The sequence below is a fragment of the Felis catus genome, chromosome A2 (assembly GCF_018350175.1).
Source record: "Felis catus isolate Fca126 chromosome A2, F.catus_Fca126_mat1.0, whole genome shotgun sequence".
Taxonomy (NCBI): domain Eukaryota; kingdom Metazoa; phylum Chordata; class Mammalia; order Carnivora; family Felidae; genus Felis; species Felis catus.
Window position 1 is genome coordinate 134,072,288 of NC_058369.1, and position 144,179 is coordinate 134,216,466.

General features: G+C 35.4%; 2 long non-coding RNA genes across 6 annotated transcripts; one reads left to right on the forward strand and one right to left on the reverse strand.

Moving 5' to 3' along the window:
* Positions 1–35,450: 35,450 nt before the first annotated feature.
* On the forward strand, positions 35,451–72,297 carry LOC102899643. 2 transcript variants are annotated; one of them, XR_006594447.1, is made up of 4 exons: positions 35,451–35,590; positions 39,767–39,847; positions 42,626–42,830; positions 71,456–72,297. It is a non-coding gene; the product is annotated as an uncharacterized LOC102899643 (long non-coding RNA). The 2 variants fall into 2 exon arrangements; XR_439824.4 differs by lacking the exon at positions 71,456–72,297 and having other exon boundaries at positions 42,626–43,205.
* On the reverse strand, positions 35,584–101,491 carry LOC123383986. 4 transcript variants are annotated; one of them, XR_006594450.1, is made up of 4 exons: positions 101,081–101,491; positions 79,125–79,275; positions 63,629–63,692; positions 35,584–36,416 (listed from the first exon to the last, which is right to left on the reverse strand). It is a non-coding gene; the product is annotated as an uncharacterized LOC123383986 (long non-coding RNA). The 4 variants fall into 4 exon arrangements; XR_006594448.1 differs by lacking the exon at positions 35,584–36,416 and having other exon boundaries at positions 62,172–63,692; positions 101,081–101,478; XR_006594452.1 differs by lacking the exon at positions 35,584–36,416 and having other exon boundaries at positions 62,172–63,692; positions 101,015–101,108.
* Between the last annotated feature and the right edge of the window lie 42,688 nt (positions 101,492–144,179).

Genomic DNA, 144,179 nt, shown 5'->3' on the forward strand with positions numbered 1-144,179 from the left:
GGCTAAAATTAACAATACAGGAAACAACAGATGTTGGTGAGGATACAGAGAAAGGGAAACCCTTTTTCACTGTTGGTGGGAATGCAAACTGGTGCTGCCACTCTGGAAACAGTATGGAGGTTCCTCAAAAAGTTAAAAATAGAACTACTCTAAAACCCAGTGATTGTACTACTAAGTATTTATCCAAAGAATACAAAAATATTGATTCAAAGGGACACATGCACACCAATGTTAATAGCAGCATTATCAATAATAGCCAAATTATGGGATAAGCTCAAATCTCCATCAACTGATGAGTGAATAAAGATGTGATAGATAGATAGATAGATAGATAGATAGATAGATAATCACACAAGAATATTACTTAGCCATCAAAAATAATGAAATCTTGCCATTTGCAACAATGTAGATGGAACTAGAGTGTATTATGCTAAGCAAAACAAGTCAGAGAAAGGCAAATACTATATGATTTCATTCATATGTGAAATTTAAGAAACAAAAAAGATGAACATAGGGGAAGGGGCAGGGGAAAGAGAGGGAGGCAAACCATAAGAGACTCTTAACTATAGAGAATAAACTGAGAGTTGATGGAGGGGAGGTGGGCAGAGGATGATTAGTATTAAGGAGGGCATTTGTTGTGATGAGCACTGGGTATTATTATATGTAAGTGATGAATCACTAAATTCTATTCCTGAAACCAATATTACACTATATGTTAACTAACTAAAATTTAAATAAAAACTTGAAGCAAAAATAAAATCACCATCTCAAATAAAAAAGAATTTTTATAAAAAAATAAAGAAATAAATATATTAATTTCTTCTATTATCTAAGTCACAGGTCAGCAAACAATGGTTTGTGGATAAAATACATCCCACTGCCTATTTTTAAAAATAAAATTTTACAGGAACACAGCCACAATAATTCACTTATGTATTTTATGGCTACTTTTGTGCTATAACATCAAAATTGAATAGTTGTCAGAGACCATCTGACTCACATAGCTGAAAATATTTACTGTTTTCTTTTTATAGAGAAGCTTTTCTGACCCCTGATATAAATCATCAGCAACTGACTTCTTTTACAACAATATCATGAACCTAATAAAACAGCAAAGTGTTATTTAATTTGTGCATTAATTTACTTATGCATGTGTATATTCAATATAGTTATTTAATACCACTGCAACGGACTATAACTTCTTTGATGCCATGAGCTACATATCTAAAAGGTTTAAGTAGCAGATCCATCATAGAAATATATTTAATAAATGTCTTTGATGATGATGATGGTGATGGTGATGATGATATCTTGAGTTCCCATAATTTTCTAATCCATGACAGATCTAAAAACAGATATCATTTTAGAGACTTAAATGTACTTGTCAAGTCATTTTGGAATGTGGTAAATCACCTTAATTGGGTACGTTTTGCCTCCAGGAATCTTAACTGCTTATGTTCTCTGACATTCTTACTGATAAAACTCATTCCCATAGATTAAAGCTATGAATGTTACTCACTTTTTAACATTATAGCTCTTACTACAGGGAAATATCTTTATTATTAGTATAATATCCCATGTCCTCCCACAAAAGAAGAAATACACATTTGCATAGAAACAATGCAATATTCTAGTGATAGGTCTTCACTACTTATTTTTAGAGTGTGTATAGCCTCAACTATTCTGGTCCACTCAGAAAAACAGAAATATACATATTATTTTTTTGAAAATGTTCTTTTTGAAAATGCTCCTGACAGAAGATGGGAGATACAGTCTGCAGAGTAAAAGAAATGGCTGAATAATAATAATAAAGAAAATACTGTCATAAGGGAAAAAGAGAAATACATTAGAAAACTTTATTCCTAGGATAGGGAACACAGTACTTGATGAGACAAGCCAGGAGTGGATGAGTAAATAGTATTTACTAGATAGAAGGAAGTGTCCAATAAAATGAATATAGAATACATGCAAAATGTCCCTGATGGAAGGATAGTGTGCTGAATAGAAGGGACAGCTGGCATTTGTTGAAACACATGAGTGACATGTCCTAGAGAAAGAAGGAAAGTGCTGGGTGTAATGGCAGCTAGTGTAGAGAGCACGGACAGCAGGTTTTCTGCAGAATAATGTTGTTCGTGGCTAGTAGTGATCTGCGAAAAATGTAAGTGAACAGTTTTGACAGAGCAGCATGTGATAGGGAATAAACTAACTAGAATATCTGGCTGCCATGCAACTGACTAAGGGAAAAATGTATGGGTACAAAACCAAGCTGTAATCTCTTCAGAAACCAAGCAGTAAGTCTGAGAAAGGAAAAAAAAAAAAAAAAAAAAAAAAAGAACTATATTCTGAGACAGAAGTGAGTAGCACAGCATTTCAATTCAAGATTTGTATGACAATCTTTCATTTATGTTAGGAAAAAGCGTTGTAGAATGCTAATGAATAAGTTACAAAAATTTATAGTGGGAAAATACTTGGTCATTTGCTCATTTCACTGTTTAAACTATTTATTTCCTATCAGTGTGGCTGTCCTAAAGTAAAGAGCATTTACTGAATGAACTCCATGAACAGAGCACATGTAAAGGACTTAGTGGGGAGAGAGAGGTATAGTAGAGGTGATTCTGATTGTGAGGAACAAGTTTCTAGCTTAAATAAAGACTAAATTCAATGCACAGAACACTAAAAATACACCACATCGAATATACGTGCAGTGGTCCAACATAAACAAATTTCTTAATGTAAATAGAAATATGTCAGTTTCGCAAATGTTAAATGCCACATCAATATCGCCAAAAATATCCATGACTGCTGTTTTAAAGTGCCATTATAAAGCAAATAAAGTAAAGTAGCTCTGGGAGTTATTAATAATAGCTGTAGGATTTGGATTCTATAGACAAAGAAACATGAGATCTTCCCCAAGGATCATTATTATAGGAATCTCATTGTGTCCCAAACTTACCTATGTTTATTGACTGTCAAGCCTTGATACAAGACTTATCTGTTTCAAATGGCTGTTCCTAAGTGGTCCTGAATGTTTGAAATGTTTGAAATATAATAGCTTTGTGAAATCTGTTTGTGATTTAACATTCTTACAATATATCTTATTATAGAGGCTATTATTTTCATAAATCCTATAAAACAATGAATAAATACTTGCAAGCAGGGTTTAATAGATGACATCAAAATGATTCAACACAGTATTTTTTTGAAAGTATGGTGAGATGCATAAGGAAGAGGCTCTCAGAAGTGCTGACAATACTACTGAAGCAGATTACCTTAAAAGAAAACACATATGGTTCCATTTTGTGCCTTCTCGCTCAACTAAATATGTTTAGAGGCATAAGCTTGCAACCTGCTGAGTGAATCCTATTTTATCCATATGAGGATTACAAAACTAAAGAGGAGACAGTTAAAATTATTCAGTTACTTTTTTATAATTCAAGATGAAAACATGAGCAAATACGTGGGCTTCCCTTTTCTTCCTATAGGTTTAGGCCCAAGAATTAATTTCTTTTCCTTCAATGAACTATCTGTTGACCCTCCTGATTCCCCAATCTCTATGACTCTCAGGCCTCCAAAATTCAATGCCATTTTGTTTGACCATAAGAATTCTTTAAATTGGGAAGGAGAACATTTTGGGTAAACACAAAGGAAATAGTAGCCAATTATCACTTCACTCTATCTACAATTTCCTTATCCACATACTCTAACAGTGTCCATTCTGACACATAACTCAACCCCCACTTCTCATTCCATCCAGTTACTATCCTATCTTCCTTCTCTCTTTCATAATCTTTGCGAATGTCTTATCTATCCTCACTGTCTCTATTAATTTGTACCCAAACTTTCCTTAAAACACTCCTATCTGGCTTTCCCTCAAAACAGTTCTGAAAAATAACTTTGGTTCAGTCATTAATCACTTCTACATTAAGCTTTTGTCCTCTCCATTTCTTGATTTCTCAGTTTTAGCACTGTTGATTATTCCCTTCTTAATACTTTTCCTTAGCTTCTGTGACATCCTAATTCCTGTTTGTCTGTTTGTTTGTTTGTTTGTTTGTTTTATACCCAAGTGGAACTACTTCTTCAGCTCATCATTCAGGTTTTAAAGGTTGAGATTTCTCAAAGCTCCCTCTTAGAGTCTGTTATCTACTGGTACTGCATTTTTCATAAAGGTATCCTGATCCATTACACTGGCTTCAATTATTATCTATAGTCACATAATTTATACATCAATAGCCTAGGCTTCTCCTCTGACCTGTAGACTAAGCCCCCTGCCTACTCATATTGCTTCCTCCATGACTTGAAAATTTCAGAATAGGTCTAAAAATAACCCACACCTCCTCCATCCTGGTGTATGGCCCCTCTCTCCTTTAAGTTGTGCAAACCAGAAACACAGGAGTAAGCCTTGACTCCTCCTCTCTCCACATCCAAATCTAAAGAATCTTTAAGATTTGTCAACTTCATCTCCTATATGTCTCTAGAATCCATCCATTTCTCTACAGCTTCACCACCATTACTCATTCCAGGTGTTTCCTCCACTGTAGCTCAAAACAAATTATTGAATTCTGTCTTCTTTTCTCAGCATTCATCATCTGTTATTAAGGTGAACAAGTGGGATGAGTACCTAACAAGAGTTATTGCCACCAATTGTTCTCTAGTCCAGAAAATCATCTACAATGCTCTCAGAGTTACTGTCCTTATTTTTTTAATTTTTAAAAAGATTACAAAAGAATATTGTTGTGTAATAATTTGTTTGATGACAGTTACCAATAGAAAAAAACTCGAATTCCCTATCTTAACTGTGACTTCCACAATTTATTCCCAACCTTTCTCCAACTTCATTTCAGAATATTCTCCAACCTCATCAACTCTAATTGCAAGCCGGAGTTAAGTTCCTTGTCACCTTTCCTTGGGCTTACCTATTTATGATTCTTCAGGCTTTTATACTGGATGATTTCTCTGTCTCATACACTCCTCTCTATTCTTCTAGACAGAAGTCAAATATTACTTATAGCTGTCTTTGACTGCTTCAGGTATAATTCTTAATCTTCTGTACTTCTTTACCTCTAGATCCATATATCCGTTTTAGTATGTACCATGCAATATTTTCAAATCTCTGTTAATAGATATATCCTCCCAAGAAGACTATGTGCTTTGTGATGGCAAGTGTTGTTTTAGTTATCTTTTGGTGCTTATCACACATAACAGGTGTTCAACAAAAGCTTTAAGCTGAAGTATTAGACTATAAAATCACAAGACATAAATAAAGTTTTAATAGAATATTTAAGTAGGAATGTTGTTATATGTGTATTTGATGCCTGGTTAAATTAAAAGCAAGATCACATGTAGGGAAATATAATTGAGATGCCAAAACCAACTCCATGGAGGAAAGTAGGTTTGGGGGTGACCAGCATAAATAGATAGATACTGACTTAGCATAAATAGAAAGAATGACTTAAGCCTATTGTACCAGAAATAACTCAATGGTTAAAAAAAAGATTTAAAAAAGAAGTATATATGTACATTTGTTAAGGTACGTTCTGGTGGGCAATATTTTGTGGTGACCTCTTTTGAAAGTCAAGAACTGTAATTTCCTGGTCCCTTACCTGGTTCTAAGTGACTTTAGTCAAACAATTCCATTGTTTCAGATATATTAAGGTCCAGACCACAAATTCTTTAGTTTCTTTTTCATTTTTTAATACCCTACAGGTCTCTCTTCCTTCCTCCAGAGCCCCAGAGCTCCTTTCAGGCATATTGAGCTGTTTGCATATCTATTAATGCTCCATATTCTTTTTTAAATTTGCACTTCTTTTTTGCACGCACTTTTCCTCTGCCTGAAATACTCTTCCCTCTTCCTCTTACTTATGATTAAAGTGTCAACTTAGCTTCTTACACATCCAGAAACTTACCATAATTTTGCAAATTAAGTTAGATGTCCCTTTATGTCTGAACAGAGTAGCTGCTATATCCTCATGTCATAGCACATATTACTGTGCAATTGCCCATTTATCTGTATCCTTCTCTAGATTATAAAAGGAAGGATAAGTACTAATATATCTTAATTGTAAGTGCCTCCCTCATGCTCAGAATTCTCCCTGGAACCTAGTAGGAGCTCAGTAAATATGTGTTGAATGATTACCTAGGCTTCTTCAGAGAACATCTTTCTCCATAATACCATGTTCTGTTACCAACATGTTATTTCTCTCTGCTTGTGCTAACAAGCTGAGCAGAAGAGACCAGACATAATTTCATTCTGTTCTCCACATTTAATTATTGGGACTATATTCTCTTGCAAAACCAGACATCTCGGTCATGGCATTTTACGTACTTTGATCACTGAAGTTACTGACCCTGCTCTCCTTTCCTTTGACATCACAATTCCCAGATTTTTGACCTGCCAAGGTCATGGATATCACTGGTTTCCTGACCCTTACTTTGATTTTATGGTTTCTGGCTTGTCAGCCTGCTGCCAAGAACAGAGAGTCCACATTATTTGGTTACTGCTTTGACCTCAGGTCTTCTGGGTGCTTGGCTAATTCCTGATTTATAGCAATCTCAGAAATCTTCATTCCCAGTTTCATCATCTCAAACCCAAGCCTCAGTCCAGATTCCTGTTGGTTCCAGGCAATGATCTGACAAAACCTGACTTAGGTCCTCTTGGAAAAATGACTCAAAAAACTGGTACCTATGTATAATTAATAAAATCCACAGAATATTGAAGGCTGAAGAATGGCTTACCTAATGTAAAAAGTGTTAAGATGTTTACTAGTCTTGTATTATGATGTAAAATGGAACTAGAGCAAATTAATATTGTTTTTCTACATATGAATTTATGAGATAAAAATAACATGTATTGTCAGAATTATGTGGGTATTACAAAGGAAAATATTATTTTAACTATGAATATTGGATCATTACATTATTAGTAGCAGTAGATTAAGTATACTGTTTTATTTAGTTTGGTATGAGATTATAGGTGGGATATATGATGCATATATGGAAACATGAGGTATAAAGGATGGTAGGTATTTTGCCCTGAAACTATATACCCAAGTTTCTAAGCCCTAGCTGAAGTTGTAAAAGGTGTGCAAGCTGGCAAAAAAAAAAAAAAAAGAGGCAGAAATACATAATCATGATACATAAAAAGATATTTAAGATCCAGACAAAAACAGGGAAGGGACCCACAACCAATGAGAAAAGAGAATACTAATGTCCACTGAGGAAATTTCTATTCCCCTCTATTCCTGCAAGGGGAGTTTGAAGAGGATAAGATAGATAATAATATGTAAGACTACAAGGAAGTACACATGTTTGATATTTCATGACAGAGACAGCGTGAGGGAAACTGAGTTGTATGCATAGATCCTTTTGCCTTAGGATTGCAATTACCTGTAGCAATGTTACAAAGCTGGCTCCCTTGGTCCAAGAAAAACAAATATGAAAAAAAAACATGGGTGGGGGTTGCATGTATGTTTTCCTGAGAGAGCATTTCTACCATCATTATTTTTTTTTCTTCATACATTATCCCCTAACTTTTGGACACAATGACTCCCTGGAAAAGTGGCCTGGACTGTCTTCTACTTATGTTTAGTTCATACATTTATTTTTGTCATGGAGAATTTTAGGGCCATGTCAAAATTTAGGCAATATGTACTGAAGATACATTGACAATCAGAATTTGGACAGCTAAGATTCTTAGGGAATATTCAAAGATGATACTGCTTTGGAAAAATTACATTGTAATACTTTGAAATCCCCATTAAAATACAAAAACATGAATTACATTTAATTTGCTATACTAACCATCACTATAGAAACTGCCCAAAGCAGAGAGTTCATCCAAAATCTGTCATTGAAAAGTAGGTGGTAAATGAACATTACTCCCCAACACCTCCAAGTCAGTATGAACTGACAGCTAACAAACTGCATTTTAGATGCAATTTTTTTTGCCATAATATAAATTTTCTTTGAACCAAAATGTAAGGCACAGGATAAAGCTGGTCACCACATGATTTCACAAGAAGGGCACTATTTCTGAGATCCTTAAACTAAATATTCATTTGTACTTATACTTCAGTGGTACTTTTGGTATCTTTATAAAAGGATCTTTGTAATATATAAAGATGTGTACTTCTTAGTATAAAATGGTTATGTTTTTCTTACTAAGTCATATAGCTTTTTACTATAACCATGCAGTATAATAAAGACAACTGATTTTTGGCAGTTCTTAAAGTCCTAAATTAAAGTTAGGATTCCATTATAATTTTCAATGCTTGCCCTTACCCCCAAAGTATGCAGAAAAAGGAACTGAACAACAACAAATAGCAATTAAATACCACCTCTTTATGTTCTATCTCTTTACTTATTTCCCTCCCTGCAAAAGAAAATGAATGAGTGAATACATACATACATACAACATACAATTAGGCTCCCTCTGTGGTATATTCCTTTGAAAAATGCTCTGGACTTCTGACCAAAACATGTACATTCACAATCTCCTTACCACACCTCAAGACTAAAATACACGCATGCACATATGCCCCCCCACCCCACCACACACACCATACTGCCCTATTTTTTTTCACAATTCTTCAATCAGGGGTCTTTATGTATTTTTTATCATTTTATTTGGGGTCATTTTTATCAGTGGGCCAAATAAATCTCAAGTAAATTCTTCACGATCTCTATTACCAAATCCATTTAAAAATTCAGTAGAACATCTATAACTACTTGTCATAAATATGTATGTATGGTAGAACATGTATAGTTGCTTTTGTAAATATGTATGCATACACACACCCACACCAGCATAGAAATAACCAAGCTAAGTAGCATTGCTATTTATTTAGAAAAACTTCCACAAAATGTATAAAGATAGAAACTTCAGAAGTAATAACCACAGGGGCGCCTAGGTGGCTCAGTCGGTTAAGTGTCCAACTTCGGCTCCGGTCATGATCTCATGGTTTGTGAGTTGGAGCCCTGAATCAGGCTCTGTCCTGACAGTTCAGAGCCTGGAGCCTGCTTTGGATTCTGTGTCTCCCTCTCTCTCTGCCCCTCCCCACTCACGCTATGTCTCTCCTTCTCAAAAATAAATAAAACGTTAAAAATTTTTTAAGAAGTAATAATCACGTTTTAAATTAGTTAAGTTTATGATGAATGAACACAAACTCAAGCCACATTTCTGCAGTTGTAATCAGCAAATTATTGAGGATATAATTCTCTCTCCAGAGACAGTATAGGCATTTCTTGACTCAGAGAATTGAGGCTCTTTCGGAAGTAACACATAGAAATTAAAAGAGTTTTAAGCATTATAATCCAGAAATAGTTGAATATATAATAAATGAAGAGTAAGTACAGTCCATATAATGAGTATATAACTTGACATACTAACAAAAACCTCTTGTCGAGGATTAGACCCTACTTAGCCTATTAAAAAATAAATGAGTTATTGCATTTCTATTTATTGGCAATGGAAAAACTGTACAAGAACTGAGAGAGTTAATGGAAAATTAATAATAAAAAAGGGCAAAAATGATAAAAGTAGTGTGTTGGATGAGATATAGGGTCATAGACATTTATATAGTCAAGAGAGGAGAAGATTGAAGGGGATTTGATCACAGTCTATAAATACCTTACAAGTATCTGTATAAATGAAAGAATGTGATTATTCAAAAGCATCAGAAGATGGGAGGACAAGGAGCACTGATCTGAAACTAAAGAAGAAAATGTTTCAGCCTTATATTATATTAAGAAATACTTTGCAACAGTAAGAGGATTTGGCATTAGAAATAAAAACCAAGGACAATACATAAAGTTTAGAGAACGCCTGAAAATGAGGTACCTATGAGTACAGAGAATAAATCAGAAATGATGAAGGGAAGAATGGAAAACAGTGAAGCTCACAGGATCAGAAGATACACTTGTTCATGATGTGTGAAATATGTTAGCTGCTGGTCTGTTATGCATGATTCTCCATTAAGTCTCATCCTAGGAAACTATACCAAAACTGGGAAAGCAGTTTAAATAAATGAAAAAATTTAACCTGTACTTTAATCAACTATTCTACTATGACACTCAATTATTTCCAGTTTTGGGCTATGTTCTTGCGTTTGATAAAGAGCAATGCATTTAAGTGCTGATAGCTAGAGTTCATGATAATAGATTACACATAGAGATATACACATAGCATACTCTTTATAATTGCCTTAATTATATAGGCTCAGAACCTCTCCTAAAGAAAGGTAAAGAATAATAACAACAATAATAGTGAGATCACTAAAACAAATACATATCTTTCTATAATACTTTTCCATCTAACAAAAAAGGAAAACCTATGTGTCTCCTTTCCTGAAAAACACATTAGCATAGGGGTGCCTGGATGGCTCAGTCGGTTAAGCGTCGTCGGTATCTTTGATTTCTATTCAGGTCATATTCTCACAGTTCTTGAGATGGACTGTCAGCCCAGAGCCTGTTTCAGATTCTTTCCCTCTCTCTCTGTCCCTCCCCAAGTCTCTCCCTCTCTCAAAATAAAAATAAACTTTTTAAAAAAGACATTAGAGGAGCACCTGGGTGGCTCAGTCGGTAAGCATCCGACTTCAGCTCGGGTCATGATCTCGCAGTTTGTGGGTTTGAGCACTGCATCGGGCTCTATCCTGACAGCTCAGAGCCTGGAGCCTGCTTCGGATTCTGTGTCTCCCTCTCTCTCTCTGCTCCTCCCCCACTCACACTCTGTCTCTCTCCCAAAAATAAACATTAAAAAAATGTTTTTAAGACATTAGTATAAAAATAAATGTATATTCTCTAAATAATGAAAAATCCATCAATGTTGCTTTTAATCATTTGTTTTTTTCATTGTTCAAACTTTAGATTTTACTTTCTTCCTTCATTCTTTCCTCTTATGAGTGGACCTTCTATCATCTTATCAAAAGCTTTGAACTTTTTTAAGAGAGGTGCTTTAAGGAGTAAGAAGAAGCTTGCTGCTTCCTAGGTGCAGGGTATAGTTGACTACGAACAAAGGAATTACTGCAAACAAGGAAGTGTTTAGCTGAAGTTAAATGAAAGGAATTTGCTGTGGTCCCAATTCATTAATTCCCTCACTTTAAAACAGACAAAAAAAGGAAATACGTGTAAAAAAATTCTAATCATCTTCTATGTATCAAGAGATCAACTAAGTAGATCTAAGAGTATGGGAAAATTCTGGGGTGCCTGGATGGTTGAGTGTCCAACTTTGTGGCTCATGTCATGATCTCACAGCTAGTGAGGTGGAGCCCCAGGTTGGGGGCTGTGCTGACAGCTCAGAGCCTGGAGCTTGCTTTGGATTCTGTGTCTCCCTCTCTCTCTGCCCCTCCCCAGCTCATGCTCAGCCTCTCAAAAATAAACATTTAAACAAATAAAAAAAAAAGAGTATGGGAAAATTCTATATAAAGATGATTTTGATCCAATCAAAGGCATTTGGCCTGATGTGTTTCACTTCCTTAGTTTCTTGTAATTACTTTGTAATGATCAATACATTGCAGGTGGAGAAAGTGGAAGTTTTTAACAGGTGAAAACTGGCTGTCTAGGAGTTCATGATAGGGTGAGGAATCTATAGGATACTGGTCTTTATACTGTTGACAAGGATGACTATATAAAAAGGCTGGATAGAAAAGTAAGTGGAGCCAGAAAGGGATGACATCCTTAGAGAGCAGAGAATATTTAATAAGAGCACAGGATAACGAAAAAAACAGATTCAGAAGGTATTAAAAATTGGAGAAGGTAGAAATCAGAGATGATAAGCAGAAGAAAGATTTCAGAAATGTGAAATTGTAGAATTTATAATCTGAAATCAGAATGGAGTGGTCACTGGGTTTTGTGCTGGAATGGAAATGCTAGTTAGTGATTGTCAGCAAGGAAGCCAAAAGCTCTTAGTTGGTGAGATAAAGTATTTTAATAATTGAGATCTTAGAGTTATGTGGATTTTTATATATTTTATGAATCATAAACAAAATAGAAAATATATTAATTTAGATGTTCAAGTGCAAGTAATTTCATTTGACTTTTATATTAAGAGCATTATAGACCAAGTTCACCAAATTAAATTTAATTCATTCTTTTGTCAAATATTCTTTTGTAGCACATGATTAGAACAATTAGAACACTTGATTATTAAATTTCACTGTCTTAGGCTTAACATCAAAACATGACAATGTCTAAAAATGAATAAAAGAGCTAGAATATAAAGAGGGATACAGAATATGTAATCTTACTGTATTAGCTCCTATGACTTCTCTTTTTTGTTCCTACTAAAATATATATATTGCTTTGATGACTGATGAGATAGCACAATTTCAAATTTTTCCTCTCTTCTTCCCTTCCCTCCCTCCTTCTCTCATTTCTCTTAATCATCTAATTTGAAATGTTACTTAATAAGCTTAAATCAATTATGTGCCCCATACTTAAGACTGGCCTATAATATTATTTCTTAAATCACACATTTTAGAAGACTTCAGGACCTAACTAATGGAATTCTTGAAAAACCTATCAAAGTGTTTCAGAACATAAGAAATATATCAATGGGACAGAAACAGTTCTTCATTATGCTTTACACACAATTTTGCTCAACTGCTTATTTTAATTAGAGCAGAACTCTAGCTTCTGCTCATTGGTTTAGCATGAGCAATAAAATGAAGTTTATTTAATTTTCTAAAATAAGTAAAGCAGAGTAAAGTTAATTAAAAGTTAATTACAGAATAATGAATCATCTACCCTTGCTGTGCTAGTGTTGCCCAGATGATTAGATGCTGTCCTTCCTGAATACACTTCCATTCCCTTAAGCTGAGTATTCACTTCATTCAGTATAAGGATTTTCATTTGTGTAGTTGAAAAGTTTATGTTGCCTTCTTCTAAAGCTGTCTTTTTAGGAAATAAACTCAGACATAGAGGTACGTACACACACCTTCCTAGTTTCTCTTTTTATATGCTTTCCCCAGGCATAATTTTCATTTAGACTTCTGATTGCCTTTTAAATTTGACAGAATATACCTATAAAATTCGTTAGTAATTGTTTCATTTCCCAGCATGGCATGTGTAGTTAACCTTGAAAGACGGATTGGGCGTTAACTGTAGTGAACCCAACCTTTGCCAGTATCACAAAGGTCACGGATCTGTTCTCTCTAGCCCTGCGTCTTCAAATAGAAGGTTTTGTACATATTGGAATTAGAATGCTTTTACTGCTCATTAATTCATCATTAAAATGATGTTAACTAATCATTCTCTATAAGGCTCTGGTGTACAGATTTTCTGGCTTGAATTGCTGTAGCTTGGCTCCCAGCCACTTATAACTTGCTGAAAACAGTGGCATTCATGTTTTTGGTAGATTTAAATCTTTTGTGAAATTGTATCGTAAGTAGCAGGTCTTATAAATTGCACTGGAAATATAGTATGGCTTATACTGAGAGTATCTTAATTTTTATGAATGGATATATGCATGGAAATACTTGAATTTCAATTTCAATTTGGCAGCAGGCTTCTCATAGTATAAGGAATAATGCAAAATGAATATTATGTCCTCACCCCAATTATGTGTCTTGCATCTTGACATCATAAATACTAAGGCACTGTAGCAAATATTGTCACTTAAAATAGGGAAAGAAATGAATTGGTGTACTTAGGGTATTCACTGATGATATGTCCAGTCTATGGAAAAAGCTGCAAACTATTAATTTTGTAAAATTATATGAGATTGGATACAAGTGTGTTATGCAGTAACTACAAACAACTGAGTTGTTGAACCTTTTTATAAAAGTATACTCTATATTCTACATCCATAATTTTTCAACCCTCTGCTAACAGATATATCTGGAAGCATTCATTTCCCCACATGTTTTTAATCAGATGTTAGATAATAAGGAAACAGGTAGAAAAGATCCAAAAATAAAGTTTCAAGAGGATATTTTGCACGGGGACTGTGAGAAGTTGGAAGACAGGGTGTGTTCCTGCTTTCACAACTTCCTACTTGTCATGCCTTTATCTTCACTATTCTAAAGCTTTCTCTCATTCTTCTTTTGCCCCTGCCTTTCTATTCTAGTTATGTGTGCAACTTCACTCATATCCTAATTTTCTGGTTCTCAATTTTCCAAGCTTTAAAATGATGAGTATAAAGACTCAATAAATAAACAAATCGTCTTTCACTTTAGTAATGCTGACTTCTATTTTAAATATCATTTTCAAATGTGGATCCAAAAATTCGTATTCATATCCATTTCACAAACACAGATATTGGCTGTTCTTTTCATTTGCTTATGAAAAATATGCCAAATTAGGAAAGCACAATTTTATAAGGTGAGTTGTTCATTTATTTATTTTTCTTGGCTTTAAAATTTTATGATAATGTTATTTAGTATCTATATGATTCAGACACCTTTACTTAATAATACTTGAAATTCTTCATAAAGAAAAATAAAATAATTCAACCCATACTATAAATGATAGGTATTTCACCATAAGCAGAAGTAAACAGTATACAGTCAATAATGGAAATTTCTTCTTTTGGCTTTTTGGTTAGAAAGGGAAATGGTCAAATCAATGCCAAAATATTCTGTGTGGTTTTTTTTTTAAAGTTTATTTATTGTTGAGAGAGAGAGAGACAGACACAGAGAATGAATGGGGGGAGGGGCAGACAGAGAGGGAAGCACAGAATCGGAAGCAGGCGCCAGGCTCTGAGCTGTCAGCACAGAGCCCAACGTGGGGCTCTAATTCACAAACCATGACATCATGACCTGAGACAAAGTCAGAGGCTTAAATGACTGAGCCACTCAGGTGCCCCACTAAGTCTTTTTAATTTTTTTTAATTTTTTTTTTTAGTTTTATTTATTTTTGAGAGAGACAAAGTGTAAGCAGGGGAGGGGCACAGAGAGAGGCAGAGAGAGAATCTCAAGTAGGCTCCACAATGTCAGCGCAAGGCTAAAATTCATGAACCATGAGATCATGACCTGAGCTGATATCAAGAGTCAGACGCTTAACTGACTGAGCCATCCAGGTGCCCCAAATATGCTAAGTTTTTATAGACAGCTTAATACTGTCTTCACTGCTGGAGCAGAACTAGGTTTCAAGTGTTTCATTCTCCACAGAGACAAGTTTGTGATTAAAGACTATAGTCTTAACAATCACAAATCATTTCCATAAGAACCCAAAAGAGAAAAACAGATTATAAAGCATCCTACAAATATAAAGATCTATTGTTTTGTGTTATTACCTTTTACTATAACCAATTTGTACATTTACTTAGAGTTCAAGTTCTATTATTTTTATGTGATTACTCCAGTTAATGAATACGCAAACATACAGTTGATATGTCAAGATCATCCAGTTAATTTATAATTTAGCACAAAATATGACTGGCAGGTAGTGCCATAAAACATTTAATTTCTTTGCATTGAATCATACGCATCACCTATTTTAACAATAATACAGTATATAAATATGTTCATAAGAATTTTTTATATATTGAACTAATTATTTTTTGATGTTTTTGAGCTTTTACTGAATCAAAAGTTTAAACATTATAAGCAGTATAAAAATGGCAGCACCATGTAGGAATTATGAGAAATCACAGAGGAAATAATAATGCAGCAAGTGCTCATACAGATAAGGGTCAGAGTGTATTTCAAATATATATATATGTGTATATATATATATATATATGTATTAAACAAATATCTGTGTATAAAATAATAGTATAAATATACGTATTAAGTTAAATACATGCAACATGTATTAGAACACCTAGTTTATAATAATTACTAATCATATAGAGTGAGAAAAACAAGCAAATAAGTAACTAAATTTTAAGACAATTAGTACAGTAGGGCAGGATGTATTTCCTGTATATATAAAATAAGTGAGTGATGGGAGATCAATGGACATAATATGTTCATTAACATTTTTCTCCGCTTCACGGAAAATTTCTGCTCAGTATACTATAAGAAAACAAAAACTATTCAAAATGAGTCTCAAATGTCTTTAACACTGCCAGCTAAATTAATCTCTGAAGGAAAATATAAATTCATAAACCACTGCCAATCTGAGAATGTTGTTTAGGGACCTGTGCAACACGGTAGCACACTGAGCAGACTGACAATACAGTCCTTCTCTAATGCAGTATTTGCAGAAAGAAAAAAATTTTTTGCTGGATTCATTACCCAAGATTGAGATTCCTGCTTTTAGAACCCAAAGAAGACTCTGTGCTGCCTGTTGATCTCCAATTCTGCTTGAGATAAGAGAGGCAGGATGGTAGCACTTCTAAAAGGGACAAGGAAAACCAATGACTCAATTATAAGAACAGCATGTTTGCTACAAGTTGGTCTACTCTGAAGCCAGGCTACTGGCTACTTCACTTACTATCACTCCCCTCTTGTCCCATTGGTTTTCTCTCCATTCCCTAAACACACCAGTCGTGCCCCTCCTGCCTCATGACCTTCGTGGCTGTTCCTTCTTCATGGAACATGTGTTTCCTGGATATGTGTATGTTCTTTCCTTTACCTCCTTCAGTGGGTATCAAATGTGAATCTCTCAGTGAGGCCTTCCCTGATTGCCCACTTAAAACTGCAATCCTTCTCCAACCCTTCCAATAGTCCTTGCCTACTTTAATTTCTCATAGTTTTCTTTATTGTCTGTCTCTAATCACCAGGATATAAGTTCCCTGCAGCGAACAGCAGTTTTTATCTCTTCTATTTACTGATATATCCTCAGTCCTAGAACAGTGTCTGGTACTTAGGTGCACTCAGGTAAAACTTTTTTTGAGTGAATGAATGGGAATCATTAAGATATCTCATGGAAGGAAAGAGAACAGTTTTCTTCCAAAAGAACAGCATGATTATAAAACACACTTATTTCTAACAACATAGGTCTAAGTACTACACCTTGAAGCCAAGTAAGCCAAACTCCTAGGTCATTTCTGAGTCTATCTTTGACTCAGCCAGATATTGTTTTTCTCCATGTGCTGATTGTGTAATCTCTTCTGCTCCAGTTCCCTTTATCCCACACATCAACAACTACTCTAGCTGCCACTGGAGCTCATCTTTCACTTCCATAGTATTAAGGGAAGTATACAAGGGAAAAGAACACAAGCAGGAAATGTAATCCTTCACTTTCATAAAATTAGAACACTAGCTTATGTTTACTTGACTGACCTCATCTCATACCCCTCCTATTCCCACACTCCTTGAAAATCAGGAAGCAGAGAAGAAGCAGGACAATTTTAAGCTTAATATTAATTAAAGTGAATTATAAGCCCAATAATTTCCTACAGCAATACTTCAAGGGTTCTGTTGACAGATGTACTGAAGGCAGTTAAAGTCATATAACCTCCCCTTGCCAAAAAAACAAAACCTAGCCAAAGAAATTCTTAAACATTTCCTTTTTCATTCAAGTATAAGATTATTTATTGGCTTTACTTAACCCACAAAAAATGATCAAATATGTGGGGGTTGGGGGAAAGGGTATACTAGTTTTACAAGCAACTATTCCCACTTGCAAACTAGATAACTAAAAGATGAGTTGGAGATCTTAGCCCTGTTCCAGGTAACAGAGAGGTGTCTACATCACAGAAAAAGCCACTGCTCTTGAAACATTTTGAAAGGCTCAGCAAAAATCAAAAGGTCAACTGACTCTGAGATTAAATTAGACATTGAAATTTTAAAAAGTGGACTATATATGAACATGTATTACTTCCTTTATGCAAATAACGTCAAAAAGTACTACATTAGAAGAGATTAGACCTACGAAATATAATCCATTCAAATTAGAAATAACTTTAATTATGTTACTTTGCATTTGTATGTGCCAAACAAAATATAGAATAATCCCCAATATTAAAAGTTATAGAACATAATCTAATTAAGCCTATGCTTTCATAATGATTTCACAATGTCAAAACAGTAAATTTCAAAATCAACCCTGTGGAAGTAAATGAATCAAACTGGCTTGCCATTTTAAACACAAACACCAGTCATTTGAGAGTCAGTGTCGAATATCAGTTAAGGACATAGTATTTAGAGCCATCTTCCCTCGGTTTAAATCTTGCTTCTGCTGAGAGCTCTGTGACCTTGGCAGAGTTACTTAACATCTCCGTTCTCTAAGTATATTCTCTCATATAAGGATAACAATGGTCTCTAATTTGTCAAGTTAATTGAGGATTAAATGAAATAGTGTGAAGAAGGCTTGTGATGATGTCAGGGAAATACTAACCGTTTAATAAATAATTATCTGTTTTAGCCAAAGAGACTGGGGTGACAGGGCGCCGGGAGGATTAGGGCTTAGCACATCCTGGAAATTGTTACAGATTACATTTTTTAGCTAAAAAGAGAGGAGGGAAACCTCTGTTTTTATTAAAAGATCAGTACAAAGGTGAGTTTAGGCCAGGTGAGTTTAGGCCAGGTGATCCCCCAATTATCCAGAATCGTGAAGGCTCTATGCAGTGTCCTTCTCCAAACTCTACAGGTCTATAAGAATAATGGATTATGGAGTTAGAACAAAAATATTCTTAAAATTATCCCTCAACCATTACTTTATAGATTTTCAATGTAATGGATCACCTTATCTAAAAGTTAACTCAGGTTAATTTCAGATCATCTTTTTAAAATATATGCATTAATTCTATATGTTATGAGCAAGGTTTCCAACTAAAACTGCCTGTTTTCTCTATGCCTTGGAGTCATATAGATGTCAGCCAAATTATTACACACTGACTCGATAGAAAATTTTATTTAAAACGTATATACATAAAGGTTTAGAAGTCAACACTGTCTATATGAAGATTTTCTCTTTAGTTTTGTTATGCAAATTTAATTATAGAATATATATGACAACTTGACACTGGTTAATCTGGTAAAGTCCATTTAAGTAGCACTCATATTACTGTTCCACAAATACCTTCACCTGAATAAATATTTATTTTCTTATCATAATTGTGGAAAAGTTAACAATGCCAAAGTGGCTCGATTACTTTTCATTTAAGATATCTTAAATTTTTAATTAAAGCTCTCCACTTCCAATTTGAGATCTCACACTTGGCTTCAGATATAAACTTGCTTATAGAGACACAAAGCATACTATGTATTTATAGGTGTTTCTACATATTTAGTATATATTTAATGAAGGTCAAGAATAAAACTGCAAATGAGGTTTATGGAAGTGTTGTAAAGGTTCATTATTGTCATTGTGTGGGAAAGTATAATTTTCTTAAGAGAGATGATGACATATACATAATAAAGTCCCTGTCCGTGTCATGACAGCTCAAGAGCATGCCATCGTTACCACCTATGTCACACCGCAGGTGTGCCTGCTACATGGGTGACAGCCGCTGACTTCTCTGATCAACACATAATTATCTCTGAATAAAAATGCACGTTGAAGTTAGCTGGACATAATGGATTGAAGACCCAGGGCAAAATTATCTCTATCATGGCACATAGCACCACCTGGGGGTAGGAGAGGGCTAGAGAGAGGTGTTGGCAATGACGCAACCTTGAGAATCCTGCTGTAGTGTGGGTACCTCTGGGGTGTTCATGTTTATCCTGCCTGTCTCCTTTTGGATATAAGAGGTCATTTGGTTAATGGTTAGGATGCTCCTGGCAGAGAAAGGTCCCACTGATCAGCGCTATTCTCCACTGATCTAACTGTATATCTCTCCCTCAGCATCTGGATAGTTTCCATTTGCAGAGTTCCCTTCCCCCATAAGATAATAAATATCATATCACAAGGATGGCAGTGCTCCTTCATGGAACACTGACTGTTTATTAGAGGCAAAAAAGTTTAAGAGAAATGCTAACAATGTTCATTAATGGCCCGCATCCAGGTTTAATGAGGCATGTCAATATGCGGACTGGGCAACATCAGTGGCATAATAGTGGTGGTAAATGGGAGTAATTGTATCCAATTGTACGGCACAGCTTCCAGGAATGAGCCCGAACTGCCAACTGACAATGACAGAGCAATTATGGGAAGGCAAGCGAGCTGTGTCAAATTAGCACTTGGTGAGAACTCATTTTTCAGAGATGTGCTTGCTCTACACCACCACAAGTGATAGCTACTTTATTGTGAGTGATAGGAAGACCAGCACTTAGACTGATGTTCTGATTTGTCAATAGCTGTATTTGAAAGCTTAGTGTCACAAATATATAGAGATATTCAGGGAGAGAGGCACACTGCTCATGATCCGAAGGATAAGAACGTTGCCGAGAAGGTCATCTGTCAGTGTGAGCTGTCAGAGAGAGATCACACTCTATGAAAAGGGAACATTCAGCCGACTTAAGTAATTACCTTTGACTGAGATTTGAAGATGTCTTCTTTTGTTGGCCTACATTGACTGCATAATTTATAATTTACTGCAATCAGCAAAGGGCCAGGACTTGTAACTAAGAAAATTCTTATTTTATTTCCCATAATTACTTTTCCTCTCTCTCCTCTTTTTTTTTTTTTAACTCCTTTAGCATTTCAGAAGTGTAAAATGGGAAACTGATGAAATTGATTTTTCTTTCTTTTTTGAACAACTCAGTCTCAAGTACATCAGAAACAATGTATTTACTTTTGGCTGTTGTTTCACAGGGCCACACCTCCCTGTCATAACCCTATAAAGGGCATAAAACACCCCTTTATCCTTCATGTATTTTTTCTTGCTTTGTGTAATTACTAGGTAAAGAGGATAAAGGAATAATTCAATTTTGTCTCTCTAGTGCAGAAGAATAATAAAGAAAAAAGCACATTTAGAGTACTAAGCACGGAAATTGTAGCTCACATCCTCAGATACTCATCAGTTTGACTGAGTTCTCATAACTATAAAGAGATAAGTATTGTAGCAAATATTTCAGAACTATATGGATTAACAGAATTTTCAGTTCTTGTTGTCTTTCCCCCCTGGGACATACTACAGGATCAGTGTTTGCAAAATAATTATTTTGCCTTTAATAACCTTATGAAAAAATATATTTTGTGACCCATTATATCCTGGGTGAAATAAACATAAAAATTTTATTTTTTATATATATTTTTTAGAAAAAGCTAAAGTATAATAGGGGTCATGACAGTGTAGCTTTTGATTTTTTACTCACTGGGTTAAAAAAGAACCTCTGAGGAAATACCAAACTTCTTCAGTTTGGCATTAGTATAAAATTCTAACTGCTTTTCTTTCTCCCTAATGGTGGCCAATTGATTAATGAATTGTAACTAAAAATTACCAAGATTAGCCTGCTTTCTGGCAAAAACTGTTGTTTAATTCTAGGTGTATTGATTTACTGAAGAGATATTGACAAAAGAATTAATTTAAGTACCTTAAGTCAATATTACTTGAGGAGAAACTCCACCTTTTTGGTTTAAAGAAATACTCTTAAGAACACCCCTTTATTAATATGTTGTAAAACTATTGTCACATAATAAATGTTCATTTCTTCCTATCTGAAAGTCTGCATAGGTTCACACTGCTTTTTCCCCCCCAAGACCCATCAAACACTCATATTTGAAATTAATAATTATGGGTTTTCGGATGTTTGCTGATGCATTTCATGTTTCCTTTAAACTAACAATTCCGATAAAAAATATTTTGTTTTCCAGAGTTTACTATCTACTACCAGGGATTATTTTAAATTATACACTTTGATGTTTTTAAAACACAGTTTTAAATTATTTTTTTAAATATTTCAGAATTCCTTGGACCATTCAGTTTCCCAGTTGTAGAGAGCTGTTTAATTCACAACGCCTTGAGTACAGGCCCGTCATCTATTCTATAGTGACTGTGCCACTTAATAATGGAATAGTGCATCAAAGTGGCACTTAGGTCTCAAATTGTTATGTATGACTGTCAAAGCGGCAAGAGAAAAGAATTAAAAAAGGGGTGGAGGGGGGAGAAAAACCCTTGATTTGTCTTTACTACTGAAATGTGAATTTGTCAGCCAGGTTCTAAAATCACAACAGCATTGCATCCCCAGCGAGATGTTGAAAACTTGACAGGTACATATTTTTTCAACTACAAGCACTTCTATAATGAAAACTAAATACACAAATCTTATTTTTTTTACTTTATTTTTTATTATTTATTTTTTGCTCTTGACAGATAGTTGTTGTCAATGGGATTTAATGTTCAGATTTGGGCTGTCAAGAGAAATAACCAATAAGCAAGCCAAAGAGTCACGATACAGATATTCAAAGGCAAAAGCCTGACTTCTGTGATATACTGAAAGGATCTGAGTGTATAATTAACTAAATCTAAGCCACTGGCACTTAATCTTCCCCCTAATGGCAAGTAAAGCCCATCACTGCCTCTCTCAGGGGAACAAACTGTAACTTGTTTAGTGGTCACCAAGGTTTTTGATCATCACTGTTCTTTTTACTTCCTCATTTAAAGAGGACTTTGCTTTAGTCTGGCATTTTTCCATTTTATCACTGATTATTCTCAGGAAGAATACAAGCATAAACCACAATTCAGTATTGAATTCTGTTTTAGTAAGTGTTTTTAAAATTTCTTAAATATCCATATCTCCCAAACTTTCTACTTCTGAGTCTGATTCAGAACATATCCTGAGTATATAATTTCTCTGGGTATATTTTGTGCACAATGTAAGTGCCCTGACAACCAGTATTAATACCTACAATGATGCTCCATGTGTGGTGATTATTTACCTGCTGGTAGCTTCACTATATTACGGAAAACCTTATGAATATGCCTGGACATGTTGTATAGGGAGAGAGCAGGAGACCTGTAGTTGTAGTGCTGTTTCCTAGAAATGATAAATTGCAACTGGTTGTCACCCACTGCTCTACACAGATCAGTCTTACAGAATTGCATTCAACCATTTGCCTGAAGCAAATAATAGTTTTGACAGGTGAGTGGAATTTTGCAATGCTAGATAACACCACACAAACCACATATGAATAATCCTAAAAACTACAACTCCCATCATGCTCTTTAAATGAATATTAAATAATCATGAGCTCATCAGAATTTTCTTTTATTGCGGTAAGAATACTTAATATGAGATTTATTCTCTTAACAGGTTTTTTTAAGGGCACAATATAAGCACTCTTATCTATAGGTACAACGATGTACAGCATATCTCTAGAACTTAATTCATTTTGCATAACTGAAATTTTATACCCATTAGTTAGCAATTCCCCTTTACCATGCACCTCCTCGCCCCGCCACCCCCCGGCCCCAGCCCTTGCCAACCACCATTCCACTTTTTGCTTCTATGAGTCTATCTTAAATACAGCATGTAAGTGGAATCATGCAGTATTTGTCTTTCCATGACTGGCTATTTCACTTAGCATAGTCTTTCATGTTCACTCATTTTGTTGCATATTGCAGGATTAATTTCTTTTTCAAAAATGGGTAACATTCTACCATATGTATATACCACATTTTTAATCCATTCATTCCACTGAACATTTAGATAGTTTCCATGTCTTGGCTCTTATGAATAGTGCTGTAACGAACATAGGAGTGCTAATATCCCTTTGAGATCAAGATTCCAATTCCTTTATAAAAATACCCAAAGGTGGGATTGCAAGATCATATAATAGTTTAATTTTTTATTGAGGAATATTTTCCATAGCACTGCACCACTTTGAATTCCCACTAACAGTATACAGGAGTTCCAAATTTTCCACACACTTGCCAACGCTTGTCTTTTTTTTTTTTTAATAACAGCCATTCCAACAGGTGTGAGGTGATAATATCTCATTTTGGTTTTGATTTACCTTTCTCCAATGATTAGTGATGCTGAGCATCTTTTCATATGCCTGTTGACCATTTGTATACCTTCTCTGAAGAAATGCCTATGGAGTTTCTGTGTCCATTTTTTAATCAGGCTATTTGAATGTTTTGTTTTTAGGTTGTATGAGTTCTTTATATATTTGGAATATTAACCCTTACCAGATTTTAAGGATTGCAAATATTTTCTCCTATTCTGTAGGGTGCCTTTGCATTTTGTTGATTCTCTTGCTGTACTAGCTTTTTAGTTTGATATAGCCCCACATAATAGATGTTCAATAAATTGCACCTGTTATTTTATACTGACTCGCTTGACTATTTCATTTCTTCATGTTTGTCTTCCTAACCAGGTCCGAGACTGTTATGGGAAAGGACAGTAGTGGTCATATGACTTCACCAAAGTGTACATGAAGTTTCTGTTATATGTGAGCTGGCATTGAAACTTGCTTTGCCAATCAGCAGAGACAAAAATGAATTATAGACTGATGGATATAATGACTATTTACTTGCCTGATGTAGTTCTACTTGTCTATTTCTGATTTTGTTGCCTGTGCTTTTGGTGTCAAATCCAAGAAATAATTTCCAAGGCCAATGTCAAGAAGGTTTTCCCCTGTGTTTTCCTTCAGCAGTTTTACAGCTTCAGGACATTTAAATATTCAATGCACCTTGAGTTGATTTTTGTATATGGAGTAAGATAAGGGTCCAATTTCATTGTTTTACACATGGATATCCAGTTTTCCCACCATCTGTTGAAGAGACCATCCTTTCATCATGTGTCATCAAAAGATTACTACAGGCCTTTTTGAATCAGATCTCAATGCACAGAAAATCAAATCAACACGACAACCTTAGAAATGAACATTAGTTTAATTCAGCTCTTCAAATTGTTACCACAGAAGTTCCCACATTTTCTTACTCTTTTGGGGAAGTAAAAATTGGGATGTTCCTGAAACCTCTAATTTCAAAAGACTGCTGCAACATAGAGTCATTTTAGTGTCTATGCTTCCCAATGTGCACTGACTGATATACTCATCGTTTTCTCTCTTCCTTATTGTCCGCTCATAAGTTATGTAAATTAACCCTTTCTATGCTACTCTCAAAATCTGTCTTAGAAGCTTTCTACTTCTGTCACCCGGATCAATGTAATAGCTCTAACTAGTCTTCCTGCATTCACTATGGTCTCTTCTACAATTTAGTCTCCACAGGCAGCTAAAGGGATCTTTTAAAAATAAAAATCAGCCATGATCATTTCAGTTGCTCCCATTACACTTATGTTAAAATATACTCAAAGGTTTTAACTGACTTGGTATTCACAGAAGGATCAAATCACACTAAAATGTATCTTGATAGCCTCTGCCTCTTTTGGGTTCTGTACTATTACATGGTCACTTTTTTGTTTGATCCATAGGTCCTCCAAACTAACTTCTCATTTAGGGTTCAGCATAGGTACTCCTTATACTGAGAAAAATTTTACTCCCTTCTCCAACAATGGACATAATCCCTCCCCTGCAATATACCATAGCACAGTGGATACATGTGCCACTATCATAGCATCCGTTCTACAAAACTGATTTTTTCTATTTGTGTGCCTCTCCCTCCAATTGGATACGTTAATCCTGAGGACTGGCACTGAGTTTTATTCATAATCCTATCTTCTGAGACTCGCAGAGTATTTGGTATTCTAGACCCTTAATAAAATTGGTTGAATGAATGAATGAAAAAATGAACCCTGAGCAGAAGCCACTGTATTACATGCAATTGATTACAATTATAATCTCTAAATTCAAGACTTAGTTATATTACCTTGAGAAGGGAACTGCTTCTTAGTTTAATCACTTTAAAAAATGGGGAAACACCATTGCTCATAAAGTCAATTAAATAAGATATTTACAGAAAATAAAGTGCCTACTGTTTAGCAAGTCTTCAATAAATGCTTTGTGTTGTTTCCTTCTCCAGTTTTCAGCTGAACTCCTTACTTAAAACTACATTTTCGGGGCGCCTGGGTGGCGCAGTCGGTTAGGCGTCCGACTTCAGCCAGGTCACGATCTCGCCGTCTGGGAGTTCGAGCCCCGCATCAGGCTCTGGGCTGATGGCTCGGAGCCTGGAGCCTGTTTCCGATTCTGTCTCCCTCTCTCTCTGCCCCTCCCCCGTTCAAGCTCTGTCTCTCTCTGTCTCAAAAATAAATAAACATTGAAAAAAAAAACATTTTAAAAAATAAAAATAAAAAAACTACATTTTCAATTAACTTATTAAAGAAGAATGGGACTTCTCATAGGATGATCATTGGCAAGAAAGGAGAAAAAAGGAAAATTATATGTAGTATTTGGTCTAAACATGACATAGATGTGATTTTGTTTCTTATCTAATACATTTTATACCAAATAAATCTCACTTGTCCACATGTTTACAATAATCGTGGCATTCCATTCCAAAAATTCTGACTGCTTTCTTAAACTGCCTCAGTATTTACTAATAAATGTAAAGGGGGATCATTTCACTTGGCCATCTGAAATCTGAATAGCTCGAGGTTATAGGACTCAGTGAGTTAATGGGATGAGATTTGTGGTTTAGCAGATAGCTTTCTCACATACTGTCATAAATGGACTGAATGAAATACTATAGGCTGTCTTCTAAGAAAGAATCTTTCATCATGTAGCTATGATTTCAAAAAAGTTACAGATTTGTAAATATTCTACACATTAATGTATAAGGTTTTGTAAAGGAAATCATGTGAACTAATCATTCCCATGAAGAAAATCCACATATACTTATCTGATAGTTTAAAGAAAATCATTCTACATTTTATCTGGATAAATGAAGAACAAAAAGAAATCATTTACATAAATAAGTGATATTTATACCACCTACAGAAATACATTAATATCAAAACTATGCTCTTGAAGCCAGTCACTATAAAAAATTATATTTGATCTACCAACGCCCATTCTGAAAAGTCTGTTTTTTTAAATCTTGCAAGATGTTTCAGGATTAGCATCACTATAAAACCTTAATGTATATGTATTTAACAAAAAAGTCTATAAAATACAAACAGGTTGATGAAAGAGTATTTAATAGGATTGTTTTTCTTGGTTTTTCATGCAGGATTTATAATTACACAGATTCCTCAGGCAGTGTTTCTTAAAATTGGAATGTAAATACAGAATATGAAAAGTATATCCACGTATTCAGAAATCGGTGGGTTCTTTGATCCTATCAGATTAGCCATAATGTAATCCCATGGCAAAGCTGTTCCCACATCTTCCAATATTCACCATTTCCATCTAACATGGAACACTGAACTAGGCAAAGCCTCAGGTGAAGCAGTCTCTGCAATCTTTTTTAATGTTTATTTTTGAGAGGGAGAGAGAGAGAGCACAAACAGGGGAGGGGCAGACAGAGAGGGAGACACAGAAACTGAGGCAGGCTCCAGGCTCTGAGCTGTCAGCACAGAGCCCAATGTGGGGCTTGAACTCACAAACCATGAGATCATGACCTGAGCCAAAGTTGGACCCTTAACTGACTGAGCCACCCAGGTGCCCCACAGTCCCTATAGATTTTTAACCCTACTAAGCCTGCAGCAAAATCTTCTCCGGTATCAAAAAGGTAAATGAAATTAAGGAGCAATAATATATGGCTTGCCTTGTTTATTTTTTTAATCTTTGATCTGGAAGACACATCCACACTGTCCAGTAACTGCGAAACAAACCAAACTTAGTGTGTTCACCATTTGAAACCTAAAGTCAGTGCTTCAAAACAAACAATTAGTAATGTTTTCCTTTATTTAATTCTGATACCAGTTTATTCATGACACTTTAGTTCCAACTCTGAGATGGCAATGTCAGATGTGCCAATTTGACAGCAGAAGATTAAAACCAAAAGCAGGTGAACATCTATCATTCTAAAATGGTGTTATTTTTACTCAGGTAAGTTTTCCAATGTATTTAAGAGTTGACCTCTATCATGATTTTTTTCAAGAGCAAAAAGAGAAAATATCACAAAAATAGAAAATAAAGCTAGCCTTCATAAAGTAGAGCATGGACTTTTCAAACAGCAATTCTCTCACTTCCCTATGAACATCAATAGCATTGCAAACCAGACATGTAACAAAAAAAGAGAAATACAATATACCCTGAAAGTAGAAAACAAGGTCAGAGGTGAGGCTTTAGCTAAAAGACTTTCTTTAGGCAACAGAGACAGCAAATCAAACTTATGCTTTCTTTTTGTTGGAATCCTCATAAAAAAAGCCTAATACCTCAGGTTTTTATTTTTAATTTTCCTTCCATGGAGTGCTATATTAACACTTTCCTGCTTTGTTATTTTCAAGCACATTATGCACCAGCCAGCACTTGAAAAAGACTATTAGTAAAGAAAAAGAAGGGAAGAAGGAGGAGGAGAGGCAAGAGGGCTAAAGGGAGGGAGACAGAACAGAAGAGGGAAAGGGAGGGAGGGAGACAGAACGGGAAAGGATAAGGGAAGGAGAGAGAGAGAAGAGGGTAGAGAGAGGAAGGAAAAGGAAGAACAATTGGAGGAAGGGAAAGACATGTTTTCACGTCAATCTGATAAACTGATTTGGGTAAGCAACCCTTACTATTAATAGATAAATGTAAAAAATCTTTCATGGCATAAGGCCATTCCAAATCATTTTACTGGGTATGAGATCATATTTCTCTATCTCTATCTTTCATCTACCTTATGATTTCCAAATTTATTATTCTTTTGTCCCTTTTATTAAATAATTCTACAAATGTACATCTACCACATTTTTCACTACTAATTTTGTTTCGTTTATCCAATGGAAGTATTCATCTCCTGGCGATTTATTTCTATTTCCCCTAATGTATTTGTTACTTGTTCCTCTTTGCCTCCCCTCTTTCTCTTCCTAAGTTAAGATATCATTTTATCATAGGGATGCATGTGGTAATGTTACTGGTTTTTTTGTTTGTTTTTGTTTTTTTTTTAAGTTCAGTCTTAAGGAATCAACCAAAAGCGAAGTTGAGTCATTAGGATAACACTCTATTTCAATTACCTGAATTAACCTTATTCAAAGCTCACTTCCAAAGGGCAGATTGTTATTTTACGGAAACAAATGTACTTATTTATAATCAATAATTGCTTAAATAAATTACAATTAATCAAGACTAACACAGAGAGAATATAAAGCATTTTGACTTTGATCTGGTAGTGCATTAAATAACGTATTTTTTCATTTATGAGATTATTATTCACCTACACAATTGCATCTGATTTTCACTTATTTCATTCCATCTTAAAATGTACTTGGCCAATAATAAAGGTGTCTATTGTATAATAGAAATCTTCATGGGGAGCATTAGATTTAGAAGTCTATCTAGGAAATAATGAAGAGATTGGGACTAAATTCAGGGTGGAGGGAGGGGAATAAATGGTTCTATTTGTAAAGAGGAGGGGCACAGAACACCGTACAACAATTCTCCCTGAAACATCTGAAAATTGATCTCAGTTTGAGCTGAAGTCCTTACCAGCCTCACCTCAACAAAGTGCCCAAATGACTTTTTAAAAGGGTACAGCTCAAACCGGGGGAGAATGAGGGAAAGGGCAGGTTTGAAACTTACAGTGTTTCTATAATCAATACTCTGCTCCTGAACAAAAGTGTAAAGAGGCGCACAAATGTACTAAACCACATTTCAAAAATGACATCGTAATTGCTGGCACTGCCCAGCCTACCCTGGCCTCAGCATTGCCAGGTTTTAAATTTATTTCAAACTGTTCTTCCCAAGTCTGCCTAATTTTTTTTTGTCCAAATAGCAGCAACTCGCAGTTAGTGAACAAAGCTTCAGGATTTTTTTTACTTACAGCTAAATTTAACTTTACCCATCCAATAAAAAAGAAATAAGGGAGCCTTTATTATCTCCCTGGATTTCTGGGTATGATACCACATCATAGAGAAGTGGTTATTAGAGACAATGGCCTACCAAGGTGAAGTTTGTAATAAAGCCTATTATGTGGTTTCACCATTGACACTAATGGAATGTAACAGTGATTTAGAATGATTTAATGGTTCCCAGGTTGTGCTCTAATAGTGCTCTTTATATTATGATGTATATCACAAAACCTAATGTGGCTGTTGTGATATATTGACAGTATTCATGCTGTTTCATTTTTTTAGGGGAATTTAAAAAACTGTCAAAGAGGAAAATTAATAGGCTGCAACTGCTTTATTTTCAAGGGTTCTGTTTTTTAAATGTATGTGCATAAATTTCCATTTGGTGCCACTCTCAGGCTAATAAATTCATTTGCATTTTTATTCTGAGATGATAAAGAAGTGTGCATGTGTGTACACTTGCATGTGTATTTATGCACTGTACAGCTATACGTATATATTTGTGTTTGAAGTCCAACTTGGAGAAGTTTTATAATACGTCATTTTATAATATGCTTACAAAATGGTTCTGTTAGATTAAAATGCACCTGAAGGAACACTGCAGAAGAAATCACAGTTTTACTATGTAAGATAAAATTATCTAGTTCGAATTGTGAAGCAAAAGGCTATAGATTTAGTACTAGCTCACTAAACAAACAAACAAACAAAACCAAAACACCTGGGTATCTGTCATGTGAGCTCTTAGATTTCTGAGGTAAAGAACAGAATTATTTGAAAGAGTTGAAGTGAGGCGTCATTATGCTCTTGTAGCTTGTAAGCATCACAACAATGCCTGATCTTTTAAGTATTGAGGCATACTGTGAACTTAAATAGAAGTTAGACATCACTGCAAATTTTAAGCCTATTATTTTTTGAAAGTTGTAGAACTGGAGGGCTTCAGATAAAAGGGAAAGAGGGAAGGTTTTCAGAAGCCTCCATATTCCACCTCTCAAGCATGTGATCCTACTGAAAAAAATTTTGGGGGGAGGGGTGGGGGTGCCTGGGTGGCTCAGTCAGTTGGGTGTCCAACTTTGGCTCAGGTCATGATCTCATGGCTTGTGAGTTCAAGCCCCGCGTTGGGCTCTGTGCTGACAGCTCAGAGCCTGGAGCCTGCTTCGGATTCTGGTCTCTCTCTCTCTCTCTGTCCCTCCCTCACTCATACTCTGTCTTTCTCTCTCTCAAAAATAAATAAACAATAAAAAAATTTTCTTTAAGTAAACTCTGCACCCAATGTAGGGCTCAAACTCATGAACCTGAGACAAAGAGTAGCGTGCTCTACCAACTGAGCCAGTCAGGTGCCCCTATTTGATATTCCTTTTTAATAATCTGATCAATTTGTTCTTTCTTTAAAATGTAATTCATTCCCCTTTTTCAGGTTGCAATCATTTCTTAAATCTAAAACCTTTATAAATCCCACTTACGAAATTAAATTTATGAAATTAACTTCTTCCTTTCTAGCCCACAGCAATTTTCATGTTTCTGATCTCCTTTTATAGTCAGCTAATATCTAGTTCAGTCATTTGCTGTCTCATAAGTATATTTTAAGTAAACACATGATAAGCACACATCACATACTTTCTAATTATTTGACAGATTAGTGAGATTCCATACAACTCCACACAACTCTAGTGCTATGAAAGCAGACCATGCTTTCTTATGGAAAAGGTGGCTATCACATTATATTGGTTGGATATGAAGCCTGTCAGACATTCGATGACTTCAACAAAAAAATTAACAACTTGAACATGACAAGAGCTTTTTTCCTTAGAAGAAATATACTCCCAAACTCTACAGTTAATTCATTACAAACTTGTACAACCCAGAAAAAATATTATTTTAAATTCTTATTGAAGGTACTTAATTTTCCTTATGTTATTGCTACCATTGTATCTTAAATGTAATCATAGATATACTTGAATACGTATATAATTTTTACTTTGAGTGACCTCCTCCACCTGTATAAAGATCACCAGCTTTGCATACATCAAAAGCACACGAGTATATGTGTGCCTATGCACATAGGGTGACTTCTGGTGAGTATTAACTAGAAGAGAAACAGTATAGTATTTTAACTCAATACATACAGGCAACATATTTATACAGTTATGTGTATTAACTTCAGGGTATTTTTAAACTAACACCTTTTTAAGTATATCCCACTTAATAATGAGGTAGTTATTAAATTAAGTTTATCTAAAACTGTTCATTTGAAACCTATTGGTCGTCTTAAACTCTCTTTGCCAAAGTTGGCAAATAAAGAAAAAGTAAATAGAAAAGGAAGATAAAAGTATGGGTAAACAAACAAACAAAAAAAAACACATTCTATTCTTGCCTAGGAATATTCAATATTACAAAGATTGCAATTTTCCCCACAAATTATATATAAATTTAGTATTACATAAATTTTGGCAAAATGGCAACAAAATGATAGCCTGTAAAAAAAAATCAAGGAATATTTTGAAAGAAAAAAACTACTATTAAAACACTTTTAAAAATAAATTTAATTATAATAGCTATAACTAGCATTCAAATAAACAGAAAGATTTAATGAAGTAGAGAGTCCACAAATAAGTTCAAGGACACACTGGAATTTAGCAAATGACAAAGGTGGTGACTGAAATCTGTAAAGAACAGATGTTTTCACTGAGAAATGGTATGTGGACAACCAGCTAGCCATGTGGGGGAAAAAATGGAACAAAAATGGTTGCAGCAATATTTATCTCAAAATAAATACCTAATAATCAAAAATTTCAATTTAAAAATGTTAAGAGATCTAAAAGAGATCACCAGCTAATTAAAAACATAATAATTTGTGGTTATTTGAGTATAGAAGGCCATCATAATTATAGACAAAACCCTTAAACCATGAAGAAAAATGATTGATAAATCTGACCACATAAAATGGAAAACTAAAGAAAGGATAAACCAAATCAAAGAAAAAAGTAGAGGAAATATCTGCCATAGACAAAAACTTTAGCAAATATGTAAGAATTTTTTTAGAAATCAATACAATGTTCAACCCAACAGAAAGAAAATGATCAAAGGACAAGAGTAATATATATCACAAAAAAATGGTAAAAATCGTAAAAAATTAAAAAAAAAAACAGAACTCTGCTGTGAAACACAACAAAACAAATGTATCACAGTGATTATGTGATTTTTTTCCCCATTTAAAGTATGACAGTCCCCAGTGCTGTCAAGGGTGTGGAAACATACATTCTATATTATCGATTATATCAATGCAGTTTTTAAGGCAATATGTTAAAATCTACCAATATTATCCAATAAACAAGAAAAAATGCTTATCTTTATTAGCAATCATGGAAATACAAATTAAAACAACGAGATTCTGTTATATGTGGCAAAGAATGGCTAAAATTAATAAGACATTTAACATAAAACAGCAGAGATTTTCTTATACTCTTATATAGTGGGGAAATAAATTGGTACAACCAGTTTGGAAAATTGGTATCATTTTTTCAATTGAATATATCAATAATTTATGACCCAGCACTACAAGTAATTATACACACAACCAAAAAAACTTGCACATGTGCACGGTGTTGAGAACATTATTTGTAATATTCCCAAAGTGGAAATCCAAATATTCATCTGACATAGTGTGAATAAATCATTCAAGTGATATTCACAAAATGAGCACTGTACAACAATGAAGATGACTCAACTATTGATATACACAACTACAATGAAGAATTTGTCAAATATGTTAAGTGAAAGGAGCCAGATCCAAAAATGATTCTATGTATATAAAGACCACACAAAATTTAGCTTTAAAGTTAGAAGTCAGAATAGTGGACAGAGAGGAAGAGGAAGGGAAAAAAAGGTGTGAGTAGCAATTGGCAATGGTCCAAAGGATGCTTCTGGATTGCTGTCAATTTAGTATTTCTTGACCTCCCTAGTAGTCACTCACTTGTGATTATTCTTTGAGCTTTAGGTTTTGTGCAAATGATCTGAATGTGTTATACTTTATGATAAAAAGTTTATAAAACAAGAAAGAACAAGTTAAAGAAAAAATAAAGAGATACTAGTTATAATTTTTAATACTCAAAAAAAGGTAGCTTGTCATAATGGCCCTTAATAATAACAGTAACTTCTAAGCCAGTAATTTAAGAATAGAAATGTAAACAGAGATATACCTGAAAAGGAGATTAATCATCCATTGATTTTAACCTGCTGATACAAATCTGCTATTAAATATAGAACCATAAAATTCACAAATAATTTTTATACACACAAATTTTCTGCCTTCTTATCCTCATTTTAATTAAGAATATGGAAAGTTTTCTGATGAATATAAACAGACTAAACATTTTATGGCTAATAAATTTTATGACTTTTTACAACTGTGTTCTTGGTAGATTATCTTTATTCTCTGGGAGTTGTTCTGGGTCCTAATCCTTAAAGAAAACTCCAGGCCTGAAGAGAATAAAGGTATTCTCTTCTACCTTTATCACTTAACCAATGTAATATTTATTAAACTCCTAGTATATTCTGATTATGATAAGAAAGAAGACATAGTTTTTGATCCCTTCCCCTTAGAGATCAATTTAATAAGAGATGAGCCCACATAAAGATCACTTTGTTTACGCCATACCACATGGTTCACCTTAGGAGTCTTACCTTTCCTTAAAACGAAAAATGGGATTTCAATTTGGAAGAGCATCAAGTGGCTCTCCTTACATGGGGAAATTATAGCATCTTCGCTCCTGTTATGGAAAAGATGCAGTTTTGCTGGGAGAGCGTGGGTCTCTGAGACAGAAATAATCTGTTTCAAATACAGTACTGGCTTTACCTAGCCTCAGTAAAGACAGCTTAACAAATGAAAATGAGTATCTCACAATTCTGTGTCCATTAATTGGAGTTATACAGACTGACTGGTTAGCTTTAGGTGCTTAATAAACTTTAGCTACCTTCTCCCCTTTCAACTGTGTGCTATAGTTATTTGTCTAGTGTCTCACCCACCATATTGGTCTGTAAGCTTTCTGAAATTAGGGATCACATCTTATTCTTCTTTATACCCCTTACAGAGCTTGGCATAATGCCATGTGCAGAACTGAAATTCCATATTTGCTGAAGGAATGAAATTTTTTCAACCACATATTGACTATGAGAAATGAAGATAAGATATGTGCCCTTAATTCTGCTGAAGCTAAAGGAGAACTTACTCAATTAACCCAAACTGAATGATGCTTTACTCACATTCATTCTAGAGAAAACTAAATATATACTTAACAATTGTCGTTAGGAACATAAAGTTATTATACAAAAAGTGAAAAGTGACTCATTGAATTTCATAAAGAGACTGTAGGAAAAAATAAGTTTCAACTCATTGAAGAAGCTTTTAATACAACATGTAGCTATATGACTGATTTTTTGTTCTGCTTGTAGAATCAAGTTATTCCTTTATAGTCATAATGCTTTTTGCAGATAGACATGATGCTAAATTTTGGAATTTTGTATAAAATATACCTTCACCAGAAATAGCTTAGCTATTTGATGCCAGGATGTAAAAGGAATAGACAAATTAATGCCAAGGCCCTTTAAAGCCCTATGATTCTCTGACCTATTTGGTTTTGCCTTCTAGTTCACCTCTTAGGAAAGCTTTGAAAACTTTAAACAGATAATTAGACAACTACAGAAAGAACTCTAAAGCTACCCAACCATTCCTCTTATTCTACAATGGTACATCATAATGAAGAGTATCAATGTTCTAGGTGACAAAGGTCATATATATATAAGATAGGTAATAATCATACCATTATGTGTTAATAGCACACCATATCCCATCCTACTGTATTTGAACTTTCCATGAAAACAATAGCCTGTGGTGAAACAGCTTGTCATGGATACTAATGAAAAATTGCCCGAGACATCCTGATGGGATTCCTCCTGCATTCATTCTGCCCTTAAGGTCTGGGAATTCAGTGAACACAAAAGTAAGATTTTCCTGTCTCTTATATTTTGGCAAGATTGTATACAAATTCCAAATACTTCAAGTGGGAAAAGTAACATGTGCAGAATGGTTTTTAGAATACAATCATACATTGATTAATCATTTTAGAGTGCTGAATGGCCAGAGGACAGGTTGGTAGAGGGGGACGGCCATTTGTTTTCGACACCAAAGTTATTTCAAACTTATGAACAAACAGATGTTCCTCTTTGTTTCTCGTTCTGTATAGCACCTTCCCTGTGGGAGCTGGGCAAAGTCCTACATAACAGAAATAGGCAAAATGCCTCCCTATGTAACCTTAATGTCCTCTAAAAATAATAGTGCATTACCATCACTGGAGCTGCTTCTTTCCAAAGACTCCATATAGTAGGTTTTTAAAAAGTAAATGGGGGGAATGACTAAGAAATACAAAGAATCTTTGTAAGATAATAAAATAAGATTTGAATAATTATTATTCCAATTTGATTCTTCAACTTTGGGTCAATTTCTAGTGCTTTAATTAGCAAAATCAAAATAACAAAAAAAGGCAATTTCCTGTACTCTCTTAGGTGTTTTTTTTTCACTTGCAGCCTGTAGCAATAATTATATTTTCCAAATGCAAAACACCTCATTTAAAATGGAAGCTTCCCAGAAGTTTGCCAACTCTTATGTCTTGAAGTAGCAGAAACAAGTAAACCTTTTTTTCTGACATCTTCCCCTGTTAAAACTCCTTTTGGCACACGCACTGAATGTGAATCAGCCACCGTGTAAATAAATTTCTGTGTCAATACTTCTTTTTTTCCAACACTTTTTATTGTAAAATAGTTTGCCTGCTGGAGTAAAAGAAAAAGAAAGGTTTACAAGTCAAATTAGTAGCAAATTTCTAATTTATACCCTGCATGGATAGTCTTTAAGCCACAGTTGACTGTGCGTGTGTGTGTGTGTGTGTGTGTGTGTGTGTATGTATACACACACACACACACACATATATATATATATATATATATATATATATATATATATATGTATTAGCTGGAAACAATTCATCAAGTTAGTTACCCCCTTTCCTTTCAAATCCACTTGTATTACTAAAAGGTTGAGTAAAGACCTCTGGGGAACAAGGGCAATTTTTGACATGGGTCTCAACAGATTAAACTATGCAGGGACAATATAGAATACATTGGAGCAATAACATTATCACATCATAGGCTGATTGAGAGGCATTTCCTTGCATTTCTGTCCTTTTACCATAAGCCAATAGTAGCCACAGGCATTTGACTGGAGAGCCTGGAGGATTGACAGGCCTGGCAGTCATTACACGCTGGATTGAATACTAGATTACTCCAAAGTGGCTGAGGGTCAGGGATCAGTGTGTTCCCTTTTGGCACTAAATGACTTTAATATCCTTACTGTATTAGTCAATTACTTTAAAGCTGCTGCTCTCTGAGCTCTCTCTGCCCCCCTGCAGTTTACTATGGACATTTGAATTGCTCCCATACTTAACCCCCACATCTGCTTTTAGCTGTCAAAAGAACAGTGCTATCAGTGGAGCTATTGACAATATGAAAAGAACTGAGATACTTGCTGGAAGTGTCAAGAGGCTCTTTCTTTTGGCTGCTTAGTTTAAAAAAATAAAAAACTAAATAACTCAGTTATAAAGGTGGTCCTCAGAGAAAAGGAATTCAGCATCTTTTAACCCACTGGCATGTAAAGTGACCAATAGGAAGAAAATGGTGGAGTTAACTTTTTTTTTTTACCACTTACTTCCATCAACTATGCATCATCTACGTGAGTTTTTATTAACTTTTGTGAACACACACTTTGAATACAACTGTGAAAGAGTGAGCACCTGAGTGAGGGCCAATATCAAAGTCTTTATTTCATTTCACAATGGTTCCAGTGATAGTGGAGAATTATACTGCACTTCTCAATTTATTGGTGCAACACAGTGAAGAATTTTATATCACAGCCACTGAACTTTAAAAGGTCTGGTGTGGCTTGGTGTTAAACCAACATGTCTAGATTAAATATGGACTAAGCTGATTTGAAATTTAAAACTACTTGAAAGTCATGCCTTCAGTGTTTCAGAAAAAGTGATATGATTCCCACACAGGAGCACATCTGTTGAGCTGGCCCTGACTTTATGTGTGTACATGTATAGAGTCTGCTTACATGTGAGTATCTGTGAGTGCTTGTAAGTCACAGTGCTGTGTAATAATAAAGGAAATTGCTGAAAGATTCTTAAGAGCTATTTCATATAGAAATTAAAAGATGAGACAGAAACTTAAAGATTAACACATTGCCATTAGCTTACACCGAAAATATGGGAAAACCAATGATTTCCTACTTACAGAGCCTCCTTTCAGGAAGATCTAATGATTTGATCAAAAAGTATTCATTAACTGGGGCGGCTGGTGGCTCAGTCAATTAAGCATCTGACTCTTGATTTTGGATCAGGTTATGATCTCTGGGTTCCTGAGATCTAGCTCCCCCTGTAGGGCTTAAGATCCCCTCTCCCTCTCTCTCTCCCTCTCCCTCTCTCTCTCTCTCTCTCTCTCTCTCTGCCCCTCCCTACCACCTATCCCCCCAACCCAGCACTAGCATACCTGAGAGCTCTCTCTCTCAAAATAAGTAAACAAACAACAACAACAAAAAAGAATACTCCTTAACTGTTCTGCTAAGTTTCCACTATTGCTTTTAATTTTTGTGTATACTAAATTATATACAGATATAAGCAATTCTTCACAACATAAAATTTAAGCTAAAGCTTTATTTTCCTAAATTAGTGATTGAATTAACAAACACAATGGAAACTTTTTTTCACTTGTATCCAAACATTTGAACCTCTGAGGCTATGATTTCAGGGACCATCCATCTCTCTTCCCTAGAAAAGATTCTAATCAGGCATGAAAATGTATCACAAAACACTAGGTCAGGAGAAACACAACAGCGTCAACCCAAGACAAAATTGATAAAGAAATCAAAGTTTAGACTTCAAAGTCATTAGAAACAACGGTTTTGTCATCAGTAGCATTTTTAAGACAGTATAAAGGAGAAATAGCATGAAATTACAAGATTTGGGAACTGATCCACATTATTTGCTAAACATAAAACTTTTAATTGTTGAAAATGGTACCATCCTGACCCTAAAGATTTAAAATATGCCTTTAACTTCCAAAAAATACATGTTTCCAAATCTTATAATTTCAAGCCATTTTCCCCTCAACTAAAATATAATTTTTATTAGTCTAGCTTTTATGAGCATAGATCTTGTAAATAAACAGGGAATAAGCTACATATACTTGAGTCGTTAAAAGCTGATTATGACTCCTATCATAGGAAAGCAGAGAGAAGACAATAATATGTATTTCTTTTCAATGGACATCTACTAAAAATATAAAGATTTGCCCTGGGAAACGATTTTGCTCATTTAAAATTTAGTCAGCAAAGGACCTTTACAAACTTAATACCTCTTGGCAATCATGGGTCATTAGCACTTTCCATTCATTTATATTTTGTTGTGTTTTGGGAATTGAGTATTCTGGGGAAGAAAGGTAGCCTGACAAGAAAGCGATTGAGTCAGCCCCCTTGATAGTTGGGATGACAGAAGGTGAAGAACTGTAGCTGCAGCTGACAACTTCTTTAATATGAATCACTTATAAATATTTACAATTCATAATTCAACAATAACTCTATGGGTAGCACATAAACAGAAGTATGTGATGGTTTGTTTGGAATCCTTATCATTACTGTTTTGAAAGGAGCATGTTTCTATTAGGAATTGTTTTTAACCAATTCATTTGGAAAAGTCTATTCTTTCACTATTTCTAACAGATAACTTCCTCTTGCAGCTTACCTATCACATTTTATCTTTGTAAGAAACATAGTTCGCATTACCAAAGATTACCTTCCTCTCTAATCTGTCATGAAGTTTAGGTGGATGCACTTAAATTATACTTCCACTAGAATATATTACAAATTAAGTAATTTTTTGGCAATACCATACCCTAGCTATCTTTTAAAGATAAGAATGATCAAAAAATAATAATAAAATAAAAAATAATAAATAATAAAGATAAGAATGATCACTGCAAAATATGCAAAGTAAAATTCTGTGAACTGTCTTCTGAAATACAAAAATCTACAATAATCTGTTGGTGTTGTATCTAATTTTCATTTTCAGAGATTTCATTATTGCTTCCCTGATGTAACCAGGAGGATTTAAATAACCGATGGGGGTGGATACTCCTTTCTTTCTGACCTGGTGAGTAATGAGGTAGACAACCCCCTAACCCATTATGCTTTCAGTTGTGGAGTGGGAGTGCAGTTAACTTTCATAGCATAGAAAAAAGTACATATCATTTATGACAAGGAAATATAAAGCATGTAGAATTATTATCTATGCATTTTAACATCTTTACTCAGCAATTACATAGCAAATTAACTAACAACCAGGATCTTTAAGAGTTTCCTCTCTATTATAGCACAAAATATGAATATTTTATATTCACATGTGTAGTACATCATTCAATACTTCTTGATTTTAGAAAGAACACTGTAATTTCTGAAACAGAACACATCACCAGAAGGTACATTGGTTTTAAAAATAGACTTCCTTAAAGTAGTGAGAAAAGTTTACTTTACAAGTCAGATAAATACGGGTAAGAAAGCTTTTTAAAAATGTGATCTTTTCCTTAACAATTATTTCTGAATCCTTCCTGCTTTTTTTATGAAAATGAATATGCACGCGAGTATGTGCACACGTGTGCATGTTTAGTAATTCTGGCATAAAGAAATTGAGAGTTACTTGGGGAAGTATCGTTAGAATTATTTGAAACATCAATTTCCCTTTGAATTTGTATCATACAACAATAATTAAAAAATGCGGAATTTGCTTGTCATGTATCACACTTCAGTATGTAAACAATTTACTGAGTAGCTTTGCATGAGAGTAGGGCTCAATAATTTTCGGTCTGAAAATGACATACACAAATAAAGGAACTAAAGCATGGAAAGTAACATATTTTGGTCTTATGACTAATGGTAACCTGGTGCTATTGAATTACTGAACTGTGTCTGAGAACTAATGAGAAAATTTTCCCAGGGGAATCTTTATCCAGTGCACTTGGAGAGCACCTCAGGGACCTATTCTGAGTCTGTCACCTTCCCCGTCTCATTGACACTCCACTTCTTTACCACCATTACACTGTGCAACCATTTCACTTCACACCTCACGATTAGAATATTAAAAGGAGAGAATACTATACGACTTGTTCCAGATAGCAGAGTTGTTTTTGACACTTAGAATAGAAATTGTCACCAGAATATCACAAAGACATGAGAGTCTCCAACTGAGTAGAACATTCTAAAGCTTAAAGCTATTTTATTTTACAGCTAATGAAAACTTTTCAAGAAATCTCTTAATGGCACATAATTCATTTACTCAGAGTTATTTAAGGGCTGCATAATTTTAACCACAAAGAATAATTGTACTTTTACAGTTACAAAAAAATGATTCTGCCATAGAATTTAGCTTGGACCATTATTCTATTGATCTTTTGTTGGTTATTGTTTCATTTGACCTTATGTATACTTGGATAGAAGGTATGTGCCTAGACAGAGGGTGGCATTCTTGTATTGGGCAGTGGTTAAGATTAGCACTGTTACCCACAGACGTCTTACTGTAGTAAACAAGTAGTAGTGAACAAAGACAGTGTTATTACTTCTAGAACTAAGAGTGATATACTTAATGGGACACTCCTACTTTCTGACACAAAGGAACAAAGAAGGGGGAAAGATAAGACCATTTAAGAATCTCTTCCCCTGGGGCGCCTCGGTGGCTCAGTCGGTTAGGCATCTGACTTCAGCTCAAGTCATGATCTCATGTTCTGTGAGTTTGAGCCCTACATTGGGTTCTGTGCTGATAGCTTGGAGCTTGGAGCCTGCTTCAGATTCTGTGTCTCCCTCTCTCTCTCTGCCCTTCCCCTGCTCACGTTCTGTCTCTCATTATTAAAAATAAACATAAAGAAATTTTTTTAATAAAATAAAATTAAAAAAGACTGTATTCCACTATTACAATGCTATATATTTATATTTGTTTTTGTAACAAATTATTATTTAGGGAATTCTCTTCTGAAAGATAAGAGCTACTTTTTTTTTTTTTAATCAGAAGCAAAATCCCTTCCACCAAAAAGATAAAAATAGTGCTGATATGTTATTTTTGCCTTTCAAAAAACATGATGACTGCCTCTGTGGCTGGCTTTACTATATTCCTGTAGCAGAGTAAGCATTTTATTTCTATTGCTGAGGTCTGGCTACTAAATTAAGAGCACTGCACAATCACACAGAAGACCCTCCCATGTATACTTTGGGTTGGAATTTCTGAGTTCTGCCAATGACCTTAGCAGTTATCTGTGTATTTTGCAAAATGTAATTTGCATAATAAATAATACTCTCTTATTTAAATTTTTTTTCATGTTTATTTGTTTTGAGAGAGAGAGGGAAAGACAGAGAGTGTGTGTGCCCATGCAAGTGAGCAGGGGAGGGGCAGAGAGACATGGAGAGAGAGAATCCCAAGGAGGCTCCTCACTGTCAGCTCAGAGCCTGAAGTGGGGTTTGATCTCATAAACTGTGAGATCATGACCTGAGCCAAAATCAAGAGTCAGACACTTAACCAACTGAGCCATGCAGGTACCCCAATAAAATCCTCTTATCAATGTTACTGCTACATTTGCCAATTAGCCAATTTGTACTCTTTTTAACAAGTGGTCAAATTCATATGTCTACAACATGGTCAAATGTAGAAAAATATTAGAGACAAGATTCTACAGAATGATAAACTTCCTTCCATTCTCCTTCCATAACAAAGCCTCTTTTTTCCATAGCTTAACCTTATTTCATTATTGGAACTCAATTGGGCTAGAAAAGAATGTAGTCCTGGTCTGGTCACTCAGGTTTACACTATGAATGTGCATGCTAGAATTTGGCATTTTTAAAATTTTCATTCCTGAATTGGCCTGATATATTGTTATTTCCATTTCAGAACCTTATTGCAAAACACCAAAGTGGATAAATGTAAATTCTGAAGTTCCCTGGTTTTCTCCAGGACACACCCAGAAAGATTCATCACTCTGACAAAAGTTTAAATGCTTATAATCCACTTGTAATGGAGCATTTGGGATGGAATTATATATGGAGAACTATCCATTTTGAGGGAAGACTTACGGAAAAATTATCAGTTCAATATGGTAAGTCCAGGGAAAAAGAAAGGAATGAATTGGACTCAGCATCCTGGTGTCATTTGTTTCCAGTGTTCACTGAGCATCATTTTGCTACCTCTGATCCACTCTACATCATAAGAGGTGATCTTACCCCTTTGTCTCATGGATTTTTTTTTTCCATTGCAAAAAAAAAAAAAAAAAAGCATACAAGAGCTAAATTTGGGCTCTTTTCCTCTGCTATGGATCTAAAAACATTGTTCTTTTGATATATAATGTAGGTCTGTTACCATGTCTATTAATTGAATGTGATAGAAGCAAAAGAAAAGGACCAGAAAGCTCCAATTTCTGGCTTAATATTTGTATTTAAGTACTCAAGGATTAAAGTGATATTTGGCAAGTTGACTTTAGAATGTTTTCCACATAGTATCTTGAGCTTAAGTAGATGAAACCTGGTGACTCTTGAGTGGTAATGATTCAAAATATAATTCACATGAGGGAATTAAACACACACTTATAATAAGCCTACATGAGCAGTCCATTACAAGGGTTTCCTTCATTTTCTATGCCAGAGTCACAAACTAACTTCAAACTTTGTCCCAGAGATGAAATCAAAAGTCCACCTCACATACATGAAAAAGACATCTCTACAGATTTAAACCAAGACCCGATTATTCAGGAGCAGCTTATTTGGCTCATGGCTAAGTCAAAGTTTGCTACTTCTGGGCATGTTTGACTATAGGGAACTCGCCCTCATTTTCATCCCTTAGCCTGTTCTGAAGTATGTGAAAAACACACAACTTCATTTTTACTCATGTGGTTTTGAATGGGCTCTTATTTGACTCATCTTCTTTAGAAGTGGGGAAAAAAAAAAGTAAGAAAGCTTTTACATGTGCAGGGATTTGGGGATTTAGTCTCTTTCTTCTCTTTTCCATTTCTTCTTCCCCTTGACAGAATTTTTGGTCTTCAGGCATTTGTAAGGTCTCTGCTTCATTCTTTCAAACCAATCCCTGATATATGGGTGGGGAAATGGGGGATACAAGAAATAGGAAATGTATTCCTATTCACAGGACAACTTAGAACCTTGGGGATTGCAGGTCACTACCCCACACAGAACACTTCAGCTGAAAGTGTCTCAACACAGCTTAGGCCAACAGAACAGAAGCATTCCAGGGAACGAGTCCTTTTGGATGCCAGTCACTGAAGTGCACAGCCCTATCCTGGCACACCGCTCTACCTTGCATACACTCTTAAAACCTACTTTTTTTTTTCTTTTTAACTTATTGCACCTGAACCACCTCCAGTCCATTTGCTATATACATTTTTAATTTGCAAATGAGACCTTTTTTTGGGAAAACAACAAATAGAGACGTACTTATCTGACTCAAGATCCAGATCATGTCAGAGGAATCACTCTCTTAAAAAGGACCAGAGAGTAAGGGAAATCCAGTGCTACGGCACTTGCTAGTGAAATTAGGAATGACTGTGAAACGGTTTCTTCAAAGGATAAAATGTATGTGCCAGTAGAAAAGGTGTGTGAAAACTCTGAAACTATTTTTGACTCGTGATTGAATTCATGCAAGAAGAGCCAATTTGAACTTCATTTATCAATCAGTTTGATTCATAGTTAAAATAACATTATAAAATAGAGGGTCATGTTTTTCATTGCTCAAGTTTTCTACATTAGTACATTTGGTATTTTATTTTCAGTGTCAAAGAACTGAGCTGACAGTTTGAATCAGAGTCAATTTATTTCAGCAAATATTATAAATTGATACCTGGTTTATATTTCTGTTGTTTTGATAATCCATGGCTGAACTGATTTCCCCACACTATACTCCTATAACTTTAAAGTGTCATTTGAGAACAGAGGGATTTTATTTTCTCATGATCTTATGCAGTTGAAGAAAAAAATTCTTTGAGGTGTTTTTGGAGAGATTTCTTTTTGGCTATGTCTATACAGTGTCCAAATAAACAGTGAAAAGTTGAAAAGTTCAGTCAATTCTCTGTGTTATTGGCTTTTTAGACCCCAAATAAGAGTTAAACTCAAAACAATATACTAATGTTTTCAATTAAAGTGACCTGTCAGTTTAGTCCAATTAGTCAAAACCTATGTGCACATTATTAACGTCTTTGCTACTCAAAGACGGTAGAAAATTTACACATTGGTAGAGCCTCTGAAGTTAAATATAAGTTCAGTACTACATAGGTCTCGGTCTAGTTTTCTCTCTTTGATTTTCTTAGGCATTTTCTCCACAAAATCCAGATATAAAATATAAAAATGCAAAGTAACTGGAATTTTTTCTCTACTAGTTTTCCACGGACGTCTAGATTTGGGACTCTTTTCTCTATGCAAATCACCAATATCTAGGAGTTACTTGCTAAGAAATGTAGATCAATGAGGGACAATCTCTGCTTTCAAGGAGCTTTGCATTAGTGGGGGGAGATTGCCTCCAACGGACTTAAGAACAAATACCATGTTAAAGAAAATTAATTCAAAAAGAGGCATAAGCAACATTTTGAGAAATGTACAAGGACAATGAGGAAAGAGTTTATGGAAGAATAAGCACCAGTGCCCAGCTTTAAGGGATGAGATTTAAAATTTAGGGGAAGGGCATTTAGAATAGGAACAAGATAAGTAAAATATTAACTTACATGAGCAAGTGAATTTCTGTCCTAGTGTAGACTGTGTGGAGGGACACAGTAGTATTTCAGAGCCTTCAAGGGGGCAATGCATAAAATGATTATATCTGAAGTTATTTACCATAGGCTCTAAAACAAGAGTTTAAAGCTATTAATGTGTGACTAGCTAATTTTATTTCACTCTTAGGAATAACAAAGTATTTGCATGCTGGAAATCACTTGCTGGCAAGTCAAACTTAACCTGACTTACGTTATAATGAAAACAAATTTAAGAAATTTCTTAAAATTTTCAAGAACAATTTTTAATTTTTTAAGAATTTTTTTTAATTAAGAAATTCCTATATTCATTTTTTAAAGTTTATTTATGTATTTTGAGAGAGAGAGCATGCAAGTGGGGGAAGGCAGAGAGAGACAGAGAGAGACAGAGAGAGAGACAGAGAGAGACAGAGACAGAGACAGAGACAGAGAGAGAGAGAGAGAGAGAGACAGAGACAGAGAGAGAGAGAGAAAGAGAATCCCAAGCCGGCTCCATGCTGTCAGCACAGAGCCCAGTGCAGGACTCAAACTCACAAACTGTGAGATCATGAGCTGAGCCAAAATCAAGAGTTGGATGTTTAATCAACAGAGCCACCCATGAACCCCCAAAATAAGAAATACCCAGGTACATAAAGATATATGTGCTAAAAAACTAAGGGGTTTTTTATATCCCACCAAATACAGGTATAGATGGATTACCCATTATTATTTTTTTTTTTATAATAAGGATCAGAAAGTGGATTTCCCATGACTAAGATTTTAGGTAGACATCATTAAGGGTTCTCAGCTACTATTACCAAAGTGTTTTCCAATTCTGTGGCTCTGTTGGTGTTCTGGGACCATTCTGCTGGACACACTGAAACCATGCTTCAGCAAACAAAGGCACAGTGCTTCCTGGATTCAGTCTACCTTTTGGGATGCAGGAAAGAATGAAGGCAACTAATTTAAATCTTGGAACATTAGCTAGTTGTGAAGTCTTTGTTGATATGATTCTGGGCACATAGTCATAGATGGAAATGAAACAGAATCCCTCTCAAAAAATCCACCAAAGCATTTCTTTCATCTGTGTGTGTTGCTTGTTGAGGAGAAGTTTCCAACCACAAGGATCATACTACATATTCTCTCTGCCAAACTATTTAGACTAAGTAGCATCCAGCTCATGGGACTCAATGCTAAATTAATACTGAAGTTTCTCAAATTCATCATAATTGTTTCAAGTCGGCATTCTTTGGAATCTTCAATGAATCAGAGGTCTTTAGTGATGGGGTTCCAAAATACACTGTAGAAATATCACTTTCTCCCAAGAGAGACAGTGCAAGCCTTCAATCTGCTCTGGTGATCCAGTTATACGCTTAAGACTGGAAGATACTGCTATACCAGGGATTCGAGGTTGAAAATACCCTCTGGAAAATACTAGAAGTTTGTATGAGCTATCACTTTTCCATTTTTATTTTTGTTTATTTTGCAAATGTAATTTTTGGTAAGAACTTAATGGAAAGCTTAATGGAAAGTTATATTCATATATAACAAATTCAAATTTGACTTTTTGAAATTCCTTTTCTTAAAAAATATTTGACCATATGCCATAAAGTGCTTCCTACTAGCTCCTTTCCACATGCTCCCATCTCTAAATATGGTACTTGTCCCCCTATTCTTTGCTTAATTCACATTTTTTTCAATCCTTTCTCGTATCAACATTGTCATACTCATAAACATAGAAGTTGCAACAACTGTGTTTTGCTGTCCCAGTGCAGACAATGGCTGCATAAGGTCCTTTTATTCCTTTTCAAATGGGTCCTTTTAACTCCTTTCCTACTAAGATATTCTTTTGGGAATTTACCTGGACATGAATTGTAAAACTTCATGTACCACCTTGGAAAAGTTTTCATCTGAAACTTTTCATTATTTTCATAAGCTTAAGAAGCTGTAAATTATATAATTTCTAGCATATTTTAAATATCACAGTTTGAGTTTAAATCAATTTACATTTAAATAAATGATGTTAACAGCACATTAAGAGAAGCACATCAGGAATGGTGGGAAAAGGACTTCTGAAAAATCTACTCCTCCAAAGAAGCAATGAGAACACTGGCAAAAACAACCGAAGTCAACTTTTTCAGAACCTTAGAAATTTAATAACCCAAGGAGCATTTATTAAGACAAACTGCTGAATCTCAGAAGAGTAAGCTTTGTGTCATTTTAGTTTTCCCTATTTCCATCCTCTTCTCCCCAGGTCCACAGCACTCTTTAAAACCAGCAGCCTCACAACTATGGTGGCTATAAAAATTAGCAACCTAGTAGCCACTGGAAGAAACAGATGGGTTTGGAGATCCTCAAAAGTCCCATTCCCAGAAAAATATCACAATTTGTAGAGTCCCTGAAAGAGTTCTTTACGTTTATGTGATCTGAATCAGAACTTGCTCTGTGTGAACAGCCATATTCCTAGAGCAATTTTTAAAAGTGATTAGTGGCAATTATTTAACATTAAAGTAGCCTGAGGTGAAGTACTAGTCAGTGCTAATAAGAGGCTGAATAAAAATCTTAAAATGAAGGGGTGCCTGGCTGGCTCAGTTAGTAGAGAGCCTGCTGTCAGCACAGAGTCTGATGCGGGGCTCAAACCTGAGCAGAAGTCGAATGCTGAACCGACTGACCTACCCAGGCACCCCTAAAAAAATCCTAAAAGGAAAACCTAAAGAATGATATTTACATCTGTAAACTTCTGATATATTCCTGAGAATCTAGAATGCCAAGCACTGTGCAGAGCTGTGCATATCTCAAGGAAAAACGGAGAATGTCCTAATTGTTCATCTCTAGCTGACCTTGAGGCTCCTCACAAGTAGGAACAGAAGGCTAAGGCAGAGACGTAGACTGCCTGCTGGAGCACTAAAGCATGCCTTCAAACACAGGGAACCACTTTGCAAAGGGAGGGAGATTAATTAAAGACAAGTAATTTCTGTCCCCTCATTAACTGACCACTCAGCTTATTCAGCACAGATTTCAGTGCCTGCATAAAACAAAAAGACAGACTACATGAACTTAGTCCATTGAAGTCACTTAACAATGACAACAACACAGAAGGGTGCCGAGCAAATTCATAAGTAAAGAATAGTCTTTTAACAACTGGTGCTGAGCAACTGGATATCCACATACAAAAGAATGAAAATGTACCCCTAAATCACAAAATATACAAAAGCAATTCAACTTCCACCTAAATGGAAGCACTAAAACTCTACAATTCTTAGAAGAAAACTTAGGAGTAAATCTTTATGACCATGGGTTTGGCAATGTCTCCTTAGATATATACCAAAAGCACAAGTGACAAAAATAATAGCTTTCTTGAAAATTAAGCCTTCTGTACTTCATAAGAGACCGTCAAGAAAACAAAAACACAACCCACAGAATGGAAGAATATATTTGCAGACTGCATATCTTATAAAGGACTTGTATCCAGAACACAAAAGAATTCTTACAAGTCAACAATAACAAGACAAATAGCCCAATTTAAAAATGGGCACAGGATTTAAATAGACATTTTTCTAAAGAAAATACACAAATGGCCAATAAGTACATGAAAACACACTCTCAGTATCATTAGTCATTAGGAAAATGAAAATCAAAACCATAATGAAATTTTTAAACCTACTAGAATAACTAAAATTAAGAAGAGAGACATTAATAAATTTTGTCAAAAATGTGAAGAAATTGATACTCTCCTACATTGATAGTGGGACTGTCAAAGATACTTCTTTAAAAAACACTTCAAAATATTAAACATACAATTACCGTATAACTCAACAATTTCAGTCCTAGATATACATCCAAGAGAACTGAAAACAAATGTCTACACAAAAACTGGAACATGAATGTGCATAGTAGCATTATTAATAACAGTGTATAAAATGTAAACAACAAATCTCCATCAACTAACACATAAAATGTGGAAATCCATAAAATGGAATATTATTTGGCCATAAATAGGAATGAAGCTCAGATCCATGCTACAACATGGGTGAACCTTGAAAAAATTATGCTAAATGAAAGCCAATCACAAAGACCATAAATGGATAATTCCATTTAAATGAAATTTCCAGAATAGGTAAATATGAAAGGACAGAAAATACACTAGTGGCTCTAAGGTGGGGGGTGGGGGGGAACGGAGAATAATGCTAATGGTATAATTTTTTCTCTTTCGGGTGATAAAAATGTTCTACAGTTAGATAGTGGTTATGGTTGCATAACTTGTGAATATCCTAAAAACTAAATTGTATAAAAGGAGAGATTTTATGATATGTAAATCCTGTCTCAACACAGTTGTTACTTAAAAAAGTAAATTAACAGACTTTATTTATAATCAGAAATCAGGCATTCAATCAACTTGTTTTGAGGGTGGAAGGGATGCTGTATTATCAATTTAGTGTTACTGATTAAAAGTAAGGTTACATAATTTTGTGTTTATTAGACATTTGCATTTATTTAACTATATGTTTAGTGATTTGATTTTTTAATATTTATTATACTTAATGTATAATAATTTAATAACATCAGTCAGTGATCAAATAAATTGAAAATAATTTCCCAATTTAAGGCTTAATTTTTTGTTTATATAAAAGTTCTATACAAAACTTGTATATATACAAATTTATATACAAGTTCTATACAAAACTTCAAGATTCTATATACCAAAATCCATTTATTTCTCTTTTATGATTTACTTCATTTTTATAAATACTTTGCTATTGTGAAATCACAAATATTTGCTTATTTTTTTCTTGCTTTTTTTCAGATTCATATTGTATTTAATTCTTTAATCAATCTGGATTATATTTTAAAGTATGATATGTTACTGGGAATGTTAATTATGGCTAAACAATAACTGTCCCAGCACAATTTAGAAAATATTTCATCACCTTGCACTGATTTAAGACACAATTTTTATCATATACACTACTTTTTTTTATTGACACTTACATTTGGTGATAAGTTTTCTCTTCATTTGGGGGTATTTCCCGATTAATTACTATTAACTTTATCATGTAATTAACATTTAAAATCCAAGTACATTAAATAAGCTATATTTTTAAAGAATTATCTTGGCTATTATCATAGATTTAATCTTACATATGAATTTTAGAGTTATTTGATAAAGTTTCCCAAAACTCTTTATAGGTATTTTAAGTCCTATTACACAGTGTTCAAGTTGGGAGGGTATGTAATTGTACAGCCTGAGACCATGTTTAATTGTGTCATGTTATCTACTTAACTCTTTAAAACCTTAGTTTTTTCACCTGCAAATAATAATACTAATAGAATATCTTAATCAGCAAGATACTGTCTTTAAAAGCATGCATATATATATATATGAAACATATATATTATATAATTTATATATAATATAAACTTAACACAATGCCTACCCCAGAGTAAAGCAGTTAAGAAAAGCTATACTGTGTGATTTAAATTTTTTTTTCATTATATGAAATTTATTGTCAAATTGGTTTCCATACAATACCCAGTGCTCATCCCAAAAGATGCCCTCCTCAATACCCATCACCCACCCTCCCAATTAATTGGATTTATAAATTATTTAAGTGAATAATTACTATCTTAGCTTACTATGTTTCTAATTCAGAAAAACAATTACTGAAGTCCCTTTTTCAATTTTTCTTTCCAAATCTTCATAGACATATCTCAGACAAGTTTGGAACACATTTCACCTTTAAGTCATTATAGGTATTACATATTTTCATTGCTTTGTGAATGAAAATATTTCCTATTGTATTGACTATATTTTTACAGTGATGTATTGTAAACAATTATTTTTGTAACTAATCACATTCCTGATCTTGCTTATTAGGTCTAACTTTATCAATTAATTTGAGTTGTCTAAACAATTGTGATTTCTAGCAATGATAATTTTATCTCTTCCTTTCCAATTCTAACATCTCATTTTTTTCTTCTTTTACTGCATTCTCTAGAACTTCCAGAGCCATCTTGAATAATAGTGATTGTTTTGGTTCCCAATTGTAAAAAGTGTATTCAATGTTTCAAAAACAACTACAATGCTGGTTATCGTTGAAGTAAATTTGATCATGGTATTTTTTTGTTTCTGGTACTTTTTTTTTAAAAGGAGAGATGGTGCATTTCATCTAAATTTTTGAAATCAAACAAAATGATGACATTTCTTTTTCTAAATTATTGATCCAATGATTTACTAAAATTAATTTCTCTATTTTGATCCATCTTTGCATTCCTGGAATAAAAATGTTATAACATAAATACTGAAACCATGCTTGCTATGTTCCCATACTGGCTCTGAAATTTCTAAATATAGAATTTAGAGGGGCGCCTCGGTGGCTCAGTCGGTTAAGCGGCTGACTTCGGCTCAGGTCATGACCTCACAGTTTGTGAGTTCGAGCCCCGTGTAGGGCTCTGTGCTGACAGCTCAGAGCCTGGAGCCTGCTTCAGATTCTGTGTCTCCCTCTCTCTCTATCCCTCCCCCGCTCACACCTCACACTATGTTTCTCTCTCTCTCTCTCTCTCTCTCTCTCAAAAATAAACATTAAAAATATTTTAAAAATAAATATAGAATTTAGAACCTATTAACCTCAGTTTCTCCATCTATAAAATGGGGATAACAAGGTTGCTTGCCTCAGGGAATTGTTTTGAAGCTTAAAAGTGTCAATACATATCATGATGGTTTACTTTTAACATTCTTTTGGGTTTTCTCTGAAATTATTTTGTGATGTTTGTATCTACATTTAAAAGTATGTTTTGCCATAAATTTTTGCATACTTTATTGGTGAGATTTTGAATCATTTCAGGAGATCCTTGCAGTCTTTTAGGTTTTCAAAGTAATTAAGATTAAATTGTATTCAGTGATCCACTAATTTTAATTTCAGCCATGCATACTGTTTTATGTTCAGCCTTATTTTTTAATTCTCCTTACAAATGTTATTCCTTTTATTAGCAGTGTTAGTTTCCTATTGCCACTGTTAACAAATTACCACAAGCTTAGTGCCATAGCAACACAATTTTTTTATATAACAATTGTATAATATATATAAACATGATGTCTATAAATTAAATAATCTCTTGTTTTATTGTATATAAAATTTATTCTATATATTATATATATGCATATATATAAGATGTAATTATATCAGAAGTCTAAAATGTGTCCACAGGGCTGTGCTCTTTTTGCAGGCTCTAGGGGAAATCTACTTTCTCGCTTCCTTGTTTCCCACTCCTAGATGCTGCTCTTATTCCTTGGCTCCTGTTCCCTTCCTCCATCTTCAAAGCCAACAGTGTCAACATCTTTTCTCCTTCTAATCTCTGTTTTAGTCCTTACATCTCTCTGACTCTCTTTTATGAGGAATCTTGTGATTACATTGGGCCCGCCTGGATAATTCAGAATAATCTTCCCTTTTTGAGACCTTTACCTTAATCACATCTCAAAAGTCATTTTTAATATAACATATTCACCGGTTCCCAGGGGACAATGTCACATCTGTAGGAGGCCTGCCAGATTGTATCCTATTAGCTGTATTACAGATTTGCATGTTTTGTTTTTCTTCAAAGAACACGATCTTGGAGTGATTTGTTAATTGTGCTATTTTTAAAATTATTTTTTATTTTATATTTTGCTGCCTTCTTCAACTCTGGTTACTTTCATTTGTCCAACTTTTTGAAAGTCAATAGTTGTTTGTTTATTCTTATTTTTAAATTTAAGCATTTACAACACCTCTGAACTTTTATCTGACTACACTTTTGGATGCACACCACATACTTTGTTTTGTGACGCTCCCATTCTTGTCATTTTAACAATCATTTTCAGGCTTGACCAACTCTTTGATCTTCGCATTATTCAGGTGAAAATGTTTTTAATTGCAGGTAACATTTTAAATTTGTACTTAATTATTCATTTCTGAATTTACTGCATGTGTTAAGACAATAGCCTAAATACGCATTTTGAGTCTAGTGGGTTTTATTTGTGGCCTGATAAGGAACCAGTTTATATTAATTCAACAGTTACTTTTTGGTAGGGTATAGAATGTGATATCTAGATATTAACCAGCATTATTTTTATTTTATGTCCACTGTAGGGTTATTTATCTATGCCTAATTTGTAGGCTTTTAGAAGTCCATTATACTGCCATGGATTAGAAAACATGGTCATATTATAGGAACACTGAGATGCTGTTCTCAGAATAGTTTCTAAAATTGTAGATAAAAAATTAAAACAAATATAAAAGTAGAAAAGTAATTATTTGTGGACAGTAATAATTCATTGCTTGCACTGTACCTTGCTTTTTTCACACGTGCTTACCAAAGCACATTTAGAAAAAAGCAAGTCTTAGATTTTGACAAGTAAATAAATATTCTTTTTAAAAATATGCCTATTTAATCTTTCTTTCTATCTATCTTCTTACCTTTTGAAAAAAGCTTTTGACCTTGCCCATCCATAGTGGCATTAAGAAACACCAAAAAGACAAACAGTGACACTTATAGCATTAAGTATTATAAAAGTATGCGGAACTTACTTTTCAATAGATAACTGCTGTCCCAGCAAAAGCCCAATGTTGGTTTTAGCTAGCTTTTCTTTAATCTTCTGGATTGCAGCAGAAAGCTGATACTGAAACCATGTCTGCAAGTTCTAAACTAAATGAGTTTGATGGTGTCAGCTTAACTGGAGCCAAAATAAGCCTACAGTATATGTTTATAGTCTCTGTTTTATACATGTCTGGAGCAAAGGAACTATTGAAGTTGAAATACTTCTCACCCCTAGAGAGGGTACTCCTTCAATGTCATGACAAAGGTTACTGACAGGTCACCATGGAGAAGACAGCTTCTGGATATCAGAATACAGTTTCTAAAACCTGTCAGTTCACTTTTACAAAAAACAAATTGTAAAAGTATTTTCATAAGAAAAGGAACACACACACACATATTTGTGCACACTTACATGTTGGGGTTTAAAATATTTATGTTCAATGTACATACAGAAAAGTATAAATTGTACCTAGAACTACTGTTGTATTTGGAATCAATTTTACTTTGAATTTGTATGAAATACTACCAGAAATAAGAAAACTTCACTTCTACATTGATACCAAAAAGTCATAGCTTTGCCTAGGTTAATAGTGAGCATTACTGATAGATGCTATAGGCTGGTGAATTAGATATGAAGAATACTACCCCTCATTTCAAAGGAACAGAAAATTTTCAAATCTTTCAGCATACATAAAAGACATTTATTTTTATATAAAGCGGTCAACATTTTAAATTTCATTTCTCACTGCATCCCCCACTTTTTTGAGCAGAATGATTTTCCAAATGTTGATTTTCTTCAGTTACAAAGACAAATTCTTCAAAGGGTGTTCTATCCTCATTATTACAAATTTCATTTTAATGTTCAAGATGTTGGTATATGTAAATAAGTATGTGATCTAATGGACCACCCTCAGTATTGATCAACTTATCTATGTGATGTCTTGTTGCTGTTGCTATACTGACCTCTGCAGGCTTCTGAAGTTGGGAACAATTGTTTACTTTTGTGCATAGTGCTGTCAGCCATTGTAGAGTAAAATGAAGGAGTTTATTGTCACCAAGGACTTGTACACTTTAAACTACTGATAAGCTTTCTTTTTATTTTACCTTTGATAAAGAACTTCATGTACATACATATATATGTTTGGAAGAACCATTTCAAAAGCAATATTGGTCATTTTTGATTACTAAATAAACTTTTTGCCTGCTTAAGCTGAAATATCTCCCTTAAAAATAAACATTTAAAAGTCATTTTTACATTTACTATAGGAAAAGATTATTGGTGGGGTAGTAGTTGCAATAATTTTAGTTGAAAATTGTCCCTTTGCAAATAAAATATGTTGACTCTGATTTTCTCCTGTGTGCAGTTTGGTTCTATTTTTCCATCTGTTACTACTTAATAAACACTTTCACTTGCAAGTTAGGGGACCAGTTGCAGACTTACTGAAGCTCAAGGAAGACTATCTATTACTTCTGACATAAATATTATAAATAGTAAATAAGTTTTCTGAAGTATCTATGCTAAATTCAATTTTATCAAGTAGAACTGTACATTACCTGTAAAGAACTAGTGTTTTTTTCTAGCTTAAGTCTTTTTAGCCCTCTGTAATTTGTTTCCAACATTTACTCATGCCAAACTATAACTTTCCAATTAGTCTCTGACACTTCTTTTGCATGTATGTATGTATGTATACATTTGTATACATTTGTATACAGACATGGTCCTGTCTGGTTGATTTGCAGAGCAGTGCCCCAAATTTGATTTTTGTTAGCAACAAAATCATGTTGAACTTCAGCTGTGTGTAGGTCTATTTGTGGTTCAACAAATGACAAAATACAGAATACTTAAAAATTTGGTCCTGGAAATGTATTTGTCTGGTTTATGTTCTCCTTTGCTTTCCTTGCATTACTGATTTTAGTAGCTATTTCATCCATTTCCTATAGCTAACCAAACTATTTTCTTAAATAGATATAGGAGATATTCAAGCAGTTTCTAGCTCTCCAAAAAGTAGTGAAATCATTTATGAAATGATCTTTCACTATGCACCTTTGAAGACTGAACTGTGGTATGTTCTGTCACCTTTCCTCCATTCACAAAACTACAGATGGTACTGACTCTAGTTCATCTCATCCTAGCTGTTGACAACTGAATCCTGTGTCCTAGAATTTAAATAGTCTAAGATTCATTATAAGACTATCATTTGAAACATACAGTAACAGTATTCAATTAGTTTAGCCTCCCCAAAATGCACTTTCATGTAAAATATACAGACACAACCAGGGCAAAAAAAGTGTCCTTAGCATACTATCCTTAAGAGTTCTTAGAAGAAAAATTGGGAAAATGTTAATAGTGACTATTAAATGTTTTATGTGTGTTCCAGTTATGTTTCTGATAAGTCCTATGTTAGAGATACACAGTGAACTGTTTCCTGATGAAATACATAATGTCTAGAGTTTGGTTCAAAACATTCCAGTGGGAATGCTGGGGTGGGGCAAAGAGTGGTTGGTGAATATACAGATGAAACAGTGTCTTTAATAATCTAGGGTGTGAACACCTGGGGGTTCACTATACTATTTTCTTTATATGACTTTTTTCTCAATAAAAACTTGAGAATAACTAACTAATTCACACCTTATTTTCACAATCATTCAACTGAACCATCATCTCAAACCCGGGTCACTGAGGTTCTTCTCTATCTATACTTTTCTAACACGAAAAGCAACACATTGTAGATCTGGTCAGTTTCATGCTCACTGATGACTCCACCTATCCTTCCTTCTACTTTATGATGAAACATTTGATTTCCCAAATACACTACACTACTCTACACCATGATATTTCATGTCTGCACGGATTATTCCACCCTGTTCTCTATGTGTCTACTCTTCCTCTTGTTCCTTCCTAAGTGTACCACTTCTTCCTGAAAATCTCCGATTTAGTTAAAACCTCAACAATATGGCTAGTTATGCAATGCAACTTTTCTCTTACAGCTCCACTTTGCAGTTTTTATTAATGCTTAATCACACATTGTATTTTATCTGTTTACAGATATCCAACCTAAAATATTTAAGATTTCATTGAACATAATTTCACTGAATATAAGGCATGAATCTTATTTCTAATTACATTTTACTTCCTTACTCTTGTTTATTCTCCCCTTCCTTATTCTTTCTCACTTGTTTTTTATTCATGTTTTATTGTTACAATGTATGTTCTCATGATGGCCTTAAATTATCTGGGGTACAATTTGGAGCAAATATAAATGAACTAACAATCTTTCTAACTAATTGTGAAACTCTTCAGGACAGTTAATGCCTCTTGCTGACCTGTATATACCCAGCAATAAAGCTATCTTTAACTGAATTGAGAAAGCAAATAAAACTTAAAAGAACAGCTGGTAAATTATTGGTAAATAGAAGGAGGACAGTGAGAAATTGCTAGAATCATCCAATTTACAAAATGCTCTAAAATAAATACCTAAAACTTTATTTTTCATTTTATATATCTTCATGTATAAAATTATTATTTTCTTGTTACATAGAACCTGATGTACTTTATTGACTTACAACATTGTTATTATCACTGTTTATTAGAATTCTGTAGTATTCTTTTATTTATTTATTTATTTATTTATTTATTTATTTATTTATTGTTTTCCCTTAGAAAAACAAATACTTAATAGTTATAATGTGAGATCAAAGTACATATTATTTCACAGGTTGGTAGGTTTTTGACAAATTGTAGGTTATCATGAGGACATATTTGTACAATGCTAATTTACAAACATATTTTCAAAATTAAGTATAGTTTTTATCTCAATTAAGTATTCCTTTATTTATTATGGTGAAATTAATAATCAACATATAAAAACTAATGGGAACGTGAAAGATATAATTCTTCTCTTAAGTGTTTTCACGTAATTTCAGTCACCTTTAAATAATATTTCTGGATTATGAATAATTATAACTATGGGCTATAAAATCTAACTTTATTAAAATTCATAAATTTTCAGAATAGGAGAATGCCATATGCAAATATTTTTAATATAGTAGACTGGTATGGTAGTATTCAGTCTAAAATTGAATAGAACTATTAGATCATATTTAGGGTGTTAAATTGCCACAGATATAATTGTACAAATACCAACAGGAATGGATTGAAACTTAGTTGTTTTAGGAAGGAATGGAGATATTACTATAATCTTCCTGTGTTTAATATTAACAGTTTTAACCATGATTGTAAATAGAAGCAATGGATTGGCTTTATCAAGGGATAAGTTCAGGCACCTTAGGACTTACACAATGTGTATGTCCATGAACTGTCCCTTCCCTCCATCACCACTACTGCAAAGGGATTATGCTGTGGCTTTCAGATCAGCAGTCAACAAAGCAATCAGATCTTCCAGAAGAGGAGATCATTTAGCAAGTTTAAGTTATGCTTCCAAAGCTGCTTCCAACTCTTTCTACAACATTATCATGAAGGGGGATATGGGTGAGACAAAAGAGGCTTCCTTCAATTTGGTGTTTCCCTCCTAAATTGGTGAAGAGTGGGAAGTAATAATAATAATAAGGAAAATCGTAACATTTATTCCCAGCTCATTATTGCCATACATTCTGCTAAACTCAAGGTTCATAGGCCCTTGCTATAAATAATTTGTATGATTTCAGATTGAAATGCTTTATCTGAATCTTTGTCTCTTTTTAAAAAGCCTCTCAAATGGTGAGGAAGGACCAAGAAGTAGCTGAGCACTGGGGCAATGAACCTGAAGAGGTTTTGGATTGAGACTTAAAGATAATTCATGATTCTGGTTACTGGAGGTCATTGATGCAGTGCCACAAATGAATGCTTATTTTATTTTTGAGATAGAGTCAGAGCATGAGCGGGGGAGGGGCAGAGAGAGAGAGAGAGAGAGAGAGAGAGAGAATTTGAAGCAGGCTCCAGGCTCTGAGCTGTCAGCACAGAGCCGGACACAGGGCTTGAACTCATCAACCGTGAGACCATGACCTGAGCCGAAGTCAGACCCTCAACTGACTGAGCCACCCAGGCGCCCCATGAATCTTTGTCTCTTCATTTATTCATAATAAGTATTGTTTAAAGATTAAAAACCTAGAGCTGGACAATAAACAAAAAACAATTTACCTGTTTTAATTTTCTAGGACAAATAACAGGTTCAGACAGTATAATATTCTTCTACACTGAACCCAAAACTTAAGCCGAGACACTCTGAGAATTAAAGAATTCTTTAGAATATCTTTAAATTTTTATATCAGAGGCAAGGTATGATTTTATAATCACAGCCTCAGATGTGCAAAATTATAGTATTCTGTATTTCTCTATAAACCTAAGTTAGCTCATGACCCATTTTTACATAATCCTGTCATTTTTAGGTACACTCAGCCACTTTCAGCTTAAATTTGACATTTCAAGATTATATTGACTTCCCATGTTTCATCCTATCTCTCTCTATGAGCAAAAGAAATTCAGGGAGGTTGGGAGGAGCTAAACTTGTCCATCACTATCCTCCAACTTCCTGTAACTTAAACAATTCCTTTAGAAGCATTCATTTGTGGCATCCAATCTTACTACATCAATGAACTCCAGTAACCAGGGTCATGAATTATGTTTAGGTCTCAATCTGAAACCCCTTCAGGTTCATTGCCCAGTGCTCAGCTACTTCTTGGTGCTTCCTCGCCAACTGAGAGGCCTAGAAAATTTAATATAACCTCCCATGTACTGTATTGGATCTAAGAGATTCTGTATGGCTACCTATGGCCAATTTAAAAGTAAAAAATAAATGTTAAATAGTAAAAGAAACAGGCAAAGGTAATTACTGGTAAATGATATTTAATGCATATATTCAAATACTAATAGAATAACTGCTTTTATTTGGGGGAAAAAATCCCAGATCCAACAGAAGTTTTATGATATACCAAAGAAAATTTTTAAGCATGTTTTTATTCCAGCTTTAAAGATGATCCCTATATAGCTTGGGAGACTTTAAAAAAAAATACATGCTTTGGCAACTTATTAGAATCTCAATCACCCCTACTATCCATTGCCCACTAAAACGAAAGGCCTCTAATTAGAAGTGGTATGGGCTACTCATTCACAAACACAGTTAAAATCTAAAGGGATCATACCTGAAGTCTTTATAAAGGCACTATGACTGTTAGGGATACAATTCAGAAGTAATATTTATAAAAATTATGATCACCTTACTGTACGATGTTTGACTGATTTCTAGTATAGCCTACTACTTTAATCATTGTGAGAATTAAATAAGTGATTTTTATTAATAATTGTATTTGTTCAGATTCACTTGATAAGTTAAGCATTTTACAATTCTATTTATGCTGAATCTAAACATTCTCCACTTCTCTGGCTAATGGTAGATAACAAGCTAACATAGAACAAGATATCATTCTATTATAACTAGTTAATGGTATGGAAAAAACATCAACAGAAGCAACTTCTCTTTTCCCTTTTATAAGGTGTAGTAGGATTCATCTTCAATCTTTCTCCTCACCAATATGACTACCACTGCCACCATATATATAGTGAACCACCAATATTAAGGGACCAGGATCTCAAGTATACTGTTTATTCTAAATACAATGTACTTTTTTTTTCCAATAAGAGATTAGAGCATCATCCTGCTGATTCAATCTTAATGGAAATTTTACCCTACCAACACATGTAACCACTTAATTCTTTACCTTATTTTGACTAGGGTCAGAACAGCTTTACTAAGTGATTGAGTTTCTCTACACTTTGGTCTAAAATGTAAAGAAAACAAAGATGGCCAAATGGCACACATCCAAAGCATTCTAAAAAGGTGATAAGTGTGCTTTATAAACTGGATAATTTTGTAAGTGAAAGACTGTATTACTAAAACTTAGAACATCTTTATCAGGAAAAAAAACATTTTCTGTTATATATTAGATCATGTAAGTCAGCACTATACATCTAAGGGTTTATGTTTTTGTTTTGGGTGGGAGGGTTGTATTTTGTTTGTTTATTTGTTTGTTTTAGCTGATTGGAAACAATTGAGCTGTGTCATATGGAAAGGTCACAAAAGAGCTTCAAATTCTGGGCAACTATGTGATTGGTGAATTAAAAGAGAAAAGTGTTAGACTGAATTCACAATATGTTTTCACATTTATATATTTGCTAATTTTTCATAGTTCCTTTTTTCCTGTCTCTTGTGCTTTGTGATAAAATGCAGAATGGAGAGAAAAATGACTATGAATCACAAGCCATGTGTTCTACCCACACCATTAACTAGTTGTCAAATTTGTGATAAGCCTATTAACTTCTCTGAGCTTCATTTTTCTTTGTGTTTCCTTTAAAACATTAATAATACTCATATTCCTTTCCTTTATTTAATATACTTGACATCCTTGAGGTCCCGAATAAAAGGAAAGGGCCATACTGAAGGAGCAGTCTCAGGTTTAGATAAATGTTCAGAAAGTTCCTGGACCTAGTATCTACATCACAGAAGCAGATAAACAGTAATAATAGACCTGATTTCTTAGCTGACTGAGTTAAATGATGGATTTAGCTCAGTACAATGGCTCCCAACATAAGTAACATGGTTACTACTTGTGTATGTCCAGAAACAATGATGAGATTCAGAAGATAATTAAACATTTAAACACAGCAATAAGCACGGTATCTGCTGCTTCATATAATGGGAGAAATTATACAAGGCATATTTGAAGTCAAATAGTTTGAATTACATGTTATTTATATGCTGGGCCTATTTTTTTTCAGCTATAAAGCTAGGAAACAATATGTATTATTTGTCCAAATCTGTGTTTGATGAAACTCTAATCTATCTGGTCTCTAATTTTAAAGGGGAAACTCCTCTCCTCCCATCTAGAATAACATGAAAAAGATGCAATGTCAAAGGACAGGAGGGAAGCAGCAGGGGAAATACTAGTTTGCGCTGAAACAAAATAGTGGAAAACAGTACGTATTACTTAAGTGAGTTATACTGGGTAGAGCTTGAGCAAAAAAGCTCTATGTAAGAGCTTATATGACACTTACTGTTTGTCAGGCACTGTGTATATATATATATATATATATATATATATATATATATATATATATATATATATATAATTAATTCTCATATTCCACATAAGATAGGTTGGATTACTACCCTGCACAAGGTACAGGGGTACAGAAGGATTAAGTGTTATGCTCTAGAACATGAAAAATTTTAAACTGGTTACTCACCCCAAAACTACTACATCTATAGTTTCTAATGTTTTTCATTTGTTCATCTTATATTCACATAGTAACTACTTGCTTATTATTCTTAACACAAAATTAATTCTGTAAATCGTTATGTTTTAATTTCTCCATATTTTAATATATATTCTTAGAATTTCAGAGCATTTTTCTATTGAATGACAAGTCACCGTTCTATCTCAATCATATGGATTGAAGTCATTTTAATGAACCTCGATCTCTAACTTCTAAAATGGACGTCACATTTGTAAGAATTTATGAAAAGAATAAGACTGGTGTAGAATGCTGTAATTAGGTGTATAATAAGAGCATCACAATTTGCAGTGCATCCTACAGAGGAATAGCCGCCTACTATGATTTAACTAGGATTGGGCAAATGTGCAGCCCTCAGCGCCATTTATGAATTAATCAGGTGCACAAGCACCTCTTAGGAGCCTTCATACCGAGTGAAGAAATCTCCTAAGGGACATCATATTAAAACAGCCCTACAAAACTCATTAGTAGAAACTACATCTTCCTATTTTTAATTTAAATATATAATAGAAAAAGAAACAACCTCTTTCAATCTATCACTGGACTTGAATTAGGGTCATTGTAATGCAGAAATTACTAAAGTTTTTTTGTTTAGTTTCTGAATAAATGCATATTTTATATCCATGCAATTCCAAAACTAAAAGAACTATGGAAAAAACATTTTTGATATAGCTAATGATGTATCTAGAACACATATGCCTTACAAACTTGCAAACAGACACACATAAATGCTTTATTTCATCCTGAAGGCAATACAAAATGTTTGTAGTTAAAATAATCCCTTTGCTTAATTTAAGCCAATGCCATATGACTTGACTATTATCAGCTTTGAAATTGAACCAGAAATTAGGCAAAGTTGTAAAAAAGTCACTTTTTTTTTTTGCCTAGCTATTACAGAAATACTTTTTAATGCTTTCAGGCAGAGCAGGTAATATAAAATTTCCAATACTGACTTCTACTTGAGACAAGGATACACTTTAGGAGTTATTAGCACTCTGCAACTTGTGTTAAGTCTGACATTCATGATGTCTCCGTTATTAAATAGATACTAGTACGTACTGATTTTCTTATAAAACTTAATAATGATAATGACCTTTCCTTTAGGAATTGGGTTTCCACACTGAAAACACAGGTAGATATATAGAATTTGATGCCAGACACAGACTGTAGCAGGCTGCTGAGTTTTTATAAAGAGAGAAGTTGAAATGCATTTTTCACCTTGGGCTTTGAACATTGGTGTGCCATCACGGTCATCAAATGTATATATTTCAGTTCATAGTGAATATAATTAGTGTTACACTCAATTTATTACCTGATTCATTGTCCATATGCCCCATTGCATCATTCCACTGTCGTGATTTGCACACCAGAGGATCCTATTAAGGGAAGAACAGCTGATAGTACACATTTTTTTTCCTCATGTCACTTTGTTCTATTTAAAAAGCAGTATTCAGCCAAATTTTTATGACCATACAGAGGCTAGTAACTTATAGATATAATGCCACAATCCTTAACCTTATTCACAATCCAAGACTAAGGCTTATTCAAAAATGATGTATTTAATGGTTCAGTGGTCCTATTAGTATTGCTTTGTTTTTCTCCAACTTCAGAAATTCTAATAATCAAAAACTCATCATATAATTAAATATTTCACTTAATATTAAATGCATGAAATAGCTATTAGTGGCCTTCATATTTTTCCTGGCCATGAGACTGTTGTGTAATCCATTAAGTTGTATGACCATCAAGGGCCAAAGAGGAGAAATCTATTATAAAACAATCATATCAGTGCATATCAAGAATAAAGAAAATTCAACAGTTTCTTTGCATTCAAAAACACTTTCGGAGTATTATAAAATTTAGGTTCTTCTCTAAGCCTATCATATTGACCTGTACTATATAACTAGTATTTTACCTTATCTCCAATCACTTATACAATTAGCAATAAGCAATCAAAAATGACATATCAATTGTTAAAGCCTTTTAAAAGGGCATGATAATTGAGCTCAACCAAATCTAAGCCCAATTCAAATCTTGGCTCTGATTTGCTACCTATATTAACACTCACAATCTTTGGAAGCTTCTGCTCCCTTGACCAGAATCTTTTGAGTCCTATTAGTGTGTTTCTGCAGGCATTTTTGCACAGCATGAAGTGCTGGATAGATACAAGCTATAATCTGAACGTCCATCCCTTTCCTAGATGCTAGTGTCATCCTCTATCACTGGTAAGCTCCACACTCAATATATTTTTAACAGTGTATTGACTTGGTCTTAATTAGTTTGCACATGGAAAGGCTTCCTCAAATGACAAGCAAATAAGGAAGTTTAAAATTATTTTTCCTTTCATATGGGCCATGATGACAGATTGGGAGAAAGTGGCATTTAGCTGTAAGAATATGTCAGAAGACATGTCTCTAAAGTGAGACATTGGGATCACCTGGCAATTAAAGAGTAAAATATGTTTTCATTTTTCCCAGTAAGGACTCAGCCATCTGGGGCTTTGAGAGAGCCATGGCACTGAGTGACTGTACTATGGACAAAAAATCCTTGGTTTTTAATGTTTGCTGAAGACTAATAAGCTATATTAACTTGAAAGTGAGCCACTTACAAACCCCAAGCCTCACTTACCTCATCTGTAAAAGGTGACTATAATCAAAATCAGGGATTTTTAAACTTTCATTCTTAGAAACTTAGGAGTCTATGGCATAACTCAGAGGCCTCTGAGAGAGGTAACCAAAAGCAGCACAGGGAAACATCCAGGCCTCTGCCCCATTTCAACAACATCAATTTGTTTTTACTTTGAGCTTCCCTGTATAATTTCCTTTAAAAAGAGTGGGGGTGGGGGAGAAGGTGTGGGAGTGGTAATGCTATTTAAAAAATCAAAACCACTGTTTCTACATAATCTCTGAGTTTCATTCAAAGATTTTTTTTAAATTTTTAATAACCAAATGTTTTTTAACATTCCAATAAGCATCTCTTATCTAGAGAGTTATAAATACTCTCACTCAGTTATCTATTCACTTAAACACATAAAAGTACTATGCAAAATCAATGCACAGAAATCAGTTGCATTCCTATACACCAACAATGAAGCGACAGAAAGAGAAATCAAGGAATCAATCCCATTTACAGTTGCACAAAAAAACATATAATACCTAGAAATAAACCTAACCAATGATGTGAAAAATCTATACACTGAAAACTATAGAAAGCTTATGAAAGAAATTGAAGAAGACACAAAAAAATGGAAAAACATTCCATGCTCCTGGATAGGAAGAACAAAGATTGTTAAAAATGTCAATACCAACCAAAGCAATCTACATATTCAATGCAAACCCTTTCAAAATAACACCAGCATTCTTCACAGAGCTAGAATAAATAATCCTAAAATTTGTATGGAACCAGAAAAGACCCCGAATAGCAAAAGCAATCTTGAAAAGAAAACCAAAGCAGGAGGCACCACAATCCCAGACTTCAAGCTATACTACAAAGCTGTAATCATCAAGACACTATGGTACTGGCACAAGAACAGACACTCAGATCAATGGAACAGAATAGAGAACCCAGAAACGGACCCACAAACGTATGGCCAACTAATCTTTGACAAACCAGGAAAGAATATCCAATGGAATAAAGACAGTCTCTTCAGCAAGCGGTGCTGAGAAAACTGGACAACGACATGCAGAAGAATGAACCTGGACCACTTTCTTACACCATACACAAAAATAAACTCAAAATGGATGAAAGATCTAAACATAAGACAGGAAGCCATCAAAATCCTCGAGGAGAAAGCAGGCAAAAACTTCTTTGATCTTGCCTGCAGCAACTTCTTAATACATCTCCAGAGGCAAGGACAACAAAAGCAAAAATGAACTACTGGGACCTCATCAAAATAAAAAGCTTCTGCACAGCGAAGGAAACAATCAGCAAAATAAAAGGCAACCAACAGAATGGGAGAAGATATTTGCAAATGACATATCAAAGGGTTAGTATCCAAAATCTATAAAGAACTTATCAAACTCAACACCCATAAAACAAATAATCCAGTCAAGAAATGGGCAAAAGACATGAATAGACACTTCTCCAAAGAAGACATCCAGATGGCCAACTGACACATGAAAAAGTGTTCAACATCACTCATCATCAGGGAACTACAAACCAAAACCACAATCAGATACCACCTTACACCTGTCAGAATGGCTAACATTAACAACTCAGACAACGACAGATGTTGGTGAGGATGCGGAGAAAGAAGATTTCTCTCATTGCTGGCAGGAATGCAAACAGGTGCTGGAAAACAGTATGGAGGTTCCTCAAAAAACTAAAAATAGAACTACTCTACGACCCAGCAATTGCACTACTAGGCATTTATCCAAGGGATACAGGTGTGCTGTTTCAAAGGGACACATGCACCCCAATGTTTATAGCAGCACTATCGACAATAGCCAAAGTATGGAAAGAGCCCAAATGTCCATCAATGGATGACTGGATAAAGATGTGGTATATATACACAATGGACTATTACTCAGCAATGAAAAAGAATGAAATCTTGCCATTTGCAACTATGTGGATGGAACTGGAGGGTATTATACTAAGAGAAATTAGAAAGATAATTATCATATGACTTCATTCATATGAGGAATTTAAGATACAAAACGATGAACATAAGGGAAGGGGAGCAAAATATATTATTTTTTTGGGAGGCGGACAAAACATAAGAGACTCTTAAATATAGAGAACAAACAAAGGGTTGCTGGAGGGTTTGTGGAAGAGGGGATGGGCAAAATGGGTAAGGGACATTAAGGAATCTACTCCCGAAGTCATTGTTGCACTAATATGCTAACTAATTTAAAAATTAATTAATTAAAAATTTTTTTAAATATTCTAATGGAAAACATTATTACTGTAACATGTCTAGCAGGCTGCAAAGACCCAGAGATGAGTTACCTGTAAAGTGGTGCACCAACCATGTAATGGACCATTTCAGGGTGTGTTTGGGGAGAGGAGTAACACAAAAAGAAAAAAAAAATGTCAGGATTTAAAAGAGAATAAAAATATAATTTTTCTTTATTAGCTCTGAAGAATTGAGGTACCATAAGGAATGGTGAGAAAGCTATAGAAATTAATTGGGGATAACATGGGACAATAAAGATCAAGTCAGTTATAGTTATATGGCGATTTACCAATGAATCCCATCTCTGCAAGGTTTAATCACATGATTGCCTTCCCCAGAATATCCCAAGATGTTTTCCAAGACTTTCAAAAATTATAAACCTTCAATACACGAAATTCTATGTCAATCAATGAATTTCTTTTCTTCCTTTCTTTATTCCTTTTTTCCTTCCTCCCTCCCTCCAAGGTCAATTTACTAATAGAAAATGGACAAAGGGTTCTAAGAAGAACATACTGCTTTTCAATGTCTAAATTCCTCATGTGTGTTATTTCATTATTCCATAACACATTTTGAATCAGCTATACCCCTTTGCCAGGAATAAAGACTCTCACCATTTTTTTTTTTTTTATTTTAGGTATTATGAGACTTCTGTCTTACCAGGTGTCCCTGGCCTTTGGTGTCTAATTAGCCTCAGAAAAGCAAACATATTCCCTTTGGCTACCAAAAACCGTATTGATAACAAATATCAAATGGGTTAATCACTGTTCTCTTACAAGGACTTCAATGTATGGTGGGATGTAAATATCAATCTCATATAATTTTAGTTTGCAAGCCTCTAAATATTTGTCAGAGATCTGGTTTCAATTAAACACACCTAAAACATTTTTTTGTAGAAGAGAGCTGTTATTAATTGTGTACTTAAAGCTAAATTATGCAACTATTATTAATTTAGAGCTACTGAATAGAAAAAGGTGCCGTGGGATAATATTAATAAGATTTCAAATGTTTTCTCTTGGGATAAAGAATTTTATCAAAAAAGGTAAATACATAAAATTCTAGGCTTTAGTGGGTTTCTCCATGGTTGTGAATTTTAGATCAATTAAAAAGATAATCTGTTCACTAGCTTATAATTTAAGAAAATACTGATATAAACTTACCATTTCAAAATCTACATTAGAATTTCATGACACACTAAATTATAATAACAATATCCCTTGTTTTTACCTTTTATAACTTTTATTACTAATCTTCACTAAATTATTAAAAACAAAGGTCTTCTTTTCATATCTGTCCAGAGAAAATCTACAAAACTGTTTCCATTCCATATTAGAAATATATTCAAATTATATACCTCACTTTGTTGATAACTCAGTAAAGCAAGGGGAATTAAAAAAATAATAAACCATTCTCCAATACAGAAATACAGGGAACTTTTCTTTTTCATTTTTTTCCTGCGCTCAGTGTTAGCCTTAACCAGTGCCCAATTCCTTCCCCGTCATGACCTCAACCTCCTGCCCCCATCTCTTAGTACCTAAGATTGGCTTTGTCTGTTCTTAACATTGAAATAGCACCTTAATATTATTAGACAGATTTATTTAATAAAAACCACATTATTCTAAATGGCGTTCCCCCTTTTAGAAGTTTAAACAATATGCCAGAAATTTACCCCAGCATTGACCTTGCTTTCTTTAGTAGAGTACAAGCTTTCAATAAAACACTCTGACAGTCAACAGCAAAAAGCTGTTTGCCTCACCTGAATATATAACAAGAATAAGTATCCTTGTGCTCCTCTATATGAACACATTTATATAAGCACATACACTTTGGGGGTTGTTGGTTAGTACAAAAACATATATTCCAAATGTTCCTCATATTCAAATCCAGGTAGTTACAGTACGTTTTGATCTTTGAAAAAGTGCTCAAAAGTTTGAATCTATTTGTGGGCTTGCTTCATGTATTATATCCAGTTAAAATTTAATACAAACTGACTTTTCCCCCTGTATGTAGCCACTTTCCAACTGCTATCAGTCAGCAGGAGCTCTGGATATACAGACTCATGTTAACGGTGGCCTCTAGAAGGATACGATTTCTAGCCCATTCATTCTATTACAGAAAAGCCCAGATTGTATTTCAAACAAAAATAAAAGCTTCTATGGAGGTGATCCTTTATTCCCCACCTTTACTACTTACTAGCACAAGTAATCAATCAAAAAGGGAAATGGATAATTCAATTTTAGATATGTAACAAAAATGTGTTCCAACAAAGAACATATATGCTTCTATTCTGGAGAAATATGGGAATAGGTGGGTGGGAACTTATGAAATCTCCTTCAGAGAAAGCCTATGAAAGTAAGAGATGACTTTAACATTTTTCCCTCCAGTGAATGGATTATATAATATCTAAGTTTCTCCTGGGCATATATTTAGTTCACGAACTTAGTCTATTATATTTGATGTCAAGATGGCTTAAAATGGTTTTGCATTCTTGCCCACTTGCTAACAGCCTACCAACCTTTCAAGACTCAGCACAAATAACATTTTACTTTGACACTTTCACTGAATCCACCTATCACATTTAGGAATTCTTCTGTAAATCTGTTTTCAAAGCAGTGTTTCCTAAACTTCAGTATCTTACTTTGTGGTCATGCACAGTATCTAGTATGTACCTGTGAACATATTGAGCATGCAAAATAGAAATGTTTGCTAAGTATTTTAAAATGAAAATTTCCATTCATTGAAAGTTAAGTTCCATCTTATGCCACCCCCCTATGAAACTTACCTTACGAACCCAGCCAAAATGGTTTTTCTTCTCTGAGTTCTTTGTTACATATCTAATTCATTTGGTGTTCCCTTGTAGTTTCTACCAATAGGAATGAAAATTTTTGAAATGCAGGAAGAATCTAGCATAGTCTACCATCTAGTCCATTGCTTGTGGTAATGGTTGATTGCACTGAGTAGAGATTCACCAAAACTTCTTGAGTAAATTCCAGCTATTCTGGCCTAATACTAGATAGCTTTAAATTTTTTAACTTAATTCTGGTGTCAGACTAAAGTCTTTTTTATCCTTGATTACTAGTGACCAGCTAAGTACATCAACAACTACAATACGCTTCATCCAGGGGAAAATCCTCTTTCCAATTCACATTTTCTCTAAAAATTCATAATGCCCCTATTGTATTCATTTAATAGGTGCTTCCAATGTGAAGTTTAAGGTATGCCCTCTTCCAGATGTCAAAACTTCTAATAAACTAGCCAAAACCTTAAAGCAGAATAACAAGGAAATATAGATTGTAGTTTATTTTGGAGGAATTGCCATTAGCCTGACTACAAGGCTAATCTTCAAACATGACTCCAGAGGAAAGGTCAGCAGCATGAACTCAAGCAGGAATGGTTGTTAATAGATGAATGCAATGATGAGGGCTCTCGGGGGTGGGTCAGCTCAGTGACTTCTGACCACCTCCAAAACACAAGCTGTGAAAACACAAGCATTCCTTCATTTTACTTATCATTTGGATCCTAAGCTCTGATTCACTTTTTTCAAAACTTATTTTGGAGCCAACAGCAATTGGTAAGTGAAAGGCTACCTGGGGCTGATTGTCATCAGCAGCAGGGCCCCACATCGAGGAGAATTATTGCTCTTGTTCACAAGAGTATGTTTATAATACATCTGAAATTGACTGGCAGAGGGTCTTTGAGGAGACTGTGGAGCAAGGGTCGAAAGAGGTAAGAATATGGCTTGAAAAAGACACTTTAGTAATTTAGAAAGTTCTCTGGGAGAATACTTTCCATTCTTTATCAACTCAGTTTTATTATTTGTGTATGAAGTTAAAATTTGCTTTCTAGTGTTTTCTTCTATCCAAATAACCAAATGCAAAGTCTAGATGGTTATTAACAGATCACATACTTTGCATTTACTACCCACTTAGTCACCTAAGAACAACGTGACTCAGACACCTGGACTCCATTTGTTAGCCCTTCCCAAGCCACCGTCTGACCAGGCCTGAGTAGTGAGATGCAGTGGGCACTGGCAGACTCAGTTTGCTGTTCCTCAACGACTAACTGTGTGACCTTGGGAAGGACATTTACCTTCTCTGAGCTTGAGTGGTAGTACTAGAAGCAATGGGTGTGACAAATATTGAAGTACAGGTGCCACAAATCACATTTAACTACTACTTTTAAAATATTCGCATCAAATAGCATCTTCACAATAGACTTTTTTTTTTTTTTTTTTTTTTTGATTCTCAGGATGTGGACACTTACAAATGATTCTGTAGGAAAATCCTGTGGTTTTACTTAACAAAAGTGAAGATTACATATCGTTCAACATATCATCACAAGGCTCTTTCTATTTGAAGGGGCCAAAGTCTAGATATAACTTGTAGCCCCGTGGAATTCTATGCCTGAGAACAAAGGGTAATTTCTGCTCAGCAATCCTCAGTGGGTATGTAAATGAATGCTGCTGAAATATTCAGAAGCTGATACCAATACAAAGTGAAGTGTAATAATCTAAATGTGCCATTGCCTTCCCCTGCTACTAATTACTTGCTTTAGGCTTTTTTCAACACTGTTTTGTCTCCTTGCCTTTTCTGTACAGACTGAATGGACAACCCAACTGTATAGGATCACTAGAATTTCTTACCACAACTTTCAAGGATTGTCTTTATTTTACTGCCCTGGCTGTACCAGTTAGCAGAGTTGGTTCAAATTCAAAAAGGCTGGAGTCACAATTTATAGGGGCTAAATTATTCTTTGTTCCACGGAAACAGAAATGACTCTGAAAATGGGGAAAATATTCACTGGTTAAAAGAAAGATCAAAACCAGTGCACCTCAGAACGTATGTCTATCCAAAGGCTAACAGTTGGTGCCATTTTTGGATAGAACAACAGCTCACTGGTAACATAATGCCATTCTCTTAAACAAAACTCTCAATATAATGTATGGACCTATGCTTTGTTTATACTTTCTATCTAGCCCCTTAAGAAAGTGTCCCCTCCTTACAGGAGTACTGATGCATAGGGCACTTGTACCCCAATGTTTATAGCAGCATTCTCAACAATAGCCAAATTATGGAAAGAGCCTAAATGCCCATCAACTGATGAATGGATAAAGAAATTGTGGTTTATATACACAATGGAGTACTACGTGGCAATAAGAAAGAATGAAATATGGCCCTACTTTGTAGCAACGTGGATGGAACTGGAGAGTGTGATGCTAAGTGAAATAAGCCATACGGAGAAAGACAGATACCATGTGTTTTCACTCTTATGTGGATCCTGAGAAACTTAACAGAAACCCAAGGGGGAGGGGAAGGAAAAAAAAAAGAGGTTAGAGTGGAAGAGAGCCAAAGTATAAGAGACTCTTAAAAACTGAGAACAAACTGAGGGTTGATGGGGGGTGGGAGGGAGGGGAGGGTGGGTGATGGGTATTGAGGAGGGCACCTTTTGGGATGAGCACTGGGTGTTGTATGGAACCCAATTTGACAATAAATTTCATATATTGAAAAAAAAAAGAAAGTGTCCCCTCCTTAAGGATGGAGTCCCAAGAGAATCTCTCCAAGAGAACCTATTCCAGAGCACTCCCTCCCATTCAGCATGTGACATATTCAGCACTTTGCTCCTCTAATTCTCCAGTTCCCATCAGCCACAGGCTGCCACTTTTTATCTAACAGTCCAACTGCTATTGATTTGCTGAAAGTTTTGAGAACACATAATGAAACTGAACTGTCTCAAGTCAATGCAATGAAACTTGGTGGTATTTTCACTTTACACAAAATAATTCTATTGTTAATTACAGCCACTCTGCCCCATCCTTGTTTCCTCACACGGACTCAGATTTATTGATTAAACTGAAAGACAAATCCAAAGGATACTTACATTGCTTACTCAAAGACAGCCTCTCCTTTTGGACACAAAGGCCTTGTGTCTAGCAAAAGCTTGATGGCTAGCTTTCCCTTCCATCAGAACAGAAACTTAAGAAACTCTTCAGGATCTCTTGAAAACTGGTTCCCTATATGTCCACTCCTCTGACACTAACTGAATAGGCATAAACCCAGAAGCTGATACAGCTTATGCTTGACCCATACTTGGAGCCACTAATCATTAACCTTAGAAAAACTGACAATGATTTTCCTGTTACTTATAGTATTTAATACTATTTTTATTTCAAAATAATCCTTTTTCAAATGACTCACTACTTAAAACTGATGATTGCAGATGTGGATATGGAGAGGTATCAAAAACCCAGAGCCATCAACCCAACTTACTCTTTCCCTTGGAAACATCTCCCTTTCAATTCAAGAAAAATGACTTGAACACTGCACTAAATAATTCTACTCGTGGAATCACATTCTCTAAATTATACATGAGTGTCAGGACTCAGGAGAATTAAAAGAATACATAAAGTCTGGGTAGGCACCTAAATATTACTATTGATTCATAATTTTTATGACTAATGATACAATATAGAATTTTACTATTATTAATAAATTGTACCTTGAACACTTACTATGTTTGCAACTGTGCTAAGCACATTAAGTACTTTTCTCATTTAATCCTCACAACTAACAATTGATAAGTGTTATTATCTTCATTTTATAATAAAGGAAAGTGAGTCTTAGCAAGGTTAAATGATTAACTTAAACAGAAACAAATAGTAAATGGAATATCTAGGACTTGGATACAGGTTTCTATTCAACTCCAAAGTTTTTTACCTCTATTCTCTATTGCCACATTATTCATTCATTCATTCATTCATTCATTCACTCATTCATTCATTCCTTTATTCTTTCAAAAAATATTTATTGAACATCTTCTAAGTGGAAAGTTTTAGAGCTGATATTGTGATATATACCAGATATTATAAAGATAGCTCTTGTCTTTAAAGAGCTTATGGTTATTTAGAAGAGATATGATTTAGGGCATCTGGGTGGCTCTGTCGGTTGGGCATCTGACTTTGGCTCAGGTCATGATCTCACGATTCATGGGTTCGAGCCCCATGTTGAGCTCTGTGCTGACAGCTCAGAGCCTGCAGCCTGCTTAAGATTCTCTGTTTCCCTTTCTCTCTGCCCCTTCCCTGCTCTGCTCGCACTGTCTCTCTCTCTCTCTCAAAAATAAATAAACATTAGAAAAAATTTTATAGAAGGGATATGGTTCTTTAAAGGACTCAGAATACATGAAAAGTATATCTGAATATTTATATAGTTATCCCAGGTTGCATAATAATTTAGATTTTTTTACCCCACTTTCCAAAAACATCTTGGAAGAGATCCAGAAAACTGGCAAAGATCCCACACACAAAAAAAAACAAAAACCAAACCAAACAAAACAAACAAACAAACAAAAACCAGTAGTATAGTTTTGAGCATACGTACAAAAGGGAAGTGCAGGATTAATCTGGAATCAAATTGAGCATACCTTGAATGTCTGGATAAGTGCTCAATATTTTATGGAGTAGCCTCAGTTTTTCAGAAGGATAATTTAGTATTTAATAACTCAAGCTAAAGTATAAAATAATTCAAACTTAGACTATTTTCTCTTTGGGTAGACATCTGTGGGAATTATATCAGAGACAGGAGATGTCAGAGAAAGAACATAAACTTAGAGTCAAAAAAAATCTGTTTGAATCGTGGCTCATCCATGTTATAGAAAAAATACTTAAATTCTTTGAAACTGTTCTCACATTAGTAAATTAGACATGGTAATAAATGATACTCATCTTATGGGACCATTTTTAAATGATTAAGATTATATATGAAACACTTCACATGAAAGAGATGTTCAATATACAGTATATCCTTCTTTCTTCAGGAATATCAACACATATAGATAGGTGTCCTTGACCTCTCCCATTACTATAGATGAATTCCTCCTAAAACTACATAACTTGGTCAAAAAAAACAACTTTTTTATGATAAAAATTAAATAGAATTAACTCCAGGGAACATGAGGTATTAGTCTCCCCTGATAAACTGCTCAAACTAAAACTCAACTCCAAAAACACCTGATTATCATATTGTAGATTACAGAAAAGGAAAACAGATTTTCCTTTATATATATATTTTTTTAAAAACAGGTGCTTTTTGGGGCGCCTGGGTGGCGCAGTCGGTTAAGCGTCCGACTTCAGCCAGGTCACGATCTCGCGGTCTGTGAGTTCGAGCCCCGCGTCAGGCTCTGGGCTGATGGCTCAGAGCCTGGAGCCTGTTTCCGATTCTGTGTCTCCCTCTCTCTCTGCCCCTCCCCCATTCATCCTCTGTCTCTCTCTGTCCCAAAAATAAAATAAACGTTGAAAAAAAAAATTAAAAAAAAAAAAGGTGCTTTTTTTTTTGAGGTACAAATACCTTAAAGTTTATCCTTTTTTAGTGCATAGTTCTATCAATGTTGACAAACACATAGAGTCATGTAGCCATCACTAAAACCAAAATAAAAAGTTTCAACCCCCCCCCCAAATTTTCCAAGCCTCTTTATCCCTCACCATACCCAAAGCTCCTGGAAATTCTGATATGACTTTCTGCCTATAGTTTTGCCTTTGCAGAATGTCGTAACAGAATCATCACATTTTATAAAGTAGCTTTTTGAATCTGGCTTCTTTCACCAAGTGCAATGCACTGAGATTCATCCATGCAATTGCATGTACCAGTAGTTCATTCCTTTTAATTTTACATTTCACTGCATGGATGCAACAGAGTTTGTCCAGTTGAAAGACATTTTGATTTTTACAGTTTGGGACAATTATAAATAAAGCCATCAGACACTTTCACTTATAAGAATCTGTGTGAATACAAGTTTTCACATCTTACGTAAATATCTAGGACTGGAACTGCCAGAGTGTATAGTGAATGTAGATTTAACTGTATCAGAAACTGTCAAACTTCTTTCTATAGAATATTGCATTTGCACCAGCAATATATGAGAATTTCAGTTGTTTCACATCCTCAACAGTGCTTTTTAAGAGGCATTCTAACAGGTGGGTAGTGGTATCACAGGATGGCTTTAATTTGCATTTCATAAATTACATCCAACGTAAGCCTGATTGGTCAGTACCCCTGCTTCACCTGTTGTTTAATGCTTTTCACATCACACCTTCATGTCTTCTCATAATATGAGGTAATGGAAAATCTATTAAGATTATGTAAACCTTTGTTGGATAAACAAATATCCCACCACAGAACTCAACTACTCAACTGCTGCACCTCTGTATTTGAGAGTATATCTTTTACTATAAAATTGTGCCATTCTTTCCACATTGCCATGTAGTTTTCCTTTGATTTGTTTCATCTAGGAACATTATGTTTCCCCAAGTAGACTTCAGTCTCCAAAAAGACAGCAAATTAATGGTATCTGTATTAAAATGTATATTGTACTAAGTCAGTACAAATGCTTAGTACAAATGCTGTGGAGTGAGTTACAAGCTTTAAGTCACAACTTTGTCTTGCCCTTCTCCAACCTAAATGTCACCACTTGCAGAAGATTGAAACTGAACAGAAAAGAATACAGAAGAGGAAGTGTTAAGGGCATGAAAACATTTGATACCCTATATAGGAACTGGATAGAACTCTAAAGAAAGCTGAAGAGAAAATGCAAGGTGAAGTATTATACAAAGTAAATAAAGATGCACAGGCAAAATAAGGAGTATTAAAAAAAATAAGCAACGGGAATATTGAAAAATATAAGAAAAGGAAACAATTCATCATAAAACTGGATAGGACTAAAGAATAAAAATACATGCCAAAAAATACACGTAAATCTATTTTGTTGATAATATTTAGTTCTCTTGGTCTATAAGTTAAATATTTTTAAGTTAAATCAACCCTTTTGATTGAGAGGTAGAATGATGGATGAGTGATATACTATTTGATATATTTCTGGTAATAATATCTGAACAGATATTTTCCTATTAACGAAAACTTGGAATAGTATAGACTCTGAAACATTCAAGATTCTATGATGTAAGTAGGACTGGAGAGAAATTGAGGAGGACCTAGTGTTCCCCTGATAACCATCATCCTAATACTATGGTTTTAAATACTACTAAATACTGACAACAACCCAACCACTACTCTGAACTCTGAATTCAACAACTCAGTCAGTATTTCCATTTGAATATTTGATAGCATGTCAAATTTTGTCACGGTCAAAACAGAATGATACTCAAGCTCTTCACATCCACTCTACCACCAGTTTCTTCCAACCCAATAAATGGCAATTCCAGTCTTCCATTTGCCAAAACCTTAGAGTCATTCTTTACTCCTTTTTCTTACATGCCACTTCAATCTATCAACAAATCCAAACATCTGCACCTTTAAAATACACCCAGAATCCAGCACCCTACCATTTTTTAGTATAGTGGACATACGATGTTACATTAGTGTCAGATATATAACAGTGATTCAACTTCTCTATACCCAATGCTCTGTTCACAAGTGTAGCTACCAAATGTCTACTTCTTATTTCAAGAGTCGAAACTACCATCCCCTCTTATCTGAATTATTGCAATGACCTTCTAACTGCTTTCTCTAATCTCACACTTATTTATCTGGGCTTATGTCTAGGCCTCTCTTACCAACAATCCCTGCCTGGCTCACTTTTTTCTAGACACACTGCCCTCCTTTCTCTCCTGGCAACACACCAAACAAACTTCCCTCATAGGACCTGAGTACTTTTTTCTCACTCTCTCTGAAATTTCTTCCCCCAGATGTATACATGCTCCTGTCCATACTACTTTTCAATCTCTGCTCAAAGGACACCTCCTTCTCTGAAAGGCTTTCCCTGACCATTCTGCAGAAAGAGCACCCTTTTGCTTTTCTTTATCCAAATTATTTTGGTTTACTTAAGTTCACTTGTCACCACCTAACATTTTATGTATTTGTTTGTTTACTGTTTATTCTATCAATCTTTGGGTACCCCAAATAGAACCTAAGCTCCATGAGGTATACAGCCTATTTTGTTCACTAATGAATCTCCAGTACCCAGAAAAATGAGTGGTTCATAGAATGTGGAAATATGTATTTGTTAAATTAATGAATGAATGAATGATTTAGGAGCTTGAAGTAAGGTCACAACAAGTAGTAGAGCAGGCATATGAACCCAGCAATTTGATTCCACATCAGTGCTCTTAACCACTCTGCTCTACTGATCCAGGGAAACTACTGGAATGATTAAAAGACAATTTAAGGGTGCCTGGGTGGCTCAGTCAGTTGACTGTCTAACTCTTGATTTTGGCTCAGATCATGATCTCATGGTTTGTGGGATCAAACCCCACATGGGCTCTGCAGTGAAAGCACAGAGCCTACTTGGGATCTCCTCTCTCTCTCTCTCTCTCTCTCTCTCTCTGTCTCTCTGCCTCTCCCCTGCTTGCGTTCTCTCTCCCAAAAATAAAAACATTTAAAAATTGAATAAATGACATAATTTAGAAAATTTTTAAATAAATGACATAATTTAGAAAATTTTCCACCATTGTTTTTGATACAAAGTAATTACTAAATAAATGACAAATGTGTTTTCATTACCAGAACTTTCTCAACTTCAACACCTTAAATGATTGGTAAAAAAAATTTTAAAAAATGATGAAATATCTCAACAGTCATTGTGTGTTTAAATATTCAACTTGAAACCTACTTGGTATTTGGCATGGTAGAGGATAAATGATGTGACTGTCCCCCAAATTTGAGTAAAATTGGGCCTCTACCAGTTGTTATCCACAACATATATATAATGTCCCCTTTCTCCTGACTCTGTGGCCAATTTGACTTCCCTTCTAAAATTCAGAATAAAAAAAGAAGGCAGAGTTAAAGGAAGTACAAGTTAGAGAATAGCATGAAGACAGATTGTCCCACATATAAATATCCCATATATCTCACCTATACTACCTATATAACCTATATGTTGCCATTATTTGAACAAGCAAACTTCAGATTACCTTGGCTTGACTTGAAGGTTAAACAAAATTATATGTCCAGAGCCAGGACAATGTTGTCTTCAGTTCTGCCCCTTCCTCAGTATTCCACATCTTTCTTCATCCACTCTGAGTGTTTAGTGGGGTCTAGTCAAAGTCAGCAACAGATGGACATCTGGAATTTTGTAGAAGTATTAACAATATGTGAGTTTTAATACATAAGGAATTTTGTGAAATAAAACTAAATTTATTTTGACTCATACTTATCTACAACCTTGGAAACCCCAGAGTAAAGCAATGGTCTTATAATGTGTGTGCAGAACTCCTAAGGTTGGTATAGGTGATACACTGGGTAGAGGAGAAAATATTAGCACTACTGTGTTTTTATTTTTGTCTAATAAAAAAGAAACCTTCATGATAATTAATCATGTTTTATAGCAATATATACAATTTATAAATAAACATATTAGAGTGTGGTAAAATTATTTTACTTATAGAATTCTAGAATTAGAACAAATTCAACTATATTCCCTTCTCTTGCCTAACAGATTACCACAAACTTAACAGCTTAAAACAACACACATTCATTAAATATGTGGCTTCCATGGGTCATGAGTACTGGCATGGTTAGGTTTGTCCTCATCTGGAGCCTCAACTAGAAAAAGAAGCTGCTTCCAAGCTCATCTAAAGCTATTGGAATCATTTATTTCCTTGCAGTTATATGACTGAGGGTTTCAAATCTTAGAAGCCTTCTTAACATGTGGCTCTCTCCATAGGCAGTTCACAATATGTCTGTTTCTTCTTCATAGCTGTAAGGAAGCAAAACTTGCTTCCAATATACCATATGGATGAATAATTCCATCTGGAGAGGTGGGGCTTTTTTCATTTTTAAATTCGAAAATGTGTCTACTTGGCATGTGTATTATTTTAGGCTTTTTTTTTTTTAATTTAAGTTCTCTGCCTAACCTGGGGCTTAAACTCATGACCCTGAGATCAAGAGTTGCATGCTCCACCAATTTAGCCAGCCATGCACTCCTAGGTTGACTATTTTTTAAGAAACAGAAGACAAGAACTTTCCCTTTGTCTTCCCCTTAACTACCTAAAAGAATTTAGATAGGTCTGTTTTAGGATGGGTAAATCACCATAGGTTTTACAGATGAACGAGGTAGAATATGAATGAGGGATGGTTACCAAGAGGAATTTAGCAAAGTCCGTTTATCAAAATTTTTCTCTTTGTCCTATAATTTGAGTAAACATTTGTTTACCAAACAGACTCATTTTCATCTGCCTGTGAACTGCTTTCCTTCCCTTTGATGTTCCACATCCTTATCCCCCTTCTCCTTGGTCCAGAATGACATATATACTTTATTTTGCCTGTCTTCATAATCTCATGTTTATGTGGATTCCCTGTATGTACATAATTAGATTTGATTTTCTCTTGCTAATCTCTGACATGTCAATTTAATTCTTAGACTAGCCAAAAGAATCTTGAAGAGTAAAGAAAAATTTTTTCCTCCCCAACATAGCCAAAGGAGAATTTCTCTGATTCTAGCCTACAAAGGCAAAGTCATATGGTCAAATGTAATCACAAGAGTGATACCCCATCATCTTTGCCATATTCTATTATTTAGGAGCAAGTTACAGATTTCACTGACATTCAAGGGAAGATGACTATATAAGGCTATGGCTCATTGGGGGTCACTTCAGGGTATGTCTTTCACAAAGACCATTCTTTCAAAGGAAATCTAAAAATCTTTTTAGCTTCAAAACGCCAAGATTAATTTTAATTTTTTTAAAACCTAGCTAGGGGTGCCTGGGTGGCTCAGTCGGTTAAGCATCCGACTTCAGCTCAAGTCGTGATCTCACAGCTCATGAGTTCAAGCCCCACATCGGGCTCTGTGCTGACAGCTCAGGGCCTGGAGCTTGCTTTATGTTCTGTGTCTTCCTCTCTCTCTGCCCCTCCCTGACTCGTGCTGTGTGTCTCTCTCTCTCTCAAAAATAAATAAACATCAAAAAAAAAATTTAAACCTAGATAAAATATGTCTTTCCCCATAGAAAATTTATTTCATCAACCCAGGCCAACTCTAGTCATTTTCTACATTGGATTTCTTCAACAATTAAGTCTATGTTCAGACTATATTAGCTGTACTAGTTAACGAATGCTAACAAGCGTGTTTATAAAGTTTTGAGTCTCTAGTATATACGCAACTTAATGACATGAATGTCTATCTTTCCTGTAAATAACATTGTCAGAGAGGACATTATTCATCCTCCCCTCCTATGCTCACATACTCCCAGTCTAAAAATGGCAATTCCACATCTTGTGTTGTAAGACAAAACTGAGACAAAGGGGCCATGTATCGTGGTCGAAACACAAAGCAGTAGTCACTGACAGAGTAAGGATTAGACTTCAACATTTGCAATCCTTTATCCTTTGTTCATTCCATTAGGTCTTACTGTTTCCAATTAACTAGAAGAAATCTTTAAAGGAAGAAATGATCTTCAAAATAAAAATGAAAGCCTTAAGAATGCAGTCAGCACTAAAAGCTTCCAATGTACCATCTGGATGAATAATTCCAGCCGGAGAGGTGGGGCTTTTTTCATTTTTAAATTTTTAGGGCAGGTCATTAGATCACTTCCCTTTGTACAATTGTGCATTAAAGAGTCTAGCTCCCCTGGACCAGAATTCTCAAGAGAACAGGAAATCAAGCTCAGTTTACAAGTCAGTTCTATATAGACGCCTAAGCCTCAGAAGCAACTCTTTCAAGTGGATTCATTATTTGTTTTCAATATACTCTTAACAAGTTAAAAAATAAATTTCAATTTATGTATTAATGCAGTTTGACTATAATTAATCCAATATGACTCAATTTGTTTGACAACAAAAGCAAATCAATTAATTATATTCCATCAATTTCTTGACCTTTTTTCTTCATATACTTGGTGGGAAAAACACATGTTGAAAAAAATAATAAATGTATGCTACAGATAGGGATGGCCTGTAACATGCCCAAGCAAAGAATGTAAGAACAATTTACTGAATATGGTCCCTTTCCCAGGACAAAAACAGATGATTGCAAATGCTATGAGAACATATTTCTGAGGCTTCAATAAAATATCCACATTACTCAAGAAAAATAGTAAAAGTTCTATCACTGCCTCTGTAGAAGATTCTATGTCCCCAGTCACTGAACTCTGATATCCACAAACATCTGCCTCTACTCCAGCAGGTAGTTTCTCTCTGTTGTATGCAAGCAGCATGATATAAGGTAGGCTGTGGGAACACAGGGATAGTCTGAACACTAGTAGGTGCTGATCAGTGAGAAAACAGTGAAATTCTTTACCTCCTTCCTCTTGTGTAGATAACAGCCATACAAAGATAACAGCAATATTAGCTTTTGTTACAGGCAAATCTCTGACCTGCTGTTGACACTTTTGGGTTTGTTTTAAAACTTTTCATCATTTCAATTCATATAAAGCAAAGAATAAAAAAGGAAGTTTGCCATTTCTCATTTGATCAGTTATCCAAGAACAAAGTGAATTTCTTCAATATTGTAAGGTTCACATGGTGAACACTAAGAGATCTTTTCAGGGAAACAGAATGTTGGTTAAATCCTTTGTTATATTATGAGCACATTTTAAAATAATACAAATGATCTTTAATCCTGATTTCATATAATTTCTAATAAATTCAAACATATATTTGTTCCTCATTGAATTTTAATGTCAGTATTTTATAAATGAAATAACAGTATTTTTCTAATTGGTTCTCAGCTGATTTTTTTTTAATCATCAACTCTGTGATACATTTTGGGAGTTCAGTGTAGGGAGTACACACAGTGCATTCTTTTTTTTTTTTTTTAAGTCCTCCTTAATGAATTCTTAATTACATTATTCAAAAGACCCATTATTCAGCATTCATCTCACTGCTAAATGAAAGTCTTTACCTGACATGTGAATGAAATGAGTCTAAATGCTTTCCATGCCACCTAGGGATTCTGAATAGACTTTTAGCTTCATGCAGCAATAGCCTTCATTTCTGTTTTAAATTTGTATGGATTGTTTTAGAGATGGGAAGCTTTGCAAGTCTACCAGTCTGAGCAGCATCTAACTTCCATTGTGTTCTCAAACTTACCTCGGGCTAGAAAAACTGCAAACAAGGTCAAATGATATCTGAAAGTGGAAGAAATGCTATACAAGATGTGATAAACCCTGTAAAGATTTTAGATGAATGTCTACATTACTTAAAACACTGACTAATTTCAGATGAGGACAGTAAACTTCCTAAGACCTCCTTATAAACTTCCCTTATCATTTCTCATCAGTAAAAGAAAGTGCTTAGTAGCAAGAGGAATTAAAAGACCCTTCAACAGATAACAAGATCTTTTCTTTTTTTAAACCCACTTCCATTTCTTTCAACAGACTACTGCATAATGGTGGAGTTAAGAAAAAGTGTCAGGCTTTATGTGCCTCTTACAGTCATATCTATAAAATGAACTTATCAAGCAGTCCTCATGTCTCCAAATGGTACCCCAAGAATGTATCTACCAAAAAGATAAGCTGGAATATTTCTGACTGGGCTCTAGAACTACCTCTAGTTCTACAGAATATAAGCAGACCTGTTGGAGATTGTAAGTTCAGTGAAAGCAAAGTTTATACTCTAAATAATTATAAGCAACAGACTCAGAATCTTTATTCTCCCTGCTTCTGACACCAGCTTCAGAAAAGAAATTAGCCAGGTGCCTGGGTGGCTCAGTAGGTTAAGTGTCCAACTTTTGATTTCAGATCAGGTCATGATCTCAAGGTAGGTCATGAGATAGAGCCCTGTGTCAGGCTCAGTGCTGGATGTGGAGCCTGCTTAAGATTCTCTCTCTCCCTCTCTTTCTGCCCCTCCCTTGCTTACACTCTCTCTCTCAAAATGAAAATGAAAATAAAAATAAAAATAAGATGATTAAAAACATTAATGAAATCGTTTGGATCCCCAAGGCCATCTAAAAATATCATTCTTAGAGAAAGCCTAAGTTAACAGTTTATGATTCAGGACTTTCTTTGTAGATAGAAGGATGTCTGGGAAGAAAAGCACTACACTTCTCTTCCATGATCGTTTTTATAATAACTACCACTGTAGTCAAAATTGTAGAACGAATTGTTCTACAATTGCTGCATGGAGTGAAGAAAGTACATAGAGAAGAAATGTCAACATCAAATTACTGCAAACACAGGACAGTTGCCCTATCTTCAGGGGAAAACATATTTTAATGTTATCATATTAACTGAAAATCTTATCAACAATAAATATACACATTTTAAAGTCAATGCCCACCAATTTTAAAGAACAGAAAAAAATGGAATTCCATAACAAAATGATGAAATGTGTCAAAGAAATGGAATATCATTAATTCTGTAAAGTCAAGTGGAGAAAATGTACTTCTTCCTATTTTTGACTAAAATCAAAATTTAAGATTTTAACTAAGATTATCAAAACTTAAGATTACTACATCCATGGAGAGTCCAATCTTAAAAGATATTTCTGATTGGCCAGAGGTGATACTAAAGGTACAGCCTTTAGTCACTGAGATTGGAGTCACTGAGATTCCAATCCCTGCCTGATTGGAAAGGAGTGAAAAGGTTATGATCCGTAGAATCAACTTCATTGTACTTCTTGCTAGTAAAGAATGTCCATTTGAAACTGGTCAGGCATGAGTTAATAAAACACCTGGTGTTTTCTAACAGGAATTCAATACATCCTAGTTAAAAAAAAAATCCAGCCTTTAGAACACATATGAACTATGAAAGGAAAGCCCACATTAATCCTCTCCTCTGATGGGCAACATTTGCAAGTGCAGCTCATGGGTGCTATAATCTCCCATGCTCGTGCAATGAGTTGCAACAACTGGGCATCCTCTACTGAGGACCCCCAATCCATTCTAGTTTCTGGGGTAAGGAATGCTCAGAGCACATGGACAAGTCAATGGAAGACTTCTGGTGTGAATAAAGCTAGAGAATTTGAAAATGAATCAAATGAGTTTAATCATAACAACAAATGTATGTAAAGATGCAACCAGCAGGTAACATAATAAAGCATCTAGGTGCTCTCAGCAACCAAGCCAATGAAACAAGGATCAGCACAAATCCTGTTTTCAAACTTGGTGCTGCATTTGTTAGGAAATAAGTTCCACAGTAAAAGATGTGATTCTCTGTCATAAGAGCCTCTTTCATTTTACAGAAGAAAACATAGATCAGACTTCTCTCCCAGGGAGGGCATGTCCCCACAGCCTGGCTAGACTGTTTTATGTCTTGCTGCCCCCATTCCAATGCAGGTGGAAAATAGACCTTAAAAGAAGCAGACAAAGAACTTGCCAAGCTTCCGCCCACGACATATGCACGTTTGTAGAAAATAAAAGGTATGTTTAGGGGGAAAATCGAGACTGTTTAAGTTAAGAGTGTGGAGGGAATGAGTAAGCCCTGGCTTGGTGCCTGACAGTTTACAAGGCCCTGCACAATTATTTTTTCAGCCGAAGTGCAAAAATCCATATTTGTCTCTGCTACTGCCAGGAAAAAATATCCTAGTATAGCTTATGAATAATATTCAAAAATGAACGAAGCACATCTATTTAATCAACTTGTTTCTTCTTATAGCTATAAAGGCCAGTGTTACTTAAAATCCCACTCAGAGCCACTGGTAAACGTCAACTACTGTTTACCAGATGTACCTTACTACTTTAGAAATGTCATTTTATTATATTTAAACAAGGTAATTTGCAACCCCCTGCACCATTTATAGGTGTCTCTTTCTCAGTCCCTTTAAAAAGGAAATTCATTAAACAGGAACACAGTGTTTTTTATGTGACAATTTTATCTGTTTTTAACCAATCTATGCTGCACTTTAACCATTTGAGTGTTTACCTTCTAAGTATCTATTAGAGTAACTGCACTGAAGAATATTTTAACTCTCATACTAATAATAAATAGGATTAAGAAAATGAAACTCCTTTTATAAAAACATTCCTTCACAATAAGATTAACATTTTTCCCTTGTTAAAAATGACAGCTACTTTCTATGTGTTCTTTTTCCTTTCAATTAAATAATCCTTAGCATTTTACAGAGAGAAAGGTTTTTTGTTTGTTTTTTGTAGTTTTTGTTTTCCCTAGTGAGCAAGCATTTAAACTTCCTCCTAATTTGGTAACACTGGCATAAAACATGCTAGTATAGTGCAAAATAACACTGAATCTTGTTTCCTATTTTGGTGACAATTATTCTGTATTAACATGCTTTGATATTTAGGATGGTTAAAAATGTTTTTCAAATGGGCTAAGTATGTTTAATCAAATGATTTTCCAGATTGTTTCTCGACCCTAATCCCACAACTCTGGGGTATTTACAATCCTTTAAAAATTTCTGCTATTTATTCTGAAGATTTTATGAAGTCATAAGGTAGGAGTGTGAGCTTCTCAGAGTCGTTAATGTGTTAGAGATGTACACTAGAGGTGATCCTTACAATTTAAACTTAAGAATTATCGATAGCTATAAAAGCACTCGTTCAAAACCACCTAACCTTCTTAGCTGGTTAAAACAGTATAATCCTCTCAGTTATTAGAAGACCTTTGAAGTGAAACACAGAAAGTCAGCCCTTCTGCCTGTTTTTAAAATTCTCCTTGACTACAGACTAAATCATAGGGCAGTGTGGGCTCAACCCCATCTGCATGGTGAGCAGCGAATTACTTTACTTGAACTTTGCTCTAGTCAGGACATTTTTGGGCTTATAAATCTTGAATTCATCTAAGTTCACCTTAAATTAGCCTTGCGAAAACACACTCCAAACTCTAGTTGTCAGCCTAGTGGCTTTTGGCCAGATGCCACTCAGCAGCTGAAACACTGATTAATTGTCATCTTCTCTCTCTCTCTTTTTTGTCTTATATACAATTTTTAAGGAAAAAGAAAGAGTATGCAAGCTACTATGATGTGAAGGATAATTCTAGCTGAATAATGGTACTGTTAGCAGGTACATTTTATATTTAAAATATATGTGATGAAAACAGAGGGCTAGGCAGCTTCACTGTATATACAAAAATGCCATCTACTGCACAAGGAATCTGGGGCTGGGCCAGAGGTTTGGCTAAGCCATGCCAAGATACAACAGATTTTTCAATTTTCCAGCAAATAGAAACAAAATACTAGTTTCAGAAGGTGTACTCAACAAACACTTCCAAATGTGTTTCTGATTTGTGGTCAGAATGTTTTTACTGCTGGTGCCCTGCACTTTTGAGACATTTATTTCCTAAAAGAAAGATTCCTTTCTATAAACCTCAACTGTCTGTTTTTCAAAGCAATTTAAAATCAAACACACAAATAAAATTCTTAACATATGGAAACCTTCATATAAGGCCTTACGTATTCAGAGTTAAAATTGTTTTATAAACTGTAATGCTTTACAGATGAAAATACATAGAGGATGACTGTTTTTAGCACTAATGCTTTTTGACAGCGTTAAACCTTGTTTTAGTAATTGACATCAAAATGTTTGGTGGTTTTAAATGGACCATTAATAAAAATGGCATGTTTTAAGTTTTTTAGAAATTGTGCTTAATACTGTGAAGTGGGATAAAATTGCAAATGTAATACTGCATTTTTATTATTTAAAAAAAAATCCTTATAACAAAACAACTCCCGTTCTCCCTCATATCTCCGGAGGAATTTCTGAATCTCAAAGGGGGAATCTCTTCTTCATCCATCCTCAGAATCTATGGAGAAATGGACCTTTTGGAAGTCCATTTCCAAAAGAAAGTTTGTTCCCAGAACAAACAAAAGAAAGAAAGTTCCCAGTTTGGAAGAAGACAAAATAACAAAAGAAGAAAAAACAAAAACATAATTGACATTTTCTGCCACCAGGACTCTAGAAGGCAGCTGAATTCAATTGGATCCTATGAAACCAAGAAAATATAATTAAAGGTCACTACAATGAACTGGCAGTCCTATCAGAAGACCTGAATTTTGGTGCCACCTCTGTCATAAATCATATTGTGTTCAGGAAACCACTAAAACTTCTCTGAGCCTCAACCAACTTATCCACAAAATGGAAATAGTAATATTTACTCTGCCAAAGAAGAAACACTATTGGGTCAAGCTCATACTGTATGTGAAAAATCTTTGTATTTGAAAGCACAATTATTCAAATCCATTTAATTCAACAAGCATCTACTGAGTACTGATTAGTTCTCATCCACAACGCATGGGAGAGAAGAAATAAACAGGAAAGTTACGAACCTCATCCTTGCGAAAATTTTAAAGAATAAATTGTTGGAAGGTAGAAAATGGAATGAAGTTGGGCTAAAGACCCACTTCGTTCACAGAGGACAACTTGAAAAACAAAATGAGGGCAGGAAATAGTGTTTCTGGAACTTCAAGTGATCCAGCACTACAACATGAGGATCAATTGGTAAACAGAAACAAATATGTTTGGGCATACTGTCGTATGTAAAAGAACATTGTAAAAGGTTGCCATTCATTTGTCCATTCAACGAACATTTATTAATGCCTGTCATGAGATAGGAACTATACTGGTCAGTCAGTAAACAGAGGTGATATAGAGATACCTATAGGATAGGCTCTAACTTCACTGTACAAATAATCCAGAGTAGGAGACCTCGGACCTGACTAAGCAGGAAACTGCAAAGTATGATTCACATTTTACAGAGACCACTCTGCCATCTACATAGGGGGTAGTTCCAGGGAATAAAAAATGGAGAGTTATGTTACTGCAAGGGCCTTTCTTTCCAGTGCCTCTGGGTCTTCCCTGTCCAGTTCCTCCTTGGTTCCTAAGCCTTTGATTACCTTAATAATAATAATGAAACAAATCTGCCATAGTGGATGTGATGAACACAACAAAGAGGATTTAATTTGGAAAGGGGTAAAACTATTAGGTAGTTCTATAGGACACAGGGAAGACACAAAGTAGTTAAAAACCACTGGGTTATAGTTTGAAAAAAATTAAGTTAGAAATTGAGATATTGGGAAGTCAGAAATTTAGGGCTGAGTAGCTGTCATTCAAGTAAAGAATATTGAGAGTAGAAGAGATGAAAAATAAATATTTAAATGGTGTAAATAAATGAAAACAGTAACCCTGATTATCTTTAAAATTTTACCAGAAAAACACAGGATAATGGTGGAGACGTCGTTGAAGTTGGAAATGCGATTTGTGGGAGAATGCACAACTCAGAAATTGGGGTTTCAGGCTGAGACCCAGACAGAAGTGTTTGCTTTCATTAAAAGAAGTATAAAAAAAAGTCCCTGGGGGGCGCCTGGGTGGCGCAGTCGGTTAAGCGTCCAACTTCAGCCAGGTCACGATCTCGCGGTCCGTGATTCGAGCCCCGCGTCCGGCTCTGGGCTGATGTCTCGGAGCCTGGAGCCTGTTTCTGATTCTGTGTCTCCCTCTCTCTCTGCCCCTCCCCCGTTCATGTTCTGTCTCTCTCTGTCCCAAAAATAAATAAACGTTGAAAAAAAAATTAAAAAAAAAAAGTCCCTGGGAATTTACATCAATCAATAAATACTGAGGTACTTTAGAGATACAAAAAGAGATACTACTCTCAAGGAGACTGCATTTTAATAGGACTGACAGATGTAACACGTTTTGTAAAAATATAAAACAGTTTCAAGTATTGTTAAGTAAATCAAACAGAAAAAGATAAAGTCTCCTCTAGCTAAAGGCAGTTGGAGAAGACTTCTCTGAAGAAATACTTTCTGAACTGAGTGTTGAATAATGAGGAGACCACAGCAAATCATCCGGCACAGGAGCAGGACATGAGGCTGAGATACAAAAACTCTAGGATAGAGGAATGCAAGGAAGGCCTCTGTGGCCAGAATGTACTGACTAAAAGAGAAAACAAGGAAATGAGGTCAAAGATATAGGCAAAAGCCAGACAGTACAATCTTAGAGGTCATAGCAAAGAGTATGGATTTCCTTTTGGCTATAATGTGAATCAGTAAAGGGTTTTAGGTGAGAAATGACAGCTATTGTTTCAGAAAGATAACTGGCTGTTATGTGGATAAGCTTTTGGTGGGAGTGAGGGGGGTTGAGGGTAAAGGTGTAAGGACAGAGCAAATTCTTAGGAGGCCATTTGGGCAGTACAAGCTGCCAGTGGCTCAGGGAAGGACTATGTGTTTGGTGGGGGAGGGAGGTGTGAAATAGGAAATCAAGAGTTTTGTATTGGTCATGAAAAAGTGATACTCCTACTAGACATTTATTTATATGAGGAAATCACCACAACTAAAGGGAAAGGTCTGGGAGAGAGAAATAAATTTGAACATCGTCAGCACAGAGATGTTACTTCAAGCCAAGACTAAATAAAGTGAAAGGAAAAGATGATGAACAGAGCCCTGTGCAATTCTAACATTTAAAAGTCTGGTGTAGAAAGAGAAACAGGAGAAGAAAATCGAGGGAAAGCCACCCCACACAGAAAATGTACTAAGAGTAAAGGAGTAGTCAAATAGTTAATACACTGATGAGAGGTCAATAAAATTTTTTTTAATGTATCAATTCATTTTGCAAGATGAAGAAACTTGGTGACTTTGATAAATCTAATTTAATATTGTGATGGGAATGACTGAAGAGGGCTGAGTGAACAGCAGGAGTAATAACACTGAATATAGGCTCCTTGACTGCCATTATCTCTATTGAAGGGGTTTAACTATGGGGCCCCTGGGTGGCTCAGCTGGTTAAGCTTCCAACCTCAGCTCAGGTCATGATTTCATAGCCTGTGAGTTTGAGCCCTGCATAGGGTTCTGTGCTGAAAGCTCAGAGCCTGGAGCCAGCTTTGGATTCTGTGTCTCCCTCTCTCTCTGCCTCTCCCCCAACTTGTGCTCGCTCTCTCCCTCTCTTTCAAAAATAAATAAACATTAAAAGAAAAAAATTTTAAGGGGGGTTTAACTCCATTGAAAGAGAAATTCTTCCATTCATATGTGCCCTGGATGCCATCTGCTCTCATCTTCTCTTACACTTTCCTCCTATAATATTCCCCTTTCACTCCTGGAACCTTAGCTTCTCGCTGTTACAATTAAGCATTCTTATTAGCATAATATGGCTTAATTTTCACCAATCTTAAAATAGTTCTCTTAATCCTCTTTCCCCATTATAGTCACTGTCCCAGATAATTTTTTTAATCCATATCAAATGTATCAAAAAATATATCAAAGATTAGAGTTATCCTTAGAAGAAGGGCAGAAACATGATCCCCTCGAGGCTTTCTATCCACTATGGGGGTCAGGCAGGCTGCAGAACTGGAATAGATTAATTGTTAACATAAACATGGGGTCAGGAATTCACAGGGATCACCATGCCAAGGATCAGAGAAAAAAACAGTGTACTTCATGATTAGAACATACTGCTAAAATTCCCTAGAAATGGCAGTCATCAAAGGCAGATGAATATTGGCACTTGAAGTAAGCACTGAAAGGACCCAGCAATGGAGAGTATTCATGAACCCAAGGCCACCAGGATCTCCATTATGGTGGCAGATTGTCCTGTGGTAATTATAAACCATGGCAGAGAATGCGTGAAACTCCTGTGTTAAATTCCTAATGATGTACCAATCAACAAGAAAATGTTTAACTTTCTTTAAAAAATGAGTTTTGAAAGACCACACACCAGGAAAGCAGAATAGTTTGGAGCAAGTCCTTCTGTGAGAATCTATAGTAAAAAATTGAACAGTCTTGTCTTTCATATTAAATTTAAGCAAACTCTACTCTTCTCACTACTGGTGAAGTTTGCTTAGCATTAAGTTGGGAAAAGAAAACCACAGCTGCCCTCAAGAATGGAAATGGAAACCATGAAGTGCTTCAGGTATGCTTCAGCCTCTTAAAATAAGCCTCTTAGCAGGGGAGTTTGTGGTAGGTATAGTAGTAGATATAATCAAATGTCTTAGTCCTTTCAGGCTACTATAACAAAGTATCATCAATTGAGTGTGCTCATAAACAACAAAAATTTATTTCTCATAGTTCTAGAGGCTGGAAGCCCAAGATCAGGGTGCCACCAGCATGGTCAAGTTCTAGTGGGAAACTTCTTCCAAACTGCAGGGTGCTGACTTCTTGTATTCTTACATGAAAGAAGGACAGACATGGAGCTTTCTGGAGTCCTTTCATAAAGGCACTCATCACATTCATGAGGGCGCCACCCTCATGACTTAATTACCTCCCAAAGGCTTCACCTCCTAATACAGTCACTGGAGGTTAAGATTTCAACTTATGAATTAAACACACAAATTTCAACAAATATTCAGTCCACTGCATCAGATTTTTCCATTTTCTGCTAGAAACAACCTCCCAAACCAAACTACACCCAGTTTGAGAATAAGTCTAGCAATTTTCTTTTAGTGTGGTAGGACAGACCAGAGGAAAGATGGCAATCACCATAGACCTGACTCTGGCCCTTACCACATATCAGAAGGCCCACAGAGACGCCCCACATTTATATTAGTTGTGGCAGAGGCACATTACATGGCTCACTGGACCTTTACAAAAAAAAAAAAATAGTAACTCAATAAACAACCATCATCTTATCCCTACCAGAGACCTATTAAATCAAAGCACTGGCCTGTTTACTGACCAGTGTACTAAGGGGAAAATAAAAGCAGATAGATTTAGGCAGTAAACCCTAAAGATAACAACAGTAATTCCATTTTACCCAATCGAAGGGAGTAGGCAGGATTTATGTCAGGAATGACAGCATGCTGATGGTTGGAGAATGATAGGAGCCTCCAAATAGTAGGAATAGGTGTGTGGCCCTTCATTAGTTCTCTAGAGGAAAATGTAGGAGTTTTAACAAACTAATACCTTCTTTGCTCTGCTGCCCTCCCCTGATTTCTTCTTTTTCTCCAACTTCGAAGGAGGAGTCTGTGTCTTCCTGCACAGCACTAAGGCCTTCTGGAGGACAATCAGGTTAAATGGGAGGACTTTTTCAACAAAAGAAACTAGAGGCTTATATTGGAAAAAACAGAAATCATGAACAGGAGTAAAAGATATACTAGACTGAGTTTTGCACAGGGATTTAGTGTTTTGGAGAAGCAGCTGTCATCCACATGGAGAGTGAAACAAAGAGGCAATAATGAGCGGGGAGGTCTAAGGTGCAATTGCCATCTATTAGCACTGTACTTCCTCCTTTTGGATATCTTCTCAGAGACAGATTACATTAGAGATTAGAATTTCTTTTGATTATAGTTTTCCTTTGGACTACTGTTTCTTCAAATGTGATTCCATGTGGGGGCAAAGGCCCTAATTTTATGTGTGTTTTATTTTTGGTAATATAAACAAGATAAAATAGGAGTGTAAACTAGGCTGTAGCCTTGGTGATTTTAGAATAGGAAAGAATGAAGAAATACTCAGAATATAGAATCAACAGGGTAATTGCCTTGGACATTAAAGGGAGAAGAGGGAAAAATAGTTTAGGATGTTTACCAGGCTTAGTTGATTGGTTAAGTGAGAATGCCAACAACTATGGACAATAACCCACCCTGATAACAATGAGATATCAATGTTTAGAGCTCATGGCAGAGTTAAAGCCAGAGAGTTCCCTGCATACAGGAAAAAATAAACTTGTGGGAAGAGATGAGAGTCTCTAAAGTAGATAAATCAATCAGGATCCCAACAGGAACCCAAGGGCATCTTGAGATTGTTAATTGGCCAACTGTTAATTGAAAATCTTAAATGTTAGGTGCAACTGATACTGTTCAGATAATGCAGCAATGGAAATTGGAGGGGAAAAAATCACCTGATAAAATAAATTGTAGCTGCTACACTCTTCATTTCTGTAGTAGGTCACAAGGTCTATACTGATAATCATAGCTAATTTGCTATAATTCTGTGCTCTCCTTTCCCTCTGCCAGCCCCTTTTAACTAGACAAGGTTTGGATCTGGTAGGGTAATGAATACCTTCATTCCCATAAATTATAAGCTACTGGTGGTTATGTCTTCCTTGGGTTACCACAATTTCCCAAGGACTGTTAGATAAGGAAGTATCAAGTGGTATCCATGATCCAGCTGAGTTTTAAACACAGTCCCTTTTCTTCTATTCTGTAACGCTAATTGTGATAAATCATTCAGGGTAGAATAGTGACCTTCACTTCCTCTACCTGATGGTTCAGCATCATGAGAAACTCAAAGTGTCCAGAGAATAGTCTCAGCTTTCAATTTATTGGAAATATGTTGATGTTTTCTGGTAAAGCATCTCTCTCCTAGGCACTATACTTTCAAATTTATGAACTATACTCTTGGAGACAGAAAGCAAAAATTCTTCTAGGGCATAATTAAGAGTAATTGCATAAGTTGCATTTCTATACACCAATAATGAGAAAGCAGAAAGAGAAATCAAGGAATCGATACCATTATAAATGGAAGGTTAGTAATAAACCTAACCAAAGAGGTGAAAAATCTATACACTGAAAACTATAGAAAGCTTATGAAAAACATTGAAGAAGACACAAAAAAATGGAAAAACATTCCATGCTCATAGATTGGAAGAATATTGTTAAAATGTCAACACTACCCAAAGCAATCTAAATATTCAATGCAAACCCTTTCAAAATAACACTAGCATTCTTCACAGAGCTAGAACAAATGATCCTAAAATTTGTATGGAACCAGAAAAGACTGCAAGTAGCCAAAGCAATCCTGAAAAAGAAAACCAAAGCTGGGGCATCACAATTCCGGACTTCAAGCAGTATTACAAAACTGTAATCATCAAGACAGTATGCTACTGGCACAAAAACATACACACAAATCAATGGAAGAGAACAGAGAACCCAGAAATGGACCCACAAACATATGGTCAACTAATCTATGACAAAGCAGGAAAGAATATCCAATGGAATAAAGACAGTCTCTTCAGGAAATGGTGTTGAGAAAACTGGACAGCAACATGCAGAAGAATGAACCCGGACCACTTTCTTACATCATACACAAAAATAAACTCAAAATGGATCAAAAACCAAAACATAAGACAGGAAGCCATCAAAATCCTAGAGGAGAAAGCAGGCAATAACTTCCTTGACTTCAGCCACAGCATCTTCTTACTTCACGTATCTCCAGAGGCAAGGGAAACAAGCAAAGATGAACTACTGGGACCTCGTCAAGATAAAAAGCTTCCACACAGCGAAGGGAACTAAAAGGCAACCAACAGAATGGGAGAAGATGTTTACAAATGGCACATCAGATAAAGGGCTAGTATCCAAAATTTATTAAAAAAACTTATCAAATTCAATACCTAAAAAAACAAATAATCCAGTGAAGAAATGAGCAAAAGATATGAATAGACACTTTTCCAAAGAAGACATCCAGATGGCCAACAGACATATGAAAAGATGCTCAACATCACTCATAATCAGGGAAATACAAATCAAAACCACAATGAGATACCACCTCACACCTGTCAGAATGGCTAAAATTAACAACTCAGAAAACAACAGATGTTGGCAAGGATGTGGATAGAGGAACCCTTTTGCACTGGTGGTGGGAATGAAAACTGATGCAGCCACTCTGGAAAACAGTACAGAGATTTTAGAACTACCCTATGACCCATCAATTGCACTACTATATACTTACCTAAAGGATACAGGAGTGCTGATTCAAAGGAGCACATGCACCTCCATGTTTACAGCACCACTATTGACAGTGGCCAAAGTATGGAAAGAGTCCAAATATCCTCTGACTGATGAATGGATAAAGAAGAAATAGCACGCACGTGCACACATACGCGCGCGCGCACACACACACACACACACACACACACACACACACACTGGAATATTACTAGGTCATCAAAAATAATGATATCTTGCCATTTGCAACAACATGAATGGAACTAGAGTGTATTATGCTAAGCAAAATAAGTCAATCAGAGAAAGACAAATATCATATGGTTTCACCCATATGTGGAATGTAAGACAAACAGATGAACATAAGGGAAGGCAAGCAAAAAGAATATAAAAACAGAGAGGGAGACAAACCATAAGAGATTCTTAAATATAAAGAACAAACTCAGGGTTGCTGGTGGGGTGTTGGGTGGGAGGAAGGGCTAAGACGGTGAGCGGCATTAAGGAGGGCACTTGTTGGGATGAGCACTGGGTGTTATATGTAAGTGATGAATCACTAAATCCTATTCCTGAAATTATTATTACACTATATGTTAACTAACTTGGATTTAAATTTAAAAAATAAAAAATAAATAAAAAGAATGCTCAGTGAAAAAAAAAGTAATTGTAAGAAGGGTCATTTCCACTTCTATGCCTTAACTCTCAGACCCATACATTCCACCTACTGGGCCTAAACTAGCATTGGCTTCTGGTTTAAGGCATACATCTCATCCTGTAAGAATATTCACCCTCCTCTCACAAGGTGTTTTCTCATTGTTTGCACTATAACTGAGGTTTTAGCAGGTCATTTAACTGGTCAAGAAAGCTGCTTCTAGATAAGACATGTGGTAAACACTGGTGAATTCTGGAATTGTGGGACCACTGTCAGGAAATGTGGCCCTAGTCAGACAAAACATGTGGAAGAAAATTACAGTTGATAGGTCATTCTACAAATCCATCAATGGGGCTACTAGTGGAAGCATTGCACGCACTGAAAGCAAGTTGCTATCCAGAATAAGTTGGACACTCAGCAGTAGCAAGACCCAAATCAGCCTTAGCAGAAAACCCATGCAGAGCCCCTATCCCTGATGATATAGTCATTTTAGTCATTTTATACATGATACACTGAGCAAGCACGGAGTGTCCGAAGTAAGATAAATATTATCTATGGGGTAGGTTGTGATGAAGTTTTGGAGTGATGGTAGGGTGGTCCAGAGCCAACAACCAAGAAAGAATTCTTGAAGACGTCTCTGGTGCAAAAAGGTGGTTTTATTACAGCATGGAAACGGGACCTGTGGGCAGAAAGAACTGCACTGGGGTAGTGATGGGTAACTCATTATATACCCTCAGGTTGGGAGGGGGTCAGGGATAGAGTAAGTCGCTAAGGAGTATTGGAAGCAAGGTTTCCAGGACTTTGCGGGGTTAGCTGTTGCTAGGGAAATGGCACTTATTACCATTTAATAAAACCTCAGTCATGATACCCTTCAGATGTATATGGGGGGCCATAAGGGTGGAGTATGATTCCCAGCATATACCTTGGGGCAGTTGAGATAAAGGAAGTAGACTTACAGGATCCTCGAGTTTGGGATAATGTTAAGCTAAGATTCTCTTTTGCCCCTAGCGAAGTGTCATCATCTAAGCAGCTGAGCTCTTAAAGGCAGGTCACTCTGCAGGTTTCAAAGACTTGTCAATGGGCTATAGGCAGTAAGGGAATTTAATTATTCATTTGCCTTAGTTTCCCACATTCCATGGCAATCACTTAAACCCCTTTCCTTCATTCTTGGGTAACCAGGAATGTCTGAGCAATATCACACATAGTTCCATGTGGGGGTGAAGAGGGGGCAGTGCCAGCCTGTATTTTGCCCTCAGCTTGCCCTACACTCCCTCATCAGGTCACCTTTCCTAACAAATTACTGACAGCCTGTTCTGCAACACCGAGCATTACACAAAATATTGTCCTACTCCCTACCTTTCAGAATTGTCATCCCACATACCTGTCCCTCATTTGCTTTTTTTTAATTGTTCAGTATTTCATTGAAAAATTTTCCAGTCCCTGATAAGCCAAGTAAGTTGTTAGGCACTACCAACACTATCAGTGTAGATCTGCTTCTCAAGTCATCTCTTTTCACACATACAGTGGACAACGAGATGGATATACTAGCATGTTTTCTTTTCACTTTGAATAGGACTACAATACAATATCCACCCATTTCCTTCCATTTTTCTTGCTCTGGAAAATGGTGTCCCTGTGCATCAAAACAAGAGAGGCCATCCAATACCGGTCACCAGTGATTAATATAACAAATAAAGTGTTAAAACTAGAATATTCTAAGCCTGTCATGGAATTTTGTTTTCCTTGCCGGAGTAAGTAATGAAATTTTAATTAATGAGACTGAAGAGAATTATGTTTAGGGACTGCTGGATATGAGCCCTTCTCCTAAAAAGTTATGTGTAAAAAGAACAGGCCTATTTTGCCCAAATATTGTTGTGTACATGTGACATGTGAATCTAAAGCAAATATCTCAGGAAAATGAAGGACAGTAGCTTAAGAACAGAAGCTAACAAACTGATGGTGGCACGAAGGAAAGATAGAAAGAATGTGGTTTCTAGATTATATTGTTGAGCCACTAAGTTAACCATCCTTGGAACTGCTCTGCCGGTGGGCTTCTTGTTTGCAAGATAATGGATTCAAAAATACGCAAGTGACTAAATGAAAGAGGTAGGGCAAAGGCACCTTTCTAATCTAGAAGTGTGAGAACCTTGAAGAGGCAGGGAAAGGGAAGATAATTAGAACATATAATTAATAAAATTGGAGCCTATTATTGAGTTGTTTTCTAAAAGATAAGAGAGTGAATGAAGCTGGGATAAATGTAGGATTACAGGTGGTTCTTTCCACCCAAGTATATTTTTTAAGCTCTCATGTAAAGGCCATCAGTCCTGAGAATCATGAGGTTGAGCAAAACACCAAATCTAAACAACAATATTGTCTAAAGAGTGACTTTATAGCCCCTTTGCTATCACCGCAACGTTGGCATCATCCGAGTTTACTAGAATTACAGAATCTCATGTTCCACCTAGTTCAACTTAATCAGAATCTTGCATTTTAATAAGTGATTCATAAGCACATTAAATTCTGAGAAACATTTTTTAAGACAAAATTTTGGATGCAGTTATTAGCACATGGAATTGACAAGAAAAAATGGACTGAAAGCTTATTAAGTTCTTAAGGAAAATGTATTTCCATTGGGTTTTCTATTACTTGCTGCTAAATGTAAATTCATTGATACAGAAGGGATAGATTTTGAATGGAAGATCTTAAACTTATTTATAACCTCTTTTCTGTTAGTATAGTAAATATATTTGGATTATAAAGCATGAAAACTAAGGAGCATTAGCATTTAAATTCTGAGCATCTTAATTCTGTAAGATGAGGAAACAAATGTAGAGGCTTCAGAACGTACAATGTTTAAATAACTGCTTAAGAAGACAATAAAGTAAATATCACATGAAAGAGGACATGATTAACAAATGAAAGCAAATCAGTATCATAGCCAGGCACTATCCATGTACGGGGAATAAAAATATGAATGGCTTAATCCCTGCCTGAAGAAAACAGAGTCTAAATCAACTGTAAGCCAGGTGTCAGATCTAAATGAGTAGGACCAAACAAAGAATATACTTTTGACAGCCTGTGGCATGCATCTCACCAAACCATAAGTAGAAGCCTCATAGTGGGCTTTTTTTTTTTTTTTAACTTTTTTGGTATACATTCCCCTTCTGCTGACAGCACAACAAATTTCCTTTGAGGTTCCAGCTCTCTCCCATTCTCCATGGACATAGTTCAAGTTAAGCTATACCATCATTCCAGGGTAAGTATGAGATACAGACCCGGGCAAACAGAGCATTTTAATAGACTATACTACTGTTTGGAGCCATCATCTTAACCCTAGTCCCAACTCTAGCATGAAGAGTACATATGCCTTTTGTTATAGTACTTGAAGTGTTGCCCTGGAGGTCAAATATACTGGAGGAGAAGAAAACACTATCTAGAGTTTAAGTCTGGGAAACCAGAAAAAAATGATTCCATTTGTAGTGATAGAAATGTCAGTGAGTGAAGAGCATTTGGGAAGGAAGATGAAGAATTCAATTTTAGATAATGAGATTTAATTTAAAATAATACTTATTATTTCTTTTTTATTATAAAAGTAATGCCTGGCTTTGTAGATAATTTTGAATACAGGGAAAAACGGAAGGAAGACATTTAAAATAACCCTGTTAACATTCTGATATATTTCCTTCCAAGTTTTCCTCCCCCCCCCACACACGTAAGTATATAAAACCAAAGTGGGATTATAATTTATACATATTCTTACGTCCTACTATTTTCATTTAACATACACGTGAGTATTCCAATGTTAAAAAAAAAACTTGAATATAGGATTTATGATGTCAACATACACATACATGTATTTTAAAATTAATTTAACTCTTCACTTATTGACAGATTTCTTACTACTTTTACAATTACAAATGTAACTACAATAAGAACATTTATATTGAAATCTGGATATGCCTCTAATATTTCTTAGGAGAAAAGTCTAGAAATGGAATTATCAAGCCACATAATATGAAGTACTCTAAGGCAATGTAGAGATACACAGTGATTTCTCAAGAAAGTCTTTCAGATAAAATGTCAGGAAGAATATAGATATGTAACTCTTCACCCTCACGCCAAATATTTCACAAAAATGACATATTATACACAGACCTACATGTGTGTATGTATCAAATTATTAAGGAAAACTGTGCGACACCATCCTGTAGTCTCTGCATACTGTATAAGGGTAAGCTCAGCCTAATTAGTTTTCTTCCTACGTGGTCCTTGTAAGCAAAAGGCCGGCACAGAGGAGTTTTGTATTGCACCAAGTGACAAAACAGAAATAGTGCTCAATATATGTAGAGGAAATGCAGGCAGAAAGGGGAGCACGGCTTTGAAGACGCAAAGTAATTTTTCTCTGCGGGGGGGGGGGGGGGGAGGAGGAACAAAAGATATATATATCTATTCTTAAAAACTAGAAGATTAGTATTCTTAATGCTCAACAGGGTATTGCATCTATAAAACTATAGCACTTATTACAAAAAAGAAAGAACCCAAGTTTTGTGAAGACAAAATAGAGATTTTAAAACACAAGACCACAATCTGTTCAGTTAAAAAGTACAATGGACGGATTAAGCCTCATTTTAGATACAGGAGAAAATCAAATTAACGCAATAAAAAAACAACAAAAACAACAAACCCAAGACAGCAATTCAGACGGGTAAAGATGTAAACACGAAGACAGTAAGTATCAGGAGGGCCTCACCAAGCGCTTCGCGTGCAGCCACTACTGGGATTCTTCAGCTGCTGCGGAACCTGTGCCCAAAGCATGCTGGGATGGTGGAGGGCGGGGCCTGGCTCCACCCGGGCCTCGCTCCACCCGGGCTTCGCTCACGGCCTGCGGCTTGAGGCAAGGAGCTCCGCTGCTTGTCCGTGTGGCTGCCGTCTGCTGGGACCAGGTGGGAAAGCTTGGAGGCAGCAGTGTGTTGTGAAGCTCAAGTTACCTGGAAACAAGAAGTTGATCGTGGCCACGTAAAAGAATGACATTGTACAATTAAGTTCTCGGACTGGGGAGATTTTGTGGCCTGACGTTGACACGTCGACGAGAGCGCAGCAAAAAAGGCTGGGGATGCCATGCTCCTCCACAGACAGGATGCAATCACTGTGTCCATGGAGGCTGAATCATGCATTCCTGGAAGACTAGTATCCGGGACCTGAACCGAGAAATCACTTGGAAAAGTGGCAGTTACCAGGCACTTAGGCTTGTAGGCCTGCAGGAGCCCATGAAGTACTTTGTCTTTTCTGAAGAAAACCACTCCCACCCTCCACTTTGTCTCCAGGGGGCACCTAAAGTAAAAAATAGAAAAGGAAGGAAGAGAAAAAAAGATGGAAAGAAAGATTGAAAGAGATAGAAAGAAAGAAAAGAGAAGGAAAGAAAGAGAAAGAAACAGAAAAGGAAAGGAAAGAATGGGTGAAGGGAGGGAGATGGCTAATAAAAATACTAGAGTCACAGAAAACAGATCTAGATGATTCAATATTTATATAATAGGAATCTTAGATACAAACAAACCAACAGACTCTGGGAACCAGGGAAACATTTATCAAACATGGCAGTTAAATGCATGGCTGGATTGGATATTGGATTAGGAAAAAAGTTACAAAGGACATTTTTGTAAAATCACCATTTGAACTAAATACTGGATAATAATGTATCAATGTTAAATTTTATTTGATAATTGTGTTTTGGGGATGTAAGAATTCCTTATTCTTAGAGACACATATAGACATATTTGGGAGTGAAAAGTCATGATGTCTGTAACTTTCAAATGGTTAGGCAAAAAATAAACAATAGAGAGAGAATGTGCCCACACATGTGCCAATATGTCAATTGATTAACTTAGATGAAAGATATAAGGTTGTTTATTGTAATACTCTTGCAACTTTTCTGTACGTTAAAAATTTTTTAAAAACATGAAAAAATTTCAAAGATAATACTGGGATGCTAAGGAAAAGTGTAACCCTAAAAGATATGGAAAAAAATTCTGTAGACTTTTAGGAAGAAAACAAAAGCAATTCATAGAGATCAGCATCTACACTACATAAGCAGAAAAAAAAAATGGAGCAAGTTCTAAAAATGCCAAAAACATAGAAACTAAGAATATATAATTCTTCCTCAGATGGAATTGGAAGTCTGTTTCCAGCCAACTGAAAAATAATACAAAACCAAGTTTGAGAGAATCAACATATAGGGGAAAATAATTTTAAAAGAAATCATTATATAAAATATTGTCTAAAAACCTATTGGTCAGGTCTGACTTTCTAATTGAGCTTAGTTTACTATAATTAATATTTCCTAAAAACTACCTCTCCTTCCTTTTTTTTTTTTCCACTTAGAATCCACATCTGGTGTTATATCCCTCAAAACATTCTCATTTTTTGTATTTGGGTTTTACCTCTTTATTAGATTTGTGAAAGACTGCTTAATTCTTGGCTTTCTCAAATATTCCTATCTGTAGTATTTGTTGAATAAATGGGGATCATGGACACCATTATCTTTTTCTGAACATCAAACATAATTTTGCAACATTGGAACATTGAGTACAGTGTTATATAAAGTTTTCACTAAGAGCTTTTGCTTATTTAGTTATTGGGGCTCTTTCTCTGTGAAATGAATGTTCAAGTCTACTGCTCCCTTTTCTATTGAACTGTTTATTTTATTCATATTAATTTATAAGAATTTTATGAATATTCTGGATACTAATCATTTCTCAGTCATATAGATTGGAAATATATTCTCCTTGTTTGTAGCTTATCTTTTTACTCTCTTCATTGTATAGTCTGATGAAAATAACTAGAATTTTAATGTAGTTCGATATCATTTTTTCTTTCATGGTTCATGCTTTTTACATCTTGCTTCCATATCCCAAGATCATCAGTTATTTTGCCCTATTGCCATAATTTTTATAGATTTGTCACCTATACTTTATTATTTAATTTGCTTGAAATTTATTTGCATATATCAGTGAGGTAATGGTCAAATTTTATTCTTTCCAAGTGAATAAACCAATTGTCACAGAATCATTTTTGAAAACTCCTCCTTTTGCCATTGATCTGAAAGGTCATTCTGGAATATTGGAACATTAGAATATAGTGTTTAACATTAAGTGTGATGTTTGCTGTAGGTAATCTACCAGGAATTCTTTATCAGGGCAAGGAAATTCCCTTTTATGTCCAGGTTGCAACAGATTTCTCTTGTGAAAGTATTTATCAAATACTTATTTCATATGGCTTGAGGTTAACATATGGCTTCCTTCTTTTTAACTTTTAATGTGATATATTACAAAAATTAATTTTTTTAAATATTAAAGCAACCATCCGTTGCTTGGACAAACTCAACTTTGTCTTTCCCCATCTCTGTCTCTTTTTTTTTCTCTCTGTCTCTTTCTACCCTTCTTCCCTTCCTCCCCTCCTCCCTTCCTCCTGCTGTTTGGTTACACTTGAGTTCAATGCCTAATATTTTCTTTAGGAGTTTTGCATATATGTTTATGTGAAACTCAGCTTATAATTTTCTTTCTCATCTTTATTGAGCTTTGCTATAAAGATTAAGTCAGTCTTTTAAAATGAATTAGGAAATAAACTATTTTTGTAATACTCTTGGAAAAGGTATAAACTTACTAAATCAATTCATTGTATATTTTGGAAGAGCTTATTAGTAAAATCGTCTAGGCTAAAGTTTTGTTTGCGGAACGATTTTAAACTACAGGTTTAATCCTGATAAAGGCTATATAAAACTTTTCACATATCCATTTGTATCTGTTCTCATATACACTTTCACCATTTACTTTGGTGAGTTATATTCGTATAGAAATTTGTCCTTTACGTTTTCAAGTTTTCTTATCATGAAGATGTTTTTACTATTTTATCATTTTATCACCCTATATTTTGTAAGTATGTCCCTTTTTACATTTTTTAAATTACTAAAGTTGTTTTTGCTTTTTTTATCTAGAGATTTTCCTGGGGTTTGTGAATTTTATCAGGTTTTTTGTTTGTTCGTTTTGGAGGGGTTTGGGGAGGCAATAAAGGCTTGGTTGATCCTTTCTCTTTTTTTAGTGTTTATTATGTATTTTTGAGAGAGAGAGAGGCAGAGTGTGAGCTGGGAGGGGCAGAGAGAGACAGAGACACCGAATCTGAAGCAGGCTACAGGCTCTGAACTATTAGCACAGAGCCCAAAGTGGGGCTCAAGCTCAGGAACCTAACTGTGAGATCATGACCAGAGCTGAAGTCAGATGCTTAACCTACTGAGCCACCCAGGCACCCTTGGTTGATCCTTTCTATGTTTGTTTGGTTTTATTAATTTTTCTCCTATCTTTATTTTTTCCTTCTTAAGGTTTTTCTTCATTTAGGTTTATTTTGCTTTTCCTTCTATAACTTAAGTAGATAATTTGCTCATTAATTTTCAGCCCTTCTTTTTTTTCTAATTTAAGCATTTGAAAGCTATGAATGTCCCTATAAATACTGCTTATTTGCATTCTATAAGCTTTGATGAGAGGTATTTTCTAAATATTTTCTAAGTTCCAGTATGATATTACCTTTGACCTATGATTTATTTAGCTATGCAATTTTTAATTTCATAATATAATAATTTTTAATTTTATAACATAACAAATTGGAGCCATTAAGTTATCTTTTTCAGCACACACAAAGCCAGTTTCCATGCTGTGCTTAACTTTCTAGTTTTCTAACTTCCCTCAGTTTTTGACCTGATATTTCTTTTCTTCATTGCCAGCTCACTAAAACACCCAAGATCATTCTTCCAAATATTTTTTATCCAGTATTTTAGGTTGTTTTCAGAGAGATAGCCAATCAGATTATACATTTCTTATTTTGTGGTTGTAGATACTTTAAAATTTTTAAATTATTTTTTGTGTAAGATGTGTGTTTTGTCATAAGGTATTGGCATAATTTGCTTAGTGCTATTGCTTATTGTAAGCTTATTGCTTATTGCTTATTGTATAACTTTTCCATGAAAGTAAGATATTTTAGTTTGAAGAAAATAAGAATTTTGTTTAAAATTCTCATTCTCTAGTTAATGATAGACATTTTAGGATCAGTGTGTTTGATTGGTTATTCCAGTGACTTGTTAGCTTTAAACAAAAGGTCATCCATCGTAATAGAAAAATAAATGGGGGCACCTGGGTGGCTCAGTTGGTTCAGTGTCTGACTTCTGATTTTGGCTAAGGTCATAATCTCAGGGTTTGTGGGATTGAGCCCATGTCAGGCTCTGTACTGTGTTCTCTCTGCCTCTCTCTCAAAAAATAAATTAAAAAAAATTTTTAATTAAAAAAAAGAGGGGCGCCTGGGCGGCTTAGTTAGTTGAGTGTCAGACTTCGCTCAGGTCATGATCTTGAGGTTTGTGGGTATGAGCCCTGTATTGGACCCTATGCTGACAGCTCAGAGCCTGGAGCCTGCTTTGGATTCTGTGTCTCCCTCTCTCTCTGTCCCTCCCCCACTCTCGATCTGTCAATCTCTCTTAAAAATAAAAATTAAATAAATAAATAAGTAAATAAAAATTTTAAAAAAGAAAAATATCTACAAAAAAAATCAATTTAAATATAAAATCTGTATAAAGGAATATGTCTTAAAACTTCAGAAAATGGATTTTTAAAACTAGTCGGAATCATTTTAAGATCAATGGTATGCTTAATATTAAACAAGTCTCTTAAATATTCAAAAAATATGCAGAGAGCAAAATAGAAAATAATGAAATATTAATTTTTATTTCATTTAAAATTAGCATTCAGAAAAGTGACAAAATATTCATATTAATTACACTGATGTATGAGAGGAAATATTTTGAAAAGTTGATATTTTGATATTATGTAAGTCTATTTTATGATGTAATAAATTCCAACCTTACCAAATGGAAAATACAAAGTGAAACTGAATTGAATAGAGTGTCTAACCCACAAATGTAATGAGTAATACCTTATATTTCCAAATTATAAGGATCAGGATCTTTAGGGTCAGAAGCACTTTTTATGACATAAAATATTCAAATAAGATTTAAAAAGATAGATAAAATAAGATTTAAAAAATCTTACAGAGTTAACTGTAGAACTTTTACTGCAATAGGGTTTTGCAGCAGAATAATTGTGCCCCAAAGATACCTACATCCTAATATATGGAACCTATAACTATGTTAGGTTACATGACAAGGTGAATTGAGATTACAAATGGTATTAAGGCTGTTAATCAACTGACCTTTAATAAGAGAGATCTTCCTGGATGATCTGCGTGAAGCTATTATAATAACTGAAGTCTTAAAAACACAGAAGACAAAAATCTGAAAAGGGGCCAGAATGAGGGGAAGACCTGAAGATGTTAGGCTGCTGACTTTGATGATGGAGAAAGGGGCCAGGAGGCAAGGAATGCTGGTAGCCTCTGGAATCTGGAAAGTGAAGAAAATGGATCTCTTCTATAGCCTCCAGCTGATATCTTCATTTTAGCCCATTGGTAAACATTTCAGACTTCTGACCTTTGTAACTACATAACAATGAATTTTTATTTTTTAAACCACCAAATTATGATCAATTATTAATGCAGCCATAGGAAACTGATATAATTCAACTTCTCCAAATGCATTAAAATATCTTGCAAGACCAGCTGATATATTTTATATTTAAAGGCTATAATTAAAGACACTTAAAATTGATAAATTTATATATAATGGGGGCATCAACTTTCTACATTCCTATCAAATTTATTTGATGTTAGATATTATTTTTATGTTTGATCCATAAATTACTACCCATATTCTCTTTCTGCCCAGGAAAATATAATTTTTCAAGCTTATTCTCATGGGAACATTTTGAATGGGTTGCTGCTACTTAAAGTGGACATAAGCCTTTTAAAACAAGGTAAGAATAGTTCATCTAAAGAGCTATAATCTTGAGATTTCACTATGGAAACTTGTTGTCACCAAGGATTCAAATAACACTTCTTTAATAATTAAAAAAAAAAAAAACCAAAACTCCTTTAATTTTAAATTTCTAAACCAGAGACTTTACTATCCTACTAGGTTAATACTTTCAGAGGTCAATAAACTTTCTTGGAAAAGAGTAAATGGTCAAATTTGTGTCTTAGAAAATTAAGAAAAATATAGGAAGCAGTTTGGACTTCAACCAAGATAACTCTGTAAGTCCATGCTTTGGTATAACCCCATGGTTCCAACTACATACTGATGACATACAAAGTTAAAAAAAAAAGTATAAAGATGAAAACTGACACACAAATAAGAAACAAGATAATCTTCACCATAGACTACACAAACAAAGTAAAGTGTAGGCAGAAACAATTAGCCTGCTAAAGGCAAGGTACGGAAAAAGCAGACGTAGCTGGGATTCAGCTCATGTAGAGACATGACATTAAACTGCTTCATGTTTGGTAGGAGGATTCCTTGAATTCAGAGGATCTTTTATATATTCCAAGATGCTGACGATACAGGGAATGCTTCAAGCCTAGAGAACCAGGTAAAATTACAAACAGCATCAGAGGAAACAGGAAAAAATTTGTTTGGGAATTGGTATCCAAAAGCTCCAACAGTGCCTTGATGCAGAAGATGTTTCAGGATTTGGTTATAGATTTTAACTACAGTAAATGAAAAAACATTAGACAGGGATAACTAGAAGAGAAAGAGTGAAAGTGAAAGCAAGGATGGGATGGGGGGCATAAAGAAGAAGAGGGAGGAGGGGGGACAGGAGGAAGAGGGAGGGGAAGAAGGAGAGAAGTAGTATAAGAGGAAGACAAGAAAGGACAAAGAGAGAAAGGGAGAGATATGGTAGAAAATCATTAAAAAAATTGTCTAAAATATACAACCAGAAGTCAATCTCAAATGAGATTAAAGTAGTAGAAGAGTAGGAAAAGCATGTTTAATTTTTTTAAATGTTTATTTATTTTTGTGAGAGAGATAGAGAGACAGAGTGCGAGCAGGGGAGGGGCAGAGAGAGGGAGGGAGGCACAGAATCTGAAGCAAGTTCCAGACTCTGAGCTGTCAGCACAGAGCCTGACACGGGGTTTGAACTTGTGAACCATGAAAGCATGACCTGAGCCGATGTTGGACACTTAACCAACTGAGCCACCCAGGCACCCCAAGAAAAGCATGTTTAAAAAAATAAGCTTAGGATGCTAAAAATCCTCATTAGCATCAATACAAAAATAATTAGCATGAGGATACGAAAAGGACAAATTCTAAATTCTAGATGAAAAATAGCTATTAAAAAGCAAAGGTCTATACCTAGAATAAACTCCAGATTGAACAAAGAGAAATAAAGAGGTGAAACAAAAGATTTCTGAGAGATTAACTCAGAATATATAGCATCTAGAGAAAAAGAGGAAAAGGTAATTTTTTTAGAAAAAGGAGAATAAAGAAGGATAGATAGATCCAGAGCCTCCAATAAACAACTAATACAGATTCCAGACTTATAAAGCGGGGCTGGATTGATGGCATCCCCAGAGGGTCCACAAAAGCAAGTTCCCCCGTTTGTGGACAAACCCATCTCAATCTCCATTCTCACGGAGCTACCACAGATAAAGTCAAGAAAAATAAGGTCACAGTCAAAATCTACAAAACAAACAAGGAAATAAGATACCATGAGCATGAGATAGCAGAAACAGAAGAAAATAAATAAAATTCTAATTCTTCAGCTGTAGGAGTGACTGGGAAACAGAGTACAAGCATGTGTAATATGCTTAAATATATAAAAGGCATTAGAAATACGAACAAAGCTCAAGGACAAGAAAATTATCTGACAGAAAAACAAACAGAACTTCTAAAGAGGAAAAATATAATTATTTAAACGAAAAAAATAATGGGCATGACTAACAGCAATTTAGGCCTAGATAGATAAAAAGAAAATTAGTGAATTGAAGATACAGATGAAGAAATTGCCCAGAATATGGCACAGATAGACAGATGAAAAAAATGTTAAGGAATGGTAAAGAGACACAAAGGATGAAGTGAGAAATAGGTATGTATTTATTTACACACATATACACATACACCATATGTATATGTATACATATATACCATATGTAGGTACCAATTTAGAAATGCAGATAGCCCAACAAATTCCAAGGAGAGTAAATTGGAAAAAAAATACAAATTATAATTCATAATAGTGAAATGGCAGAAACTAATGACATAAAGAAAATCACCTAGGGAGAAAAGACAGATTACTTCCAAAGGAATGACAAACAAAACCATAGAGAACAGTTTATATTAAAGTCTTGGGAAAACATATGCCAGACAAACACTAACCAAACAAATTGTTTGAATAATTTTAATATCAGACAAAACAATTTAAGGAAAAAGATGATATACAATGTCAACACATAATAATAGTTTTTAAAAATTCACCAGGAAGTTATAAAAATCTCAAAACTATAGAACACACAAAGGGGATTTGAGAATGGACTGGGAGAGGAAAATATTGCAGTGTGAAGTTTGGTGAGGAAGATAAGGAAAGATTGTCAGGTAGATGTGGTATTAGGGAATTCAGTAGAGAGTAACTAGGTATTAGGGTCTTCAAGAGAGTAATATTTGCAAGCTGATTGAAGAGTGAACCAAACTGCTGTACAAGGTAAAATGGTGAGGTAAGAAAATGGAAACTTTAGAACTGTGTCTAGGACATGAAATGGAGAGCTATTACAGAAGCTGGAAGGATACATGAGGCCAAGAAATTTATTATTATTATTTTTTAACTTGGACATATTTTGGACAAAAGCTTAGATTTTGTGATTTTTGTTTGGCAATATGTAACATTAAAATGATACTTTTCTTCCTTTTTCCTTCTCTACACAAATGAAGGAATCAGAAAAAAGAAACTCTTTAGGGTCAGGCCTTGGGTCATGTGCTGTTTTGTTAGTGTGGATGCAAGGAAAAATGTCAACAAGATGTTGGAGAACCACACCCACATGCATGACCTCTTACTGTCCTGTGATGCTACCTGGCAAAATCGCTCCATCAGTATCCTAGATACTGAGCAACCAGACAAGCAACTTCTCTTTCAAGGGAACAGATGGCAAAGAAGTAAGCAAGAGGTTGTTATGGGCTAATTGTGTACTTTTAAAATTCATACGTTGAACTCCTAAACCCCAGTATCTCAGAATGTGACTGTATTTAGAGAGAGAGTCTTCAAAGAGGTGAGTTAAAATGAGATCATCAGTATGGGACCAAATCCAATATGGCTGGTGTTTTTATAAGAAGAGTTTAGGAGAACACCCTACACAAAGGGAAGACCATGTTGAGGACACAGGGTGATGTTAATCTGTAAGGCAGGGACAGAAGCCGCAGAAGAAACCAATTCTGATGACAACTTACCTCAGATTTCTAACCTCTAGAACTGTGAGAAAAAGATTTCTGTTGTCTAAGCTACCCAAGCTATGGTATTTTGTTTTGACAGCTCTAGCAAACTAATACAGAAGTATACGATGAAAGCATGGAATCCTGAACTCCTGCCCTCCTTGAATTCCCAAACCTTTTTATTTTTATTTTTAAAATTTAAGATGTGATAGGACAGTAAAGCCAAGCCCATGGTCAGGCCAGATATCAGAATCAGAAATTTAGATCATTAGATCAGAGAGATTGATCTTGAGAGTCCTAGAAAGAAGTAAACGTAGAGTCACACCTTCTACATTACTGAAGGAGATTGTCCCTTGCTCTATTTCTTAGTCTTGAGTTGTATTCAGAAATGTGCACCCAGTGCATTAGGAATGGAGTTTGGTATGCCCAGGTCATAATGTTGCCCAAATAATAACACTAACCATTTTTAAATTCTCAGGTTGAATAATAACGTCCCTGTTCCATTTTTAAGAACTCATAGATAATAACTGAAGCTCTCAAAGAAATTTAAGTCCACACAGTATAAATCTTCCCTCCTAGTTGTCACAGAGAAGTATAAGATATTATATAAGTAAAAGCAATTAGAAAAGTAAAGTAAAAATCTTAAAAGCTGTTTATTTGGTCAGAAACATTAAAGTCTAAAAATATAAATTTATCTTCTATACAAGCTTTGTGAGATTTCTACTAATTTCGGGTGTACTTGAGGATAGCTTTCATAATTAAGATAAATGAAAATGGAGGTTTTTAGATGCTTACTAAACTGTCCTAGGCTTTGGAATTAATCCCAATATGTTTGAATCATGAACATGTAAGTTATCAATAGTATAACATTTTGTGAAATACTTTACTTCTATGACTTCTAGTGTTCTCAATGTTAAGAATAATAATGCAAATCATATAAGATATTATAAAAATCAAATAAGATAGCTTATGAGAAACCATTTTTTGTAGAGAGAGAGAGAGAGAGAGAATGAGTAGGAGGGGCAGATAAGAATGGAGACACAGAATCTGAAGCAGAGCCTGACGCAGAGCTCAACCTCATGAGCCAGGAGATCATGACCTGAGCCGAAGTTGGACTCAACCAACTGAGCCACCCAGACACCCCAAGAAACCATTTTGTTAACCATAAGACATGCAATTAGGAATATTATCCTTGCTATTATTTTTTAATTTACTTTTGAGTAAGCAACAAAGTGGCCTTGAGGAATTTTCTCTCTGAAATTATTTGACAAAACATCTCTTTGCCATCGAGAATCTAGTTTCATCTAGAATCTTATAGGTTGGTCACTGTTACAACCTTGCCGTATTATGTTCTAAATACACTTTATACAAAAATATCATGAAACCTAATGTTCTTTATTTAAAACACCTCAGGCTGTCTGTGTTTTACTTCTCACTGTGCATTTTTTAAATAAGTAAATAGGAAGCAATGGGCATTTTTCACTTGCTGCCACAGGAATTGTACTGTAGGGGTAGATGCTTATCATACTCATGCCTGACAGACCAATTCTAGGGAGCTCTGAAGATCCGCCTCCCTCTCAAGGTGTGTCTGATTAAACATCCCAATAGGTTAATAGAACACAAAATGTCCATTTTTAAAAAGAAAAAGAAAAAACTGTTCACCCAATTTATCTTTGAACACAAGAATAATAGTATATTATAAATTGTAATTAAAGTGGGGGATTTTAAAGTTGAAGCTCCAAGTATCCCCACCAAAATTCAAAGCCTCTTGCCATTTTGGTGTTAAGTAGGTATGATGTACTACTTCTCTGGAAATTAATGATCTAGATTTTCTACCCTTTAATATTTATGATGCTATATAAAGGCTGTATGTACTTGACATTTCCAGAGCCAATTTTTACAAATGGTCTTAACCTAGCCTCTAAATTTGCAAACACAAATTATTTAGGCAAATATTTCTGGTAGTTAGATAAAAATGCAAATGTATATCATTTGATGCACGCAATTTTAGAGGAAATGCGGCAGGAAGGTGGAGTAGCCCCGCCCAAAAAAAATCCTTGAAAACTTGGATGTTTAGTCATATCCACAAACTTTTGATCTAAGAAGGGAAAAAGCAGGATAGAATTTAGAAATAGTTTATAGTATACATCAGATGGCTTCAAATCTTCACTCAAGTCATTGTTATTTGCAATTTGTTTCACAAAAGAAGGAAGGTGTCATTTTCCATTTTATTCCTGTGGATTTGATTTTCTTATCTTCCACATAATAGATAATACAGTCAAATACCAAAACTAAAGAAGAGATTTACAGGGATCAGATAAGTAGAAGAGGATACTCTCTTCCTCTTAGATGCTCAAATGGAGAGCTCAGGGGAATACTTGCTCTATGACCACTGGTCACGGTTCTATTCATTTCTTTCAAAGCACCCATTTCAGGGCGCCTGGGTGGCTTAGTCAGCTGGGCATCTGACTTTGGCTCAGGTCATGATCTCACAGTTTGTGGGTTTGAGCCTCACATCGGGCTCTGTGCTGACAGCTCAGAGCCTGGAACCTGCTTCGGATTCTGTCTCCCTCTCCCTGCCCCTCCCTGGCTCGCACTCTTTCTCTCTCTCTCAAAAATTAATAAACGTTAAAAGAAAAAATTTAATTCAATGCACCCATTTCAACATTGGCTTAATATAGTCGCCAGGCTTCTTTCCAAATTTTAGTAGTAAAATCAATATAAAGTGGAATTTTCCAATCTGTTGCAATTTTCCTTTATTTGTGTTTTTAAAAAATCTTTTCTGAAGCTCCACAAGTGGCCTACCCAAAGTATAAGTGCCTGATTGATTGACAGATTATTTTACAACTAGTACTTATTATTCCTTTTCATTAAGAGTGGAGTGGCTTTTAGAGTAAAAACAATAGGGTGAAGAAAAGGTCTTTGACTCACTTATATCAAACAGAAAATGGGAGATAAAAAAGTTAAAAAGTCAGTGATTTTGACAGTGTGTGCATTTCCTGCATCATATTAATTGGCAGTCATAAATTGTAACAAGTGGACATACAATGTAAAAGGGAAAGATGTATTGAGGGATTTTAAAGGTATTATGCAGTAGGTGATAATCTTTTCTTAGTTCTTATATAAGTGAGTTTTTAAATAGAAAACTCAAATAAATAGTATGTGGGGATTGTGACTCCAGTGTATATTTTATGAGGCTGCGGGAATTAGTTCATATGTAAAGGACAGGTGTTACTTTCTGCTTCATGGTTTTTAATGTTTTTTAAATTTTTCCTTTAAGAATGGTTGGATATCAGGGCACCTGGGTGAATCAGTCAGTTAAGCATCTGACTCTTGATTTCACCTCAGGTCATGATCTCACAGTTCATGAGATCCAGCCCCACATCAGGCTCTGTGATGACAGTGTGGAGCCTGCTTGGGACTCTCTCTCTCTTCCTCTCTCTCTGCTCCTCCCCTCCTTGCATGTGTGCTCGCTCTCTCTCTCTCTCTCTCTCTCTCTCTCTCAGAATAAATGAATAAACTTTAAAATATAAATTTAAAAAAAGAATGGTTGGATATTTTTTAAAACTTGAGAAAAATTTGGGGGGCTGTATTCAAAAGTTTATTGATATCCTTTTTCATATAATTATAGTCTACATATGGCTTTCCTAGATTACATTCTGTTTTATTTACTGTAATAGTAAATTCCTTATTTTAATCCCCATAGAGCATGTAAACCTATCAGAGGCATTGTGTTATTATTGGGTTAACTTTAAACAATTACAGGGTTTCTAAGAAGACAGAAACTCTGTATAACCTTTAATGAAAATAAGACAAAAATTTAACAACTTTGAGCAAGATAAGCTTCTTGGTTAAACATATTTTTCAAAAATCAATTCTTTGAGAAATTTTTGATTGCCTCATATGGATAGCCACCCAGAACTAAACAATCAGATATAATCTGGGCCATTGATTTATAATGCTTCGTGTATTTAGGATACTAATCAGAAGTTTGCCAGTCAGCAATGTATGAAATGTTAAGAGAGATGAACAAATTAAATAAATTACCCTATTTGCAGATCATATGTATTTCTTGGACATGCATCACCAAATGGTGACTACTCCAACAATGTTATTCAGGTGGGAAGGCCTATTTTCTTTCCATATACCTTTGCATGAACGATCACTTCTAATATGGTGATGGCTAGAGAAAAGTTTAACACCATTGCTTCCCAATACACTCTAGTCTTGTCAATGGCTTATGAGAAATTCCTTGGGCAAGTGGGATAGCTGATCATAACAAGTCGTGCCTAAATTCTGTATCACCACATATGGCAAGCTCTCCACAAGCATAAAATAACATCCATGAGCAAATTAAGCCAATAGGTAAGAATAGCAAGTCAATAACTGCAGCTGAGTAGTATTTATTTTTTAGTTGTTCAAAGAGTCACTTTCAAGCTCATACTGTGAATGTCTTTAAAATGCTTGGGGGGGGGCGAGATTTGTGATTCATTTTAGCCTGGGGAGACTGATTTAGAGCTCCCGATTTAGGTGATACTGCTGAGCTCTTAAAATTGACTGAGAGAAGTTGAATATTTGGCCTAGAAACAGAAGCATGTTATATAAAGAAAGGCCATAGCACTGAGGTAGTGTTGCAGAGGGCAAACCAAAATGAGTCTGCATTTGAGGAATTCAGCACACTTGGGAGGAAAGAACCAAGTAAATTATGCTCTTGAACCAAACCCAAGTTGATGAATAGGAGTGGTTGATAAACAAAATTGGGGGCTAAAAATCATATTAGTCTATTAATAAGGGAGGGAGTAAATATGATTGGTCTTGGGATATAGTTGTGTAAAAGTATGATTCTATGCTTGATTTATAAACAGAATCCATTCAGAGTAGGCAATTCCTGCCTGCTCCCTGGCTGCCACTCATCCTTTGCTCAGTGTCTGCCCTGCCAACCAACGCTTTCTGGGCATTGACCTATCTTGGATCCCAGTCACCTTACAACATGCGTTCCTTGTTCTCTCCACGTTTGTATTTGTCTCTGATGCCTCCTATTCTCCCATGCGTATCCCTCCTTTTCCTTCCAAGGCATCTTTTCTGTCCGTATTCCTTTTTATATTTTCCTTATCAACAGCTGCATTCAGCCCTTATTCTTCCTTTTCTGATGACCATTTCACTGAGTGTTTATTTCTTTGGTTTGACAAATCATTCTATTAAAATTGGGTAGGGTGGGCACACATCCAGTTTTCAGGGAAATTTTTTCCAATAATTTTGCACACTATTCCAAGATAGTCTCTTCCAAGGGTTACATTTCCCCTTTTCTTGATTTTGCATAACTAGGATGAAATGGATAAAAAGAAATAAAAGGAGGTTGGGGCACCTAGGTGGCTCAGTTGGTTGGGCATCTGACTTCAGCTCATGTCATGATCTCACAGCTCATGAGTTTGAGCCCCACGTGGGGCTCTGCACTGACAGCCTGGAGCATGGAGCCTGCTTTGCATTCTGTGTCTACTTCTCTCTCTACAGCTCCCCACTCATGCTCTCTCTCTCCTTCAAAAATAAATAAACACTTAGAAAGAAAGAAAGAAAGAAAGAAAGAAAGAAAGAAAGAAAGAAAGAAAGAAAGAGAAAAGGAGGTAATGTGACAGGACAGATGACCCATTCCAAACTCAGGTTTGGCTGCTCCCAATTTGAAAACCAACATGTGAGAGGTAAGTGTTGGTGGGAAAGGTGGTTGGGAGGAAAGACCAGGCAACTTGGGAAGATGGCTGACTTAATGTCTCAAAGACCATCTCCACATCCAGGCAGAGTAGGAAGTTGTTAAAGGTGAAGGCGCAGGAAATGGTGAGGGGGCTAAGTCCAAAAGAATCTGGTGCTCAGCAATAATTTGTCCTTTCAAGGCTTCCACATTCCCCTGTTCTGCCAACAATCAAGGGTCTCTTAGTAAAGGATACCATGGTCAATGACAGCTGTTACCAAGTGCGATCAGACCTTATGTTCCAGGAAAGTCTGGTTCTTTGTTCCTCAAGGCCAGTGTCCTGCAAAATCTTAAGGGGAATCCATAAACAACGAGGTTTGGGACAGAAAGCAAGGAGTGTATAAGCTAGAAGCAAGTTAGCCCTTAAAAGAGTGGGGTGGAATGCAGTTATAGTAAAAAATAGAATAACTTGAGGTGCCATTCATTGCTGATGGTACACTTTGTGAAATGATACTACAGCTTTGGAAAACTGCTCAAGAGGTTTTAATAAAGTTCAATTGGTGCCCACTCTATGACATAGCAATTCCATTGCTAGGTATTTTTACCAAAGGAATGAGTGTTTATGTCTCCAAAAGTGATTTGTATAATAATATTCATAAATGCTCTATCCATCATAAACAAGAGACTGGCAACAATCTGAATGTCTACCAATAGGAGAATGAATAAACAAATCACAGATACACACAACAATATGGATGGATCTCAAAATAATTGTGCTATATTAAGTGAAAGAAGCCAGACATGAATGAAGTATATTTTCATGAAGTGTACTTCATTTGTATGAAGTTCAGAAACAGACACAAAGTAATCAGTGGTGATAGAAATCAGGATAGAGAGTACTCTTGGATGTGGGTTATTATCTAGCAAGGAATATGAAGAAATTTTCTGGGCAATGAAAATATACTAGTTTGCTTTAAGTGATGGATAATTGAGCCATACATTGGGCTCTATGCTGACAGCACAGATTCTCTCTCTCTCTCTCTTTCTCTCTGCCCTTCCCCCTCTCAAAAATCAATAAATAAACTTTTAAACAATAAAAAGAAAAAGGGAATGAGTAATAGAGAAGATATGGTGAAAAGAGCACAGGTTTGGAAATAAAACTTCTAGATTCAGAATCTTAGATCTTGCTTAATAACTCCATAATTTTGAGCAATTTATTTAATCTCTTTCAGCCTCCATTTCCTAATCTGGAAACTAAGGAAATATCACCTACCTCATAGGTATATTATCCATATTAAATTATTTAATGGTAGCTAATCAATAAATATTAATTCCTTTCATGTCCCCTTGTTCCCTGCTTTGACTAATTATTACCAGCATTATTCCTAGACAGTATTCTTTCTACTATGCTACCAAATAGATTTGTACGCTATTAAAGTTTGAGGAGCACTTTTCTAGAAGATTCTCAGTGTATATCAGCATATGCAAAGCTTGATAAATTATGCATTAAATACATCTATTTAGCACTGCTTGAAGCTACATCTTCCAATCTTATTAGATAAAAGAACTTCTCCCCAAAATGTGTGTTTTGGGGGAAGGCAAGACATAATTATTATGTTACTGCAAGCCTTTGTTTAAAGAAAACACCTTGAGAAACATAACTAGCAAATCTCCCCATTTCTGAATAAAATTTTTGGGTATCCCCTGGCACATTCCAGAAATTTTAAGTTCAGGATAAGTCTTCAGGATATGACTACAGCTCTTAAAACCAATTAATTTGATGGGTTGACCCAATTAATACATATGTGTTTGGACAAATAACCCAAATAACTAATTCTCAAATGTGAGTGAAGGGCGTATTAGAAGCACATGGTGAGTTTTATAAAAATACACATTGATTTGTCATTCATATTCTTTGGAGAAACAAGAATGGAAATACAAACTATAGGGACTTTCAGAAATACAGTCCCTGGCCCCCACTTCACATTCTGAAAGATATCTTCTGTGCATTCTGAAAAATATATTCTACTGATTACAATATCCACTCCCACCAAGGTGAAAACTCTTGGTTTAAGTATATGCTTCTCAGCTCAGATAGCGTGTTAGCATCATTCAGGCTTAAAACACCAATTTCCCGGCACGTGGGTGGCTCAGTCAGTTAAGGGTCTGACTCTTGATTTCAGCTCAGGTCATGATCTCATGGTTTATGAGATCAAGACCTGTGTTGGAGTCTGTGCTGACAGTGAGGAGCCTGCCTGGGATTCTCTCCCTCTCCCTCTCTCTCTACCCCTCTCCTGTTCATGCACTCTCTCTCAGAATAAATAAATAAACTTAAAAAAATTCCAAGGCCCGCCTCTGCAGGCTGATTTAATGGGCCTGGAGTTAGACTTCGGCATTGGCATGTTTTAAAGCTTCCCAGGTGATATTAATGTGCAGCATGAGTTGTGAACTACTGGTCTAAGAGAAATAACGGTGTTCCCTTAACCCTGTTGCTAAAACTACCCATTTTTTGGAAGTACCCATCATTTTTTTCTGGAGTAAAAAATAAAGTCATTTCAGTGGTGGAGATTAGTCAAAAGAATGTCTCTGCTGAAATTTCTTGCTGAGGGCCTTTGTCTATGGAGTACCAGCGTACATCAAAGTGGTATTTCAGAAAGTAGAGGCCAGAGAGTTGCTTGAGAATTGCCGCTCTGAGTCATTAAGATAATATGAGGGTCTGGGCAGTTTGCACACTGCCTTCCATCCATATTCATTCACAGCTCTAAAACTGGATATTACATACAAGCAATTTGTAGAAAAACCTCTAAAAGGTGTAGAAAAACCTCTAAAAGGTTTTTTTCATTGTCTTTAAAAATAATCATTTTATAATTTAACTTCATTTGAACAATTTTTAAGTAAGTGCAGTTATCAGAGAACTAGTTTTTCCCAAGTCACCTAATTCGTACTCAGTAAAGGTCATAACAAGGCTTTTAAAAATAAGCATTATTCTTTTCTTTGAGAAAGATCCACCATTAACAAAGATGTTTTTAAAGCTTCTGTCATCGAACACCTTTAAGACTTCATTTCAATATTTATTATAAATCAAAACTGTTTTTCAATTAAATGTGTAAGTAGTAAATGATAAAAAATTAGGAATGCCTTATCTAAATTATAGCTTTTTGAGGGCATATTTCTTATTTACTTGGCTGCTTTGTGCATAAATATCCCACTTTTTTTACCACTTGGAAATGAAGGACTATAGGTATAGGCAGAAGGTTTTTTGGGAAAAGAAATATCTATTTACTTAAAATGTACCAGTACTTAAAAAATAAAATAAAATAAAATAAAATAAAATAAAATAAAATAAAATGTACCAGGACTACCTAATGGGGCAGGGGAAACTTGAATAAACCTCCTGGGAGATGGATTAATGTGATTTTTTTTAAAAACCAGTTTTCCAAACTGTGTGGGAATGAACCTAATGGAAATCCGGGCGTTGGTATGATTTGCAAAGAAAAGGTATGTCTTCACCTGGCTCAACTGGATTGTTAAAAGGCACACACACACACACACACACACACACACACACACACTCTCCTCTACTTGTCAAATGATAGATAACAAATGTTTATTGAAATGTGTTAGACAATATTTTTTTAGCAATGGTAAATTTAAATTGAGGCAGTCAGTTCTTTTATCAGTCGAAGGCATGATAGTATTGCTATTGATAGAATTTTTCTAGACCTCGCCTTATATAATTTAAAGAGTGCTGGTCACCAAACCTTTGCAAGGTTTAATTGCTCTTTGGGGGAACAGTGAGGAGCAATTATTTGAATGATACCAGATCTCAACGATTAAGTGATGTGAAAAGATGGGGAAAGTTGAGCAAATTCTCAGTGGAAAAAAGACTTCATGTAAACCCAATTGAAGTTTTAAAAATTATAAGGTGGATTGATAAAATTGATCCAAGCAAAGTCTTTACGCTTCAAGACCAGAGAAGTGAGTAGATATGATCTGAAAATTAGAAAGTTGGGAAAAAGGCAAAAAGAAGTTAAAACTCTTTCGCACAAAGGATAATAAGAATATGGAATAAATTACTATAAAGGGCCCCTGAAGCAAGGAGCATCATTGAATACAGGAGGGAATGAAATGAATTTCTAAATAAGAAGGGAAGATAGAGAAGAACAGGAAGAAAATAGGCTAATGGAAATAAGGGAAACTTTAAAAAGCAGGTGTGCCAAACAGAGAAATCTTTCATTGTGGTCCCTTTACTTCTTTCTGATATGCTGTTAAATGGCTTTTGGCATAGCCTGTAATCTCTGAAATACTGTCATAGCTTGGTTCTCCATGCTGTCACATTTAACCAAATGCTACATGGCATTTAACATTCATCTATCTTCAGGGATGTCTAAATACAAATCTATGTAATGTAATTCTACTTTGCAAATAGGTAATTTGAGAACACTACCCACTTTTGTGGCCAATGAAGTCAACTATTCTACAGATGTTGCATATTCAAGGAATTTTTCCTTAGTGTGTTGCTTTAAAAAAATAAATTAAGTATTGCTCATAAGCACCTATAATCTAGTGCATGCCTTAATAATAGATGAGATGATTTTCAATAGGACATGCAGAAAAAGTGAAGGCATATTAACCATTTGTAAACTATTCATAATGGAACTGAGTGTCTCTCCTTGAGCACACTGTCTTCTGTTATATCTGAAAAGAACCCCCTGCCTTCTTAGCTGGAAGCATGAATCTTTTTTTAGGAAAGGGAGCTGAGGCTGAATACAGGATTTCAAGTAATGAATGATTTGAAACATTAATATGTAAGGTATTGCTAGCTAATTATTCACCAGTTACTTCAGTGACTCAGATGGGGAATAGGTTACCTTTGGGAGACAGGATTCAGCTTTCAAGTGGTGCTAAAGTATTATTACTAGAAGTTATATAGTACATGTTATTGCTAACTGTCTCCCAAAAGGTACAGATACATAGCTTTCTGGTCTGAAATATAAAGTGCTTAATATAGGCATAGTCATCAAGCGCTTAGAAAATATCTATTTGGTTAAAACAGACAAGAAAAGAAAGGGGACTTTTCTTTACCTTAGGCTTAATTTTGAATTTTAAATATTGCTTTCTTTGGTTTAGTCTTTTCCAGACACTTGAACAGGACACTCTTTTATCATTTTCTGAATACCAACACAGAACATGAGAGCACACAGAGCTGGAGAATAGTTTATTAATGACTAACCCAGAACTTTCTGAACTCTCAATCATACGGAGACATTTCCATATGGGAAAGTTCATCAATAACACATCAAGACAATTATCAAAGTTTGTTGGCCTGGATATCCGACTTTGAGATTCAAGTCAGATGTGGGACATGTTCGCTATTCTTAGGCAAGGTTAGTGTAAGGTAAATTAATAGCAGATCATAATCTGCCAAGATGCCCAAAGAAGATTACAGTTTTACAAAATAAAATCTAAAATGTCATACTGAGTTTACCCAGAGTAGTAGATAAGTAAACAGGTAGGACAGGCTCCACTAGATTCCCAGATTTGGGCATGGATTCTCTAAACTATAAAAGAGTAGCAGGTAACTGACACTGGGTAAATTCGGTCTAAACATCCAGTACTTCAGTCCATGGAAGAATTGACAAAATCATGTTGCTGATTTCATCACTCCCAATGTTTTCTCTTGCCCCACCTCAAGCCAAACCAGTGAAAAGCATGGTGAAATAATCATGATGTTCTTTCCCACTGAATTAAAAATCTGTCTAAAACTGTCCTCCCAGGAGATCCGCACAATCTATTGGGTTTGGTACCAGAGATGAAACCTATTTAACAATCCTTGCACAGATCCTCACATAGATGTAAATGGGGCTGGAAAAAATAATGTCCATGGATGATATTAGGGAAACTGAGCAGCAGAACAAGCCACTTCCCTAGAAAACAGTGTCTTTCTCTTCTGACCTATTTCATAATGAAGAGCAATGTGTGTGGGAGGGAAGATTTTGAGTGTCTAAAGGCACAGAAAGTTAATCAAGACACATTTGTTTTGTGGAGATGTAATCTCAGAATGGAATTTTTTTAGTTGGGGCTTTTTGGTTTCATTTTCTCAAAAGTCAGCTATAGATTGGTGGGCAGATAAAGTAGCTGGGTTGACATACAGGTACATAAGGAGGAAATAGCGCTAATTCATTTCGTTGACAATGCTTTGAGATATTTTATTTTGCAAGCTGATGTGTGTTGCAGATACATAGACAACAATACCATAGAGAAATATTTTGTCCTGTGTTTAAATTTTAGGGGCAAGGATTTACCTTGTATAGTTAAAGCAACACATACTAGTATTTTGTGGATGCTGAGATTAACTTTCAATATGCGCTCTCCCTTGGGATATTTATATTCTTCCAATCAGCATGGAACTGTCCATCAAAAATAACATTATAAATTTTTTTTAACTTGGCACTGCGAATGTTTCAGGGCTTTCTTTAAAGAGCTCTAGACAGATTAGCAATCTTCCTGTAAAAATGACCTCTGTCATTCTCCCTAGTGCTGGCTAGTTATTTCAGTGCAGTTGAATTCAGAGGAGGAGAGGGGTTTCCCCTCTTATTCTTCCTCCTGCTTTTGGATAATTTTAGAACCATTTATTTAAGGTATAGGACTTATGGCTATTTTAAGAAAGTACTATTATTTACTTTAGATTGCAATGTGCATTACAGTTTAAAGTTTCTTTCTAATTAGAGCACAGAAAAATAAATAGTTTCTAAGACGGAAAATACATTTTCCCCCACAAATTGCTTCCATCATTTTTGAACCCTGCTAAGCATTTTTAATAGATATGTGCCCTTAGCTCATCTTTTGCATGCTAACAATTTCATCTGAATACCAATATAGACACAAAATAAACGATTGTTTCCTGCCAGAGGTATCTGCAGAAGAAATCTTGGAGTAAAACATTGTCTTTGCAGCTCATTGTGTCTCTAATTAGAGTGGAAGGAGGCAGAAGCTTGCTGGTGTCAGTCTGTGTTTAGCATGCCCTGGAGCCTCAAACTCCTGTGGGTATCAAAGTGCACTAATTAAATGAGGGGTCCACAATACGGCACTAAACATCAGAGTGCCAGAAAGAGTCCAGTGTCCTCAGTGCCTTTGAGAATCCGTGGCCCACGCTAATTACCCATTGTTGAATTGACTTTCCATTCTGTGAGGAATGAATGGTTCCACTCTCCCTCCTCCCTCCCCCCTCCCCCTTTCTATTTTACCATCTTTGCTTTGGCCGCCTAATTAATCTTATGGAAATCTCCCGAAGCCAGATTCCAGCAAGGTTGCCCCGATGTTTATAATTTGATTTGTGATGATAAAAGTGAAGGCACCCGGTGATGGAACAGTGTCATTTTCAACACTCTTGAGAATCGAAGAGGCTATCAATCTTTCCCACGTGCACTGCAAACTGATATCCTAGAAAATTAACTTCAATTAATAACAGAAATCCCCAGACACACGGGAAAGTGGAGCTGCTTTGAAAGAGAACCTTCAAAGATGTCTCTGGACTGTCTTTTATATGCAGACCTTTTTTATATAAGAGATCTTCAATGAGGAAATATGTGTGTGTGTGTGTGTGTTTCAATATTATTTTCAGGAAGGTATGGTACCATTCATACTAGTGTAGAAAGAATTTAACCAAAGTTCTCCTGGTTTATATCAAAGCATTCCTGTCTTTAAACTTCAACATTTGGTGTCTTGTTTTCTTTTGATTTGATGAGCAATGCAATTTTAAACATCATTTGAAAATTTTTCTCCTCATCCATGAAGGCTTTATGTGGGCAATCAACATCTTAAATTTATAACAAAGTATACATGAATGCATAAACATCATCGATAAAACTCAATTGATAAAACTGATGACAGGGGAGTGTTCACCAGAATCTGTCCACTATAGTAATAGCTAGATTGAATAAGGAGTAAATAGCCTCTTTTCCACAAAGTTTTATATCAAGTATTACTTGATTTAACACAAGTCTACTCTCTGTATGTTTGTTTAATCATAGGCTCCAATTGTGGATTATACATTTAGAAAAACGAAGACAGTTATTCTTGGACAGCACAATTTCAGTTTATCAATTAAAAGATTTAAAAGATTTATAAGGGCGCCTGGATGGCTCAGTGGGTTATGCGTCCAACTCCCGCTGGGGTCATGATCTCACGGTTCCTGGGTTCGAGCCCCAGGTCTGGCTCTGTGCTGAGAGCTCTGAGCCTAGAGCCTGCTTTGGTTTCTGTGTCTCCCTTCCTTTCTGCCCCTGCCCTGCTCATGCTCTGTCTCTGTGTCTGTCTCTGTCTCTCTCAAAAATATATAAACATTTAAAAAGTTTTGAAGATTTAAAATATTTTGTCACATCACTGGAATGAATGCACCATCAGGACTAGTCTGTGCCTAATTCCATCAGTGCCTAATTCCATCTCCCCCTTACTCTCTTCTCCTTTTTTTTTTTTGTTTCTTTCTCTGCCTATATTTCTACTTATTTATTTTCACTTTAAAAGCCTTTAGTTATTAAAGCACAATTTTCAAAATATTAAACAGAATTCTTACCAATAAATAGCAAACACCTGTCAATGTTTTATTTAATCAGCGAGGGAATCAGCAGGATAGCAAAGCTAGTTCAGAAAAGATGAAAGGAACTGAACTTGTGGACTGTTATGGAAACAAGAACAGTGAAATAAGATTAGGAAATTACAAAATTAATTAATCCTATGGCTCAATGAATATATAACATTTAGAGTTAAATTTTCCACTACACAGAAAAGAAAATGACCACACCTTAGTTCCCTAAAAGTTAGCTTCTCACTTTTCAGAGTTATAAAATGCCTGGCTCTAGTCAAGTGTGAATTCTAAATAAAACAAATTTACATTCCCAGAGAAAAATCGCATGATACTCACTCAGCCTCAGGCAATCTTGTTGGGTAATTCTCTAGCATGACATTAAGGAAACACAATTATGTTTCTGTTTTATTTCCAAAGTTTTAGATAATTCTCTTTAACAAGGTGGGTACATGCACTCACCAGTTTGGCAAGCCAAAGTCAAAGCAGGAGGACATGATTCTGAATTTGATTCTAAAACAACAAAAAAAGGGGGAGTGCCTGGGTGGTTCAGTCGGTTAAGTGTCATACTCTTGATCTCCGTTCAAATCATAATCTCACAGTTCCTGAGTTCAAGCACCACATTGGGCTCTGCACTGAGGGTGCAGAGCCTGATTGGGATTCTCTGTCCCTCCCCTGCTCGCTCTCTCTCTCTCTCTCTCTCTCTCTCTGTCTCTCTCTCTCTCTCTCTCTCTCTCTCAAAAATAAATAAATAAACATTACAAAAATAAACAAAACAAAACAAAAGACTGGGTAAGTTTGTAGAATTTCAAATTATTGTTGGGATTATTACCACATGATTGAATTTATTTTGTACCATTTCATGTTCTTATTAACAGACATGGGAATCTGTGGAATTAATAGGGGAGTCTCAAGGAGTCTTTGAATTGCATTGTTGAACCATAATACCTTGCTATTTATGTATGCTGTATTTTGATTGGCTGAAATTTTATTTCTAGCCTTCATAATTAGGAATACTTGTTTAAAAAAGTAGAATTTAATCTAATTAAAATCCCACATATTAAAGTAGGGAATTGATATATCGTGTAAGTTTTCACTTACATGTTAAAGTTAATATTCTGAGTTATCTGGCAAGAAATTAAAAATTACTTTTGCAAAAAGAAAGGTGTATTATCAACCTTAGTGTTTTTAATTCCATGCATTAATTGTATGTCCCTTAAGTCATAGCTGAATGCTAAATTAGATGTCAGAACTGACCGTTCTTATGTCTTTCCATAAAAGATCATACCTACCAGAAGCTTGGAAATTCTTTAACAAGAAGAAACATTCTTTGCTATCATTTTCTTATACTTATGGTGTCTTTAGCATGTATAACATTAACAATGATTTCCAGAAATGACTTAAGATAAACTTTAATTTACTTCTTAAAAATTACTAGTCACTTTTTTGGGAAATATTATTTTATTCTAAAGAGATAGAAACATTATTTCCAGCACATTTTTATTGTATGTAATTATAAATAGGATTTTTCCCTATGAAATAAACATTTTCTTATTATGATTGGTTTTAATAAAGTGGAAAGAACCAAGACTGAGAATAAACCAGAAGTATCATGCAGATTCACGAACACTATTAACTTGATTATGCAAAATCTGCCCATGGACACCCTTACATAGAAAGAGACAATGAAATAAAAGTGTTTGTATATGTATTATGATTAATACAAACTTTATCTGAGCAATTGTATTGTGAAAGTCTAAAGGTGATATTGAAATTATCAAAGCATTATTCAAAATGTCAAGAGTGTGAGAACCAGAATTCACGATGAATGTCAAAAGACTGTTTACTCTGGGTGCTGTTTGGCCATGTGACATGGTGAGAAAACAAAAACAAAAACAAAAACCTTGCCTGTGAACAGGGTGATGCTTTAAAACATATCTTCACAAAGCTACTTCTTGTCATCTAGGGCCCATTATTTTTAAGATAGATGTTTTGGGCTGCACTAATACTCCTGAAAAGGCAATTAAGAAGAGGATGTATATTTTTACCAAATATAATCAACCCACATTAACTCAATTTTTGCACAACTGCATAAAAATCCTAGTGTCCCAGGTAGGGTTGTATTATTTTACCATATCTCCTGGTTAGTACTAAAAGGATCATTTCCAGATCCAGTGGGTTTCCCATTTTGCTAGAACTGGGCTACCTCCACATGGCATGATTAGCTCTCATCTTAGAAATTGTTTCACACATTTCAAGTTAAATAAAAAGGAACTGGATGATGTAATAAATGTTTTATATTCAATAAGATAATCATCATATTTCATACATTCATTCTTAGAGAGTGCCTGTTTCCATCCTTCAGAAATGACCTGCAAGTAGTTGAGCAATAATGTTAACTCTATATGGGCTTTATTCTTTGCTCAGTTAATCACACATTCAATTTACCTATCTTCCTGCCCATGTGCATTATAATGCAAATCAATTCAAGTAGAGATGTGAGAGCTTAGGAAGCCTGGCCTGGCGAGCAAGCTTCCTTTATTTCTTGCCTTAGAGCTAGCCAACCTCCGGAGATGAAGATGAGCTTAATTAGAATTATGGAAGGATTTAAAAGTCAGTTAAAAAAATAGAAAACTATTCAAACTGAATATTCAATTCGCAACAAAGTCGAAGAAAGCCTTAGCTCCCTATGTCCAAACATCTCAAACCTCAAAGGGTCATAGGACAGTCTTTAAGGGAAGGCTGTTCTTGGCATTCACTGCAGTCTTTACCCTGGAAGAAAAGTATTAAACAAGTTCCACACTATTGGCCACATGGCAGTCAGGGGAGCAAACAGGGAGCACTTTTCACCTCTGTTGCAGTCCCAGTTTTATTCCCGTCAGGCCCAACACAACCCAGGGTTGTGATACAAACACCACAGGTTCTAAAGGCCCAGGAGGCCCAGGAGATACAAGCGCGAGTGCAGCAGAGTCAAAAATCTTAAATCTAGCTAAAAGAAACAATTTCTAATCTGACTATTTTGAAATTCACTCATACCTAATACTCCTGAAAAATAGTAAAGGTTAGGAAACCCCCTCACTCTTATGTTCTGGAGACTTAGGTTCCACACTCCACTGCTACCCTTTGTTTACCTAGAACAGAGTCACACACAGCCCCTCCAAATTCCATTGTTTTTACCCCATAAATGATTATCTGAGCTGCTTGTTGCCACAGAACAATCAGAAAAAAATGCTGGTTTAATCAACATTTGATTAAGCTCCTCGGGGCCCTGAAATTTGGCCCACTTTCTTCCTGTGCCAGCACACAACTCCTCATAAGAACAGGCAGGCCTTGGGAAGACATTCTCTGACCTACTACTCTCAGACCATGCCCCTCTCTCATCCCACTTCCCCCTAGCCAGTTGTTTATCTCTTTCAATATAAAAGAAGACTTTTTGGCCAAATCCTTGAGGTGCATGTGGATCTCCTGGTGATAGTGTTCTCCCTGCTATAATAGCCCCTTTTCCCTCCTCTTGCCATAAGCATTTTGAATGCAGTCTTTCCTTAGTAAGTCTAGATTTGTTTTTTATTTAACAAATCCTACCAATATTCAGGCACCTTGAAAATTTTAAGTGTGCTCCTCATTCAGGGACTGAATTTTCCTAGATTCCCAGATGTGAACTCCTACAAGATTCTCTAGATCTGTCTTTCCAAAACCTGCACACACATTTCTGCAAAGCAAGCTTTCTGTGGCCAACCATTCTAGAGAACAAATTTTATCAATGACTTGGCAGGGGGAATATTTTTGTATTTTTAACAGCTGTAATCACATTTTCACACAAGCAAGATCTACAGAATTCTAATCAGCAGGCCAGGCCATTCTGAAGAATTTTCATAAAATAATTAAAAAATTCTATAATAACCATATGAATGAAATGATCTATCATGGTGGAGACCAATAATAGAAGTATTGTAGCCATATCACAGTAAAAGGGACATCAAAATGGAAGTAAATTCTACCATGCTTATGTAAACTCCAGATCTTCCTCACCCCAGGAGCTGGAAGCTGGATCAGGCTGACAAGTTAGTTTTTGATAACTGAGTTTATAATTTAATAAGCCAGTGGTCTCATTTGTTTTGTTTACACACATAAATGCATACACACACAACCATTGTCTCCCCTAAATTAGTTTAACTTTTGCCACAATTGTTCTGAACACATAGCAATAGAGTATCCAAGGCTCCATATAATTTTAATAGCACTAATAATTCTGTTTATATAAATGTACTTTTATCAGTCTTTACCTACCCTATAAAAGGTGTGATTATGTCTAAATTAAATTTCCAGCAGTGAACATATATGAGTTCATAAAAACAGAATATATGCTATGCCTAGTTTATTAATATATAAAACAAAAGAATAAGAGAAATTCAAAACAACTGAAAATCCAAGGTTATGTCAGATCAGATGCTCTCATCTAGGCTCCTAACAATGAGGGTGGCAATGAAGATGAGACTTAAATGGCCCCGATAATTATTAATTTATCAATGGCAAGGAGTTTGCTTTAATTTAAAAAGGTATAGAATATACTTAGACACCTACTTAAAATGTGCGTTGTATTATTCTGAGACTAAAGTTTTGAAAATTTGGTAATTTTCATATGAAATTATCCTGAACAGTAACTGCAGTGAAGCTTTCCTCTTTTAAAGGACTTTCAGGTTTGGAAGAAAAATCACCAGAATGTTTTATAACAACAAAGAGAGAGCTTGATGGGAACAATGACACTACAGCACAATCAAACATCCAGGTAAAGCCTGGCTTCCCTTGTAGGGAAAGTGGGGTTTTAAGGATATAGAGGGAGAAGACTGAAAGGTACCTGCTGGCCCTGAAGAAAGGGTAAGGGCAGGGGGTGGGGGTGGGGGGTAGCGAGGGAGACACACCCCTGAAACACAGACCCTTTGTGCAGCCCAAAGACTGAGACTTATGAGATTAGAAAATGCCCCTTCTCCCCACATCCTACCACCAAGCTGATGACCTCAGTAACAGTGGAGTAGAGCTGGGAGAAAAGTGAGAGGCAGAGTTTTTCTGAGAATCAGCACAAAAGGAAGCACCAAAACTAATCAGGAAGACAAAAATAAGGTGACAAGGTGACGGAAAGAATTCGAAGCCTCTGATGCTCACGGCTACGATGAACATACAGCACAGACCAGCTATTGGCCAGATGAACATAAACCTTCACACTGAACACATATTTACTTCAGTTTCTACTGCCCCTAACAAGGCGCTTTGCTGTCAACAATAAATTACAAGGTTATGCCAAAAGGCAAGAAAAACAAAGGCTGAAGAGACAAAGCAACCATCAGAACCATATGCAGATATGACAGAGATGTTAGAGTAATCAGAGATTTAAACATTATTATGAATAGTATGTCAAAGGCTCTAAAGGAATGTTAAAAATCAACTGAGGCGTGTTAAAAATATTAAGTGTTTATTTGAGCAATGATCAGTTCCTACCCGGCAGCGCCAAACCGGAAGTCGTAAGGAGTGCACCCCAGCCGGAAGATCAGGGAGAGATTTTTATAGAGAAAAGGCAGAAGCCAAGCACAGAGATTATTTGATTGGTTGTGTTTGCCTTATTTGGAGAAGCCCCCTTGTTTAACTAGTTTAACAGAAAATGTAGAGTACAAGCAAGACTAGTTGGGTAATATCAGTAAAGAGATGGCAGCCATAAGAAAGGGTCAAAAGTAAATGCCAGAAATGAAAAATACAGAAGCAAATGAAGAATGCCTGGGTACACAGAAACTCAACACAGGTGAGGAAAGAATCAGTGAGCTTCAATTTCAATGGAAATTATCGAAGCAGAAACACAAAGAGAAAAACAATGAAAATAGAAACAAGAGAACATAGCTTCAAAAACTGTGGTATGATATCACATGGTATAACATCATTGTAGTTGTAATACTAGAAGGTGGAGACAGAGAGAACAAGGCAGAAGAAATATTTGAAGAAATATAGCCGAAGTTTTTCCATTGCAAGGGGAGCTACTGCAATCTAATTTGAAGAGTTCATCATCTGGATTTTCAACAGAAAGGCAGATGTCACACTGGATGGTGTGGAGGGGTGACTAGGCTTAGGCAAAGTGCTGATCAAGAGAAATAAAGACACAGTTAGGAACATCTGAGAAGATGCTCAAGGTGTTTATTTTCAGATACTTGTATAACAAATTTTTAAAAACACCATTGAACATACATCTATAAGATGTAAATTTTTAATAAGTATAGAATTGACTTTTAAAAACCAAAGTACTATCAAGAACTGTGAAGTTTCTGAGACTTTACTTTACTTGCAAGTTAATAAGTTAGCCTGCCACAGCTTTGTGGATGCTGGCAGGAGACACAGGACCCCTGAATCACAGAAGAAAGGTGTTATTTACTGAAGGCACAGAAAGCAGCATGAGCATCACCATATATGTATCAGCTTCCTTTCCATCCAGAATCTCACAGGGGTGAGTGGATGCATCCAAGTGGATGCTGCACATGCAGAGGGTTCGTGTTACAGCTGAGTTTAGGGGATTGCAACCTTTTATGACGGTTTGCAAGGAAACGTTACTGACCTTTTCCCAGGGGGCGGCATTGTCCTTACTATACTGGACAGTAAACAAATCTACCCATTTGCTCTGATAAACACTCCTATTCTTCCAAGGTTCTTGGATGTCTTCCAAACATCCTTGAAAAAGTATTTTTTTTTAATTTTTTTAATGTTTCTTTATCTTTGAGAGCTGGAGAACAAGAATGATCAGGCAAGGGGCAGAAAGAGAAGGAGACAGAGGACCCAAAGCAGGCTCTGTGCTGGCAGCACAGAGCCGGTTGCAGGGCCCGAACCCATGAACTGTGAGATCAATACCCGAGATGAAGTCAGACGTCTACCAACTGAGCCACCCAGGCGCCCTGAAGAAGTATTCTAGAACAAAGGCCATCAGTGGGTCTGCTCACAGGTCTTGCAGAAAGATCACCGGAGAACTCTCTCCTAAGTAGGATCTACACATGAAAAATAGGTGATAGGTCATAATCTGAAAGATGGACGTGGGCTCCTCTAAGGGCGTCAGCACCTTGATTCAAAGCATTTTCACATTTGCTCTTAGTGTGTTTAATGGAAAAGAAGTGTCTGTAAAAAGACTTCTAAAAAAGTCATTCAAATAATCATTATATTTATAGTTTTTATGAAATAAGAATGATTTTGAAAGATTGTTCTAGAGTTTTAGAAGTCAGTTTTTTCATGGGGGCAAAAAGAGGACAATGTGAAAAAAAAGACCTTGATAAGGTGAACAAGTTTTTCTTTTCTCTAACCATAAAGACTGTCCTTCAAAGTTGCTTATTTCACAGTTTTTTAAAGGCTACACATTTTGATGCATAGCTAAACAGGCAAAACTCTTGAGTTTTAGGTTCATAATTCTAATAAGAACACATGGTGAATTCAATGATAGAGTTTACTATGAGGATTGAGTCACTTAAAATCCTAGTTAATTTTTGTAGGATCAAAATTACAATATTTATAACAACAATGAATTAGCAGTCATGATTCTTCACGGAAGATGTCCTTTGGTCAAAGGATTGCAGAAATCGCTTTCTTTCTACTGCCTCATATGAACAACTTAATCCAGCAATAAAAACACACATTTCAAAGTGTCCACCAATAGTAACTTGAAATAATTCCAAGTCCCTTTTCGGAGGATCTTCTCTCAGTGATGCCAGTTATCATGCTGGATATTCACATACTGATGTGAATTCATGTTCCCCACATGTTTGATACCAACACAGAGAAAAGAAATAGCCTGGATTCTATATCTGATATATAGTGTTAGTTATCTATCTAGTTTCCAAAATAAGAGCTTCCACTCTTCAAATCTGTTGAAATCTGAAATATTTTAACACGGTATAAATGATTTTAAGTTATATTCAGGCATACTACTTATCAAAGAAGGACTCTGTAAAAATGAAAACACTGATAACAACTCATTCAAGTAAAAATATAAATGACCAACAGCTGAACAATCAGTCAATATATATTTAGCAAGAACTAGTAGGTTGCGTGTATGATGCAAGGAGATGGACAAAAAGTACTTACCACGTCTGAAAGATATTACCTCGTGCTTCACTTAATATCACTGAGACTCAGATTTCCTTGTCTGTAGAGTTCAAATTAGAAAAAGAATGCTCTGCTTCTTCCAAGTCTCAGGTTCTTTTCCTCAGGTACTTACCTGGCCTGAGCTTAGATGCCATATTAGTTTGTCCAAATTATATGAAGTCATTAGTGTTTTTATTTAGGACCCTTCTACCTATCCATTCTTCTCCTATATATTTGGTATACCAAGCCACTTTCTCTTGCAGATGAGCCAAGGGCTAACATGCTGTCTAGGATTCTCTGTATTTCCCTAGTCCTACGCAGGTAGAGTCCTGGGACCCTTCCAGATTCTGTACCTTTCTCATACACACTTGGTTATTAAAATTTGAAAGTTCAAGTTTTCTTTACATTGACTGCTTTGCCTTCTATTTGCCAAAGTGATGAAAGATTACCAGGGAAATTAGTCAGCTATAAGTTTTAATACCTAATATAGAATTTATATATTATATTTCCCAGGGAGTTTTTAAGAGTGGATTCTTGGGAATGCATTTTCTAAATTCAAAGAAATATGAGTCATTTTATCCATTATTACCAACTATCTGAATGTAGGAAAAATTTTATAAAATTCCCAATATAACAAAGGTAAAGAAAAGATACATTTAGCCTTAAAAATGTAAAAGTAGTTGTCTATGCCCAAGATTGAGCCATCCTGAGATGATGATACCCTCCACTAAGTAGACTTTGCTGGGAGCTGGCATGGAATGAATCCTATTTAATTATAGGCAACAATAAATCCAGACAATGTACTATAGTAGAAGTAGCATGGAATTTGGAAAATTACAACATCAACAAACACCATTTGCTATAAATATGCCTTAAATCTTATTTGTTTTTACCCTTCTGTCTCCCAGTTCTCTCATCAGTAAAATTTAGAAAGGAAAGTGGATATTACTAAAAGGAAGAAATTTGGAGGACAAAAACATAGAGTATGGGGGGGGGGCAGGAAAAAATAAGACAATGCTATAAGGAAGTGGAAAAAAAAGTTTCCCAAATTTATTTTCCCTAAAATAAAAGAACATAGAAGCACCCATTTTCTCTTCTAACTTCTCATTATGGTGTTTCTTAACCAAGGGTGCCTCTCAGCATCACTCGGGAGTTTTTCCAAAATGTGCACCCTGGTGAGGAACAGCCATGGGGCACATCGTGAATATTAACTCAAGAGTTGCTATAATATATTTATCTTCCATTGTAACAGTTTCATGCTGTATTCATATGTCATGAAGCTACACAAGGATTAGTAGCAAAGCTTGACAATTTCTTAGCAAACTTTGAATCTGCTTCCCATGGATTAAATATGGTTCAAGTCACAATATATAAGTCAGAGACCTGGATGACTAATGAGCAATGAGTTATACGTAAGGATTGGTACTTCATTAATAAAGTATCATACATTTAAAATATATATATTTGAAATCTGATTCTACTCCCTTGTCCAAACTAAATCTTTCACTGAACTATTGTTCCCACTATGAACAACTTTGCTCTCCAGAATCATAGCAGGTAGGATATTAACTTCTTGCGGGTACCATTTACTAAACCACTCAATTGCAGAAACTGTCACTTCACCGTCCAATAATTACGGCTTTTCCTATTCAGCATATAGTTGATAGTTTACTTCCAGAATGTGAATTTTTCACCTTTTGTCTCTAGCAGCTATAGCTGTTGAATTTTCCATTATAATCTAAACCTAAAGGACCAATTTTTAAAAAATTCTTAATATCCCAAGGCACTTTGCTTCTTTAGACATGAATATTAAATAGGGTGAAAGCTTAAAACCCTTGGTGGCAAGTCCCGTCAAGAGAGGCCACATGAGGACATTCAAAATACAACTAGCCAACTCACATTCTATTGTGGGATTAATTAGCTGTGAGCTACAGAGTCAGTGTTGTAGGAAAGGTACTTTTCCATAGAGCTTTTGTCACATGCTTCTGCCAGGCCCATTTTTTTTTCTTTTTTTTTTTTTCAGTCTCAAGCCATAGTTTGAGGAAAAAGCAGCTGGACGTGGTGGAAGGAAGAGGAGACAGAGGAGGAGGGTTCTGGATGATCCCACTCTCTTTACATTACACTTTGCCCAGACAGCAACTGACTAGTTACTTCCTCTGAGAAAGTCTTTCTCTTTTTCCAGATTGACACCATTAGAGGAAGCTATTCTTAACCCCCGGATCAAGTAAGCTGGCTAAAAATGAAAGTGAAATCTTTTAAGTTAGAAAATTTTATATCATTGTCAGTTTGGTAAGAAGAAAGATGGAAAAAAACACTCTCCATCTAGCAGGGAGAAAAAAACTCTTTTCTTTTCAAACTCTTATGATGTTTTTTTCCAGTATGTTGCTCAGAATTGAAGAAAGGGCTCATTTCTTGACTATCACCATGATTTTCACTGAGATTTATATTCAATGACACCTGAAGATCACACATAAACCCTGACACTAGTGTAGGCTAGATCCTGCCGTATGAACTATAAAACTGAGTGATTTTAGATCCATCAGAGGGCTAATTAGAAAGTCTTTTACTCCTCTGCCCAGCCAGCTACTCTTGGATTTAGTTACTTTCTTTGGGGCCTGTCTTTCCTTTTGTTTTATACCTTGATATATTTTATAAAATGTTGGAAATTTTTAAAAACATTTTCTCTCAAAATTAAAATAATGTAATGGCACACTTCTATTTCTATCAGGCCATGCCAATTAGGATGATTGTACTGTATTTCCAAACTTTCAGTAATATTGTTTTATAGTTAAAACTTTTTTTCCTTTGGTTAAAATATTGGAATTTATGACTTTTGAATTTCCTGAAGCTCTATATGCTCTGATTTTGCTTGTTGTAGAGTAGGTTATTTCCAAGGAGACTTTAAATATTGTTTGACACCTAAATGTTTATACTCACTGCAGATGTTATGGGCTTTTGTCACACCCTACTCAAGCACGCATTGATCTTCAAAATCCATGTAGTTCCAAGAAACTACAATAATAAGTATGTGAGTCAATTATGGATTCCACTGCCAAAGAATCAAGCCAAGCTACACTATAATTAAAAAAAATTTTTTCCATTTTTATTCATTTTTGAGAGACACAGACAGAGTATGAGCGGGGAGGGACAGAGAGTGAGACGGAGACACAGAATCTGAAGCAGGCTCCAGGTTCTGAGCTGTCAGCACAGAGCCCATCGCAGGGCCCTAACCCATGAACCATGAGATCATGACCTGAGCCGAAGTCAGACACTTAACCGACTGAACTACCCAGGTGCCCCAAAACTACACTGCAATTTAATTGAATGTATTATGATAGCTAAGTTATGGTCATCATGTAACATAAAATTATTGATTAAAATACAATCACAAGGATTGTGAAACTGCTTTCTTCCTTTTGGAAATAGTAACTTTTACTGAAACTAATGTATTTAACTACTGGTATTGAAAGATATCAGCTATTCTGGGAATATATCTACATTAACCTATTTTTTCTGTTATACATGAATCCCAGCTGCCTTCAAAAGTTCTCTCTCTTTAGGATTTGGAAGCATTTAAGATACTAATAACGATGTGACTGTTTCACTTTTGTGAAAGGAATATTCAGAAACAATATCAAGTTGAAAAGGAAAGCAGTTGGTTTGTACAATATCGAGAAGTTCCAATTTGCCAAATAAAAAACACAAGAGGCATTTAAAAGAAATAAAAAACCAAGGTTAGCAAGTTTACATTAATTCATGGTGCAAAAAAAGCCATATTTTCTTCTCATTATCACTCGTACAAAAATAACGATGTATCCTCTAACAACCGCGCTGTAAAATCAGTGGTAATACTTTCATTGTGGTAGCAGTAACGTGAAGGAAACGCTCAAGGTTTATTTACTTTGGGTACTAGAATGAAACAGGGAAATCCTTTTACTACTATATTATTATTTTGTTATCTAGAGGTGCAAAGTGTGTATTTATTTCTGACTCTGGGACCGTGGGACATACTGTGCATGTTTTTGGCACACTGAAATGGGACCAAGGGTCAGCTTTTCTTCTGAGGTCTCTCATCATGGGCAGGTCTTTGTCCCTATGGCATGGATTTGACCATATGCATTTAAAAAACTTAATATCATTAATTTCACATTTTATTTGATCAGTTTTATTTATAGGAGCTAGAAGAGGTATTAATTAATACGTATAAACCTCTGTAATAATGTGGCTTTAAAAAGGGAATCACAGGATAGTCTGAGTTAATATCTGTGTGGAGGATTTGTAAAACCTCACAGACTGTAATTTATTGTTATGGATCAGAAACATTTTTCTGTCTTTATAAGCTTATCTACTGAGATCAGGAACCAAGAATCCTCAAAATTACACTGACTACATTTTGTCTAGGTATAATAGGAAATCTATTATTACCTATAAAACATGTGACCAGTGCTTTCTTAGAGATTCCCTTGTTTGCCAGTATTCCTGACCTATCTATCTGAAAGTAACATTCTTGACTATTTGTGGATATGGGATCATATGTGTCACAGAACAAAACTAGGCCATTTTCCTGGGAGAATATTAAAAGCATAATTGTAACACATGAAGCATAACTCTCATTTCTTATAAAGACTGTCATACCTAATTAAACAAGATCTTTGTCATGGTAGGGTTGTAAATTTTTTTTAACTTTTTTTTTTCCTTTGGAAAGAAGAATAGAGTCTCGCTGAACCTATATAAATAAGTTCATAGTCAGGAAGCATAGAAACTCAGTAAAGACACTTGCTGTAAGATTTAACTACAATTTTATGCAGTCCTGTAGACAGGACCCATAAGTATATGTCATTTGTCTTTGAGGTAATACACGCAACACACATACACAATGAAGTATTTAAAGGGGGAGCCTGGGTGGCTCAGTCGGTTAAGCCTCTGACTTTGGCTCAGGTCATGATCTCACAGTTCCTGGGCTCAAGCCCCACATTGGGCTGGAGAGCTCAGAGCCTGGAGCCTGCTTCGGATTCTGTGCCTCCCTCTCTCTCTGCCCCTCCCCCACTCGCGCTCTCTCTTTCCTCTCTCTCTCAAAAAGAAACATGAAAAAAAAATTAAAGGAACCTAATATTGTATGTAGTTAATATGAATTTCTATTTAAGAATACTATGCAACCACCACTCAAATCAAGATGCGGACTCTTTCTAGCACCTTCAAAATTTCTCTCATGTTTTTTAGTTAACTCTCCCACCCAAAGGCAATGACTATCCTGACTTACATTACCATGGGCTAGTTTTGCATGTTCTGGAACTTCATCTGAATGGACACATGGCTTATTGGCATAAAGTTGTTCATAATTCTCTTTATTATGATTTTATTATCTCTGGACTCTTCAATGTTCCCCTTTTTACAATTTTATCATTTTTATTTATTAATTTTTTTTACTTGAGAAAGAGAAAGCACATGAGTGGGAGAAAGGGGCAGAAGGAGAGACAGACTCTTAAGCAGGGTCCACATTGAGTGTGGCTCAATTTCATGACCATGATATCATGACGTAAGCCAAAATCAAGAGTTGGACGTTTAACTTACTAAATCACCCAGGTGTCCTTTACTAATCATTATTTTTTAAATTTATTTTAATTTTTATTTCTTTTTGAGAAAGTGAGAGAGAGAGAGAGAGACAGAGAGAGAGAGAGAGACAGAGTATGAGCAGACAAAGGGCAGAGAAAGAGGGAGACACAGGATCCGAAGCAGGCTCTAGGCTCTGAGCTGTTAGCACAGAGCCTGACATAGGCTTTCAGGAACGATGAGATCATGACCTGAGCTGAAGTCAGACTCTTAACTGACTGAGTCACCCAGGCGCCCCACCAATTATTTAAAAAAAATTTTTTTAATGAACTTTCAGTTATATCAAGTTTATTTATTTTTTAAAAAATTTTAATGTTTATATATTTTGAGAGAGAGAAAGTGTGAGAGCAGGGGAGGGGCAGAGAGAGAGAGGGAGAGGGAGAATCCCAAGCAGGCTCCGCACTGTCAGTGCAGACCATGGAGTGGTGCTCGAACCCACGAACTGTGAGATCATGATCTGAGCTGAAATCAAGAGTCAGACACTTAACCAGCTGAGCCATCCAAGTGCCCTTCCTTATTGTTTTCCTGTTTTCTGTTTCATTGCTTCTTTTTCTCTTATTATTTTCTTCCTTCCACTTTTTTTGTTTGTTTGTTTAATTTATTCTCCATTTCTAAGCTTTTTGAGTTAGGGTATTAGAGAATTGATTTTAAACCTTTATTCTGCCCAATCCATGTACTTGGTGTTATAGCATTCCCACTTAGCACTGCTCTAACTACATACCACAAATTTTAATATGTTGTGTTCTTTATTTTCACCTGTATCAAATTATATTCTGTTTTCCTAAGTGAATTTTAAAATCAGTTCAATATTTAGATGTGTGCAACTTAGTTTCCAAATATTCAGGGATTTGCAGATATGTAATTGTTACTGATTTCCAACTTAATTCCACTGTGGTCAGAGAACATGTATCTGAGAAATACATAGGTGATTGTTTTCTATAGGTGAGAGATATTGGTGAGAAAAGGATTATTTGAAAGGAACCCAGTGATTTCAACAGGGTGAGAAGAGTGACATAGTCTAAATAATGGTACATGTTTTCTGCCTTCTATTGTTTCTGATTTAGTTCTTTGAAATTTATTGAGACTTGTTTCATGATCAGCACATGGTATATCTTGGTGATTAATCTGCATACGCTTGAAAAAATGTTTATTCTGAAGTTGTGTATAGTGTTCTCTCAATGTCATTTTGTCAAATTTGTTAATATATTTGTGCAAATCTGCTATACTCTTAATGACATTTTTTTTCCTGCGTGTCATCTAAATGACTGAGAACGTAGTGTTAAGTTCTCCAACTATGATTTTGGGTTATTTATTTTTCCTTTCATATCTGACAATTATTGTTTTCATCTTACTCTTTGTTATTTTCCCCATCTTTTTTTGCTTCTCTTTTCCTAGTTCCTTTTATGTTAATTGAGTATGTTTTAGTATTCCATTTATCTCCTATTTTGGATTTTTAGCAGTGTATCTTTGTTTTACTGCTTTTAAATTCTAGGAATAATAACAGACAGACTTATGTATTGCAGTCTAACTTGAATTACATTTATATTAATTCACATATAATGTAAGAAGCTTACAAGAGCTCCTGTCATTTTTGCTACTATTATCATGTATTTACTTCTGCACATATTATAAACCACACCATACACTGCTAATATTTTAAAGAGCCAATATTCTATTTAAAAATTAAGAAAAAAATCTTTTATACAGAGTCACGCATTTCTGGTACTCTTGTTCTTTCTTATAGATCAAGGTTTCTGCCTGGTGGTATTTCCTTTGAAACTGTGGAGCTTCCATGGTGTGATAAAGGTAACACAGCAACACAATGCCTTGTGGTAAGGTAACAAGGTTATGGTGCCTGTGTGCTAACTTATGTAGGAAAACCGAAGAGCTAGCATAAGCCTACAGTAAGACAGGGAAGACGTGCTTCGATCCCGGTCAGGTAATTCCAACTACTTCTGATGTTCTTTGCTCACTGATAGAAAGAAAAATGTATTATCTGTCAAAATTACTAGATGTATACCAGTGGCAAGGGCAATATTGATTTTCTCCACTAAAGAACCCACATCTGAAACAACAGCTACATTTGGCATTACCATCTGATGAAGCTTCCAATAATCCCCGATCATTTTCTATGATTCATCCAGATCAATTAAATAAGGTAATGGGAATGACCACCCCTATATTTTTCAAGTCTTTGAAGATGGTACTAACATCTTTGATTTATCCAAGAATGTTATTGTTTTTGTTTTACTATTTCAGCTTGAATAAGAAGCTCCAGGGCCACCTGGGTGGCTCAGTGGGTTAAGCGTCAGACTTTGGCTCAGGTCATGATCTCACAGTTTGTGAGTTCGAGCCCCATGTCGAGCCCTGTGCTGACAGCTTGGAGCCTGGAGCCTGCTTTGGATTCTGTGTCTCCTTCTCTCTCTGCCCCTCCCCCACTTGTGCTCTGTCTGTCTCTTGTCTCCCAAAAATAAATAAGTGCAAAAAAATTAAAAAACAAAAGGGAACTCCAGTAGCTTCTACTCTCTCTGATGATGGTTCTGACTCCTTGGGTCAAGGAATCAGAGTGGGGCCTCTGCCAGTTTCTAATTGCTCCTATTTAAGTGTTATACTTGGGTACAAAATAACCACAGGATGGTATTACAGACCCACTGAGGCAATTGCAAGGTAAACGCAGAAAAAAGTCCATTTGCATCTGACCAGTGATGTTCTTTGTCTCCAAGGATTTGTGCTCATTCAGAGCCAAAGTCTCATAATCTTGAATGTACTGGGTATTTCCCTTTTCCCAGTGCTTAGTCACTCTAATAAATAGCTACAAGTGGAGGAATATTTATAGTACTACAATGTAGAAGATTTATAGTAAAGATATATTATATACATCATGAAGGCATCTTCTCCCATCTATATCCACTTTCCCAGTAATTTAATTCTGATAATTGCATGGCAAGTAACTCTCTTTCATGGAACTTAGGTCAAGGTGTTTTTCACCAAACCTAAAGTTATATTTGCTAAAAGACCAAGTAGTGCTTTAGTGCACTTTTCATTTATTTCATTCTTAGAGACATGATCCATTAGCCACTGGCAAAGATACCCAGGGATGAAACAATGCTCACTCTTGTTCCCACATTGTGTCTGTCACAGTAACTCTGCTTTCATTTTCTCTGGCGGTAAAACACTACCATAAGGATTTCGTAAGTCCCATTGAAAACTGGGGGGAGACCATAGTTAAAGGGGGAGTCGATTGCACTGGATATATTTATTCCAACACTGCTATCTCCCTGTATATTGGTGTCCTTCTTGTACATATCACAGAATTTTTACTTCATTCAGTGTAGACTACAGATGAGTTCTACTTTTAGTTAACCAACTAAGGAAACACTCATAACTGCTCAAGGTAGAACACTGAATCCATAAACTTTGATAAAAGCCCTCTATTGATAATTTTTGCCTTATCTAAAAATTTGTTATTTTCTCTGTGGTATATATAAATCACTGAAGAATCCATAAACATATTCCCCGGGTTTTTGCCGACACAAATTAGCTCAGATATGAATTCTTTTGACATGTAATTTTTTTTCTTGGTTTTACTTGGCAATTGGCCCCATTGGCATGTTGAGATCTGATTCTAGCTAACAGATTGGAGATAGTGGAGACATAATAGTGGTAGCATTACGCTGCCCATAACTAGCAATAACCGTTGGTGAAGTTATACGACCTCCAAACTAGGTAAACCAGCCTGTTCAGATTGGAAAGTGGGAGTGCTTCTGCTAAGTGCTCTTTGGGGTTGGGATACTCACCCACCTGAATCCTCCCAAATGTCATTATTCCATTTCCCAAGGCCTTAATTTTTTTCTGCAAATTTAAGCCCTTATCTTCACATTAAAAATGTAGCTATAATTCAATCTATACTTTAGATTCTCCAGTTTGTAGAAGATTCTATGTGTAAATCTGAGATACAAGAGATGAAATGTTTCTTTTTTCTCTGACACTGCCTTGAGCTGAGAATATAGAGCCTTGAGTTCGTCATATTCTTCCTTTAGTGCTCAAGTACAGTTAAACACAGCCAAGCTATCCAAAATTTTGTATTCTTCATATGCGTCATCCTATGATCTCATAGTTGCCTCATGTTCTGCCCAAGCCATGCTTTTAACAGGCACTTTATTCCAGCCAGACATTTCTTCTTAAGAAGCTGTTTTGCCACTGGTTGGCAAAGACTACTGGTATTCTGTATTCTACTCTAACCAGGTCCATACCTTTAAATCCAATAAGGTCACATGACCATTCCAGATTCTACTGATTCTCTGTTTAAAAGTCTCTTGTCTCTAACAGGCTAAATATGACATCAGTCTGAGCTCACTTGCAAAAATGGAAAACAACTTACCATTTTTTAAAACTTATAAATGGTTTGTGAGAAATTAGCACTTTATAAAATAGATGAGTGTTGAAGAGAATGCTTTGGGCTGGATCTCTAGGAATTATTACTTTAAAAACACCACAGAATGGATGAAATGAAGAAACATTTACTTGTGACATAATCTGGAAGTTGAGGTATCTCAACTCTATCAGTTATTAGCTTGGAGATGCCACTGAATTAATTGTAATCCATGGAACAGAAAGCTGCCCCTAGTCTTTTTTTATGGAGGGAAAATACTTTGGATGTGATAATGAATTGATTAAGAAGTTGCTGCCAGAATTTTAGCTTCTAGAATGATACTGCATTTGCTGCATTTGTAAGAGAAAAAAATATTTCTGCCTTGCTGCTGCCTCTCTCCACTTATCTCAGTTTAAAACCCACCCCAGCATGATAGAGCATAATTCATAAAATCTAAATAACATCCAGAAACCAATCTGCATGGAATTCTGGGAGACAAAACATTCATCATTACATTTTTTTATTGAGCAGAAGGATACACTAGATGCTGAGCCAAGGCAGTCTAGAATATTTGCCACAAGTACCTTTCTGTCTTTCTCAGTATTTGAATTGAGGATAATATCCTTCTTTTTGTTTTTTGTTTTTTTTAATTTTTTTTTAATTTTTAACGTTTCTTTATTTTTGAGACAGAGAGAGACACAGCATGAACGGGGGAGGGTCAGAGAGAGAGGGAGACACAAAATCTGAAACAGGCTCTGGGCTCTGAACTGTCAGCACAGAGCCCGACGCGGGGCTCGAACTCACGGACTGCGAGATCATGACCTGAGCCGAAGTTGGACGCTTAACCAACTGAGCCACCCAGGCGCCCCAATATCCTTCTTTTTGAAACATCATCCTTTCCTGAGTTTTCCATCACCTCCAAAACACATTGTTTCATTCCCCATTGCTGTCTTATTTTCCTCTATTTACCAGTAAATAATGGAAGTTTCATAGGGCTCCATCTCAGGTAATCATTTCTTCTCTTCCTCCAGATAATCTCATCCATTTTTCTAAATTCCATATTTCCAGCTCAATATGCTATTACAGCTACCGTTTAGTATATCTAATTGTCTACCAGATATCTCCAATTGCATGTCTCTTCAAGATCCTTCATTTA